The sequence below is a fragment of the Symphalangus syndactylus genome, chromosome 9 (assembly GCF_028878055.3).
Source record: "Symphalangus syndactylus isolate Jambi chromosome 9, NHGRI_mSymSyn1-v2.1_pri, whole genome shotgun sequence".
NCBI lineage: Eukaryota > Metazoa > Chordata > Mammalia > Primates > Hylobatidae > Symphalangus > Symphalangus syndactylus.
The window spans coordinates 32,386,583-32,514,179 of NC_072431.2; the positions used below are offsets into that span (position 1 = coordinate 32,386,583).

Consider the following 127,597-nt stretch of genomic DNA (forward strand, 5'->3'; position numbering starts at 1 on the left):
TACACATTAGGGGATGGTTTTCAAAAATTATACAGCCAGCCACCATTCCCGACTGGATCACCTCCTTTTCTTCCTGCTATAGTAGAACTCTCCATTTGATCCCTCCAAGTGTTCAAGGACTAGAACTCTGCTGTGTTAGAAAAAGCACTTTTGGAGTGGAAGAAATCTTTATGAGTCTGCGCTTTGGGGTCTAACCTTAGCCAGATCTCTTCAGTCACCAGGCAGTCTATAACGTGAATTGATTTATTTAGGGGTCAGTGAACTTCCTAAAATTGCATGCAAAATGTTTGTGCTTGTACATATCTGTTGGAAGAAGCCACAGTTTTCACCAGATTCTCAATGGAATCCCTGACCCAAGCAAATTAAGTACAGTGTGAGGTTCACTGGAATCCCATGCACTATCCATGGGGCCTATACCCAGGATCCTCCCATTTCCCCAGTTTCCTCAGAGATAGCTTCATAACTCCGACCACCCGAGCATGAGTTTCTTGTCTTAATGACGTCCTTCCTCTTAATGATTGTTTTTTTCTTAAATATTTTACTGCTATAGTCGGTCCCCAAACCCTATACTGCTGCCTTGTTTTTTAGTTCATCTCTGTAGTGGAATACTTCCCTTCCAGTTCTTTCTAGAATGTTCTCATTCTGATTCATTTAAATTTTTCTGAGATTTTGATTTACAGTAAATCCCTACCTGTATTACATAGTGGGACAGAGGATAGAATTTCTCCAATATGTTTCACCACATCAAATATTATATAACCACAAGATATTTCTTATTGAACCATTCATCACTGAGTTATAGTGCTTGCTACAATTCAACACCATTCAGAGATATTTGACTTTAGCTTGTGTTACTTATGAGGTGGCAGTAAACAAAAATATATTTTGTGGGCATTAACCTTTAATGTCTCTGCATGGTCATTATCCTTTTACCACAAACTTATCTGCCTTCTCTAAAATAAACTATTTGAGATATCTCCAGTGTCACCTTGCAATTTAAAATGGATTTATTTCAGATGGAATTTAGACCCTAGTCACTTTCAGAAAAATCATTACCTTCATTCTGGCTAGCATCCCAGGAATATTGGCAGTCCATAATGACAGGATTATAAATGGCCCTGCTACAGCTCTTCCAAATACCCCCCCTCCATTAGTCTTCTTAGGTACTTTTCTCTAGAAATGATCATGACCTATACACTTACACACTTTTTCTTGGATTACCAAAGGACCCAACAGAGTTGTCTATTGAGCAGTACTATTAACTTTCTTCAGAGTAGAGTTAATATATTGTATAGCTGTGTTCATTTTTATAGATGACTTAAAAAGTACTGTGTAGAGAAATTGTGTAAAGCAGTGGCTCTCAAACTTTAATATTCATCCAACTCCCCTGAAGGGCTTGTTAAAACACAGATTACAGGGACTCCTAATCTTTGATTCACTAAAAATAGAGTGGGGTCTGAGACTTTGTATTTCTAAGTTCCCAGATAACGGTGATGTTGTTGGGTGGAGAACCTCTCACTTTTGAGAAGCATAAGTCTAGACACTGACTCTTACGTGTACCACACAGGACAGAGATAGATCAGACCTCAAGAAGCTTGTGGTCTAGTAGGGAAGATACGATATTTACATAAATCACATACCATTGTGTCCTTAGAGGTGAACAGACAGGGTGAATGGAAAAAAGGAAAGGCAGACATAACTTTCAGTCTGTGAGATTACGGAGCTTTTGTGGAGGAGATGGCAAGTGGCTGGGCCTTGAGATATGAGTAGAATTTAGAAATGCAAACTGTAGGATGAAAGGGAAAAAATAAGAATATAAATGAGATAATACCATTATCACACCTAAAGACATTAACATTAATTGATTAATGTATTTAAAAGCTGTAAAAGAAATCCTCATTTTTGACATTTCTGAGACAATTTAAAAATTGTACCTAGAATAGTCAGATTCATAGAGGCAGAAAGTAGAATGGTGGTTGCCAGGGTGTGAGGGGAGGAAAGACAGATTTCTTATTTGATGGGCAGAGTTTTTAATAAAAAGAGTTCTGGAGACGAATAGTGGTGATGGTTCCATAACGCTGTGAATACACTCAAAATCCCTTTACTGTACACTTAAAAATGGTTAAGATGGTAAATTTTATGTTATGAGTATTTTACCATAATAAAAATAACCTGGATATTTTTCTTCCTATATTGAATGTTTTCTGAGTGCTTGGGAAATGTAGTCTTTTTTCCTCTGAAGCTCTGATATCCTTCATCTTTTATTTTTAATTTTAACACTTTTATTGAGTTACAATTTATATACTATGAACTTCCTCATTATAAATGTATAATTCCATGATTTTTAGTATATTTATAGAGTTGCCAGTAATTGACACAAACCAGTTTCGGAACATCTCCAGCACCCCAGAAAGTTCCTTCATGCACTTTGGCAGTCAGTGCCTGGGTCTGCTCCCAGCCCCATGCAAAAACTGAACTGCTTTCTGTGTCTGGGAATCTGCCTTTTCTGGTTATTTTATGTAAATTAAATCATAGTTTATGTAGTCTTTTGCACCCAGCTTCTTTCACTTAGCATAATGTTTTTGAGTAGTTTTTCATGAATAAATGCTTCTTAGTTTGCTGTAATCTGTTGGTCAATTTCCATGTCACTTAAATGGTTGTTTTTGATAATTTGGTCCAGTTTTATAGTTTCTTTTTGGGGGATAAAATTTGGTGACTTCCTTCTACCACACAGATTCAAACCATATCAGACCTCCAGCATAGTGGTGGGAGGGGATTGGATCATGAGGGTGGATTTCTTATGAATGGTTTAATATCATCCTCTTGGTACTGTCTTTGTAACAGTGAGTGAGCTCTCATGAGATCTGGTCATTTAAAAATGTGTGAAACCTCCCCCTCCCCCTGATCTCTCTTGCTCCTGCTTTGGCACATGAAGTACCTTCTCCCCATTCGCCTTCTGCCATGATTGGAAGTTTCCTGAAGCCTCCCTAGAAGCAGATGCTGCTCTTCTTCCTGTACAGCTTGCAGACCATGAGCCAATTAAACCTCTTTTCTTTATAAATTACCCAGTCTCAGGTATTTCTTTATAGCAATGTGAGAACAGACTGATACAAGGTCCCAGCCCTTCCTTTATTTTATTTTTTTAATTCTAGGAAAGAGCTGAAAGAGTCCAAGTGTAACCTGGCATTGACTCCACTTTGGATATTGTACTTTATAGCAATTGTCAGAAAACTTGCTTTCTTAAATCATCTGTTGCAGTGTTTGACATAGGCCATTCAGAAATCTAGAAGATTGAAAGTTTCTGTTCAAGAATCTTATCATTTTCAATATTGTAGGTCCTCAACCTGGAATCTGCAAGAAGAGACTCCTCTTTTGAATTCATAGTAACTTTTATCATTTCTAATTTTCTCAGTGAATGGATGTTGAAAGTATAAATGTGAATGTCAGCATAAATGTGAATGTCATAAAGAGAACCTTATACTTACAGGTAGGGAACTTATAGTCTAAACTATGGCATTATTCATGATCATTTCTATCCTTAGCTCTGTCCCCCAAGATGCAAAGTATCTACCCAGCAAGTGTATGTGCAATAGAGGACGATGATCTTTTATCCTTATACCCCATTATCCTTCACCCATTGGAGAAAGAATTAAGTTTTCAGGGGAGGAGCAATGGAGCATTCAGTCTGAGCAAGACTATAACAACCATCCAGAAACACCTCCAGCCTTGGAACATGTGGCATCTTTCTATTCCCCACCCTGCAGAAACCCAACCCTGGGTCACAGACCATATATCCCAGAGAAGGCAGTGCACAGCTCAGTACCTGGCACAAAAAAGAAACTCAATAAACCCTGGTTGGGTTGAAATGAAAGGTACGTAAGTATGGTGGTGGTGGTGATGGTGGAGTTGTGTGAATAATAATGGGTCGGCGGGGGGGTCTGTTTTCCCCTTTATAATGCTGAGAAAGCTGGAGGCCCTATTCTGTGTACTGAGCAGAAAGAGGAGCTGGTTGTCTCTAGCTATCCTTGGGGATTAGAGAGAAATTATTCAGCCAGTCTTTCAGAAATACAAATTTTGACAAATGACAAAACTTCTTCCTCACATCCTGGATGGGGAGGAGCACTCAAAGAATCAAAAACAATAGACACCCTGAGGCTGCCCTAAAAACAGCACATTGGTAGGGCAATCACTCCCCTCAGCTAAAGATCCAAAGAGAGCAAGAATCTTCACTGAACAGTCTGATAAAGACCAGTGTAAAAACCCAGTGAGGAATTCATCAACATGGTACCAAGTCAGCCCTCTCCCATGAATCTTCTTAAATACTGTCTTCACAAACTTGGTACTGTGAAAACCCTAAAAATGAGTACCAGCACTCGAGCAGCTGAAGTTCTGAGATGCTCAACTCATAAAATTTTGCTTTAAGGTAAATAGTATCAGATATATAAAATCAGAAGTTCTTGGGAAAATATTTGGAAATGAAAGGAGATTTATCATAGTAAACTCTATGTCTAACGGTATTAATAGCAGTCTCTAGGCTGCAAGGTGACTTTTGGGTATATTGTGAAGTGTTAAATATTCATAATAACTTGTCCTGATTTCATAGGTCTTAATTTAGTTCTTGGATAAAGAATGGCTAATATCTGGTCCTCTGTGAGTGTTTTTTACATATTTATTTTTTGTTGGTGTTTGTATTGTTGATGAAAATGAAAAGAAACTAGTATAGTAAAGACCTTTCGGTGTATAATAAGAGGCTTTATTTTCACAAACATATCATAGTGTAAGATTAAAATAATAACTTTGACTTCATTATTTTAGCCAACTTTATTTTCCATTCTTCAGAAAGCATATTCTCTAGGTTCTTTCCCTAGTTTTCTTTCTTCCTCAGCTTTACCAAGAAGGATTCAAATACTGAATCTATGTCACCTTTCAGAGTTTCTGACAACGCTGATTACCTGCAGCTTGTCTACTCTGGCAAATCTAGTTGAATACCTTGTGCCTCATTCCTGTCCTCAAGGAACATAGCAGGTGATTTTGATAGTGCTCTAGTTTCTTCTACTGCTGCAAGATAGTAACATAGTGTTCTGTTAGGCCTCAAAAACATTGTTAGAGAAGCTGGGGGAGTAGAAAAGAAGGAATATTTTTGTAAGCAGTAAAAACCTATTCTGAGGACCATCTGAATGTTTCTGCCCATTCACAATTGAAGTCAGCTTTACAAGGTGAATACAAAGAAGAGGATGTGTTCTTGCAAAAGATACGATTAAAGGTCAATATATATATATTTGTTCCAGAAACCTTTATTTGAAGCCGATGAATGACTTGTCGTGGGCGAGCTCTTCGGGTGCTATTAATACTTTCTGGTCACAGCGGAGACGCTGGCTGTTGTTCAGAAAAGAACTACGAATCCCAGAATGCCCTGTTCCTCCATTTTCCCCGCGAGAATCCAAGGGTGAGTTCAACCAATCCTGTCAAGGAGAGCCTGTGCTATCGGCCAATCAGAAGACGACCCTGCGCCTGGAGGCGGGTGGCGGGAAGTGCACTCGGTTTGAAATCGGAAAGTTGGCGGGGCTGCGGGAGCTGAGCCGAGAGCCCGGCTGTTGGCTAGAGTGGGCGCGGATCTGGTGTGGGGAAGGCGGCGGGACTCAGGCCTGCCTGCGAAGGTGAGGGAGTTGGGCGCCGAGCTGGGCTCCTTGGCCCCCCTGTCGCGATAAGGGAAAGTGAGTTTGAGGGCAGAATGTGTGTATTTGCGGCGCGGCGTTTATGAAATGCGCATCTTGTTGCTGTTTGGGCCTCACAGCCTGGTGGGGTGGGCAGCTGCGAACCCAAAGCGTTCTGAGTTTCACTGCAGGAGGTATCTTTTGTCTTCCTGGGAAGATTTTAGCGTTGCAGAGTACTGGTGGGTCCAGGATTCTCCCAGGACCTCCTTTTACAGAGGATACTGAGGCCCGAGGTGACTTGTATACATCCTCGTCGGAACCTACTAAACTCCCACCTTAGTCCCTATTTTACTGTTAACTTTTACTGTTCTGAGGTGGAGGAGAGAGACACGGTAGATATATGGTGTCTTATTCTATGGGAGGGTGCCGGCCACCTGGCTATCCTGATGATCTCTGATCAGAAAGGGGTAGAGTTGGAAAAGGGGTTTTAGAAGTCAACAGTTTTACTTCTGAGAAAACGGGCCCAGGGTCAGTGCGTGTGAGTGTCCTGTGCGGTTACACTTACCTACTAACAAGCTGCTAGAAGGTAAAGGTGTCCTGAATTCTTGCTGCACCTTAACAACAGTTAAGCCCAGGTGGCTTGATTTACCCTTGAATACCTAGAATTAAAGGTAAGTTGCTATTTTCTAGCAAAGGACAAATTGCCAAAATACTGTATACCCGATTGGAATATGTGGGTGATTTGATTTCAATAACTCTTAAAAAATGCAATATGTATTCTGTTTTTAGCATTGTCCTACATAATGGTAGAGGACGAACTGGCACTATTCGATAAAAGCATAAATGAATTTTGGAATAAATTCAAAAGTACGGACACCTCCGGTCAGATGGCGGGACTAAGAGATACCTACAAGGATTCCATCAAAGCATTTGCAGGTACCTCATGTTAACTTGTAACAGGCTGTTTTTGCTGTTCTAGTTTATTTTTTAGTGTTATTGCAGCTGAATTGAAAGTTCGATTTTTCTTTCAGAAAAGCTGTCTGTGAAATTAAAGGAAGAAGAACGAATGGTTGAGATGTTTCTGGAATATCAAAATCGTATGTGAAAAAGTATAAATCATGGGGTTTTTTTTTAGATAAAACATCTTTATCATGAAATCTGTCATACAAGTAAGACAATATATTTTGTGTACACAAGTGTGTATATGTTGTGTGTGTATATGTGTGTGTATATACATATATACACACACACACACACACACGTACATGTGGTGGCTTATGCCTGTAATCCCAACACTTTGGGAGGAAGAGTTGGGTGGATCCCTTGAGCTCAGGAGTTCAAGACCAGCCCAAGCAACATGGTGAAATCCTGTCTCTACAAAAAATTAAAAAAAAATTAAAAATTAAAAAATATATATATACATATATAGACACATACACACACAAATACATACACATTAACACATATACATGTGCTTATATATAGGAATAAACATTGACATACTATACAGCTTAAGAAAGAACATCCTATTTACACCTTCTCCCATCTTCCACAACTAACCTATCAATATATTATTTAGTATCGTGGGGGTTTTTTGTTTTGTTTTTTGAGACAGGGTCTCACTCTGTCGCCCAAGCTGGAGTGCAGTGGCGCGATCTCGGCTCACTGCAAGCTCCATCTCCTGGGTTCACGCCATTCTCCTGCCTCAGCCTCCCGAGTAGCTGGGATTACAGGTGCCTGCAACCACACCTTGCTAATTTTTTGTATTTTTAGTAGAGATGGGGTTTCACTGTGTTAGCCAAGATGGTCTCGATCTCCTGACCTCAATCTGCCCGCCTCGGCCTCCCAAAGTGCTGGGATTACAGGCATGAGCCACCGTGCCCGGTGACAGGGTCTCACTTTGTCAGCCAGGCTGGGGTGCAGTGGCATGATCTAGGCTCACTTCAGCCTTGACCTCCTCGGCTCAAGCGATACTCCCACTTCAGCCCCCTAAGTAGCTGGGCACTGGTGCACGCCAGCATGCCTGGGTAATTTCGGATTTTTTGTAGAGATGGGGTTTCACCATATTGTGCAGGCTGGTCTTAAACTCCTGGGCTCAAGTGGGCCGCTCACTTTGGCCTCCCAAAGTGCTAGGATTTCGGGTGTGAGCCACTGTGCCTGGCCTCTAGTATTGTGTTTTTGAATGTTATATAAATGGCATTCTCTTGTCCATTTTTTCACTCAGCACTATACTTGTGAGATTTGTCTGTGCCAAGGTATAAATGCCAGTATTTTTTAAAAGATGAGTTTGTTTTCATGTTGGAAATCACAGCCTGGGGATTGAAAAGCTAGAGTTCTCTCAGCTCTGTTAGTTCTCTGACAGTGTTTTTCTCCATATTTTTACTACTGTTCTTGCCATCTTATTTCTACTACTCTCCAGGTTGTCCAGAGTGAATCAGTAGCTTTTACTGAATTCTTACACACAGGACACAAATATGTGTCCACAGTTCAAATTCCACTAGAGATACTTGATTTAAAGGCACCATGTTTTAAACAATATTAGACTAGAATGTCCTCACATGGGGCATATGTTCTTTCATTTGCAAAATGGGTAGCCTTGACTTACCCACTTTACTCATTGTGTGGCCCATGAAGGCATTTGACTTTGTTACCCCAGTAGATTATTTGCTACACTTTTACCCATGTTTACTTTCTTTCTTTCTTTTCTTTTTCTTTTTCTGAGATGGAGTCTCGCTGTGTTGCCCAGGCTCACTGCAACCTTTGCCTTCTGGGTTCAAGTGATTCTCCTGCCTCAGCCTCCCGAGTAGCTGAGACTACAGGTGCGCACCACCACGTGCCACTAATTTTTTGTATTTTTAGTAGAGACGGGGTTTCACCGTGTTAGCCAGGATGGTCTCAATCTCCTGACCTCAGGTGATCTGCCCACCTTGGCCTCCCAAAGTGCTGGGATTACAGGCGTCAGCCACCGCAACTGGCCTACCCATGTTTACTTTCTAATCTGCCCTGAAGCTTCCATGCCCTTCACTGCTTCTCTCATTCCCTCTGTAACCATAAGCAAAAAGGAAAACCACTTTTGTTTGTATGTGTGTGTGAAAGAGTGATACTGAGTTTGGGTTCTTTAAAACCTCTTTGTAGGATCCCTAGGCATTAGAAAATTAAGTTTGGAACTGTCAGTTTTACTGCTGTGAGTCTCAAACTGTGCCCTTAAAGATTATAGTGTGAAGTTATGCTCTATATAGTCTAAAATCTAAAAGCATTATCAGTATTTTTCTTTTAAAAATCAGTTTATACTTGGCCGGGCGCAGTGGCTCACGCCTGTAATCCCAGCACTTTGGGAGGCTGAGGCGGGTGGATCATGAGGTCAGGAGATCGAGACCATCCTGGCTAACATGGTGAAACCCTGTCTCTACTAAAAATACAAAACATTAGCCGGGCGTGGTAGTGAGCGCCTGTAGTCCCAGCTGCTCGGGAGGCTGAGGCAGGAGAATGGCGTGAACTCGGGAGGCGGAACTTGCAGTGAGCCCAGGTCGTGCCACTGCACTGCAGCCTGGGCAACAGAGCAAGACTCCATCTCAAAAAAAAAAAAAAAAAATCAGTTTATACTTGAACAGAAATACAATTTACCCAAGTTTAATTAATTCAATGAACATATGACTGCTATTGCCCACCACTAAGGAGACAACAGTGCATAAAATATAATCTCACAATATTGTGGGGGATATAGATGGGGAAACTACAATTAAAATATATTGTGCCAGGCTCAATGGCTCAAGCCAAAGTAGTCCCAGCACTTTGGGAGGCCGAGGCAGGAGGATTGCCTGAGCCCAGGAGTTCAAGACCAGCCTGGGCAATATAGTGAGACCTTGTCTCTATGAAAATTAAGGAAAAATTAGCCACGTGTGTTGGCAGACACCTGTAGTGCCAGCTACTCAGGAGGCTGAGGCAGGAGGATCACTTGAGCCCAGGAGATTGAGTTTACAGTGAGCCGTGATCATGCCACTACACTCCAGCCTGGGAGACAGAGTGAGACCCTGTCTCCAAAAAAAAAAAAAAAAAAAAAAAAGATTGTATTCGTTGTTAGAATAATGTAATAGATGCTGTGTGAGGATAGAATCTGGAAGGTTTGATTCTTCCGGTGAGGAATGCAGGATATTTAATAGCTAACCATTACCTTGTATACCATGTGCTAGGCCCTGTTCTAAGCTCTTTGCATATATTGACTCATGAATCCTCACAACAACCCTAAGAGGTATAGATACTGCTTTTAGTCTTACATGTTAGATTTTTATGACAAAATAAGCACAGAGAGGTTAAGCAACTTTCTCAAGGTCAGATAGCTGATAATGAACAGAAATATGATTTGAACCTACAGTCTGATTATACCACACTACTTTGGAGGAAATCACATAAAGGAGGGTTAGGGATGTTCAACAGAGTCAGCATTACATTCTAGGAAGAGGGAACAGCACATGGAATATGGCAGGAACACAAGAGCTTGTTAAGTTCTGGGATGGCTGGAGTACACCAGGGATGGGGAGTGGTGGAGAAGTGGCTGGAAGAACTGGTTGGCCAGATGATGGACATTCCATGTTGTGCAAAGGGGGTTAGACTTTGTTTTTCGGGAGATAAAAGTTGCTACAGGATTTCAACCTGGAAAATGATATTGGATTTATATGTCAGAAGAAGCAATCTAGCAATCAATGCACAATAAACAGGAGAGGAGTGAGATTGTTGTCCATAAAGAGACCAGTTAAAGGAAAAATTTAATGTAATAGTATAGGCACATAATGAGTATGGCTTGGACCAGTGACAGGTCTGAGGAGTTAGACTCAAGACTGTTGGCCTGAAGGTGAGAGTATGCTGTGGTCTAGGAGGATTCCTTCTGACATGGAGTATGAATCAGTGGTGATGCATTTACTAAGGGATTTAAAGAGAGGAGGAGCATGTTTTTATAGGTGGGAAGGAAACATACGTGGGTTTAATTTTAAACATGTTGGGTGAATATGCTGAGTTTATTGTGCAGCAAGTCTTCAGGTGGCGATATCTGATAGGCAATGGATATATTCATCTGGAAGCCAGCCAGAAAAGTGGTCTTTGCTGAAGATAGGGATTTCTGAGTCTTTAGTGTATTTGGGGGGTTGAAGCTGTGGAAGAATATGTAGCGTGAAAGAGGGTAGCCTTGGTTAGTAATAATATTTATTTACTCATTACTGTGTGCCAGGTACTATGCTAAATGCCTTACATTGACCATCTCCTTCAGTTCTCATGAGTTTTTCAGGGTTGGTATCATTTATTATTATTATTCCTACTTTTCTGATATTACAGTCCCAGAGAGATTGTGATTTGCCCCAGATCATCAGATTAACTCCAGAAGCCTCACTCATCTTCAAAGCATTACGTTTCCTCTCCAATTTGAGAGAGGGGTAAATGAACAGGACCAGGAAAGACAGAATTAGTAATTGGAGAACAGAGGAAGTAAGAGAGAAGGTCACCGAAAACTAAAAGAGGAGAGAAACAAGAAAGGGTGTTGTCAACAATGGAAGTCACAGGTAGATCCAATAAGGTAAAGATTGAGATAGATATTATTTTGGGAACAAGAAAGTTGGAGGGAATTCATTCACTACCAAATACTTGTTGAGCTGCTGCTCTATACCAGGTAATCTTCTAGGAAGATACTGCAGAGAACAAAATAGCCTAAAGTTCTGGAGCCATAAATTCTAATTATCGCAAGAAGGAAGATCATCTATTGAAAGTGAGAGGCATTTACTATGGGCAGGCTTTTAAATTATTATAAATCCTGAAGTCTGTCTAAGACCAGAGATTATCCCTGTTTTACAGATGAGGAAATTGAAGCTCACTGAGGTTAAGAAACTTGCTTAAGGTCTGGAGGTGGAGGATCTAGGATTGCAATGATAGCATCTGTGCTCTTTCCATTGTACTATACTGACCTGCATTGGAGTGAAAATGCGAGGAAGGGTTCCTCTGGTGTGTAGGAGTGAAAGTTTGAAATGTCGGTCCTGGGAATAAGACAGCCTGCTGTGTACACATGCAATAATAGTCACGCAACAGGCCAGGTGCAGTGGCTCACACCTGTAGTCCTAGCACTTTAGGAGGCCGAGGCAGGTGGATCACGAGGTCAAAAGATCAAGACCATTCTGGCCAACATGGTGAAACCCCATCTGTACTAAAAATATAAAAATTAGCTGGGCATGGTGGCAGGTGCCTGTAGTCCTGGCTACTCAGAAGGCTGAAGCAGGAGAATCGCTTGAACCCGGGAGGCGGAGGTTGCAGTGAGTCGAGATTGTACCACTGCACTGCAGCCTGGCAACAGAGTGAGACTTCGTCTCAAAAAAAAAAAAAAAAAAAGAAAAAAAAAGTAGTCACATAGCATTGAGGACCCCTATATTTGTATTGGCCACAAATTCACACAGTTCTTCAAATGTTATAATAAAAACACTCTCATCCGTGGTATTTATATGTCACTAGTTTAAAAGTTTTTGTATTATTATTACTGGATACTCTAGCCACAGTGAATGGGGTAGCCACTGTTATCCCCATTTTACAAATAAGGAAAAGAGTTTCAGAAGTGATTTTGACTGAGGTGCTTGGGTAACAACTGATGAGCTGGATCAGAGTTGAGACCTTTGACTTTCAATCTGGATTTCTTGTGTAGTACAATTCTACTTAATTCTTTTCTTTAGTAGCATTTTTCTTTCTAGTAAGATGTTTATTTTTAAATTATACTTGACATAATATATAATCATGTTCATATTCTCAGAACATATAGAAAAGTAAGCAAAAAATATCACCTGTAATGTTGAGAACCATATTTAACAAAACGACTTTCTAGCTTTTATTTTTCATGAGCTATGTAGATTTTTAACATAATTATGTTCATGGTATCTATATAACTCTTTTTTTTTCAACTTTGAGAATATTTTCCCACATTGCTAAATTGTTTTGAAAATACATTCCATCTTATTGATATACTATATTTTAAAAATCATTTGCATATTAGCCATTGAAGATGTTTTCAGTTTTTCATTATAAATACTGAAAAAGAATTTTTATGTATAAATATTTGCACATATCCTATTTCCCTAGGGTCACTTTGTAAAAATGAAATTGCTGGGTCAAAGGAGGTGGATATTTTTAAGGCTCTTTTATTTTATAAAGTCAAAAATATTTTCTAGAAGGACCCTAGCATTTTGCATTCCTCTCAACACTAGTTGTTACTTTTGTAAACGTTGTTGTAATAAATGAAAATTGAAATCTTACTGCTTTACTTGCATTTCTGTGATTAATCTGATGTTAAATTATCTTTCATATTTATTAGCCGTCTGCATTCTGTGTTTCATCTGTTTATCCCTTTGTCTGTTTTTTTCTTAGGAATTTGTATTTGTGTCTTCCTCTTGAGATTAAAATGGCAACCCATTGTTGGAGGAGGATAATTTAATGGGCAAAGCATTGCCTTTGAAGTCAAGACCTGAGTTTGAACGCAGTCTGTTTATTTATTTATTTATTTATTTATTTATTTTTGAGACAGGGTCTCGCCCTGTCGCCAGGCTGGAGTGCAGTGGTGTGATCTCAGTTCACTGCAACCTCCAACTCCCTTGTTCAAGCTATTCTGCCTCAGCCTCCCAAGTAGCTGGAATTAGAGGCACACGCCACCATGCCCAGCTCATTTTTGTATTTTTAGTAGAGACGGGGTTTCACCATGTTGGCCAGGATGGTCTGTATCTCCTGACCTCATGATCCGCCCACCTGAGCCTCCTAAAGTACAGGGATTACAGGCGTGAGCCACCGCACCTGGCCCTTATTATTTATTTCATCCTAGCAAATACAGCTTTGGGCAAGTTACTGAACTGCTGAGTGTTTTTCCTCTTCTTTTAAAAAAGTAGTAAAAGACTGAAGAATTTATTTTGGATTTCAGCACTGTTTAGAGAATAATCTACCTCTTGAACATTGATTTGATATTTCATTTATCATATTAACTTCCTAACTGTGCCAACATTTGTTTGGCATGTCTTTTATAATATTTAGAAGCATAAAATATGTCTTCATATATTCAGATCAAATATGTGTCTCAGACAAGCTTTGCAGTTTTTTTTAAACAGAGCCTACACATTTCTTGATCTAAGTTGATTCTGAATTTTCTGTTTGTTACCTCTATAAACAAGATTTTCCTGTTGCCTGAGGAATGCTTGTCTTGAGAGATGTTCAAGCACTGAGAATTCCATGCTGACTTCAATTTGGGAAACAGATCATAGTGTATTTCTCTTTTAAAGATTTATGATATTTAAGGTCCTCATAAATTCAGTGATGGACTAACTTGTTTAACTTTGAGAAAAAAATTACTCATCCTTGGAGCACATATTTACTTGTAATCATAATACTGGAATTAAATGACAGTATAGATAGTTTGGTTTATTTGATACAATTCTAGATTACTAGCATTATTAATTGGCATTTGATTTTAAAGTGTTTAGATTTCATTTAAGTATTAGTAAAACTAAATCTTTAATTCAAAAATTCATAAGCACATTATAAAGCACCACTTGGGCTTTACTGGCTCTGCTTATTTGACCTCAGTAACCTCTGCCCCAGAGCTCTTACGCTTTTTGTGCCTTCCTGCTTTCTTTAGCCCCCTGATTGGCATTTTGGGGACATGTCTCTGTGCAATGGGCCCCAAGTAGCAGCAGTTGTATCTTTCTTCCAACAAACAGAGGAAGAAGTGGCCCTGCCAGGGTTACTCCTTTCCCAGCAGAGTGGTTTGGCCAGGTTTATGCACAGGCATTGTTGTTTTTATTTTGAGCATGTGTGTGAGAAAGGGGTGAGTAATTGCAGAAGCTGAGTGTTTAAGAGGGCTAGGGCAAGAAGAACTTGTATAGAGAGTGACAGGGACATGGGGAAGGAAGGGAAGGTAGACTAAAGCCAAGAAGGAGTAATGAGGTGCTGGCCAATATGTGAGACAGATGTAAAAGGCCAGTATTTTGGTACATGGATACCTTGTTTTATTGCACTTCGCTTTATTGCACTTTACAGATACTGCAATTTTTACAAATTAAAGGTTAATGGCAACTATGTGTCAAGTCTGTGGGCACCATTTTTCCATCAGCATGTGCTGACTTCATATCTGTCACATGTTGGTAATTCTCACAAGATTTCAAACTTGTCATTATTATATTTCTTGTGGTGCTCTATGATCAGTGATCTTTGACGTTACTATTGTAATTGTTTTAAGCGCTATGAATGACACCCCTATAAGATGACAAACTTAATGGATAAATGTTGAATGACTTCTGAGTGCTCCGCTGACCAGCCATTCCTGTCATTCTTCCTCTTCTTGGGCCCTCCCTAGTCTCCAGTATTGAAATTAGGCCAATTAGTAACCCTATAGTGACCTCTAAGTGTTCAACTGAAAGAAGGAGTCATAGGTCTCTCACTTTAAATCAAAAGCTAGAAATGATTAAGCTTAGTGGGAAAGTGTGTCAAAAGCTGAGATAGGCTGAAAGCTTGGCCTCTTGCGCTAACTAGCAAAAGTGCTAATTCAGTGAACACATGAATGATAAGAAAGAGAAACAGCCTTATTGTTAATGTAGAGAAAATTTTAGTGGCCTTAATAGAAGAGCAAACAAACCACAACATTCCTTTAAGCAAAAGCCTAATTCAGGGTAAGACTCTAGCCCTCTTCAATTCTATGAAGGCTTGAGAAAGATGAGGGAAGTTTCAGAAGAAGAGTTTGAAGCTAGCAGAAGTTGGTTCATGAGGTTTAAGGAAAGCAGCTGCCTCCATAAAATAAAAATGCAAGATGAAGCAGAAGTGCTAATGTAGAAGCTACAGCAAGTTATCTAGCTAAGATCATTGAATGAACAGATCATTAAAGAACAGATTTTTGATGTAGATGAAAAAGCAGTTTTCTATTGGAAGAAGATGCCATCTAAGACTTCCGTAGCTAGAGAGAAGTCAAGGCCTGCTTTGAAGCTTCAAAGGACAGGCTGACTCTTTTTAGTGACTAATGCACCTGGTGACTTTAAGTTGAAGCCAGTGCTCACTTACCATTCCCCAAATCCTAGGGCCCTTAAGAATTATACTAAATCTACTCTGCCTATGTTCTATAAATGGAATAGCAAAGCCTAGATGACAGCACATGTGTATATAGCATAGTTTACTGAATATTTTAGGCCCACTGTTGAGACCTTCTGCTCAGGAAAAAAGATGCCTTTCAAAATATTTCTGCTCATTAACAGTGCATCTGGTCACCCAAGAGCACTGATGGAGATTAGTGTTGTTTTCATGCCTGCTAAGACAACATCCATTCTGCAGCCCATGGATCAAGGGGTAATTTTGACTTTCATGTCTCATTATTTAAGAAATAAGGTTATAGCTACCACAAATAGTGATTTCCTCTGATGGATCTGGGCAAAATAAATTGAAAACCTTCCAGAGAAAGGGTTCACCATTCTAGATGCCATAGAACATTCATGATTCACAGGAAGAGGTCAAAATAACATGAACAAGAGGTTGGAAGAAGTTGATTTTACCCCTCATGGATGACTTTGAGAGGTTCAAGACTTCAATGGAGAAAGTAACTACAGATGTGGTGGAAATCACAAGAGTCCTAGATTTAGAAGTGGAGCCTGAAGATGTGACCGAATTGCTGCCATCTCATGATAAAACTTGAATGGATAAGGAGTTGCTTCTTATGGATAAGGAAAGAAAGTGGTTTTATGGAACGGAATCCACTGCTGGTGAAGATGCTGTGAACATTGTTTAACTGACAACAAAGGATTTGGACTATTATATAAACTTAGTTGATAAAGTAGCAGCAGGGTTTGAGAAGACTGCCTCCAGTTTTGAAAGAAGTTCTACCAGGGGTAAATGCTGTCAAACCCCATTGTATACTGCAGAGAAATCTTTCATGAAATAGTTGATTGATGCAGCAAACTTTATTGTCTTCCTATTATAATAAATTGCCACAGCCACCCCAACCTTCAGCAACTACCACTCTGATCAGTCAGCAGCCATCAACATCAAGGCAAGACCCTCACCCTGCAAAAATTTAGGACTTGCTGAAGGCTCAGATGATTATTAGCATATTTTAGCAATAAAATATTTTTAATTAAGATATGTACGTTTGTTTTTTAGCCATAATGCTATTGCACACTTAATAGACTACAATATAGTGTAAAATAACTTTTCTATGTACTGGGAAACCAAAACATTTGTGTGACTTGTTTTATTGCAATATTCGCTTTATCACAGTGATCTGGAATAGAACTTGCAGTATCTCCAACGTATGCCAGTACTTAAAAATAGCACAGAATAGCAAAAACTAATAAAACCAATAAAAACAAAGAGCAAAACCAAATATTACAGCTATTAATATTAGCATAAACATCTCTTCTTACCTATGTATTAATCACTGGTGTTATGTACAAAAACTATTGATTTTTTGGTGTGTAGTACCACAAATTGTGATAGGTTTTCAGTAGATTTTTCTGAGTGTTCTGGATAGATGTCTATTGTCTACATACAATGAAAAATAGTTCTTTTTTTTTTCCTTATAGTTTTACCAGCTAAATATCTTGTCTTGGTCAGAAACTTCTAGGGAAATATTAAATAACAGTGCTAACTGGCATCTATTTTATTCCTTTTGGAAATGCCAAATATATATTATGAGATTTGAAAGGTTTTTGATTTGTTTCTGTCATATTAAATGTCCTTTCATTTATAGTTTAAGAATCAGTGTCAGGAGTGGATGCTGAATTAATATGAAACATCTCTTCAATTCTTATTCATGTGATGGATTTTCCTAATATTACACCTTCACTATATAAAACCCTTAGTATAACTACATTTGCTCTTAGTGGATTATTTTTAATGTAACTTAATATTTTATTGAGCATCTTTGCATCTATGTTTTTAAGTGAGATTAGTTTGTATAGTTGTGGGTAGAGGGCCAGTGCTATCTTTAATTTTTTGTTTTAGCTTTAGAATTATGCTTACATTATAAACTTTGCCTGCCCACCTGTCTTCCTTCACTTATTTCTGTCTTTTGGTATGTTCCGGAATAATTTATATAGCATTAGAGTGAGCCTTTTCCTCAAAGCACTGTTTAAAACCATCTTCTAGAGTTTGGTTGTTGGCCAGGCGTGGTGGCTTGCACTGGTAATCCCAGCACTTTGAGAGGTTGAGGTAGGAGGATTGCTTGAGCCTAAGAGTTTGAGACTAGCCTGGGCAACATAGACAAAAAAATTTAAAAATCAGCCAGGCGTGATGTGGTGTGTGCCTGTAGTCCCAGGTACTCGGGATGCTAAGGTGGGAGGCTGCAATGAGTAGTGACTGTGCCACTGTATTCCAGCCTGGGCAACAGTGAGACCCTGTTTAAAAAATATATAAAAATAAAATACAAAATAGAGTTTAGTTATCTTTGTTGGTAGTTTTTATTTCTGTGCTTATTTGGAGTGGGGAGCTGCAGGGTCATGATCTTTTGATTTTCTGTTTCTTGGTTTAATTTGGTATTCTCATTTTAAGAAGCTTTTCTGTCTCAAATTTTTTAAAGATGAGTAGGAAAGAATAGATTAGGATTTTTTTTCTTTTTTGTCTTTTATAATTTTGAATCATTAGAAAATGCTTATCAGTCAAAACATTCTTCATTAATCTTTATGAAAGTCAGTAAACTTTGGCATTTTCTTAGATACATGTCAGAGAGCCAAGCATATTTTAGTTAATACCTTGTGCTTCTTACAGAGATCAGCAAGCAAAATAAGCTCATTCAAGAAAAAAAGGGTAACTTGTTAAAATTGATTGCTGAAGTAAAAGGCAAAAAGCAGGAATTGGAAGTACTGACTGCAACTATCCAGGATCTTAAGGAAGAATATTCTAGGAAGAAGGAAAGTAAGTTTCCTCTTATAAACATACTGATCTAAAATGGAAAGTGGTGACGGTTCACCTTTATTGAGTACATCTTGCCTGTTCCAGTTCATTGCTAAAAATGGATTACAGTACCCCAGGGCATAACCAGCCACTCATCTCTGCAAGATGTCATTAAAGTTAACTAACGGGTTTATTTTCTTTTGTCTTACTTAAAGGGCCTTCTCTTGTTATTTTTAATATGATCAGTAATAACGAAATTGATGGGAGGTTTTAATTAAGCAGAGTGAGAAATGGTGTCCCTAAATAAAATTTGCTTTGGACAAGCCATAGTGTACTTTATGCAACAAATATTTATTGACCATACATTCTCTGCCAGGTAATGTTAAGCATTCTTTTTATGCTGCAAAATCTCTTATGTATAAAGAACTTTCATATTCAAATGAATGTATCTTTTAGAAAGGGGCCTTGTTTGCCCACAAACTAGGTAATCTATTCTTCAAATCTGAAAATAGCAAAGTTTGTTTTGTAAATGCTTTTTCTTGTGGAGTTCTTATCCAAGTCTAAATTGTGAAATTATTTTTCTCATTACTTAGGGACTATTGTGCTACTTTAAAGTATATTTAGGGACTATTGTGCTAACTTAAAAAAAAAAAAATAGCATGAAATAAGGCTGACCTCTCATAAGAAATAGTTATGCTTGAAGGAAGAGAACATTTTCCCATGAAGCAATTGGTTATCTAGAAAAAAAGCACAATAGTATAAATGAAGTCTATTTCTATGCCAGCCATACAAATCCCTGGCCTATTTACTTATGCTACTACATAATAAAGTAAGACAAGGCTTATTCTTCTCACTATCTGTATACATTTTCTTAGCAGTTTTTCCTTCCAACTTGAATGAACAGAAGCTTCTTTTAGCCGACTGGTAGATATAGAAACAATAAATGGAAGCAGATTTATAGGCTTGGGAGCATTTTATAGTTGATTTTAAGTTTAAAAAATTAACTCAGTGAGCATTAATTTGCTGTTATTTAAAACATTTAATATTGTGTGTGTTTTTTAATCAGCTATTTCTACTGCTAATAAAGCGAATGCAGAGAGGTTGAAAAGGTTGCAGAAATCTGCAGACTTATATAGAGATCGACTTGGACTAGAAATTCGAAAAATTTATGGTAAGTTTGTTAATATAAATAAAATATAGGAGATTACAAAAGTATGTCTTTTCTTAAGTAGAAGAAAATTTTAAAAATATTTTCAACTAAAATAATGACCACATTAACTTTTTAGAAAATAGGAAAAAGTTACAATTTTTAAATTATTCTAATATAGCTACTGATGCTGTAGTTATTTATCATTCGGTATTTTAATAAATGTATTTTTGGCATGATTGTCAACATGTAAATAATTTTTGTTGTTCCTATCAGCATTGTATTCTGAGCATTTCCTCAGTTGCTACAGTCGTCATAATGGTAATTTTTAAGTAGTGATGTAATAATTCATTCTATTAATATAGCATAATTTATTCAACCATTTATCTATTGTTTAACACATACTTTGCTTCTACCAGCATTTGGATTCTGCCAGTTTTTTCAGTTTTAGAAATACAGTCATCCCCACTTATTCACGGTTTCTGTTACGTATGTTCAACCGTGGTCTGACGATATTAAATGGATGAGTATGGTACAATAAGATATTGTGAGAGGGAGAGAAGCTACATTCATATAACTTTTATTACAGTATGTTGTTGTAATTGTTCTGTTTTATTATTAGTTGTTGTTAATCTCTTTCTGTGCCTAATTTACAACTTAAACTTTATCATAGGTATGTATGTATAGGAAAATACATAGTATGGACAGTCCCTGATTTATGATAGTTCAACTTACAATTTTTTGACTTTATAATCAGTTTATCAGGGTGTTAAATGCATTTTTGCCTTACAATGTTTTTGACTTTTGATGTGTTTATTGGCACATAATGCCATTGTAAGTCAAGGAACATCTGTTTACATAGTGTTTGGTACTATCTATGGTTTCAGGCATCTGTTGGGGTCTTGGAACATATTTCTCCCTGGTGGATAAAGGGGGACTATTGTAAACCAGTGAGCATAGACTTTCCCATTTTCTTTGTATGGTTTTTCATAGAATTGTTTCCCAGAGAGGAATTACTGGGCTAAAACACATGAATATTTTGATGTCTGTTGCATGTATATCTCATGTACATCGCTAATGTATGGCAATGTCTGTTGTGTCTGGGCTTCCCAAGATCACTCTCAGGTTTGGTGATTCACTAGAAGGAATTAGCATATAGTCATATTCATAGCTAAGATTTACTGCAGCAAAAGGATACAGAACAGAATCAGCAAAGAAACAATAGCACGTGGGGCAAAGTCTATAGGAAACCTGGCACAAGCTTTCAAGAGTCCTAAACCAGTAGAGTCAAATGAGATGTGCTAATTCCTTCAGCATCAAATTGTGACAACACACGTGAAGTGTTGTCTACCAGGAAGCTCATTAGAGGTTCTGGAAGCTTATGCCTGGTTCTCCTTGGACTTTACTCCATGTACCTTTTCCCTTTGCTGATTTTGCTATATCCTTTTGCTGTAATAAATCATAGCCCTGAGTATGGCCATATGCTGCTGAGTGAATCCTATGAGTTCTCCTAGTGAATCATAAAAAAGACCACAGCAGCCAAGTTCATTCCATTTTATGGCTGAACAATGTTCCATTGTATGTGTGTACTATATCCACTCATCTGTTGGTAGGCACTGGGTTATTTCCACTTTTTGGCTACTATGAATAATGCTGCTATGAACATTGGCATACAGTTATCTACCTGAGTCTCTGTTTTCAATTCTTTCAGCTATATACTTAGGAGTGGAATTGCTGGGTCATATTGTAATTCTATATTTAAACTTTTTGAGGATCTGCCAAACTGTTTTTCACAGTGGCTGTACCATTTTACATTTCTACCAGCAATGTACTAGGGTTCCAGTTTCTCCACATCCTCACCAACACTGTTATTTTCCATTTATTTATTTGCCATCCTACTGGGTATGAAATGGTGTCTCATTGTAGTTTCGGCTTGCATTTACATAATGACTAATGATGTTGGGCATCTTTTCGTGTACTTAATGGCCATTTTTATATATTCTTTAGAGAAACGTCCTTTCAGATTTTTTGACCATTATTGAATTGGGTGGTTTTTAGTTGTAGGAGTTTTAAATACATTCTATGTATTCAACCTTTATCAGATAAATGATTGCAAATATTTTCTCCCATTCTTTAGGTTGTCTTTTCCTTCTCTTGATAGTGTCCTTTGAAAGACAAAAGTTTTTAATTTTAACAAAGTCCAATTTATCTAGTTTTTCTTTTGTTGACTGTATTTTTGATGTCATATTGAAACTATAATATATTTTAAAACAAATTTGTAATTTCTGCATTTGGAAATGTTGGTTACATGACTGTATATACTTAGCAGTGCAGATATTGATCAAAGATGGAGTAAGAAAGCGTATCTCCATTGAAAGCTTTGACACACTAAATAGTTTAATCTCTTTTCAGGTGAGAAATTGCAGTTTATATTCACTAATATTGACCCTAAGAATCCTGAGAGCCCATTTATGTTTTCCTTGCATCTCAATGAAGCAAGGGACTATGAAGGTATGTACTAGTATCTCCTAACTGGTATTTAAGATTGACATTCCAAAATGTTATTTCAATCAGCATATAAAGTAATATGGAGGAAAGCAATAGCTCCAGACTCTATTGCTTCCTTTTTCAGTCTTGCTTCTTGGAATATAGTCTTCTAAAAGAAGTGAATATAGTCTTGATTTATAGATATTATCTAGGATCCTTAATAAGTAGCATCTCTTCAGGATGGCACAGTGCTACAGTGTGAATAATCTAAAAACAAAGATCACTGCATTCATGTGCAAATATGAATTGTCCTTTTAGATAACTTTTTTAAAAGCTGAAGCTTTAAAGAATATGGCTGCTTAAATGTGAATATTAGAATTTATCCAAGTAGATGATTTTAAAATCAAATGTAAAGTCACCAGAATTTAACAATTTATTTTCCCAAAAATACATTTTTGAAAAACTATTTCATCCTGCAAATCTCACACATTGATAATAAAGGTTAGTTACTGATTCTGCAGCTGGCCAAAAGGCCTTTGATTTATAAGGAATATATATCATTGATAATAATGTGAACAAGAAGAGAATAGAAATATATTTATCTCTTGTTTATTCTTCTAATGCCCCTGTACAAGTAATCCTTAATTTATTGGAATTCATAAAAACGATTCTCAGCTCATTACACCTATGCTATCATCTTAAAGCCTTTGTAGCTGACAGACACTCAGGTGAACTGCTGAGCTGGCACAGCGCTGTGCCCTGGTGACTCAGTTCCTATTCCTGAGGAATTTATATTTTGAGAATCTGATTCTTATACAGATGTTTGGGTTTTTTTCTCTCTAGATAAATATCTTCTAATCTAATTAGTGCTAGATTTTAAAAAGCAAGCCCCAAAAACCTCTTGTCTAGCTTTTCAATTTTCTCTAAATTGGATATTCTCTTATGGTATAATCTGATAGTACATGATAGTATATTAAAAGAGAATATACAGGATACATTTTGGACCAGATGCCCTTTGCCATTGTTTCTCTGCTGTGGTCATGGACCTTGTTTCCTAAGCAATCTGTACCAGAGATCTGGAAATCTGATAATGGGTGAATTTCTTTTCCTTTGACCACCTTCACTGGAGACTTGTCCCAGTGTACCAGCTGGTACAACTACATACAAGGACAATACTGTTATTTGTGACTTTGAGTCTCATTTGATTAATAGCCCCTGTAAATACCACTCTTGGAATAGCAACCATATTTTCTAATGCCTGCCATTTCACTTGGAAAATTCTAGATATTTCTTTCATAACTGTAAGTTATTAAGGCTGGGCATTGAAAATTGTTATTTTTTCAGGCTGGGCATGGTGGCTCACGCCTGTAATCCCAGCACTTTGGGAGGCAGAGGCAGGCAGATCACTTGAGGTCAGGAACTCAAGACCAGCCTGGGTAACATGGCAAAACCCTGTCTCTACTAAAAACACAAAAGTTAGCTGGACATGTTACCTATAATCCCAGCTACTCAGAAAGCTGAGGCAAAAGAATTGCTTGAAGCCAGGAGGCAGAGTTTGCAGTGAGCTGAGATCGCACCACTGTACTTCCAGGCTTGGTTACAAATCAAGAATCTGTCTCAAAAAAAAAGAAAATTGTTCTTTTTTTTTTTTTTTTAATCCAGTGGTCAGAAATGAAAGTCAGTCAGACCAAAGTTTTGCAGATAAAAATGACTTAACAGTTTTTTAAAAAAGTTTAAATAGTTAAAACAAAATATATAAGTTTAAGATGATGGGCAGAGTCATTCTGCATCACTAAACTCTTCAATCCTTGAGTGCCCTCTGTTTAAATTTAAAGCAAGATTATAGTACTTAAGATTTGAATATTTAGAAATTAAACGAAGGAAAGGTCCAAAAGATAGTTGGCATAGGAAAATCAAGTGTATCCTTTTTTGCTCAAAGAATTTCATTAAGATGTAATTGACATTCAAACTAGATGACAGCATCTAAATTAGAAATACTTCCTGCCATAAAAAAATCTCATTCTAATTGTCTTTGATTTTTTTTTCTAGTGTCAGATAGTGCCCCTCATCTTGAGGGCCTAGCAGAATTTCAAGAGAATGTAAGGAAGACCAACAATTTTTCAGCTTTTCTTGCCAATGTTCGGAAAGCTTTTACGGCCACGGTTTATAATTAACGTACAAATAGTGTATATAAAAACGGTTTTTCTTCTCTATTTTGTATCTCTTTTTATTTCTTTTTTTTATTATTATTCTACTTTAAGTTTTAGGGTACATGTGTACAACGTGCAGGTTTGTTACATATGTATACATGTGCCATGTTGGTGTGCTGCACCCATTAACTCGTCATTTAGCATTAGTTATATCTCCTAATGCTATACCTCCCCCCTCCCCCCACCCCACAACAGTCCCTGGAGTGTGATGTTCCCCTTCCTGTGTCCATGTGTTCTCATTGTTCAATTCCCACCTATGAGTGAGAACATGCAGTGTTTGGTTTTTTGTCCTTGCGATAGTTTGCTGAGAATGATGGTTTCCAGCTTCATCCATGTTGCTACAAAGGAAATGAACTCATCCTTTTTTATGGCTGCATAGTATTCCATGGTGTATATGTGGCACATTTTCTTAATCCAGTCTATCGTTGTTGGACATTTGGGTTGGTTCCAAGTCTTTGCTATTGTGAATAGTGCCACAATAAACATACGTGTGCATGTGTCTTTATAGCAGAATGATTTATAATCCTTTGGGTATATACCCAGTAATGGGAGGGCTGGGTCAAATGGTATTTCTAGTTCTAGATCCCTGAGGAATCGCCACACCAACTTCCACAATAGTTGAACTAGTTTACAGTCCCACCAACAGTGTAAAAGTGTTCCTATTTCTCCACATCCTCTCCAGCACCTGTTGTTTCCTGACTTTAATGATGGCCATTCTAACTGGTGTGAGATGGTATCTCATTGTGGTTTTGATTTGCATTTCTCTGATGGCCAGTGATGATGAGCATTTTTTTATGTGTTTTTTGGCTGCATAAATGTCTTCTTTCGAGAAGTGTCTATTCATATCCTTCACCCACTTTTTGATGGGGTTGTTTGTTTTTTTCTTGTAAATTTGTCTGAGTTCATTGTAGATTCTGGATATTAGCCCTTTGTCAGATGAGTAGGTGGCAAAAATTTTCTCCCATTCTGTAGATTGCCTGTTCACTCTGATGGTGGTTTCTTCTGCTGTGCAGAAGCTCTTTAGTTTAATTAGATCCCATTTGTCAATTTTGGCTTTTGTTGCCATTGCTTTTGGTGTTTTAGACATGAAATCCTTGCCCATGCCTATGTCCTGAATGGTATTGCCTAGGTTTTTTTCTAGGGTTTTTATGGTTTTAGGTCTAACATGTAAGTCTTTAATCCATCCTGAATTAATTTTTGTATAAGGTGTAAGGAAGGGATCCAGTTGCAGCTTTCTACATATGGCTAGCCAGTTTTCCCAGCACCATTTATTAAATAGGGAATCCTTTCCCCATTTCTTGTTTTTGTCAGGTTTGTCAAAGATCAGATGGTTGTAGATATGCGGCATTATTTCTGAGGGCTCTGTTCTGTTCCATTGGTCTATCTCTCTGTTTTGGTACCAGTACTATGCTGTTTTGGTTACTGTAGCCTTGTAGTATAGTTTGAAGTCAGGTAGTGTGATGCCTCCAGCTTTGTTCTTTTGGCTTAGGATTGACTTGGCAATGCGGGCTCTTTTTTGGTTCCATACGAACTTTAAAGTAGTTTTTTCCAATTCTGTGAAGAAAGTCATTGGTAGCTTGATGGGGATGGCACTGAATCTATAAATTACCTTGGGCAGTATGGCCATTTTCACGATATTGATTCTTCCTACCCATGAGCATGGAATGTTCTTCCATTTGTTTTTATCCTCTTTTATTTCATTGAGCAGTGGTTTGTAGTTCTCCTTGAAGAGGTCCTTCACATCCCTTATAAGTTGTATTCCTAGGTATTTTATTCTCTTTGTAGCAATTGTGAATGGGAGTTCACTCATGATTTGGCTGTTTGTCTGTTATTGGTGTATAAGAATGCTTGTGATTTTTGCACATTGATTTTTGTATCCTGAGACTTTGCTGAAGTTCCTTATCAGCTTAAGGAGATTTTGGGCTGAGACAATGGGGTTTTCTAGATATACAATCATGTCATCTGCAAACAGGGACAATTTGACTTCCTCTTTTCCTAATTGAATACCCTTTATTTCCTTCTCCTGCCTGATTGCCCTGGCCAGAACTTCCAACACTATGTTGAATAGGAGTGGTGAGAGAGGGCATCCCTGTCTTGTGCCAGTTTTCAAAGGGAATGCTTCCAGTTTTTGCCCATTCAGTATGATATTGGCTGTGGGTTTGTCATAGATAGCTCTTATTATTTTGAGATACCTAATTTATTGAGAGTTTTTAGCATGAAGGGTTGTTGAATTTTGTCAAAGGCCTTTTCTGCATCTATTGAGATAATCATGTGCTTTTTGTCTTTGGTTCTATTCATATGCTGGATTACGTTTATTGATTTGCATATGTTGAACCAGACTTGCATCCCAGGGATGAAGCCCACTTGATCATGGTGGATGAGCTTTTTGATGTGTTGCTGAATTTGGTTTGCCAGCATTTTATTGAGGATTTTTGCATCAATGTTCATCAAGGATATTGGTCTAAAATTCTCTTTTTTTGTTGTGTCTCTGCCAGGCTTTGGTATCAGGATGATGCTGGCCTCATAAAATGAGTTAGGGAGGATTCCCTCTTTTTCTATTGATTGGAATCGTTTCAGAAGGAATGGTACCAGCTCCTCCTTGTACCTCTGGTAGAATTTGTCTGTGAATCCATCTGGTCCTGGACTTTTTTTGGTTGGTAAGCTATTAATTATTGCCTCAATTTCAGAGCCTGTTGTTGGTCTATTCAGAGATTCAACTTCTTCCTGGTTTAGTCTTGGGAGAGTGTATGTGTCGAGGAATTTATCCATTTCTTCTAGATTTTCTAGTTTATTTGCGTAGAGGTGTTTATAGTATTCTCTGATGGTAGTTCATTTCTATGGGATCAGTGGTGATATCCCCTTTGTCATTTTTTATTGCATCTATTTGATTAAGTCTTTTCTTCTTTATTAGTCTTGCTAGTGGTCTATCAATTTTGTTGATCTTTTCAAAAAACCAGCTCCTGGATTCATTAATTTTTTGAAGGGTTTTTTGTGTCTCTATTTCCTGCAGTTCTGCTCTGATCTTGGTTATTTCTTGCCTTCTGCTAGCTTTTGAGTGTTTGCTCTTGCTTCTCTAGTTCTTTTAATTGTGATGTTAGGGTGTCAATTTTAGATCTTTCTTGCTTTCTCTTGTGGGCATTTAGTGCTATAAATTTCCCTCTACACACTGCTTTGAATGTGTCCCAGAGATTCTGGTATGTTGTGTCTTTGTTCTCGTTGTTTCAAAGAACATCTTTATTTTTGCCTTCATTTCGTTATGTACCCAGTAGTCATTCAGGAGCAGGTTGTTCACTTTCCATGTAGTTGAGTGGTTTTGAGTGAGTTTCTTAATCCTGAGTTCTAGTTTGATTGCACTGTGGTCTGAGAGACAGTTTGTTATAATTTCTGTTGTTTTACATTTGCTGAGGAGAGCTTTACTTCCAACTATGTGGTCAATTTTGGAATAGGTGTGGTGTGGTGCTAAAAGGAATGTATATTCTGTTGATTTGGGGTGGAGAGTTCTGTAGATGTCTATTAGGTCTGCTTGGTGCAGAGCTGAGTTCAATTCCTGGATATCCTTGTTAACTTTCTGTCTCATTGATCTGTCTAATGTTGACAGTGGGGTGTTAAAGTCTCCCATTATTATTGTGTGGGAGTCTAAGTCACTTTGTAGGTCACTAAGGACTAGCTTTATGAATCTGGGTGCTCCTGTATTGGGTGCATATATATTTAGGACAGTTAGCTCATCTTGTTGAATTGATCCCTTTACCATTATGTAATGGCCTTCTTTGTCTCTTTTGATCTTTGTTGGTTTAAAGTCTGTTTTATCAGAGACTAGGATTGCAACCCCTGCCTTTTTTTGTTTTCTATTTGCTTGGTAGATCTTCCTCCATCCCTTTATTTTGAGCCTATGTGTGTCTCTGCATGTGAGATGGGTTTCCTGAATACAGCACACTGATGGATCTTGACTCTTTATCCAATTTGCCAGTCTGTGCCTTTTAATTGGAGTGTTTAGCCCATTTACATTTAAGGTTAGTATTGTTATGTGTGAATTTGATCCTGTCATTATGATGTTAGCTGGTTATTTTGCTCGTCAGTTGGTGCAGTTTCTTCCTAGCCTTGATGGTCTTTATAATTTGGCATGTTTTTGCAGTGGCTGGTACCGGTTGTTCCTTTCCATGTTTAGTGCTTCCTTCAGGAGCTCTTTTAGGGCAGGCCTGGTGGTGCCAAAATCTCTCAGCATTTGCTTGTCTGTAAAGTATTTTATTTCTTCTTCACTTTTGAAGCTTAGTTTGGCTGGATATGAAATTCTGGGTTGAAAATTCTTTTCTTTAAGAATGTTGAATATTGGCCCCCACTCTCTTCTGGCTTGTAGAGTTTCTGCCGAGAGATCAGCTGTTAGTCTGATGGGCTTCCCTTTGTGAGTAACACGACCTTTCTCTCTGGCTGCTCTTAACATTTTTTCCTTCATTTCAACTTTGGTGAATCTGAGAATTATGTGTCTTGGAGTTGCTCCTCTCGAGGAGTATCTTTGTGGTCTTCTGTGTATTTCCTGAATTTGAATGTTGGCTGCCTTGCTAGATTGGGGAAGTTCTCCTGGATAATATCCTGCAGAGTGTTTTCCAACTTGGTTCCTTTCTCTCCGTCACTTTCAGGTACACCAATTAGACGTAGATTTGGTCTTTTCACATAGTCCCATATTTCTTGGAGGCTTTGTTCGTTTCTTTTTTCTCTAAACTTCTCTTCATGCTTCATTTCATTCATTTCGTCTTCCATCGCTGATACCCTTTCTTCCAGTTGATCGCATCGGTTATTGAGGCTTGTGCATTCGTCATGTAGTTCTCGTGCCACGGTTTTCAGCTCCATCAGGTCCTTTAAGAACTTCTCTGCATTGGTTATTCTAGTTATCCATTCGTCTAATTTTTTTTCAAAGTTTTTAACTTCTTTGCCATTGGTTCGAACTTCCTCCTTTAGCTCGGAGTAGTTTGATATACTGAAGCCTTCCTCTCTCAACTCGTCAAAGTCATTCTCCATCCAGCTTTGTTCCATTGCTGGTGAGGAGCTACGTTCCTTTGGAGGAGGAGAGGCACTCTGATTTTTAGAGTTTCTGGTTTTTCTGCTGTGTTTTTTCTCCATCTTTGTGGTTCTATCTACCTTTGGTCTTTGATGATGGTGATGTACAGATGGGTTTTTGGTGTGGATGTCCTTTCTGTTTGTTAGTTTTCCTTCTAATGGTCAGGACCCTCAGCTGCAGGTCTGTTGGAGTTTACTGGAGGTCCACTCCAGACCCTGTTTGCCTGGGTATCAGCAGCAGTGGCTGCAGAAAAGCAGATATTGGTGAACCACAAATGCTGCTGCCTGATCGTTCCTCTGGAAGTTTTGTCTCAGGGGAGTACCCGGTCGTGTGAGGTGTCAGTCCGACCCTACTGGGGGGTGCCTCCCAGTTAGGCTACTTGGGGGTCAGGGACCCACTTGATGAGGCAGTCTAAAGCTGTGTGCTGGGAGAACCACTACTCTCTTCAAAGCTGTCGGACAGGGACATTTAAGTCTGCTGAGTTTATAGCTGTCATTTGTTTGTCTGTGCCCTGCCCCCAGAGGTGGAGCCTACAGGGGCAGGCAGGCCTCCTTGAGCTGTGGTGGGCTCCACCCAGTTCGAGCTTCCTGGCAGCTTTGTTTACGTACTCAAGCCTGAGCAATGGCGGGCACCCCTTCCCCAGCCTCGCTGCTGCCTTGCAGTTTGATCTGAGACTGCTGTGCTAGCAATGAGCGAGGTTCTGTGGGTGTAGGACCCTCCGAGCCAGGTGCGGGATATAATCTCCTGGTGTGCTGTTTGATAAGCCCATTGGAAAAGCTCAGTATTTGGGTGGGAGTGACCCGATTTTCCAGGTGCCGTCTGTCACCCCTTTCTTTGACTAGGAAAGGGAATTCCCTGACCCCTTGTGCTTCCCGGGTGAGGTGATGCCTCGCCCTGCTTCAGCTCATGCATGGTGTGCTGCACCCACTGTCCTGCACCCACTCTCTGGCACTCCCCATTGAGATGAACCCGGTACCTCAGTTGGAAATGCAGAAATCACCCGTCTCCTGCGTCGCTCACGCTGGGAGCTGTAGATTGGAGCTCTTCCTATTCGGCCATCTTGGCTCCGGCTGTATCTCTTTTTAAAAGAATTCTCATCTGCTGTCTGCCTGTAATTCTTTGGTATTTTTATAACATTCTGTGTGGCATACTTCTTTCAATCACAGTAGTCCATCCTTATCTGCAGCTTTGCTTTCCACAGTTTCAGTTACCCACAGTCACCTGTGATCCAAAAATATTAAATGAGTAGACAGCAGGACAAGATATTTTGAGAGAAAGAAACATTTCATATACATAACTTTTATTACCGCATGTTGTTATAATTATTCTATTCTATTACTTATTGTTGTTAATCTCTTACTGTGCCTAATTTGTAAATAAAGTTTTATCATAGATATTTATGTATGGGGAAAATATAGTCTGTATCGGATTTAGCACTATCTAAGGTTTCAGACATCTACTGGGAGTCTTGTAACATCCCCCTACAGGTAAGGGAGAACTACTGTATTTTAATTAAAATCTTAGGGAAACATATAAAGTAAAATATGTTCTTTTAATTAATGAAAGATAATTAGTTTACTACTTTTTTTTTTTTTTTTTTCTGTAAATGTCAGGCATGACTAACTTATGGCGGGCACTGGGAATGGAAATTTGTTCAACCTGCACTGTGTTTCAGTGGTCTCCAAACTTTTGGACCACTTAATATGGACTCTTAATATTAAAAAATTAAAAGGACAGGCCCAACCTAAGGTTGACAGTTTTTAATATGTACTGGGCAAAATAAACTCTACTATCTTACTATCAACCTAATGTCAAAAAAGAAATAATATTTTTACCTTACACCAAGAGAGATCTATAATTAGAATAAAGTTCAAATGCCAACTTTTTCTAGGACTTTTTTTTTGTTTTCTGTGTAAATTTGATGACATTTAAGTGTGCTAGCTGTAGTGAAAGCTACATAATACTGTTTCAGTATATCTTGAGCACACCTAAAAGCCATAGAACAATGGCTTCCATGCCTTCAGTTGCTTCTCCTGCCTTCTCCCTGAATAATCTGGGGGAAAATTCACACTTGTTGCCTGGTTAGTGAGAGTAGGAAGGGAGTTTTAGAGCAGTCTCTCTCAGTGGCTGCTGTAGAGGCAGAAAAATGTGATACCTTTCCTCATCCATCGTAAGGGTCATAGCCAACACTCCTATAGCAAAAGACGGGTTAACAAGAGAAAAACACAACAAATTTATTTAATCCAAGTTTTATGTGACATGGAGCCTTCAGAAGTGAAGACTCAAATATGCAGGTAAAACTGTCTGTTTTTATACTTATGTTTGAGAAAGAATGGAAGAATGGACAGCCATGTAGAAACGTGATTGGACAAACAGGTGCGATGTAGTGGTAATAAACTGAGGAAACCCACAAGGCCTGTCTGTTCAGGTCTTTCTTGGTCTTTCTGTGTAGCTTTCCTTCTTCCTGGGCATGGGGCAGGACCCTTATCAAAGGAGGGTCTTACGACATAGAGAGGGCAGGGAAGGTTGGAATAATATTTCTAGGTTTTACGACTTACTTTGGAGAAGAAGGGAGCAAGAAGCAGGAAGGCAGGAAAAGGTCAGAGACCTTGGTTCTGAGGCTGCTTCTGAGGCCTCCTAATCTCTCTTAGTTTAAAGTATTCAGCATGCTAAAGCACCATACTTTGGAATATCATGTTCTGAGCCCTAACACCGCTTATACCTAGGACTTGGCTTAAGGCTTTGCTCATTGGCATATAGTAGTAGAACTTAGAAGAATGCTATGGCCTGGTGGAGATGTTATCACTGACACATGCCAGTGTGTAGACCAGCTTTTAGGGACCATTGATTGGTATTTTCTCTATAGAGATAGAAGGGTAATAAAGTGCCCTGGTGATTGGAATGGGTGCTACTAGCAATAGACCTATCCTATTTCAGCATGGGCTTGTCTGAAGGGAGTTTTTTAACAGAGAGAGTACAATAAGCAAACTCCAGTTTTTCCTAGGCAGACTTTCACATTTGGCCTTATTTTTTATATACGTACTTAAATGAACACAAAAAACCATATGAAAACCCAACTTTGGTTTTTGTGAACCTAGCTTGATTTGGAGCTCAAATTCTATCAGCAGGATCTGTTTCTTCTGGATTCAGGCTCTATGTGGTAGACCACAGCAATTTCAAACTCATCCGGTTCCTGTAAGTTAGTACAGGTGATCAAGGAGCTAAAATACATGCATTGGGTTATACTAGATTCCCCCTGAAACCCAGCTATAAGGGCAGATTAACCTCAATAATTGGGCTAAGAGTGGGAATGTTATAGTTGTACAAAGGGAAAGACAGCTTAGATATTTGGCATTAAAAACATTAGATGACTACCTGCAGTGAGTATGTGTTGACTGAATTTCTCCACTTGAAATATATCTACAATGAACAAATTTAACAAAACTTGAGGGAAGGCCTTCTCTCAAAGAAGACTAAAGAAAGGTCATATCTCATACTGCAAACTCGATGACATAATGTTTTGAACCATACAGTAAGAAGGCACTAGGCACTGAGCCAGTTTGCCTAAGCAAGAAGAAATTCTGAAGGATCTCTTTCACCTGCAAGTTGGAGAAATGAGAATTGGGGATGAGAGAACAAATGGGTAGATCCCACTTAGGGTCCATTTTTCCTCAAGGAACAGCCATTCTTCACTTCTAACTGGTGGGTGGAATGGGGTCAAGATCTGAGAATGAGATTCCGTAGCAGGAAATTCACGAGTATAACATAGGAATGACCAGGCACAGTGGCTCACAGCTGTAATCCCAGCACTTTGGGAGGCCAAGGCGGGCGCATCATGAGGTCAGGAGTTTGAGACCAGCCTGACCAACATGGTGAAACCCCGTCTCTATTAAAAATAGAAAAATTAGTTGGGTGTGGTGTCGGGCACCTGTAATCCCAGCTACTCAGGAGGCTGAGGCAGGAGAATCGCTTGAACCCAGGAGGTGGAGGTTGCAGTGAGCCAAGATTGCGCCACTGCACTCCAGCTTGGATGGCAAAGCGAGACTCCATCTCAAAACAAAACGTAGGAACCAGCTTTGCTACTGGAATCCAAAGTCAAATGTATAAAGAAAAATACATTATTATAAACAGAGGGCCTTGGGCCATAGAACATTAGACTGATTTGTTTTCTCAACAGGGAAGTTGATTCATTCCAAGATTGGGGATTATTCTGACAAGCCTGGTGAGCTGGCCATCTTAAAATAATGGTTAATACTTTTTTTTTTTTTTTAGCGCTTCCTACATGCCCAGCACTGTTCTAAGTCCTTTACCTCCATCTACTCATTTACATTCTCACAACAACCTGTGAGGTAGATACTATTGACATTTTTGTTCTCCAGATAAGGAATACAACGTACAGAGTTTAAATGACTTCAAGTCACTGCTGGTGAGTGTTAGAGTTGACATTCAAACCCAGATGACAAGCTGGCAACTGAATCCATGAGTTTCACCTAGATCTAGATGATGCCTTATTGCCTTTCTATACTATATTACAGGGAAAGTATGCAGAAACAAAGTTCTTAAAGATTCTGAACAAATTTGAACTTGTATAATATAATTCGAGTTTTGTTGTTTCTGTAGAAGTATAATGATTAAGAAAAAAAACTAAATTGTCTTGAAAGCAGAGGAGGACTATGCTTTGTCTGGATCCTTAGGAAATAGCCTCACTAAAGTGGCAAAAGGGCTGCAGCTCTCAGGGAAACAGTGAGCAGAGTATGAGGTGTTTAGAACCCCAGTGGCTCATTGAGAACAGTCACTAGGGATGTAGACTGCAGTCATCAACCCAGGTCTTTTTGGAATGGTGTGTGAGAGGGCTATTGTGCAGAAATTTTTAATCTGTTCAAGCAAATATAAAAGCCTTAGGCTGAGCACGGTGACTTAATGCCTGTAATCCTAGCACTTTGGAAGACTGAGGAGGCCAGGAGTTCAAGACTGGCCTGGGCAACAAAGCCAGACCCCATCTCTAAAAAGAATTTAGTTAGCCAGGCATGGTGGTATGTGCTTATAGTCCCAACTACTTGCAAGACAGAGGTGGAAGGATCGCTTGAGCTCAGCAGTGAGCTCCAGCCTAGGTGACAGAGAAAGACCCTATCTCATTAAAGCAAAACAAAAACAAAACTTAAGTTTTGAAGTTTACTATATACCCACCTAGGGATATTTTGGAGCTGATACTAATATATTAACTTACATTTTAAAGTTGATGCATTATGAAAATTACACTTGAGCTGATTAATAATACATATAAGATGCAAACAGCTATCTTAGTATACTTGCTTTTTTATGTATTATGTTTAAGATGATGTGTTGTAAAAATGTGATAATTTTAAACATTTAAAATCTTCCTAATGTGGAAATAAAGCACAAGATACACAGGTAAGATATTTTCTTAAGTGGGAAAATATAGGCACAAATATAAGTAACACTGATTGAAATGGAATCCAAATGGGGTCACTCATCTCTTCCACATTTTGTAATAAAATGGTACAGGTCTCTAAAATTAAACTTGATAACAAATTAAAAAAATGAATCAGCACAAAATCTACTACAGTGTTCTACTAATAGATGTAAAGTTTCAATTTCTAAGCTAATGAGAATTAGAAAGTGTTGGTTGTTTTTTCAATTCAGAAAATCCTGTACAGACATAATTAGTTATGTTTGAATTTGTGTACCATGGTGGCATTTAGCTCTCTCACCTAGCAGTGTCTGGGACATAGAAGAAGCTTAATAAATACTTACTAATGTTGAACACATTATCAAGACTCAACAGAAAATTATTTGATGGGGAATCAAAATTGCACTTCGAAAAAGAGGTGGCTTGTTCAACAATATCTGCAGGCATGTTGCTAAGGTGTTTGAACATTTTTGGAAGTTAAAGATGGCTTTGCTATTTTTTGAGACAGGGTCTCACTTTGTTGCCCAGGCTGGAGTCCTGAGTAGTTAGGACTACAGGCATGCACCACCACACCTGGCTAATTTTTGTATTTTTTGTAGAGATGGGGTTTTGCCATGTTGCCCAGTCTGGTCTCAAACTCTTGGGCCCAAAGGATCCACCCACTTCGGCCTCCAAAAGTGCTGGGATTTCAGGCATGACCTACCACACCTGATGAGCAATTCTTGACTCAGTAACAAGCTGACAGAGAACAAGTTCCTTTCTGAATAAAGATAAGAGTTTCATCTAAATAGAAAAAGAGTCTATCAGTTAACAGGAGGATCTATATGCTATATAAAATCAGCCCTTTCTTGGTATTGTTAATATATTGTGGTGTGAAATATGAAAAGTGTATGATATGGTGTGAAGAATGTTTCAAGTTTAGACACACATTTTCCTTTTTCCTTAGCAACTAGGCAAGCTGGAAGTGGCACCTGAGGATAGGGTCTAGCAAATGGAAAAACTTCAAGGGAGAAGTTATTTTACTCAACTTAATGTTTATGAGAATTTTGGAAAGAGGCAATGTTTGAGATTCAAATAAATGTTATCTATATAATGGCAAATCTTGAATATTTTAACTTGTTTTGCAAAAAACTCTATATTCCGGCACCAACATGGTATTGTGGGGAAAAAAAGTTGAGAATTAAGATGGAGGCCAGTCTTTGCTCTACTATTGAAACTGATACATGACCTTGCACAAATTAGTTACCCTTTTTGAAGGTCACTTTTCTCATCTGGCCATACTCTTCTATAGGTGGTTTCCCAGACTTGGGGGAAATGAAGATGATTTTCTTTTATTCCCAATTAACTAAAAGTAATTATCATGAATATTTGTTGAATTTTATGTTTTTCTGTACCTATATAAATTTTCATCTTTAACCTATTAATGTGATTTACATTAACAGGCTTTTGAAAAAAAAATATTGAATTAACTTTGCCTTCTTGGAATAAATCCAGTTTAGTCATGTGCAGTCTTTTTTTTTTTAACACAGTGTTGGCATCAGTTTATGAATATTTTGTTTGGAATTTTTACCTCTATAGTCATGAGTAAGATTGGGTTATAATTTTCCCATGTATATTTTTCTATTTCCTGAAAAAGTTTGAATAAGATTATTGTTTTTGAACTCACTTATAAAACTATCTGGTCTTCTGGGGATTTTTTTGTAGGAAGAGTTTTTAAACAGGTACTCATTATATTTCTTTAACAGTTATTAAATCGTTCAGTTATTGTATTTCTTCTAAGTTTTGATCATTCATATTTTTTGAGAAATTTGTCTCTTTTTCTTGCTTTCAAATTAATTGGTGTAAAGAATTCATAGTATATAATTTTATCTTTTAGATATCTGCTACATCTATAGCATCTACTTAATTTTTTTTTTTTAAGAGGCAGGGTCTCCCTGTGTTGTCCAGGCTGGTCTCGAACTCCTGGGCTCAAGTGATCTGCCAGCCTTGGCCTCCAAAGTGCTGGAATTACAGGCATGAGCCACAGCACTCAGCCTACTTTTTTCTTATAATGTTTATTCATATCTTTTTCCATTCTCACCAAGATTTGCTCATTTTATTAATCGTTTCAAAGAACCAATGGATAGCCTTGTTCATATTCGTCTATTTTGTTTCATCTTTCATTTCTTTCTTTCTTTTTTTTTTGGAGACAGAGTCTTGCTCTGTTGCCCTGGCTGGAGTGCAGTGGCACAATCGCAGCTCACTGCAAACTCCGCTTCCCAGGCTTAAGTGATTCTCCTGCCTCAGCCTCCTGAGTAGCTGGGATTACAGGCACGTGCCACCCAACTAATTTTAGTATTTTTAGTAGAGACAGGTTTCACCGTGTTGGTCAGGCTGGTCTCGAACTCCTGACCTCGTGATCCACCTGCCTCTGTCTCCCAAAGTGCTGGGATTACAGGCCTGAGCCACCGCTCTCGGCCCATTTCTTTCTTTCTTTTTTTTTTTTTTTTATGTTCTTTACTTTGGGTTGATTCTGCTGTTATTTTGATAAAGTTGTAATTAGGATGCTTAGTTTATTAATTTTAGCATTTCTTCTTTCCTTGTAGGACTTTTTTATAGCTGCTTTCCTGAAACTACAGGTTTTGATAAATAGTATCTTTTTCATTTTTTATTTCTAACATTTTCTAATTTCTATTATTTCTTCTTGAACCATGGATTATTTAGAAGTATGTGTGTATGTGCATATATGGGTGTGGGCACACATACGCCTTCTCCAAATGCACAAGGTTTTTTTCAATTACTGTTTTCTTAATGATTTCTACATTATATTATGGTCAGATAATTTCCAGATACTTTGTGGACTGGTGCCTGGTCAGTTGTTACAAACGTGTCCTTTCCAGTGCTTATGTGCAGTGCCTTTTTCTCATCTGCCTGTAGCACTCACCCAACCTATCTCACTTGCTCAACTCCCATGCAGCTCGGACTTTCCCTGATCTCCTCGATCCTGATTGAAACCTCTCACTCCTAAATGTCCTCATTACCTCTTGGCATGCTCCTATTACGGCATTTATCATGGTGTCTTGTATTTATTTACTGCTCTGCCTTCCTTACAAGAATAGAGACGGAGGGCTGTTCTGAGAAAAAGGACTCATTGTCCTTAGACCTAGTATTTAAGTGGCAGATCTTTTGTTTCTCAGCCTCTCCACATGGTAACTTCTATTCATCCTTCAAAATCCAGTTCAAAGATGAATTTTTTTTTTTTTTTGAGATGGGGTCTTGCTCTGTCACCCAGGCTGGAGTGCAGTGGTGCAATCCCAGCTCACTGCAACCTCCGCCTCCTGGGTTCAAGCCATTCTTGTGCTTCAGCCTCCTGAGTAGCTGCGACTACAGGCATGCACCACCACACCCGGCTAGTTTTGTATTTTTAGTAAGGACAGGTTTTTGCCACTTTGCCCAGGCTGGTCTTGAACTCCTAACCTCAAGTGATCCACCCACCTTGCCCTTCCAAAGTGGTGGGATTACAGGTGTGAGCCACCATGCCCAGCCAAGACTACTTCTGGTGTGAGGGGTGTGCTGGTCCAGACACCACACTAGAGGAATCGCTGAAGAAAGCAATTCCCATTTGCCCCATGTGAGGAAAACTCAGTTTCCCCATATAAGTGGCATGCTTCTAGGTGCTCCTTGGTATGATTCCCTTTGTTGAGCCGGAGCCCTCTGTTAGTCCTGAGCTTTAAAACCAAAGTTTGTCTCCAACCAGTTCAGTTTGCTTCCCCTCCTAGGTCTGCTTCTCCAATTCCATAGTTCCTTTGAGAAAGAGGTTTTCACCCTAATTATCTGTAGGTCCATTTACTCCAACCTCAGAGCAAAGCTACTTTCCTCCTGTTCCTCTGACCCCCTGACCCAGTTAGTATCCCCAGGGCTCTGCCCCTTCAGCAGGATTTCCCTGATCTCAAGCACCCATACTTCCCCTTAGTTTCCTGGAACTGACCTCCTATCTGCATAAACACAACCTGGATTCTCTAGCTCACTGGTTTTCTCAATCCTGTCTCCATTGCTGCTCAGCAGAAAGTTCAGGGATCCAGATCCTCCATGCTGGATCACAGCATTCTGGGACCTTTGACATTCCCTTCATCCATCATCTTCAGCTCTATCCAGGTAGCTGCATTCTCTCTGCAAAAGGTTTCTGCTCTTCTCTGCTGTGTCCCCACTCTTTGATCCAAGTCTGAGTCCCACCTTCTCATGCCCAGTCTGAGTCCCACCTTCTCATGCCCCGCAACCCCAAGCTCATCTTCCTATATGAGATTGCAGAGGAAACTAGGGTGTACTGCCATTTGATTTAACCCACTTCTCTTTCTCCCAGCCAGGCTGATTACCCCTCAAGGCCATCAAGGCTTTGGGAGGGGAGGGGTTTTATCTTGGGGGAGAACAAAATTAAACTGCGCTCAAATTACTGATCAGTTAAAGTTTTATAATACTATACAATAACATTTACCCCAAACAGAATATTACATTTTTGATGAATCATAAGGTACTTTAATTAAAATGCCTTTTGTCATTAGGCCTATTAATTATTATGGGTAAGTGAAAATGCAAAAAAATGAAATTAGTAAATCTCTCTGGTTGATAGCATGATGGATATGTCAGCTTTTCCTCTACTAGAAAGGAGATAAAGTAACATCAGTGTGCTCAATATCAGCCTCTATGGCCTATATTTCCGGTTGGTAATGGCACTAAAAACTTCGTGACATACAAAACTTAGTGGAGTATAATTATGAAAGTCCATTTAATAGTTTTAAAGCACTAACATTAAAGTTATTCTATATAGGAGAATTCAGCCCATAATTAATGTTCATCACAATATGCACTAAATCTTTCTGGAGTATCATCCCCATCTATCTAATCAGAAAGTTCTTGCCCTACTAAAAAGATACTCAACAAATCCGCTGTATACAATTATATTTGTATTTCATCTAGTTTATAGTATTTCTTTTAAGCTTAAAAGTTATACGTCAGATGCAAAAAGAATTTGCAGCAGCATTCCAAAACAGGGGAACCATTTATGTCTTCATAAAACACAACTGATTTATGAAGAAAAAAAAGATCTCTTTCTTTGAAAATTACTTTCAAACAGTTTTAGGGTCCAACTACCATTATCATGATTTTCTCCACAGAAAATGGTCTGATGTAGGCTGCAGTCAATTGCTACATAATTTTTTATCCATCAAGGCTTAATGGAAAGAAGTAAGATGAAAAGGAAATATAAATTTAAAATCTCTGTTCATGATCTAATGGCCTATTATCCAGCCAACTTTCTACTTGCAGAAAGCCTTCATTAAGACACCATTAAGGTTGGCATTAAAACTTCTGAGCTGTTCTGGGCTGTAAGTTACGTCTTACATAACAAATTTTACTTGCGTTCCTTCAGCTCTAACATCTGTATGTAAATATATATTGTGTTACTTATATCCCACTATAGGAGTGTAATGGTACAGACTTGCAAAATATAGTCCTCAGTTTGAAAACTTTCTTCTTGAAAGTATAAAATTTGATGAATTTTTTTAAAAAAGAGGTTGGGGCAGGAGAGTAATGGGATGGATTTTAATTACTCCTTTAATGCCTGTATTGAAGTTCTAAAGGACAGCCTATTTGGCACAAGAGTAAAAACATACCCAGCACTTTCATCAAGACCATGACCTTCCAGTCAATGGAGTGTGTGATCTCCAGGCCAACTTAGGTCATTTTCTGAAAGAAGCTGCTGTAACATTTCTCTCCACTCTAAACTGTTCCCCTTGGAAGTAGTTTCAGGGCCTAGCCTCTCTCATTCCCAACGTTTGCCCATTATGGGTCATTTGAGGAAGTACCATAAATTTTCTTCACCCTAAATATTCCATTTTGATAGTGAAGATTGGTTTCCTGAACTTTCAATTCAAACTAGAAATCCACTATCATTTATTTATTTTTTTTTATTTTTTGAGACAGAGTCTTGCTCTGTCGCCCAGGCTGGAGTACACTGGCGCGATCTCTGCTCACTGCAAACTCCGCCTCCTGGGTTCGCGCCATTCTCCTGCCTCAGCCTCCTGAGTAGCTGGGACCACAGGTGCCCGCCACCACACCCGGCTAATTTTCACCACGCCTGGCTAATTTTTTGTGTTTTTAGTGGAGATGGGGTTTCACTGTGTTAGCCAGGATGGTCTCGATCTCCTGACCTCGTGATCCGCCCGCCTCGTCCTCCCAAAGTGCTGGGATTACAGGCGTGAGCCACTGCGACTGGCCGAAATCCACTATCATTTAAAGTCCTTTCATTAGGAAGCTGCTTAGGGTATTCCGTCCATAATGATTTAGTTGGGAAGGACAGAATTCCTCATTTCTGAATTGGTAAATGAGGTTTCCAAATGGGCAAGAAGGCATGAAATTTGGGGCACTATCTCCCTCCTAGCCCTTTCCTGTCCACTTTGCTCTTGTTCTCATATCTCCAGCCATCTCTGGCTCACACTTGACCTCACTCTAAGAGCAGCTCTGGTGTTGGGAAGGGGGTATATATGAAGCAACTGCCTCAGAAGATCATTGGCTCAGGATGAAACCACATTCTGCCCTGAGGCCCTCAGCCTGGGAGCTGGACCTTTGTCTACCACCCTTTCTTCGCATCTTTTTTTTTTTATTATTATTATACAAGTTTTAGGATACATCTACACAATGTGCAGGTTTGTTAGATATGTATACATGTGCCATGTTGGTGTGCTGCACCCATTAACTTGTCATTTAGCATTAGGTATATCTCCTAATGCTATCCCTCCCCCCTCCTGCCACCCCACAACAGTCCCCGGAGTGTGATGTTCCCCTTCCTGTGTCTATGTGTTCTCATTGTTCAATTCCCACCTATGAGTGAGAACATGCGGTGTTTGGTTTTTTGTCCTTGCGATAGTTTGCTCAGAATGATGTTTCCAGCTTCCTCCATGTCCCTACAAAGGACACGAACTCATCCTTTTTTATGGCTGCATAGTATTCCATGGTGTATATGTGCCACTTTTTTTTTTTTTTGGTCTCTGAGGTATATGATTTGTTTTTATTTCTGTTTATGTAATGCATTTTATATATTATTATCAAATATAAACATATTAAATATTATGTAATATTTATGTTACATATGTATTTATATTACCAAGTCAGCGTTGGATGGGCTCCAGTGTTTTTGGTTACCTCAAAGTAACCTGAAGTCCCTCTTCTTTGTCTTTATTAATGTCTTTGCAAGCATTTCTTTTTTATTATTATTATTATTATACTTTAAGTTTTAGGGTACATGTGCACAATGTGCAGGTTTGTTACATATGTATACATGTGCCATGTTGGTGTGCTGCACCCATTAACTCGTCATTTAGCATTAGGTATATCTCCTAATGCTATCCCTCCCTGCCTCCCCCAACCCCACAACAGTCCCCAGAGTGTGATGTTCCCCTTCCTGTGTCCATGTGTTCTCATTGTTCAGTTCCCACCTACGAGTGAGAACATGCGGTGTTTGGTTTTTTGTCCTTGCGATAGTTTGCTGAGAATGATGGTTACCAGCTTCATCCATGTCCCTACAAAGGACACAAACTCATTTTTTATGGCTGCATAGTATTCCATGGTGTATATGTGCCACATTTTCTTAATCCAGTCTATCGTTGTTGGACATTTGGGTTGGTTCCAAGTCTTTGCTATTGTGAATAGTGCCACAATAAACATATGTGTGCATATGTCTTTATAGCAGCATGATTTATAATCCTTTGGGTATATACCCAGTAATGGGATGGCTGGATCAAATGGTATTTCTAGTTCTAGATCCCTGAGGAATCGCCACACTGACTTCCACGATGGTTGAACTGGTTTACAGTCCCACCAACAGTGTAAAAATGTTCCTATTTCTCCACATCCTCTCCAGCACCTGTTGTTTCCTGACTTTTTAGTGATGGCCATTCTAACTGGTGTGAGATGGTATCTCACTGTGGTTTTGATTTGCATTTCTCTGATGGCCAGTGATGAGGAGCATTTTTTCATGTGTTTTTTGGCTGCATAAATGTCTTCTTTAGATAAGTGTCTTTTCATATCCTTTGCCCACTTTTTGATAGGGTTGTTTTTTTCTTGTAAATTTGTTTGAGTTCATTGTAGATTCTGGATATTAGCCCTTTGTCAGATGAGTAGGTTGCAAAAATTTTCTCCCATTCTGTAGGCTGCCTGTTCACTCTGATTGTGGTTTCTTTTGCTGTGCCGAAGCTCTTTAGTTTAATTAGATCCCATTTGTCAATTTTGGCTTTTGTTGCCATTGCTTTTGGTGTTTTAGACTGAAATCCTTGCTCATGCCTATGTCCTGAATGGTATTGCCTAGGTTTTCTTCTAGGGTTTTTATGGTTTTAGGTCTAACATGTAAGTTTTTAATCCATCTTGAATTAATTTTTGTATAAGGTGTAAGGAAGGGATCCAGTTTCAGCTTTCTACATATGGCTGGCCAGTTTTCCCAGCACTGTTTATTAAATAGGGAATCCTTTTCTCATTGCTTATTTTTGTCAGGTTTGTCAAAGATCAGATAGTTGTAGATAAATGGGATTATTTCTGAGGGCTCTGTTGTGTTCCATTGGTCTATCTCTCTGTTTTGGTACCAGTACCATGTTGTTTTGGTTACTGTAGCCTTGTAGTATAGTTTGAAGTCAGGTAGTGTGATGCCTCCAGCTTTGTTCTTTTGGCTTAGGATTGACTTGGCAATGCGGGCTCTTTTTTGGTTTCATATGAACTTTAAAGTAGTTTTTTCCAATTCTGTGGAGAAAATCATTGGTAGCTTGATGGGGATGGCATTGAATCTATAAATTACCTTGGGCAGTATGGCCATTTTCACGATATTGATTCTTCCTACCCATGAGCATGGAATGTTCTTCCATTTGTTTGTATCCTCTTTTATTTCATTGAGCAGTGGTTTATAGTTCTTGAAGAGGTCCTTCATGTCCCTTGTTAAGTAAGTTGGATTCCTAGGTATTTTATTCTCTTTGAAGCAATTGTGAATGGGAGTTCACTCATGATTTGGCTGTTTGTCTGTTATTGGTGTATAAGAATGCTTGTGATTTTTGCACAGTGATTTTGTATCTTGAGACTTTGCTGAAGTTGCTTATCAGCTTAAGGAGACTTTGGGCTGAGACAGTGGGGTTTTCTAGATACACAATCATGTCATCTGCAAACAGGGACAATTTGACTTCCTCCTTTCCTAATTGAATGCCCTTTATTTCCTTCTCATGCCTGATTGCCCTGGCCAGAACTCCAACACTACGTTGAATAGGAGTGGTGAGAGAGGGCATCCCTGTCTTGTGCCAGTTTTCAAAGGGAATGCTTCTAGTTTTTGTCCATTCAGTATGATATTGGCTCTGGGTTTGTCATAGATATCCTACCGTCCCCTAATTTGGGTTGATCTCATTGCTGTCTTGATTGCCTGTCTCTCTTCTTGGAATTGATCTGTGTTCCTCATCTCCCCGGTTCTGCTTGACCCCCTCATAGGCCTGCTGTGTTGTGTTGCCACCCAAATCCAGAGGAAAAAGACATCTAAGTCCTCACTGCTGTTGTCTACCAGATAACTCTGTTACTTTAGGCAAGCAGCTGAACCCACCTTGGACTCCGTCTGTTTCTGTGACACCAGGGGTTATACTGGATCATCTCTAGGGTCTCCTAGAATTTGGAAACTCTAGCAACCAAGGAGCCTCTCTTCCTTGTCTGTCTCCACCCATCCATCTTTTATCTGACTGTTTCAAGCTAATAGTCATGAATGCAAAGTGCTGTGACATGCAGGTAGAACTCCATCCATTTCTAAAGAAAAACATGTAAAGATAATAGCACTTTATTCTTATTTGAACCACACTGTATTGTTGGTTACCGAGTGCGAAGGTAGTATGTTCAGAGTCTTGTTTTATGCCTTTGTAGCTGTGTTGCCAGCATTTGAAGGTAACTCCTCCACATAAGCGGCAGGAAAATGGCCTTTTTTCCCATTCAAAGATCCAAACCACCATCCCTCTTCTTTTTTCTCGTGTATAATCACAATGTCACCTGTGAAAATACAGTTAGACAAATGGGTCTCTGCGAGGTGACCACATGCCTCAGCCTGATTGATAAGAGTTTTAAGGAGGTTCTGCTTCAAGGAGTTACTTGGTAGTGTCATTTTCTGCACTTGATTCAGATGAAGCCAAATGTATCGAACACCTGTCTATAAAGCAGGCATAATCCAGAGGATACTAAAAAGAGTAAGATAATGAACAACTGACATATATCATAAAATAATTGCTTAAAAACAGGATTGGCTGGGTGTGGTGGCTGATGCCTGTTATCCCAGCACTTTGGGAGGCCAAGGCGGGCAGATCACAAGGTCAGGAGTTCGAGACCAGCCTGACCAACATGGTGAAACCCCGTCTCTGCTAAAAATACAAAAATTAGCTGGGTGTGGTGGCGTGCGCCTGTAATACCAGCTACTCAGGAGGCTGAGGCAGGAGAATCCTTGAACCCGGGAGGCAGAGGTTGCAGTGAGCTGAGATCATGCCACTGCACTCTAGCCTGGGCAACAGGGCAAGACTCTGTCTCAGAAAAAAAAAAACAAAAAACAGGATCACAGCCAGGCACGGTGGCTGACACCTGTAATCCCAGCACTTTGGGAGGCCGTGGTGGGCAGATTACTTGAGGTCAAAATGTTTGAGAGCAGCCTGGCCAACATGGTGAAACCCCGTTTCTACTAAAAATACAAAAATTAGCCAGGCATGGTGGCACACGCCTGTAGTCCCAGCTATTTGGGGGACGGGACTGAGGCAGGAGAATCACTTGAATCCAGGAGGCGGAGGTTGCAGTGAGCCAAGATCACACCACTGTACTGCAGCCTGGGTGACAGAGCAAGACTCTGCCTCGAAAAAAAAAAAAGATGACGTTGGGTCATATATCCTTATGCTGCCTTCTAACTTTCTATGTAGCTGATGGATTGTCACCACACTCTTTCTTGGTGTCCATACTTTGAGGGTTTCACATGTTAGTGTTTTTGATAGTTTGGCGTGTTGGCTGCTATAAGTATGTCTCACCAACAGTCTTTTCTTAAGATCAAGACAATGCCTCTGCATTATACCTGATTTCACAGGCCAAAAGTTTAACTCACAGCTTTGCACAGCAATGTAACTCCCCGTTCAACAACATCAATTTGGAGACAACATTTTTTAAAGCAGTGATTCAAATGAAGAGAATTTCATAAAGACAAGAAACATGGCTGTTGTCATAAAACTAGAAAGATCTGCCCCCTTCAGGATCCAAGAGGTACTTTTTCTTTGGCATCATTCTGAGGTGATTTTTTCAGTCTTCCTTTCACTCTTGTCCTCGGCAACTTTCTAAGACAAAGGAGACTATTAACTCCTTTTCTATCTTTTCTTAGTCATAAATCACTATTCTTAAAGGAGATCATTCTCAATCTCTAAGTTCTCCCTCTAATGGGTTCTCTCGGGTCAGTAAATTGACATAATCTATTAACAAGAATTCAAACAAATGATTTCAAATTGTATTGCCAGCTTCCCTAAGCCTCCAATGTCGTGTTTCATTTAAAGAAACTACTTAGAATATAAAGTATAAGTAGGCTTTGCAACCAACAGAGAACTGAAAACAAGATAATCAATTTATTGTGAATGATGTAACTAAATTAAATGCCGCATCCATGGGTTCTAGGTGGCATGAGGGAAGTATGTCTTTTATTCACATAGGAATAAAAGTAATTGCCTGGAGAGATATGACTGGCAAATGCTGCAAAGGAAACACCCAGTAAATAGCAAATGTGCAGTGTCCCTGTCGTTTGGCTACAAAATGTATCTTGATTTTCCATTGACTCTGGGAGTATTCTTTCTCCCATAACGTTACTCTTTCTCACCCTTCCGTTTCCAGATCTCTGCATTAGCGCTAACATTCTGGACACATAAAGAAGGTTGAGGCTGGAGACTTTCTTCTTTAATAATGTTGTGGTTTACATTATAAAGCCACTACATAATGCCTTTCCATGTTAAGTAAAACTCTGTGACACAAAGAAGGGGGTCTTACTCTTTAGACTGGCTGTAAAAAGCTTTTCTGAGAAGTAAGTGAGACCAGCGCTTAGCTGGGAGTCAGCTGACCTAGGTTCTAGAATTTGCACTTACACTAAGTCAAGAGAGGAAGTCACTTCACATTCCTGCATGTCTAGCTTCTAAAAAATAAAAAGGTGGGGTACTCCTCTAATCACTTTCCATCACTGACATTCTATCCTAGTGTGCACTGTGATTAGGAGCATGACTGTGTTTCCAAGTTCAAATCCTGTGTTGCCACAGCCTGTGACATTAGCCAAAGCACCTAACCTTTCTGTGTATCAGTCTCCTCTGCTATGAAATGGGAATACCAATAAAACCCTCCAAGGGTTTCATGAATATTAAATTGGACAATAGGCCTGCAACAATGTCTGACACATAGTAAATAGAATAAGCGTTAGCTATTATCATTATGTGAGCTTTTGTTTTAGATGTGCTTATCTTTCAAGAAGGGTGAACTGATTTGACATGGTAGGAACTCTTAAGTCTGCCACACTAAGACAAGCTTTTATTCATGCTAAGAATCTCAATATGGGAAAGCAATTAAAATATTTGAGAATGATTCTTACCCTTTTCCAAATTCAACTCATCATCTTGCCTGGCTTGAAAAGAATATAAGGCCTTGCAAAGTCTGCTGCTGAGCTGGGCTGCGCCAGGGGCTGAAATAGATAAAGCTGTAATTACTATGCTGTGTTAGCAGGCAAATGAATATGAGCTGAAGCTCTTTGGTTTATTTAACAGTGTGATGCAGAGTTTCAATATATTAATTTTTCTCAAAAGGAAAGTTTGTAATTTTATATAATGATGTTCATTCCTTGATTCAATAACCATTTATGATGCACTTTCTATATGTATGGACTGCATATGTTATATAACCAAAAACTATAATACGTGAAATAGCAAGTCTAGAGAAAAACATCATTGTATAATAATAGTAGTTGCATGCATGTTTTGGAAAACATTCACCAGTTTTGCCGTTCAGGTATAAATACGGGATATTTGAGGCATGTGCATGTTATCATCATCCCTAGCTGTGTATGGAACTGTTTCTCAAACAATGCAACAGTGACTCCTTAATATATTGTGTGAACCATAATGTCCTGGTTTTACTGAAGTTTTTTTTTTTTTTTAACCAATTTCTAATTTAAAAAACTAGATAGTCAAGATTATGGTAATTATACTTGAACATGCAGGGACAGTGACACGTGTGTGTGTGCTGAAAGATGAAGAGCAGTGTGGTGTGTGGGTGCATGAATGACTGAAGTCAGATGGCTGCTAACAGGTTTGTAGGCCATGAGTCCAAGCCCTGGCAAACCACCTGGATCACCATGTGTCTCGCAGAGAGGACAGGCTTCTTATGGGAGTTTGGAGGAGGCTATGGAGACACAGCGACAAAGTTCCTCACTAATGGTTTAGGTGTGATTATGTGGATGGCAAATAACAGGCCATTTGAATAAGGTGGATGCCAGTCATCTGATATCTGAGGCAACTTCTCATATTTTAAGATACTTTCCCAACCCTCTACTCTTCTTAACTTTTCCCCATTTTTACATAAAGCTACAGAGTCTAACAAATTAATCAGTCCCGATGGAAATATAAATTTCCTTAAACAGATACAAGTCAAAGTGGCTCTGAAACTAAAATTTAAATGTAGCAATGTGCCCTGCCAGTAGGACCCAGGCCAAAATGATTGTGGGCATGGGATTACCTGGAGTTGAAGAACCTGGATTGCTCTGCCCACCAGAAGATGCCTTGCTCACAATATTCTCTAATCTCTTCATTAAAAAAGGCCGAGATATTTTCACATAGCTATGAGTATGCTCCTGTTCAAATGGCATAAAAAGTCATATTTTATAACACGATCATAAACGTTCATGAAAACTCTTCTGTAGCTGTTTTCAAGTTTTTTTTTCTGTTTTTTCTTTTTTTTTTTTTAGACAGAGTCTTGCCCTGTCGCCCAGGCTGGAGTGCAGTGGCATGATCTTGGCTCACTACAACCTCCACCTCCCGGGTCCAAGTGATTCTCCTGCCTCAGCCTCCCCTGTAGCTGGGGTTACAGGTGCCCACCACCATGCCTGGCTAATTTTTGTATTCTCAGTAGAGACGGGGTTTCACCGTGTCAGCCAGGCTGTGCTCGAACTCCTGACCTCAGGTGATCCGCCTGCCTCAGCCTCCCAAAATGCTGGGATTACAGGCATGAGCCACTGCACCTGGACTGGAAGTTTTTAAACTGAGGGGTATAAATAATTCAAAGATTTCTAAGCCCTACTGTGTTTCAGTTTTGAGTTGAAGCCTTAATATTTTCACAATTACACAATTACTATACTTTATAGCCTGTGTTTCCAATTCTAACCTGTGTGTCTAGGTCAAATAGTAACATTCATTACTTTTACAAATACAACTTTAGTTGGCTTAATGCAAGTGAAATGATCACAACCCTGTAAATGATTGAGATTGTTTTCGAGCTCTTGAGCCTTAGAAAACTGTCCCTTCACAAGATGATTACAGCTCCCCCTTCTGATCAGTAATAAAAATAGCTACAAGCAATAGCTACTATGTACGTTCACCTGCTCGTCCCACTCCTGGAGTGCAGCACGATGAAAATAGGTGTATGTGAATTTCAGAGCTGTACTGATGCATCATCTGCATTAGGCACCATGTTAAACAGATGAGACTAATACATACCACAAAATCTTATAATTTAGGTCTGTATGAATATTAAAATTTCAATTTAATAGAAATTTTACTGTAAAAGCACATCCAAAGGATAAAATTCAGGTATGATGAGAAAGAAGAAATCAAAAGTGTTTTTCAGCTTCTCATAGAAGTTTGGTGTACACAGAATATATTCGGTTGTGTCTCGCTCTTGTTATTGTGCTCAAAAGAAATAAAAACATTTATCTTATTAACTGTATGAATATTAATGTCACATGGAATTCCTAACACCTTTTTTGCCCTGATGCTACTTTAAGCCACTCCACCCAGCAGGCCCAATCAAGAAATTACAACCAGTCTCCTTGAATGTTACCTTTTCCCTCCACCTGAAGATGGAGTTACTGCAAGGATGGCTGGGTTGAGGTCTTTGCTCAAGTTCTGCTAACATTGATGACAGTTTGTAGGAGTTCGCTTCCAAAAGGTCTAGTTTCAAATTGTTCTGTGGATACATCATTTGGCCATGTGAGCAAATTCTAGTAAATGAGGCACAACTGGATAGGAATATCGAATAGCTTTCAAAATAACAAAGGTTAGAAAAGTACGCATTTAACTCATACAGATATTCACAGAAAATGCCGAAAGAAAAAAAAAATGGAGGAATAAACTCTTTAAGCAGTCTAGAGGGAGGTTTTAGTTGTTGAGTGTGTCTCATTCTGTACTCTGGGGGTAAACAGGAAACCTTGGTAATATATTAGTATTTTATGACAATGAAGAGGTTTTACTCAATTTTCTGCTGAGGGATGAGAAAGGGAGTAAGTGTTGATTGTAGAAGGTGGATTTTTGGTGGTCTGCAAAGAAGGTGAGCCATCAGTGCTCAATATTGTGAGCAGAATTGAATTAACATCAACAGACTCAAATGAAATTGAATGCGAGCTTCATTTGTTCTTTGAGAAGGTGAGGTCTTACATTACCCCCAAAGTTCACAGGAATACTTCTGGAAACTAGGAACGATATTCTAGGGTATTTCAGTATAAACATAATAATTCAAGCTAAAGATACACTCCTAGTCTCTGTCTGTTCTTGATGTGACCTTGAAACTTTATAATTACCTTGTCGGGCTGGGTCCAGCCAGGGTGAATTAAGTAACAGAATCTAAGCATTGGAAGGGTCTTGCTTATCCAGCCCCCTCCTCACCATTATCCCTGTCTCCTCCACACCTCCAGCATGGGAATTCCTAACCCTAATATCCCTGCCAGGGTGTCACAGCCATGGACAGAAGACGTCCAATTGATGGAGAAAGTCTAATCGTTGGAGGAATCCACTGCATTGTGGGGCAGGCTTACCTAAGACAAAACTAAAAGCTCCCCCTTGCCTTCTACCATTAGACCTTTACTTGATAGTCTCATAGAGCACCTCTAGTTCCTCTTCTGTGCGGCCCTCTGTCTGGTATCTAAGGACAGTATTTAATCTAAGTGCCTCCAGTTTTCTCAACAATTTCTCCTACAACACTGCTTGTGAACATTCTTGATTCAAATATGGCACTTCAAGGACCAAGATACAATGAAATAAGGAAGAATGTAAATAAAAGTTTCCTCATCCTAGAAACCTTCCGTGGGTGACACAAAATCTACCAGTATCACTAGTTTCTGTCTACCCAGATGCAGAGCATGCATAATGAAATCATGCGGCTATTTGGCATTCATCACTTAAAGGTTCATAGTTGCTCCTTCACCAGATCATAAACACTGGAAGTTCCAGGGTCAGATCCTCTCCCTCCTTGTGTCCTCCACTGTGTGCTTCAGGTGAGAGGACCCAGATGATTCTAATACATGTATGCTGGTAATGACAATGACAAAATTCTGTGCAAGGACAGCCAAAGGAATAAATGTATAACCCAATGGCATCATGAAATGCTCTTTATGACTTTATTTTGGCACATGTTATTTGTATTGAATAGTTAACTGAACAGTTTGTGCGGTCACAGAAAATGTCCTACAGTCTGTTTTATAATATCATAAAAACTGTAGCCACAGGTCATTGCAGGTATATTAGACCTCTGTTCCCAAGTGCACACAATGCAGGCTACTTTCTTTTGCAAGAAGTGTTAGCCTTGTTTCTGCAACAGCACCTTATGCAAGAAAGCCTATCTAAAAACTAGATCAGCGATACCTCACTGCATCTGTCTTCTTTCACCAAAGAACTATTGAAATTGCCAGTCTGGGTACAATTATCAGGTACCTACATTCACAAGAAAGTTAGGCTATAAGCAAGAAAAACAAAACGCCCAGATTCCTGTACCTTCAAAACATTGCTAAAAAATTTATCTCCTTAAATGATTCTCAGATTAACCCCAGTCCACTCCTGATCTCTAATCACAGCAGAAACCCATATGTTGCACACTGGTGCTATATATCTGTTCATTTTTATTCCTGTGTAAAATTCATCAGCTTTTTGTTAACTACCCCTTTCACATGGGTTCCTCTGAAGTGGCCAAAATGTCCATCAATCCCCACGAATGTCTATGGGGCTAGAGTTCACACACTCAGCACAAAGTCCAGGAGGCCCAGCTCCCTGCCTCTTCTACCATCTCACCACCCCAATTCCCACACTCAAAGAACTTTTCCCCCAGAGTTGCTTCTGGTTTCCCCAGATTTTGCCTCACACCCCAAACTGCCCTCTTCCCTCTGCAACCACGTCTTTCCTTTCTCCTGTTAATCTCTGATAACCCTGAGATCAGCAGAGGGATGAATGGAAAATACCATCTTAATAAAAATTACTAGTTTTTGAGCTCCTCATGTGAGCATTGTGCTAGTATTTACTAAATAATATTTCACCCTCACAAAAGCCCCATGAGGTAAAGTACCAATATTCCCATTTTGCAGATGAGAAAACTAAAGTTGCCCCAGGTCCCTGTAAACAGCAGAGCTAAATCTAAATACAGGCCTTTCTAAATGCAGATCCTTTGTTTCCTGTCACTTTTCTTAACTGGGTTAGAGTGCACATGGTTTCTAGGCCCTCAAAGAACGACTCTGTTTGGAGAATACTATTTTAGACACAATTCTTTTCCTAGGACACCAAAGCAAACATTTCTAGGTAGTTAGATTTTTCCAGATCCCTCAAATGACTTATGAAGCTGACCCTATAAGCTCCCCCACTAGATTGTTCTATGTCATGAGAAAGGAAAGGCAAACAAGGCCAAGTGGACCAGAAACAAGTATTCTAAAAATAACCCTTTTCACCACTAAATCGAGGAAACTGCACTCTGCAAACATTTACCTCATCCATTAGCGCTGCTGTGTCTTTCTGGCTCTTTGCATCAGAGAAGGAGGAGTTGCTGGAGTACGTTTTAAGCATTCGTTCCAGGCCTGAAAATGAAATCATGTTCTCAGTCACCTTTCACACTGTCTCAGTGGAACACAGCCGGGAGTCAGTCACTCTCAAAGGGAGCCTAGAAGTGATACCAGTGAGATTTTTTTTTAATACGGAGTCTTGCTCTGTCACCCGGGCTGGAGTGCAATGGCACGATCTCGGCTCACTGCAACCTCTGCCTCCCAAGTTCAAGCAATTCTCCTCCCTCAGTCTCTCGAGTAGCTGGGATTACAGGTGTATGCCACCATGTCTGGCTAATTTTTGTATTTTTAGTAGAGACACAGTTTCATCATGTTGGCCAAACTGGTCTCCAGCGCCTGACCTTATGATCCACCCGCCTTGGCTTCCCAAAGTGTTAGGATTATAGGCGTGAGCCACAGCACCCAGCCACCAGTAGGATTTCTTAAATGGCTGAGGGAGTCTCTGCAGGTAGTTCTTAATAAATTTGACTGAATGATAAATGAACTGTTTGTTTACCTTTCTCTTCACTTAATGAAATTTGAGAAATGCTGGTGCTTAAAGCATCTTGTTATTTTTCCAGATGAGATTTTGAATTTCTTTCAGTCGACCCATTCTCGCAATTGCTAACAGTTACACAATGTTGGCTTCTTCCTCATTATGGTATTCACATCACTAAATATTTTCTATCTTGAATTTGCTCTCTAGTATTCCATTGCAATGAGTTATTGTGGTCCATATAAAACAAGCTACTATGTAGACATCAGAATCACAAATGTGTTTTTGTCATCCTTGTTGCTTTAGAGCTGCTTCACAGTCTAACATGCCTAACTTCTACGTACAGAATTTAATTTGAATGATTTTTACATTGTTTCAAAAGTCAAAAGAAACAAACCAAAAAACTCCTCCAAAACTCTTGTGCACTGTTGGTTGACCATGTTTTAAACCAAACACATTATCTCTCATTCTAGCCAATTTCAGAAACACAATTAAAATGCTACATTTCTGAAAATAGTAGTATAATACTTATATAGGTTTCATAAATAGACCAAAATGTGATTTTCCTTTTTTGGCTTTCTTTTTCCTTCGACTTTTTTTTTTTGTTGTTCACACAACTTAAGTTTGATATATGGTTCTTTAAATGAGAAGACCCCTGCCAAATAGCAAAAGCAGATTAATCCTAACTCTGAATGAAACCTCTGAGCATCATATGGTCCCTTTTCTGGCCATTCAAAGAGATGGTTACACACCTTCCTTGTCTTTTGAGGCTTTTTCAATGTCTCTCTGCAGTCTCAATAATTTTGGTTTTAGTAAAGACTTTCGTCTCTCTTTATCCATTGCACTGTTAGGATCTTCTTCCTTTAGGAAAAAAGAAGGATGTCTAACAAGGGGGAAGAATTAGTAAGAGTTGCTATTCCCTGTCCATTCTGATACTTCCACTGGCTGCATTTAATTTTAACTTTAAAAAAGAAAAAAAAATTTTATAAAGCAGGATAATCTTTAGTTTTACACACATTGTCCTACCTGTTCGAGACCTGATGAATGAGAAAATATTGTCTTGTTCACAACTTGTAAGTCACATGGCCGAGCACTTTTTAATAGAGCAGATTGTTCTTTGAGGATGGACCCTTGCTATAGCTATTTCATTTTCTTGATAAATCTATTTGTTGTATACTTACTGCTTCCTTATTTACCTTTGTTCAAGTTAGAGTCCTTTAATGGCCAAAATGTAATATCATGTATGTGTTTCAGGCTACGACTGCCTCAGGAGTGGAAGACATTTTGACTGAGTTCTGTGTTGGCTCAGTACTGGGAAGATGTGAGCTAAAACACATATGCTCTTTCCAGAATGGGTTTATGATTTAGTTAGGCCTTGAAGCATAACATTAAAGAAACTAGCAATACAAGACCAAATGCATTCACGAATGGTACAGACACCACAAGTGCAGGCAGCTGACAGCTTCGAGGAGGCAAGAAGACGTAACTGTCTAGTCAAGGAAAGATGGCAAAGGGCACTCCAGGCAGGAGAAACGGCTGGAGCAAAGGGCTGGGGGAGGACTGTGGGAAATGTGTCAGGAACAATAAAGACACCTGTTGCATGAGCAAAAAAAATAGTGGAAGAAAAAATTGTTCAGGGAGTTAAGCCTAGATCTGAGGGCTGATGTAGGAATTTTATCACATAGGCTATGAGGAATCATTCATGATATCTGAGCTTTCACATGCATTATTTCAAGGATTGAATAAAAAAAAAGAACAGGATGGTAGGGTTGGAGTGAGGAGGTTGCTAAACATGAGTGTGGCAGAGGGACAGAAACCCATGGAGAAAGAGGGGGAAACTAATGACTCAAGGTGGGAGGGGAGGATGCAGGCTTCTCTGATAAGGAAGGAGAAAAATTAGGATCCTGGCTGAGAGATTACCTTTAGATGGAGCTTCACAAACAAGAAGTGTGAGGATTTAGAGCAAAGGGAATAGCCTCTATAAAAACATATACAGATAAAAATATTTTATTTACATATTTTTCATTGCACATTACAAAAGTTTCTTTATATTCTAGGCCAGGTGCGGTGGTTCCCACCTGTAATCCCAGCACTTTGGGAGGCCAAGGTGGGTGGATCACTTGAGGTCAGGAGTTCGAGACCAGCCTGGCCAACATGGTGAAACCCTCTGTCTACTAAAAATACAAAACATTAGCTGGGCGTGGTGGTGTGTACCTGTAATCACAGCTACTTGGGAGGCTGGGGCGGGAGAATCACTGGGACCTGGGAGGCAGAGGTTGCAGTGAGCTGACAACGTGCCACTACACTCCAGCCTGAGCCACAGAGCGAGACTCCGTCTCAAAATAAATAAATATTTCTTTGTATTATTTATTACATGCAACTCCTACAACTCAGTGGTTGGTTTTATGTTCCTCATTTTACCTGCGACACAGATAAATAAAAGAAGGCCCAAGCTGACCCCAAATTCTCTACCACTCCTTCACGTGTCAGCCCACAGCTGAGGCGCAAGCTGACGTCACACCCCCAAGTAAACTCTGACTAAACTGCTAAGATGCCTAACTAAAACCATTAGTCCTTCCCTGTCGAAGGAATGCAAGTCATAACATAGCTCCCGTACCAGTCCAAGGCTTCCCTTGGTTTGTTTGGGGACATCTATTGTTTAAACATGTATTTCCAGGGATAGATTTCTCCTGGGTCAATTTCAGGATGGGGTATATTGCCATCATTTAACTGTTACATTTGTCCTTCTCTTCTGAAGATTTGTTAGGAAGAAGGTCAGTACTGGAGGAGGCGTATAAAATTACACATACAATCTTTTGAACATGGCATTTATGGTAACCTTACAAATATTTTCACCAGGTCACCAGCCCTCCAAGTTTTGCACTCAGATTGGTCTCTTTGTTGTCCCTGGTCCATGTAAATTTCATAACACTGGATAAAAACCAGCCTACACTTATTGACAATGACTATAAAAGTCGGACATTGGGGTGCTTTGCCTTAAAGATGTCAAGAAAATACTATTCACTCATTTTGAGACACAGTCCTTTCTCTTAGACAACAGATTCATGGTTGTGAGTTCTGACACAGTGAAGTTTTATAGAAACCAAAAATTTCCCTGAACATGCCAATAAATGAGAAGTCATCATGGCTGCCTCCTTACACTTTGGTAGAACCCTAGTCAAATTTTCAAGGAGAATAACTCTCATTTTATTGGCAAGTTATTTGATAGGGGCATTTTTATTATTCTTTGTAAGAAAATAGATTTATTTTATTGTACATTTTTCCATCTCAGACCCTGCCTCCATTATTTGGAAGAAAAAAAGCGCTTTCTCCATGTAATCAAATCATTTCCACTTCCATTTCTACCTTGTTTCTGCATTGAACAGACATTGATATTGCTAATATACTTCTCCTTTGCCAGGGTAGGAAAAAAAAGACTCAGTAAAAAATAGCTGGTCATTTGCTGCTGTCTGAAGGGTGGGGAAAGGGAAAGCCAATCAGGATTTACTGCAGTGCCTGATCTAACCACCTCTACCTTCTACCCTCTTGTTGCCTGATCAGAGGTCCAGGGAGGTCAGCTTTGGCTGTACTTCTAATCCTATGGAGGACATGACCAGTGGGCTTGTTCTCCATATCAGAGAAGAGTGACATCCCTAATCTGGAGGTTGAAATCCTCAATAAAATATGGCAGAGGACCTAGGGAAACGCTATCAGGCATTCTTTCTGCAGATTTTGGTAATTAATAATCAGTTCCTAGAACACAATTAAGAATATCAAGAGGAGAGCAGAGGCCAAAATCTTTGAGTCTTGACCCAGAAGGACAAATAATTTGCCCCAAGACAGCAAAGAGGCAACATGCTTGGGCTTTCACCAGGTACACTGACCAGTTTTCAGCAAAAACACCCACAGTAGAATCACTCAAGTGCCATCAAAGTAAGCCTCCGATAATCTGGTCCGAGGTTTTCAAGGGAAGGGACCATGAAAAATACTGATAGTGACTCCCACTTCCTAGAACCCATGCCTTTGGGTGATCTTCCCTCACACCCACCTTTGAGTATGGGCTGCACTTATTGACTTGCTTCTAGCAAATAGAATATGAGATGTCACTTCTGAGATTAGTTTACAAAAGATTATAATTTCTTGGGCACTCTGGCTCTGTCTGTCTTGATCACTCATTTTGCGGGGAGCAGGCTGAGACATGGGGAGACCCACGTGGCAAGAAAATGATATCTCCAACCAACAGCAGCGAGGACTGGAGGCCTGCCAACAGCCCTGTGAGTCAGCTTGGAAGTAAGTCTTCTGCAGGAAGAGCCTGGAGATGTCTGCAGCCCAACCTGATACCTTGACTGCAGCCTTGGGAGGGGTTCAGAGACACCTGGCTAAGACACAACTGAATTCCTGACCCACATAAACTATGAGATAATACGTTTGTTTTAAGCCATTATTTTGGTGGGGGTGGGGAGTGGTAATTTGTTGCACAGCAATTTGTGCAGACAACCAATTTAAGCACCACGTGATATACAGTGATTAATTGTAGGTCATTGAAACGTATCTGCCTGGCACTACTTTTATAGAAGACCGAATATGAAGATTCTGTTTAAAACTCTGCTTGACTTTCTTTACTTCTGGAAAATACCAAAGATATGTTTCCATTGTACAGTTTGTAAAATAGAATGCTGGGTTTTTTAAATTTATATGGGGTATGAGAAATCATTTTCATTTATAAAACATGATATTTGCTTTCAATTTTTTCAATATAAGTCCCTCAGTACCTAAGATTCTCCATTAATGTACCTTTTTTTTTTTCCATTTCATACTCACAAAGTAATCCGTTAACAGGAACTCAGATTTGTTTTCTGTAGATAAAATTGCAGTTTCTTCCATTAGAGCCTGCATATCTTTTTCAATGTCAATCTTGCTGATAGCACAGTGAATCTGCGTGTGGCACTGCAATGCCAAGGGGAGCAGAATAAGGTAAGGTTGTTGAAGAAAGGTTTCTGCCCCTTCTTACCAGGCATACCAGAAATGGAGAGATCGTCTCTACTCACTGTGGTCAGGGTTTGGCCAAAAAGAGAAATATGTTGGCTGTACTGGTTTAAGTTATTGCATAGAAGTTGAATTCTTTCCTTCTCCAGCTCCAGAATGCTCTGAAAAGAATGAAAATTGGTGTAAGATCAGCCATTTGTTATGCAAAACGGAAGTCACTCATCAAACACTGACACACCTGAAGACAGACTGAACAAAGTCTCATGATTAGCCTCTTGACTATGTCATATCCAAACCACAGTGGAGGGAGATTTCCAGGAGAGGAATGTGTCTTGGTATCTTAAATCACTCCTTTAAGAGTAATTTAACTCACACACTTTCCCCAGGCTCTTTTGACCCAAAAGGCATATAGGCAGATGCTGTGGGTTACCTAAGTTTACAAGGAAGGGAGAGAAAAGAAGAAAAGGAAGCATTTGAGACACAGTCATGGATTCCAGAGAATTCCAGAGAATTTTAGTAGAGACGGGCAGGCTGGCCTTGAACTCCTGACCTCAGGTGGTCCACCCATCTCGGCCTCCCAAAGTGCTGGGATTACAGGCATGAGCCACTGCGCCTAGCCAGGCCTTGTTTTTACAAAAAAAAAAAAAAAAAAAGAAGAAGAATTCCAGAGGGTGAATCCCAGGAAAGCCCATATCCATGTCTTGGAAATGCATTGAGACACCCAATAGTTTTAGAATTGTTTATAGTACATTCAAGGCATTCTGCTAGTCTCTGCAGGGAAGAGAATGACAGGCCACAAATTCTCTGTTTAAGGAGGTAATTTGACAAGAGAAGAATCCCAAAGTCTGACCAATTTATAATTCTACCTAAAATTAGGCCTGGGAGTCAGAGTCCACTGTTTGCAGGTAGGCACATAGCCTCTTTATTTTGTGTGAGATGACAGAAGTTTCATTATTAGACTTATGACTTTTAGGTAGGAAGGGTAAATAAGAAAGTGAGGGGAATCACATTTGCCTTGTTAGCTATTAACATTTTAGAGGCCGGGTGCAGTGGCTCACGCCTATAATCCCAGCACTTTGGGAGGCCAGGGCGGGAGGATCACCTGAGGTCAGGAGTTTGAGACCAGCCCAACCAACATGGTGAAACCTTATCTCTACTACAAATACAAAAATTAGCCAGGCATGGTGGCACACGCCTGTAATCCCAGCTACTCGGGAGGTTGAGGCAGAATTGCTTGAACCCAGGAGGCGAAGTATGCAGTGAGCTGAGATCATGCTACTGCACTCCAGCCTGGGTGACAAAAGTGAAACTCTGTCTCAAAAAAAAAAAAAATTAGAAAATGTTACTTATTAGACCCATGCCAATTGAGTTGCTGACTGGTGGTTTTTACAGAGGGAAGAAAGGTTTAGCAACTAAGCATTGTTATAGAAGGCTGGGTCAGGCAGAGTATGCAGGGAGATTCCAAGGCCATGTGGGGGCAGTGTAAGGCTGCTGGGTATGTGCCCAGGGGAGTTTGGGCTTTGATGGAGATGGCAGGTGTCCAAGACAAAATTCTTCCCATCTTTTTTTTTTTTTTTTTTTCGTAAAAATAAGGCCTGGCTAGGCGCCGTGGCTCATGCCTATAATCCCAGCATTTTGGGAGGCCAAGACAGGTGGACTACCTGAGGTCAGGAGTTCAAGGCCAGCCTGCCCAACATGGCAAAACCCCATCTCTACTAAAAATACAAAAATTAGCCAGGCATGGTGGCGGGCGCCTGTCGTCCCAGCTACTCAGGAGGCTGAGGCAGGAGAATCGCTTGGACCTGGGAGGTGGCGGTTGCAGTGAGCTGAGATCATGCCACTGCACTCCAGCCTGTGCAACAGAGTGAGATTCCATCTCAAAAAAAAAAAAAGAAAGAAAGAAAAAAAAAAAAACAAGGCCTGGGCATTCATCCTTTTATCCAGAGAAGGCCAGCTCAGTTGCTCTCATACCCACCATCCCAACTCCTCCATCCCACAAAGAGCACCAGCAATCATCTTTCATGAGCAAGGCTTTGGAGAAATTGGTGGGTAACACGACCATAGGGAAGAAGAAAGATGGGTATATCTCAAGGCCCTTGGCAGTGCAAGAGAGGTGAGAATGGAGAGTCACAAAGATCACTGGGTTCTCCTTGCTCCCCTCTTGGCATTCCTACAGGAGCCCATTGGCCTGATCCAGTATGGTATATCGCTGTGTTGTTAATTCATCTATGGTATACGGTGATTAAAATTATTTTAAATTTCTTTATACTTTTAATTATGGCAAAATTTACATAATATGACATGCCATTTTATCCACCTTAGGCATCCATTTCAGCGTCATTAAGTGCATTCACATTATTGTGTAACCATCACCATAATTCATCTCTACAACTTTTTTCATCTTGCAAAAGTAAACCGTACCCATGAAACAACAACTTCTCATTTTCTACGCTCTGCATCCCCTGGCAACCACCATTCTACTTTCTGTCTCTATGAATTTAACTACTCTTGAAACCTCTTACAAGAGGAATCATACACTACTTGTTCTTTTGCATGTGGCTATTTCACTTAGCATAATGTCTGCAAGGTTCATCCATGTTGTAGCATGTGCCAGAATTCCCTTCCTTTTTGGCTGAATAATATTCCATGGTATGCATATACCACATTTTGTTTTTTGGTATATAGTCATTTAACACTGCTTGTAAATGAAATTAGTAAAAGGCTCAGGCAGTAACTATGAACATCTGTGCCAATCACATGCAACTTTAGCTTTTGTACCAAGTGTCCTGACATTTGGATTGGAAGCCTGGAGCCATGCCCCCATGGCAATCTTCTTAGTTGCCTCTGTAGCTGCCCAATTTTCATACGTCAATGGGAGTCAAATGGATTTGTTTATGCTGGCAGTCCCCTGAGGCTTTCACAAAATTGCAGGCACCAGTCATTTGAAGGTGGCCGTCTACCCTTCTGTCTCCCAGATAAAGGATTAAAGACACAGAACAGCCTATCAAATGTTTTGCTTCTTAAAAGGCAGAATCGATATGCCTCATAACAAATACGTAAAACAAATTCTGCTCAGTTGTTTGGATCTCCTATGTGACAATCTTCAAAAAGAAGAGGTCCTTACCCTATAGAAAAAGACCTAGAAATCAGCTCTTCCGTTTTAGCCTATGAGCAAGAGACAAGAGAAAATAAAAGCCAGGTTTTAGAACATATTGCATCCCTAGTGGGCAGGTGTTTCTTTACTTTGACAAGTGCTGAACCACTAACATCAGTCTGAGACTAGAATAACCAGTGTTCCTTAGTAACATGGTAATGCTTAACAGATTTTAATTACATTTCAGGGAAATCATTAAAATGATCTATGTTTGCTCATAAAAAGAGGAGGAAATAAATTCCACTGTGCAAAGGAGAGATCCATATCTCCTTTAATGATTTGTTGCTTTCTACTATCTTGTTCTTTTTATATAAAATAGGTGGTAGAGAAGCAAGATACTCTGGAGGACCTCAAACTGTCCTCTTGAGGCTCCACAATAGTATATATGAACAAAGTGTGGTCAAGGAGTTATCCAGAAAGATTCAGATTTCAGCAGATTTAGAGCCTGTCTGGGGCCCAAGCATCATGACAATTTGTTCTTCATTCATTCCTTCCAGTTCTTGCTGTCCTAGCCTTTGGGCTGGTACTACAGGAAGAGGTCAAAGGGATTTTGTTTTCATTTAAATGACTCTCATAGAACTGATAAAAGAAATATGCTCTTTCTAGAGCGGGGACTCTCAAACTTTAGAATATCTAGACCCCTCTTTATAATCATTCAGAGGCTCTGATTGATTTAGAGGCTCCCAGGTCTAGGGAGGTGCTCAGGAATCTGACTTTTAAGCACCCCAGGTGCTTTGAGACATTGTCCTAGGGCCACAAAGGCCCACAAAAAATACATTTTAAAATCATAATTCTTCCACCCAGAAGTGACTGCTATTAACATATTGATATATTTCAGTCTAGGTATGTGTATATGTATGATTTTATCTTCTAGCTATCTGTCAAATTATTCAAATTCGAAATTCTGTTTTTTCCACTTAACCGTACATGTGAACAGTTTCCCGTGCCATTAGTCTCTGAAAATACCACTTTAATTATTTCATAAGCATCCATGGTGCAGGCGTGTTTATTCACTTAGTCATCCCTTTAATGTTGGACATTTGGGATGTTTGCTGCCTTTAACGTGTTTCAAATAGAAATCTGTGTCTGGTTTGTCAGCTACTTCCTCAAGACAGATTTATAGAAAGGAAATTACCTTTTTCAACAGGGTCCTAGGAAAGAATGAAGCCCTACTGTCCTGAGGCGTCCATTTTATGTAATGAGTTGTCATTCGTCTCATCTAGAGTGGGACTACTCAAGTGCCATCCTTGGGAGAACTGAGAAAGCAGCCACTGAATCATTTTCTGTGTTCTGGGATTTAGAGGAGGAACACTGGTTGAGAAAGGGAATATTTTTAAGGCTCTTGACACATACTGCAAATGGCTTTTAAAAATAATTCCTTGAGTAAGTACTTCAGTACCAAGCATTTGATTCTTTGTAATTCTTGGTAGTATGGTTATTATTGTGAAAAATATAGATTATTTCTATCATCTGAATTGTTTCTTCTTGGAGGGTAGGATGTGGCTAGAATATAGTATGATTGTGAAGTAATAAGACTAATTTTGACATGTGGTTTGTGGAATTGGTTTCATTACTTATAGTCACATTTGAGGCTTTACAATATTTCTCACAGTATCTACTACACTGCCTTGAATGTAGTTCAATGCATGTTCTCTGAAAGAATTTGTAAACCCAACCTGTAAAGTAAAAAGAAATAAGAGGACACTTCATAGGACCCTAAAATGAATTCTTATGTTCAATTTATACAGAAGAATGGTGAAAGAATAGAGAAAAAATGAAACTGAGAGACCCTAACTGTCCCATTTCCATCTCTCACACTTATAATAAAATTCCTCTTTGAGTCAGTTCAGCCTGTTTTTGTTATATGTCTTCATGAATCTAACATTAGACACTTGAGTGTCATAAACATACACCAAATATGGCATACATAGAGTAATATGTGAGTCAATGACCTGCTGGTATAGACACAAGCCCAGGAAATACCAACTAAGGGCATCATTATTGAGGGTTCAAGTGAAGCAAGAGTGACTTGACAGAAGTCATCTCAAGTTGTGGCTAATGGGCTTGAGATGGCTCTCAGGAGGCAGGAGAGAACTCAGAGGAAGGTGGGGTAAAAGAAGCTGCATGAACTAAAAAGGACAGGGACTGAAACACTGGTGGCCTCCAGCATAGAGGTAGCAAAAATCCAGGACGCAAGAGGCAGAAAGAAAATGCCCTTCCTCAAGGACATTATGATGAGTAGACATTCCATGTGACTTGGATTCTAACAAAAAAAAAAAAAAAAAGAAAGAAAGAAGGAAGAAAAAAACTAGGTCTTAAATATTTTTAGAGCTGAAGTTGAAAGATGCCTTTTGAAATGTAAATGAATGTATACCTTGTTACTATCAGGAAGACTGTAAGAAAAGAGATAATTTCCATGATGCTTCAATATAAACACTGGGAATGCTGAGAAGGGGGAGTGGTGGCTGTAGGGGAAAGATGTAGAGGATCTTAACAGGAGGAAAGGAAACTGAGATGAAGGAGAGGCGTAGTAAGAGCTTCTGATAATGAAGATAATCATAGCCTTCCCTAACATATATTGAAGGCAGGCTAGTTATCAGCTACACTAGGTAGGACCCATTTATCTCCCATTGCTGCGATGTAGGTAGAAGGGTGACGAGGATAGAGACACTGAGGTGAAATATTTTTCTCATAGCCCTTGAAGGGTAGGTGCCTGGAAGATGGAGTGGGAGCAGAAATGTCTCTCCCAACTCCTAACAGGGCCATCCAAGGAAGCTGACCTCAGTGGAAAGACCACGGCTTCATCAGGAAGTGATGAGGTGAGGTGAGGCAAGATCAGAGCCCAGGTTGCAGAGCCAGATTTCAAATGAATAAAGTTAGAATTTAAATCCCTGACCTTTTCTCATCACCTTCATCTAAAATCTATCTAGCATAAGCAAGGAGAGTACCAGGAGCGTATGTTCAAAGGTGTAAATTAAGGAATTTTTTCTCATTTGTTCCTCTCTTTGACCCAAGTTTTCATCTCTCCTTTAATTTCCCCTTTCTTCTCTAATTCTGCATCTATCCTGCTCTGAGTGGTTGAATTGCAAGAGATGTAAATGCAGCCGTTGGGTTTCTGCCTGCCATATAGCCTTTGCTCTCCCAGTTTTCAATGGGGCAGGAGCATAGCGCAGAGGTCCAGGCTGAATCTTTTTTTTTTTTTTTTTTTTTTTTTTTGAGATGGAGTCTTGCTCTGTCGCCCAGGCTAGAGTGCAGTGGCGCGATCTCGGCTCACTGCAAGCTCCGCCTCCTGGGTTCAGGCCATTCTCCTGCCTCAGCCTCCTGAGTAGCTGGGACTACAGGCTCCCGCCACCACGCCCGGGTAATTTTTTGTATTTTTAGTAGAGACGGGGTTTCACCGTGTTAGCCAGGATGGTCTTGATCTCCTGACCTCGTGATCCATCCTCCTCGGCCTCCCAAAGTGCTGGGATTACAGGCGTGCAGCCCAGGCTGAATCTTAAACCATCTCAGGCTCATCGCTTCATCTTTCCAGCCTCAATGTCCTCATAATGTCGTGATTAATACAAAACAGGAGCACATGAATGTGCTTAGCACAGCCTAAAAGAGGAGCACTGAGCACCAAGTACTTGTTCCAGGCTGGCCATTAGATCATGGCTTTCTCCAATCGTATCTGCTTTAAACATTTTTTTTTTTTTAACTTAAAACAGGTGGGGAAAAATAAAACCAAAATATTCATGTTCTTACTCTCCAGAATTGATAGTTATTTAATTTGGTCATATTTATGTTGAGCCTGGGGGTTGTACTGCTTCACGAGGGGCTGTGCATGACCTGTGTGGCTGTTTCTGGCAGTTCTGTTGTATTCCCACCATGGGCTCCATTTCTGCCACTGAACACAGGGATAGTCTCCATGTATAAGTTTACAAACACACACATATAAACTCAGTATAGTTTGCGCATGAGTTTAAAAGAATTTTGATTTACATAGATTGTGTAAGTGGTATATTCCTTTTCCTCAACATCATGTTTTTCGAGGTTAATTCATGTTTAAATATAGTTTTAATTAACTTTTCATTGATGGATATTAGTTCACTTTCCAAATGCGAGCATATCTGAAGAGTAATTCTTCTCTTGATGGGTATGAAGATTGCGTACAGTTTTTTCTCACATGCAGTTATAAACAATTCTGCAATAAATATTCTTGTGCATCACCCCTGGAGTACAAAGGTACATTTTTCTGTAGGATATATGCCTAAAAAGGGAACTGCTGCGGCAAGCACATGCTTTAGTTTCACTAAATATCATTTAATTATTCCCCCTACAGGGGTACAATAATTCTTGTTTCCTAACATCCTTACCAACACTTGATATTGTCAAGTTCTAATTTTTGCTAAATAATCTAGCATTGTTTCATAGGTTTATTGATGATTTTGATTTCTCCTTTTGTGATGTGCTTGCTGACATCTTTTGCCCATTATTATCAGATAATTTGCCACAATTCCTTCTTTATGTGTCTACTTTTGCCACTGAGATGTGCACATCTCAAGCATTGAGATGTTACTTTATTTCAGTGCTCTGTATCTCCAGTGCCTAACACAATGCCTGACCTCCATACGCGATCACCGTATGAGTCATCGCTTATGCCTAAAACTAATTTCAAAGCACCTAACACTTAAGCCTTAATTTACACTTCACTTTGACAGCACTTTTTGAGGTCAGCTGGGTACTATCCTGTCCACTAAGAATTAGGAGCAGAAACTCTGGCCAATGAAATTCAATAAATTGTCACTGGTAATTGTATCCATGGAGAAATTGAAACAATGAGAGGAAATGTGGTTTGTCTAAAGTCACAATATGTGTGATGCTCATAGCTAAGACAGAGGGCAGGTCTTGTCACTGTAATCTGACCTCCATCTTCAAGGTCACACAAAGCTCCACAGAAGAAGAAAAAAATGTGAATATATAACTTACCTGGTAGCAGTTCTCTAGTGTGTTTTCCCATTTCAGTCTGGTAGAATAACCCGCCATGTTTTTTTGGTAGTAATTTTCATCTTCCTTTTCCAACTTTTCAGTTGATTTTGTCAGTTTATGGAGGAGCTAATGTAAAACATCAATGTCACACATTCACTAACACATTTTTGAAAGCCCTTTGTAATTCCACAGAAATAATTATATGTGGCTCAATGATATGTTTCTCACCTCTCACGTAGAGTCATGAACAGTGACTATAGTTGACAAAACCAAAGATCTTTATCAGAAAAAAAGGCATGGCCAAACCTGAAGGAAACCCAAGGGCCTTCCAGTATGATTCCCCCAATTTTACACATGAGGAGACTGAGACCCTTAAATAGGAAGTGATTTGTCTACACTCACACAGTCAAGGAGAAGGTCAAACAACAGCTTTTGAGAATTGACAGTACAGGTCAAGACTGCAATTGGCCAATGAATCCCATAGTCTTATCTGGTAAATCTTTTAGGCTCCTGCATTTCTTACCAGGTTAGGTAGAGACTTGTGGAATCATACAATTTTTAGAACTAATTTTTAGAATGAGTCTGGCTACTGTCCTATCTAGCAATATTATTTTACTTTTACTATATAAACCCAGAAGTAGAGCTCTAGAATCAAACTTCCAGGATAAGAGTCCTGGTCCCAGCTGCAAACAAGTTACTTAACCTTCCTGAGCCACAGTTTTCTCATCTCTGTGATGGGGATAGGTAATTAATACATACTAGGTTGCTTTGAGAATTCAGGCACATCTTGGGACTCAGAAAACAATACCACAAAATGAAGGCCTCAGAAGCAGCCTGAGAAGGAAAAGCTTCTCTCTGACCTTCTTCTGCCCTCCTGTCTCTCACTCCCATTCTCCCCTGAGGCTATTGGTAGAAACCAGAATCCGTCTTCCCCAAAGATGGTCACAGAAACCAGAACCCCTTTTCTCCAAAGCCAGCCATAAAATCTAAAAATATTACTCTCACTTTCCCCCTGCCTTTCTGTGTAAAAACTGGCCATAAAGAAATTATCTGACCTACCTTGTCTGACTGTAGGTCATAAGACCCCTATTCCAGAGAGGATCCTGCCCCATTCCCAGCAGGAAGGAAGGCTGCACAGAGAAGCAGAGGGTGTAATCTAATGCTAATAGACTGTGTGGGGAAACCCAGTAAGGCTGTACATAATATTTCTACATGGATGTCCATATTTTGTTAAACCTAAGCATAAACATAGACAAGTTCCCCCTGTATCTTTGGAACTTCGTTCTGAAGGCTCCCATGTCACATAAAACTATGATCAAATACATTTGTATGCCTTTTCTCCTATTCATCTGCCTCTTGTCAGTGATTTTCAGCCTAACTTCAGAGGGCAAAAGGGAAGATTTCCCTTGGCCCTGACATAGGTAACACAGATAAGGCAAATGGCACACTGCCCAACACCTGGCATAGCACTCAAAATTTAGTGAATATAATTACTGCCAGTGAAAAGCCTGAGATACATGCCCAATGTTCACTGCAAGTTATGGACAGCTTGATAAGATGGTTTCCTCTCATCCTTCTCCCCAATGATCTGCTCCCTTACAAAGAGCCCCATCTTGCCCATCACCAAAATTTGTCATTCTGATTACTAAATCTTCTGGAAAATCAGTGTACAGTAATACAAAACTCCCTGGGCCAGCGTAGCTGAAACTGACTCTCAAAATGCCCAGACAAGTAATTTCATGTTTCTGAGAAACAAAGAAGTTGGATTGCATGAATTATTCTCCAACTTTATATATATATATTTTTAAAGCATTCGATATCTTTCTTTTTCTTTTCTTTTCTTTTTTTTTTTTTGGAGACAGGGTCTGGCTCTGTCACCCAGGCTGGAGTTCAGTGACAGAATCATGGCTCACTGGCTCACTGCAACCTCCCTGTCCCGGGTTCAAGCAATGGTCCTATCTCAGCCTCCCAAGTAGCTGGGACTAGTTTCTGTATTTTTCGCAGAGGTGGGGTTTCACCATGTTGCCCAGTCTGGTCTCCAACTCCTGGGCTCAAGCGATCTGTCTACCTCAGCCTCCCAAAATTTTAGGATTATGAGTGTGGGCCATTGCACCCAGCCGATTCTCCAACTTTACTCTATTTAGAAATGACCTGAAATGCTTGTAAAAATTGCAAATTCCAGAATTCTACAAGTAGCAATGCTTATTTCATATATCTGTAGTGGGATTAGAAAATCTGAGTTTTGACTACAGCTCCTCAGATGGTTCTGATGCAGATGGTCTTCAAACCATTCTTTCAAAAACATCAAAGACCCCCCCTGACTTAGTAGTTTAAGAGTTTCAAGGACAGAGACAAAGGCTGTTAAAATGGACCCTCTCTATTTAAAGACATTTTGACTAACCTTACAATCATGAAAAACATTCATCCAAAATGTTGAATATTAATACCATTCACTTTATTATTCCAATCGATATGCAGGCTATACAACTGTCCCCCAGCTCTGATGTATGACCTACACAAGACGTATCTTTTTTTTTTTTTTTGAGATGGAGTCTCGCTCTATCCCCCAGGCTGGAGTATGCACTGGCGCGATCTCAGCTCACTGTAAGCTCCGCCTCCCGGGTTCACACCATTCTCCTGCCTCAGCCTCCTGAGTAGCTGGGAACACAGGCGCCTGCCACCACGCCTGGCTAACGTTTTGTATTTTTAGTAGAGATGGGGTTTCACTGTGTTAGCCAGGATGGTTCTGATCTCCTGACCTCGTGATCCACCTGTTTCAGCCTCCCAAAGTGCTAGGATTACAGGCGTGAGCCACCGTGCCCGGCTGACATATCTGGTTTTGTATCAAGTTTAATGAACCATATCTGTCTGTAGAAACGCAAGCTTGTGGACATTAACCTGGCAACAGTTCAGTGCAAGGACTCAAAGAGAGTCATGGTTATGCTCTGCTAAATCATTGTCCTCGGATTCTTATTGAGAATGCTCAGCACCCCAGGAATGAGAACTGAGTTGCTTTTGAGATCACCATTAATATTCATCAGCCTGCACTATAGAGCTGTGGACTAGAATTTTCTGCTCAGCAAATTTACAGCAGATAGTTCAAGTATATATATGAATGAAGAATGTATACTCATATATATACATATATACTTTTTTTTTTATTTGAGACAGAGTCTCGCTGGTCATCCCGGCTGGAGTGCAGTGGTGTGATCTCGGCTCACTACAACCTCCACCTCCCAGGTTCAAGCGATTCGCCTGCCTCAGCCTCCCCAGTAGCTGGGATTACAGGCATGTGCCACCACGCCAGGGGTTTCACCATCTTGGCCAGGCTGCTCTTGAACTCCTGACCTGGTCTTGAATCTGCCCACCCCAGCCTCCCGAAGTGCTGGGATTATAGGCCTGAGCCACTGCGCCCGGCTATAGACTCCTGTATTCTTACTTAAGGAACTTCTCAGATACCTTTACTAAAATTTATCAAAGATTGACTTCTTTTCCTTTCCTCCCTTTTTTTGCTCTTGGAACAAACATCGCATTCATTTATTCACCAGACATTAGGACCTTCCATTGTCATGTGCAAGGCTTCGGGAATAGAAAATGGAACAAGACAGGCTCCCTCTCTAGTCAGGGACCCACAGAGCATTACCATCTTGTGTGCTGATAGAATTATGTAGGTACCATTGGGAAGGACATCAAGAGAGGCATCTCAACTAGCCTTGAAATTAAAATGACATTTAAGCTATAACTTCGCTCATAGTAGGTGCTCAAAAAATCGATCTCCATATGAATAAAACTAAAATGAAAGTAGGAGTTGGTGAGGCAAAATAGCATGGCAGGATACAGAAAGATATTTTTTGGTGAAGTTGGATCACACAGTTTACAACGGAGAATGGGGAGAGGTGATGTTGAAGAGATTGGCAAGGTTCAAGTCAGGAAGGGTCTTACAGGCCATGTGAAAGAGTTTTTCCTGGCTGGGTGTGGTGGTTCACGCCTGTAATCCCAGCACTTTGGGAGGCCAAGGCAGGCAGATCACTTGCGGTCAGGAGTTTGAGAACAGCCTGGCCAACGTGGTGAACCCTGTCTTTACTAAAAATACAAAAAAATTAGCTGGGCGTGGTGGTGGGCACCTGTAATCCCAGCTACTTGGGAGGCTGAGGCAGGAGAATTGTTGAACTTGGGAGGCAGAGGTTGCAGTGGGCCGAGATTGCACCATTGCACTCCAGCCTGGGCAACAAGAACAAAACTCTGTCTCAAAAAAAAAAAAAAAAAAAAAAAAAAAGAGTTTTTTCTTTATTCTGAAGTGACTGGGAAGCCTTTGAAGGCTTTCAAAAGGAATGATATGCTCAGATTCGAGTTTAAGAAAAGTCAGCTTGGCTTGTACATGGGGAATAGATAGGAACAGGCAACACTGAAAGCAAAGAGACTGATTTGTTGGTTACAAAAAAACCAAGCAAAAGATGATTGTGGCCTGAGAGAGGATGTCAGCAGTGGAGACAGACAAAAGCAAAGATATTCAAGAAGTATTTGGGGCTGGGCACAGTGGCTCGCGCCTGTAATCCCAGTACTTTGGGAGGCCAAAGCAGGTGGATCACTTGAGGTCTGGAGTTCGAGACCAGTTTGGCCAACATGGCAAAACCCCATCTCTACTAAAAATACAAAAATTAGCCAGATGTGATGGTGCATGCCTGTACTCCCAGCTACTTGGGAGGCTGAGGCGGGAGGTTCGCTTGAAACTGGAAGGCTGAGGTTGCAGTGAGCCGAGATTGTGCCACTGAAGTATCTGGTTTGAGTTAGAATTGGGAGGATAGGTGGGTGATGATATTCAAAGACACAGAGAACACAGGAATAAAGATTATCTTTGGTAGAAAAAAGTGATGGTTGGATTTTGGATATTGAGTTTGAGGAGTCAGAAAGCAGTTTACAGAATGGTTTGGACTGGAGATATAAATTTGGATATTGCCAGCATAGATAGTGTAGTTGAATCCTTGAGAATATACTTATTGAGTATGTATTATTTGCTGAGTACCTGATATCAAAAGTACTGTATCAGACACTGGAGAGACAGTGGTGAAGAGAACAGAGTGAGGCCCAGAAGAGAAATCTTCAGAAACTGCAATATATAAAGATCAGGCCACAAAAGGGAGCCCGTAAAGAAATCTAATTTAAAATTTATAGAAAGTAGGAGGAAAACAAAAGCATTAGTTGTTACTAAAGTTAAACGAAGAGAATGTTTCTAGAAAGGGGAAATAAACAATGCTTAATACTTCCGAGAAGTTAACCAAGGTAAGACTTGGAAAATACCTGTTAGCTTTAGCAATAAGAAGACATTGTTTTCGATGGCAAGAACACTCTTAGTGGAAAGATGGGGAAAGCTTGATTAGGGTGATTTGAAAAGTGAACAGAAAATGAGGAAGTGAAAACAGAGCAGACACCCCTTTCGCTAAGATGTACTGTGGCTGGGCGCGGTAGCTCACGCCTGTAATCCCAGCACTTTGGGAGGCCGAGGCGGGCAGATCACTAGGTCAGGAGATCAAGACTATCCTGGCTAACACGGTGAAATCCCGTCTCTACTAAAAAATATAAAAAATTAGCCGGGTGTGGTGGTGGGGCCTGTAGTCCCAGCTACTCGAGAGGCTAAGGCAGGAGAATGGCATGAACCCGGGAGGCAGAGCTTGCAGTGAGCCGAGATCACGCCACTGCGCTCCAGCCTGGGTGACAGAGCAAGACTCTGTCTCAAAAAAAAGAAAAAAAGATGTATTGTAAAAAAAAAAAAGATGCATTGTAAAAAAAAAAAAAAAAAAAAAAAAAGATGTATTGTAAAAAGAAGACATGACAATATCTGGAGAGGAATGTGAGACCCCATAAATAAGTGTCCCTATAACTTTCTTTACTCTTGCAAGATGGGGAGAAGATGCAATAGACTATTTGTGCCCTCCCACCAGATTAGGCCATGAGGGTGGAACCCTCATGAATGGGATTACTGTCCTTATAGAAGAGGCCCCAGGGAGCTTCCTTGCTCTCTTTCCATCATATGAGGATGCAATGAGAAGTAGGTCTGCAACCTGAAAGAGGAAGCCTCACCAGATAGCACCCTGATCCCACACTTGCAGAATGTCTGTTGTTGAAGCCACCTCCATCTATGGAACTTGGTTATAGCAGCCTGAACAGACTATAAGACAGGGGGAGTTATAGAAGGCTGGTAGGGAGGAATCATTAGGGAGGGGGCTGTCCAAGATATGGGAAATATGGGATAATCAAGAGAGGGCCTCTGGGAGGCAGAATGGGATGAGATTAGAGCACAGGATGGAGAACTGGCCTCTCCATTGCAGATATGTAAATGCTATTACTTCAGTAGGCAGGTGGCTGTGCTGACTTCTATTTACTCTGTGAGGTAGGAGGCAAGATACTGTGCCAGGAGTGTGTGGATGGAGGTGTGAGGAGAACGGAGGTTTAGATCAGCTTCTGGTGAGAATCAAGAATGCTGGGCAGGAAACCAGGAAGAATTTGCTGAGCAGCACAGAGCATCAGCTCAGGTGATCATGAGCGCTTTTATGTGAGATGAGAAAGTGAATGCCCCCATCTTGGGTGTTCAGCTTCAGGATTAACAAAAGCTGCCAGATTAAGCAGTGAAGATGGCATGGGTGTGTGACAGAGTAACAGCCAAGGTTATGGTTACCAGCTGGAGGAGCGGAGAGAGCACTGTGGACCTTTACTTCCCAGGGAAGCTGCTGATGGGGGTAGGAAGAGGAAATTCGCCACTTAGCTGCCATGCTTTTTTCTTTATTATTGCATGACATCAGTAAAGAATAGCTTCTAATGAGCACTCAGAATGCCTAGGCAGGTCCTGGCACTGAGTATTTTAACAGACTGTGGGTTCGCCTCCTCGGAAGCTGCCTCATTATTCAATACTTGTTATGATCACTTCCAACTGTGAAGACTGACATGGAAAGAAATAAGAATCTTGTAAAATCTTGCTAACAATGAATTTAAGTTATTCAATGGATATTTCTTCAGATGAAAGACCTACTGGTGATGAAAATTTTCTCTTCCTTTTTAAGGGGTTTGCAGTGGTGCTGGTTGCATTTCCTTAGTGGGGACTCATCTTTTGTAGAAGATATTGACTGTTTCAAAGGTTTTCAATCTGGGACACATACAACAAGAGGTGTGCAAGATAATCTATTGGGGTGTAAGCAGAAAATGTTCATTTTGTTCCTGTACCCCAATATTATTCGTGCTCATTTTGCCTGACAACACAGTTGTCAAGCTTACTCTTATTTAATATATGAGTCTACACTGGTGCTCACACATGGACAGTTGTGGATTCTGATATGGCCTGGGGTAAGGCTGGGGATTCTGCAACCTGAAAAGCTGCCCTAGGCCCTCACTGTGTTTTCCCTTCCAGCATCTGGGACATGTGGCCATTGACATGTACCTGGGCCATGTGGTTTTACAGACATTATCTGGCTCCAGTTAGGTTAACATACACAAATACCTTAGAAGATTTCTGCCAAGAACCTGTGGATTGATGTTACTAACAATTTAACCACAAAGAATCCACAGTAAAATGTCCGAGCTGACGCTGCCACCTCTCCTGGTCGCGAGTTTGTTACTACCCACGTGAAAGGGCAAACACTGAAATGAGATCTGACAAAAATTTTGATGAACAAGTGAAAAATTATCGAGAAGGCTGGCCAGGGGCAGTGGCTCATGCCTATAATCACAGCACTTTGAGAGGCTGAGGCAGGCAGATCACTTGAGGTCAGGAGTTCAAGACCAGCCTGGCCAACATGGTGACACCTCGCCTCTAATTAAAATGCAAAAAAAAAAATTAGCCAGGCATGGTGGTGCACACCTGTAGTCCCACATGGTGGAGGCTGGGGTGGGAGAATTGCTTGAAGCCTGGAGTGGGAGGATGCAGTGAGCCAAGATTGCACCACTGCCCTCCAGCCTGGGCCACAGAGTGAGACTCTGTCTCAAGAAAAAAAAAATTATCAAGAAGACTATTAGAAATGTGCATTTAAATTTACTATAGTTAAGGCTGAACCTTGCTCCAAGTATACATTTTTCCTGAAGACATTACTTAATGATTATCTAATGACGTCATGGTTTGCTAATCATTTAAAATATTATTTCATCTTTATCTCATCCTGGAAACATTTCTACTTTTATGCTTTATAATGTTCATAACGTATTAACATAATACATAAAGTACTATATGTAACACAACATATATAAAGTATTTGTTTTTACTTATTTGGGGTATTAGCTGAGAGGTATTTTTAAGATAATATTAATAGAGTTTCCTTTCAAAAAATGTGGGCATCATTGGTCTCATTTGTCATCTGTCGATAATATTTTTTAAAAATACATGTGGTCCAGGCAAAGTAGCATGCTCCTGTAGTCCCAGCTACTTGAGAGGCTGAGGTGGGAGGATCCCTTGAGCCTAGGACTTTGATGCCAGCCTGGTCAGCACAGTGAGATCCCTTCTATTTAAAAGAATTAAAATAAAGTTTAAAATGTATGTGGTGTGTGTGTGTGTGTGTGTGTGTGTGCACGTGCCAGTAATGATTTGGAATCCCCTTTTATGCTCTGTCAAGCTACATCTCTGCAGGAATACCACGGAGAAGGAGGAATCAACCTGTTCTCTTGTGTTCGTAGCTAAGGGCAGCAAGCCCATCCCTCTCTATGGCACATGTGCCCAGCCAGCCATGACAGCTTACCTTCCGCTTCTCCTTCTCAGTCATAGATTGCTTGGAGCTTTCTACAAGCTGGAAAAGTGCTTCATGTTTCTTGGTACTAACCATTAATTTCTTCTTGGCCTAGAGTAAAAAACAAACAAACAAGAAAAAAAGGAGCAGAGGCTGATGCCAAGAGAAAACTCTTCTCTTTTGGAACAAAGCACATTCATGTGCTAGCTTTAACAATTATGTATCCTAGAATCCTCCAAAGGCTGAAACAAAAATGTATACTTTTAGTTCTTCATTCCCATCCTCACTTCAAAATGTACCTAAAACATCAGAGCAGCTAACACTTTGTCCTGAGAACCCCTGCATATTTTTTCATTATATCGGGTACCCTCAAGAGGATTTTGAATTTTGCTAAATCATCAAAGGCCTGCAAGCCTCCAAAATAATGTTCTAGTGAGCATAATGGCTTTACCACAGAAAATAACACGGCAAACACAGAAGACTGCCTGCATCATTCTTTACGTCAACCTAGGCCACAATTGAGATTGTTTTAAGATGTTCTCTTAAAATGTGCAGCAAGGGTCGCAATTCTGCTCCCTGATGGCCAAGCCTGAGAGTTGAGCATTTGTCTGGCATCTTGTGAAATGCCGTGCACTTGCTGGAGTTGGAGAAGTAGAAAGAAGTGGGGAAGGAAGGAGCACTCAGAGTCTCCCTACCCTGTTCATGCTGACCCTTTGGAGTGGGTTAGGATTTAGGGGATAATTTCCTAGTCTACATAGTTGAATTTAGCTGAAGATGATGCTCCAGAGATAAATTATGCAAACAGAATTTGGTTTAAGTTGGATTTAGCCTGTTCAGGAAGTAGGCTGATTGAAAGACTTTGGCTTTTTGCCTCAAGGTTGTAAGGACTGTCAAACCAGATAGTAAAGGAGAGGTCTCTCTTCCTTGGCTTTTTAGCTTGGGAAGCAAAGGCAAAGCCTTCTGCCTCCCTCTAAACGTGGGAAGCCTCTGCAAAGGAAAACTAAAGAAATAAGCTCATGGCCCTCTTTCTCCACCTCCCGTCAGCCACATGCCTGCTGGGAAATGAGACTGTGAGGCGTGAATATTTGGTCCTTTCAGGCTTTTCATTAGAGTCTCCCAAATAGACTGTACTTCATTACCGATATGCTGAATCCCTTGAATTGTAACTGGGTAGAAAATTATTATAGCCCAAGAATTTTATGTTCTCTAATTTCTCTGTCACTCTTCATTTAAAAAAATGAAATCTTTTATTTAAAAAAATGACTTGATAGAAACTGGGAAATGATAAAAGATGTTTTTCTTGGGAGCAATTGCAGCCTCTCAGCATTATTTCTGGCTTTTGATTCATTGTACTGGATTCGTGTGAAAGCTGAATATTTAAAGAAAATGGATTTTTAAAAACAAATCCTTTTAAAGGCCAGGTGTAGTGGCTCATGCCTGTAATCCCTACACTTTGGGAAGCCAAGGTGGGCAGATCCCTTGTGCCCAGGAGTTCGGGATCAGCCTGGGCAACATAGCAAGACCCTGTCTCTATTTCTTTAAAAAAATACAAAACAATTCCTTTTAAAGAAAACTCATAAAATCCACGGCAAAACTAAAAACAAATGACTGGATGCTGTTTCTGGGACTTTACTTATTATAAAAGTGATTCTCATGCGCATCCTTTGACCACTGTAACTACTGTGGATAGAGAAACTCACTCATATCAAACACTTTTTATTAATGTCCTTGGTCTTATGGAGTCAGTCCTCGGTTTTGGCAGAAGTTTTGGAAGTAACACCAAGTTTGCCTATTTCTGAGGGCGTCTGTCTCTAGTTATTTGGCATCAGTGGCTGCTTACTTGTAAAGGTTCTCTGTGGGCACTAACGCTTTGGAGATGAAAAAGGGTTTCAACACTTAGAGAACAAGTCTTCTCAGAGGGGTTCATTGAGTCTTGTTAGCAGATTTACTGCTAGTCCTTTCTACCTGAAATGAATTCCTCCTATACTACATTGTTCTAGAATAATCTTCTGTGCATATGGATCCCATCTGTTATTTTCTCTGCTTAAGAACTTATACTGATATGCTCTAGCTTCCCACACCAGATCGTAATTCCTCTCCTTAGAATGCATTCCCTATTTCCTGCACATATGTCATCTAGCCAACTAAATTTTAAATTACTTGAAAAAAATTATGTCTTAGAATAGTGCTGTGCACAAAAAGTGGACCCCACATACTCATGAAATCGATATACGCATCCCCTTTTACATATCACTACCCACCTCTCACTGGGTCACTCTCACTAGTGATGTAGAGATCACTAACACCTTTCTACAAATGAAAAAAAACAAAACCCAGGTGGTGTTTATCATTTGCTGTAAGTTACAAATTACACAGAAAGGTAGTCAGTATAATGGAATGATTAAGAGCAGTGACCCTGGAACCCAACTTGTGAAAACCATTGGTTCAACCATTAACCAGCTCTGTATCCTTGGGAAAATTACTGAAACTCTCTGTGTCTCCATTGCCCAATCTGTAAAATGGGGCAATGCACAATGACATATGACATTGGGTTGTTGTGATGATTAAATACATAAATATATAGCACTTAGCACGTAATAAGTGCTAAATAATCATATTTAGAGTCATGCATTTCCATTCGTTTGGTGAAAAATATATCTATTTAACAACTCAGGTAAGGAAACATTTTTCTCTTCAGTTAGCACTTAGAAGTACTAATGCTAGAACATGTCATCACATTTGTATGAAAGCAAAACACTTCAATTCTAAAAACGGAGTTTACACAAATGATATTTGTGGATACTTGCCTTAATTTGCTGATTCCAGTTGCTAATGACAAGATTTGCTGTCTTTTCAACTTCATTGTCAAGCTATTGAAAAAGGAAAAATGAAACAAAGCTTTGCTTTCTTCTTGTTTAGTTGCTGCAATAGAATAAATGTTTGTGCCCCTAAAATTTATAGATTGAAACCTATTCCCTCAATGTGATGGTATTTGCAGGTGGAGGCTTTGAGAGATGATTAGTTCATGATGGTGGAGCCCCCATGAATGAGATTAGTGCCCTTATAAAAGAGACCCCAAGAGCTGCCTAGCCCCTTCTGCCATCTGAGGTTACAGTGAGTAAATAGCCACTAATGAACCAGGAAGTGGGCCCTCATCACACAGCTAATGTGCGGGTGCCTTGATCTTGGACCTCCCAGCCTCCAGAACTGTAAGAAATAAATTCCTATTATTTATAAGCTATCCAGTTTATGGTATTTTGTTAGAGCAGCCTGAACTAAGACAGTCACAGTACTAGCTTATCAATCACTATTACAATTCATGGGAACTTCAAGATCCTACAATGGACATATTAGCCAAATTATCTTATCCCTGTGTCAAGTAACAGGACTTGGTAAAATAATTATTTCTAATCTATAAGAATGTAAAAAGCATGTAAACATATGCAATCATGTGTAAGAGGCCCTTATATGAGCTGATATTGTTGCTAGTCCCATCACATAATCTTCCATGTCAATCCATGCAGCAAAAACCTCAACACCATGAAAACTGGTAACAGTCCTAACAGTGCCAATTTTACTGTGTGCCTCCATTACCCCTGAAGTGAATATTGCTTTAATTTCAAAGATATTGAACTCTTCATCATAATTTTTTCCCTTGCTTTTAAACAGCCAAAGAGACAGTAATAATAATGAGGAAAATGATCTCAGGGAGATCTGATGTAAGTTACAGCAGAACGTTTTTCCCTGGAATACAGACCCAGCAGATCAGCCATTATTCAACCACTCTGAGATCTAGTGAATGCTACACTTTTATTTTTTTCCAGTTGGTTAAGTTTAGAGTATATGGTTCATTGTAACAGACATAATGAAAATATTTTATATACTGTGCCAGTTTTGATTTCATGTACGTGGCTGGAATGTGGAACAAGTTCACTTTAGAAAATAAAATCTAATCTTGTATATTTTGTGAGAGAGTGGAGTGGGGTGGTGGGGTGCAGTGGAGGGGGCAATGCAGAAAAGAAGAAAAACAGGACCAGCATTTCGGGGGGCTCATGACATCCATTAACTAAAGCACTGTGACCAGTTATCACAGCACTGTGCCTCATTTATGGTAAATACTAGAGAAATGCTAATGACTATCATATTATTATGCAGTGTCAAAAATATTTTGTAATCAACGAAATATAGACTAGTAATTGGTTTTTATTAAGTTGGCTTGCAAAGACAGAAGGTTATATTGCTTGCTAGCAATTCCTATCAAGTTCTGTCCATCACCCGAAACTCTGAAGAGAGCATCCATTCTGGTAAAATATACCTATGTACATATAAACATCAATTCTACTTCCTGACTCAGCTTAATGAGTTTGAATACAATTTTTAAAAGTCATTTCTCTTCCATCAGAACTTTCACACCTCTCCTCATCCTTCTGACTTGCCACTGAGGATGTGCTTTATCTGACTGTATTCCCTTGAAACTCCCCCTTAACCACTGCCCCTTCCCTTCACAGGGATCACCTACCACCTTACCAGCTTACAAACGTCTTACCCGCACCTGGTCCTGAAACAAACAGTGACCATAACTCCACCCCTATCAGAGCTAAGCAGTGTTTATTAAACACTCAATTATGTTGCCTGGAAGTAGAGTACAAAGTGCTTAACTACTGAATAATACACAACGAAAAAGAAAAAGGAACACAAATTAAGCTGTTCTAGGCCAAGGGCAGTGGCTCACGCCTGTAATCCCAGCACTTTGGGAGGCCAAGATGGGCAGATCACCTGAGGCCAGGAGTTGGAGACAAGCCTGACCACCATGGTGATACCTGGTCTCTACTAAAAATACAAAAATTAGCCAGGCGTGGTGGCAGGCACCTGTAATATCAGCTACTTGAGAGGCTGAGACAGGCAAATCACTTGAACCCAGGAGGTGGAGGCTGCAGTGAGCCGAGATGACGCCATTGCACTCCAGCCTGGGTGACAAGAGCAAAGCTCTGTCAAAAGAAAGAGAAAGAAAGGGAGAGAGAGAGAAAAGAAAGAAAGAGAAGGAAGGAAGAAAGGAAGGGAGGAAGGGAGGAAGGAAGGAAGGGAGGAAGGGAGGGAGGGAGGGAAAGAAAGAAAAACTGTTCTAGAAGGAAAGGTACAGAGAAAGAGTAGAGGATCGGCTATCAGAGGACCAGGTGCCCCTGAAAGGATTGTTTAATTATTTTTCTGTAATTTTTAGGATATTTTTTTTTTTTTTTTTTTTTTTTTTTTTTTTTTTTTTTGAGACGGAGTCTTGCTCTGTCACCCAGGCTGGAGTGCAGTGGCGCAATCTCGGCTCACTGCAAGCTCCGCCTCCCGGGTTCACGCCATTCTCCTGCCTCAGCCTCTCCGAGTAGCTGGGACTACAGGCGCCCGCCACCACGCCCGGCTAATTTTTTTGTATTTTTAGTAGAGACGGGGTTTCACCGTGGTCTCGATCTCCTGACCTCGTGATCCACCCGCCTCAGCCTCCCAAAGTGCTGGGATTACAGGCGTGAGCCACCGCGCCCGGCTAATTTTTAGGATATTTGAGGATTGTATTCATTATTACCTTTACATAATACCAAGCTAATAGGCATAGAAAACATCTTTGTAAAAATTGTGCTTATCATTCTCTTATTTACAAATAGAATGATAAAATTGTTTTAAAAGTGCAAAAAAGTATAAAAATGAAATAAAAATAACCTCCAATTTCACCATCTAAAGATCATTCTTATTAACATTTTGAGAAGCTTCTTCCAGTTTTTTCTGTACATATATATACATATTCATTTTATGAAGTTGAGATTGTATAAATTAGACTTTTTCATTCTGCTTTATTTAGCAGTATACTGTGAAAAAATCCCCATGTGATTAAATTCTTCTACAATAAGATTTTGAATGGTTGCAAATTATTCTATTGCTTGAATTTATCACAATTTATTTTGAATGCTTCAGTAGTTTCAGTTTTTCACTATTATAAGCAATGCTGTAACAAACATCCTTGTACATAAATCTTGGATTTGTGTTATTATTCATTTATTTTAAAATAAACACAAGCATTTATTTTATTTTTAGGATAAATTCCTGAAACCTGGTACCACTTTCAGATCACCTTTTCCTTTTTGGGCTAAACACAGGAATCTTGCTTTAAACAGGAAGAGTAAAGAAAGGTTTGGACTCACTGATTTTCTCTTCTTCTCTTGTACATTTAGGACTTGATAAGTCGGTTTTATTGCTTCCAATTCAATTGCTTTGCCAAGTTTTCTGGAAATAAAACATAAGAGACACACAAGCATAATATCAGGGTCTACATCTACTTTCCAAATTACTTTCTGGGGAAATAAAATAGTGTGTTATGGAACATCTATTCAGTGCAAGTTGGAAGTGGAATATTTGTAGCACACCCACTTTAAATATTTGACTCCCTTTGGAGTTGGAGAAAGGCCAGGGTGGGAGAACTCACTGATGCAGGTCTGCTGTGGATTTCATTCCCTCTGAGGCCCAGGCCCAGGCACTGCTGACACAGCTAAAGGCAAAAAAGGGGGGAACAAAGGTGAGTGTCATTTTCTTAGGAAATAGGATGTGCTGGCTAGAAATACAGCATCACATCTGATTCACCACATTCAACAATTGCATTCACTTCCCTAACCTTATTTCAATTTCTCCATGAGATTACATTCTGCCAATACATTTATTTGCACTATACTCATTATATATACTGCTTTTTTCACAGTCATTTTTCATTTAGATTTTCATTTCCTATTTCATATCTGTATAAAATAGGGGAAATGGCCAGGTGTGGTGGCACTGCCTCAGGCTCCTAAAGTGCCTGTAAATCCCAGCACTTTAGGAGGCTGAGGTGGGAGGATCACTTGAGGCCACAGGTTCGAAACAAGCCTGCACAGCACACACAGTGAGACCTTTTCTCTACAAAAAACTTTTTAAAATTAGCCAGGTGTGGTGATGCACACCCACAGTCCTAGCTACTAGGGAGGCCAAGGTAGGAGGATTGCTTGAGCCCAGGAAGCTACAGTGAGCTATGATCATGCCACTGTACTCCAGCCTGGGCAACACAGCAAGACCCTATCCCCTGAGCCCCTCTCCCCACCAAAAAGAAAAAATAAGTAATAAAAATAAAATAAAATAGGAGAAATAAAATAGCCAAGGGTGAGAACAGGTTGGTCACAGGATACACATAGATATGAAAAAACTGAGACTCAGAAGAGTTAAGTGATAAAGGGCTTGAGAGCCCTGCTCACGTCCTGCTGCTGCTCTTGGGGTTGGAGTCCAGCTCCTGTTCCCTGCTGGGTTTGAGGACAACAGCTCAGATAGTTTATGGTCCTATGAGCAGTATCTCACTTTAACACAAAGGATAATGCTACCCAGTCCCTCATGGCATAGCTGGAGGATTAGGCAGTGTGATGTCATTTTTCTCCCACAGTGGCCCCATATAGTCTGCCTTCAACAGTCAGGAGAGTAAATCCAATCACATCAAGAAACCCCAGGTACAAAGGCCTGTGTAGATTTTGATGGAGAGGAAGGGGGTGGATCTGCATCCTTGCCTTAATCAGAATGGTACAGAGGTTTTGCCTCCAAATGCCTTAGTTTGCATCCTGCAGTCTAAGAATAAGAGAACTAGACCAAAAGATGCCAGATTTTCTACACATCCAAAGCCAGATACAAGCTTAGGCACAAGAGCATACCTGCTATACACTTACAATTGCAGGAGATTCCAGAAAACACTAAATGAATCTCTGTTGACAGGAAGCAGATCAGCGGTTGCTTGGGGTTGGGTGGGAAGGAGCGCAAACAGGTATGATAAATCTTTTGGTGTGATGAAAATGTCTGTTTTGATTTTAGTGGTGGCTACACAGGGTATTTACATATGTCAAAATTGATCAAATCATATGCTTAAAATGGGTGTTAACTGTTGCATGTAAATTAAAACTCAATAGAGCTGATTTTTTAAAAATGAAGTCAGGCACATTTTTGGGTAGAGCATCTGACATTTGCCCCTTGGAGGAGCTGGGTCTCAGGACAGGAAACCAAGCATGTGGCCTCAGAGGGGCCTGTGTCTGAATGGAGATGCTCCCCCTTTGTTTTCTGCACAACCTTGGAAGAATCTCTGGCCCTCACTTAACTGATCTTTTAAAGTAGAAGTAACTTGGTCAACACCTGTGAAAAGACAGGGTAAAAATGGAAAGGGAAGGAGGAAAGAAAGGAAGGAAGGAAAGAAGGAAGGAAGGAAGGAAGGGAGGGAGGGAGGGAGGCAGGGAGGGAGGGAGGGAGGCAGGCAGGGAGGGAGGGAGGGAGGGAGGGAGGCAGGGAGGGAGGGAGGGAGGCAGGCAGGGAGGAGGAGGGAGGGAGGCAGGCAGGGAGGGAGGGAGGCAGGCAGGGAGGGAGGGAGGGAGGCAGGCAGGGAGGGAGGGAGGCAGGCAGGGAGGGAGGGAGGGAGGCAGGGAGGGAGGGAGGGAGGGAGGCAGGGAGGGAGGGAGGGAGGGAGGCAGGCAGGGAGGGAGGGAGGCAGGCAGGGAGGGAGGGAGGCAGGCAGGCAGGGAGGGAGGGAGGCAGGGAGGGAGGGAGGGAGGGAGGCAGGGAGGGAGAGAGGGAGGGAGGCAGGCAGGGAGGGAGGGAGGGAGGCAGACAGGGAGGGAGGGAGGCAGGCAGGGAGGGAGGGAGGGAGGCAGGCAGGCAGGGAGGGAGAGAGGGAGGCAGGCAGGGAGGGAGGGAGGGAGGCAGGCAGGGAGGGAGGGAGGGAGGGAGGCAGGAAGGTAGGGAGGGAGGGAGGGAGGGAGGCAGGAAGGTAGGGAGGGAGGGAGGGAAGGAGGCAGGGAGGGAGGGAGGGAGGGAGGCAGGGAGGGAGGGAGGGAGGGAGGCAGGGAGGGAGGGAGGGAGGGAGGCAGGCAGGGAGGGAGGGAGGTGGGGGGAAGGAAAGGAAAGAAATAAAGAGAGAGATAGAAGTAATGAAGTAACAGGATATCTGTAGTACCTAACACAGATTTGGGTATGGATAAAAATTCACTAATGTTTACTGTTAAATACTGTACTAATAATCCCAGTTGGCCTAACATTCTGGATCTGCCAACTCTTTGGTAGTATTCTGCTGGATGCCAGAGCTGCAACCCAATACACACACCCCTACACCCCTATACCTCTCATTCCTTAGGAGGCAATTCGAATCAAAAACATAATGGACATTCACAGAGCTTTCGTTCCCTGCCAGGTACTCTGCTAAGCACACTTCTTGTATTACCGCGCTTAATTCTCGCAGCAACCATAAGAGATAGGCTTTACTTTTATTTTAAAGAGATCTTGAGAGGTAAGATAAATTGTCCTAGGTCACTCACCTGGTAAGTGTTAGAGTTAGAATTTAAACCTGGGCAGTCTATCTATACTCAACCACTGTGCTATACTGGCTTCACTGTAGTCTACTAAAATACTGTCCTAAAAATAAAAATTAAGCTAAAAGAGCACTTTCACAGCCACCATTTGTTATTATGGCTGATGCCTAAAGAAGAGTGGAAATTTGAGCTCCAGAAGACTTCTTTTTTTCCTTTCCCCTCCTTATCTCTTTCATCATCAAAAGAGACCTCTACAATGGCACTGCCAGTTCAAGGGCATGCCTGCATGCATTAGTCAAGAATCTTTGTAGCAAATTACCACGAATGAACTATCTTTGGTATACCAATATCTTTCTTCTCTCCCCCTAATAAAGCAATCTACTTCATTCTTAGTGCTGCAATATATTGAAAAGAATGTGAACCAACACCTTTCAGCGCCTAATGTGCTAAGCTCTTCACACACATGATCTCATTTAATATGCCTATGCACACACAATAGAGCACATATTATTACTCCGTCCAACAGAAGAAGAAATAAAGGCACACAGAAACCAGGTTACTTGTCAAAGGTCATAGAGTAAACATAGGATTCACACTTCCTGACTCCCAGACAATCTGACTTTAACAACACTACTTCCCAAGTTAAATATTATTACCAAGGCCTATTATGAATGTGGCCTTAGGAGTCAAAAACACTGAGGAAGAATCCAGCTATGCAACTCATGATCTGGGTGATTGGGGGAAGTATCTTGAACTTTCCAAGTCTCAAGTCCTTATCTGTAAACAGGGATAACAAGACCTCTCAAGGGTTCTTAGGAGGATTAAATGGGAGTATCAGTAAAGCATTAACATGCTGTGTGCACACAGTAAGTGCCCAAGAACTGGAAGCCATGTTTGATGTTACGTACTAGCCGTGTTTAGAAGAGGAAGCTGGAATGGAACATATGTCACTTTTTACTATTTTTAAGAATGATTTTGCTGGGTGTGGTGGCCCACACATGTAATCTCAGCACTTTGGAAGGCCAAGGCAGGAGGATTACTTGAGCCCAGGAGTTCAAGACCAGCCTGGGCAACATAGTAAGACCTTGTCTCAAAAAAAAAAACAAAAAACAAATTTAGCAGGGCATGGTCCCAGCTACTCTATATGGGAGGCTGGATGGGAGGATCGCTTGAGCCTGGGGGATTGAGGGTGCAGTGAGCTGTGATTGTGCCACTGCACTCTAACCCAGGTAACAGAGCAAGACCCTGTCTCGAAAAAAAAAAAAAAAATGAAAAAAAGGGATGATTTTGCCTTACCTCTGCCACAATACTTACCTTTTTCTCGTGTTCTGTAATGCTTTGCTCAGCTTGCTTGCCAGTTTCTGCAGTCCTTTGGCATAGCTAATTTCCAGGTTTGCCCTGTTAGAAAAGGACTAGTTAAATAGGATGTGCTGGGCTGGGCGCAGTGGCTCACACCTATAATCCCAGCACTTTGGGAGGCCAAGGCAGGCAGATCACTTGAGGCCAGGAGATCAAGACCAGCCTAGCCAACATGGTGAAACCCCGTCTCTACTAATAATACAAAAATTAGCCAGACGTGGTGGCGGGCGCCTGTAATCCCAGCTACTTGGGAGACTGAGGTGCGAGAATCGCTTGAACATGGGAGGCGGATATTGCAGTGAGCTGTGATTGTGCCATTGCACTCCAGCCTGGGCAACAAAGCAAGTCTCCATCTCACAAAAAAAAAAAAAAAAAAAAAAAAATAGGACGTGCTGGCTAGAAATCAAGCAGACACACACACAGATGCACACATATGCACATGTATGCACGGAGGAGGGGTCAGGCTGAAAATGTAATGCCTACATAAAGAAGAGATGACTTGTTCACTACAAGGATCCTCTTGTCCTTAAGCATAATCCTGAAGGGTATCCAAGAGGATCCTAAAAAGACAGAGGTTTGTTTTTGTTTTGAGATGGAGTTTCCCTCTTGTTGCCCAGGCTGGAGTGCAGTGGCACAATCTTGGCTCACTGCAACCTCCACCTCCCAGGTTCAAGCAATTCTCTTGTCTCAGCCTCTCAAGTAGCTGGGATTACAGGCACACGCCACCATGCCTGGTTGATTTTGTATTTTTAGTGGAAATGGGGTTTCAGCATGGTGGTCAGGCTGGTCTCAAACTCCTGACCTCAGGTGATCCACGCGTCTAGGCCTCCCAAAGTGCTGGGATTACAGGCGTGAGCCACTGTGCCCGTCTCAAAGGAAGAGTTTTTAACTAAGCTCCTTTTACATCACGCTAATGGGTTGAATTGTGTCTCCCAAGAAGAAGTTGAAGTCCTACTCCCCAGTGCCTGTGAATGTGACCTCATATGGGAATAGGGTCTTTGCAGATGATGATCAAGTTAAGATGAGGTCATTAGGGTGGGCCCAAACCCTATATGGATGTGTCCTTATATAAAGGGAAAATTTGGACATAAACAGACATGTACACAGAGAAAACACCATGTGAACATGAAGGCATAGATCTGAGTGGTGCATCTACAAGCCAAAGAACGCCAAAGATTGCCAGCAAATCATCAGAAGCCAGGACGGAGGCACGGAACAAATTCTCCCTCACAGCCCTCAGAACGCACCTCTGACTGCCAGCCTCCAGAACTGTGAGACAATACACTTCTGTTGTTTAAGCCACTGTGTCTGTGGTAGTTTGTTATGACGGCCCTAAAAACTAATGCAACTGGCCAGGTGCAGTAGCTCACGCCTGTAATCCTAGCACTTTGGGAGTCCGAGGCAGGCGGATCACAAGGTCAGGAGATCAAGATCATCCTAGCTAACACAGTGAAACCTCATCTCTATTAAAAATACAAAAAATTAGCCGGGCATGGTGGCAAGCGCCTGTAGTCCCAGCTATTCGGGAGGCTGAGGCAGGAAAATCGCTTGAACCCAGGAGGTGGTGGTTGCAGTGAGCCAAGATCACGCCACTGCACTGTAGCCTGGGGGACAGAGTGAGACTCCATCTCAAACAAAAACAAAACGAATACAACTAGTAAGGAAGAGAAAACTGTCCTACTGACCTTGGGATATTAGCACTAATGAGATTAGCTCTAGATTATAATAGTTGGCAATAAAATAAATTATGATCGGATTAACCCCAAGCAGTAACTTTCTAATGGGAATCAGCAGTGGTAGCCAACATCAGATTTAGAAAATGAATTTCTATTACTTTCTTTGCAGGACAAGGCTCAGTAGGAAGTCCGGGCATGCCCTCCAAAAGCAAACCCCTTGGTTCTTTTGGATAGATTGAGTCACTCTCATCTTAAACCTTTTTTACCATGTCCTATTTACAGGCCCATCTATAGCTAAAATGAGGGCAACTTCATATCACTTTTGATTACAGAGAATAAAAATGTAGGGAATTAAGTTAAATTTATATTATGTTTTCCTTTTTAATATGGACCCTAAGAGTTTTCATTCTATTTTTCAGTCTGTTCATCTATTTCTATTTTATTTTTAGAATTATTTATGATGTTATTTCATTTGGGCAGAGCTCTCTAATAACTAGTCTAATACCTGCATGTTTTCACAGAAATTAACTCCATGGCATAGACTGAGCAAAGAAAGACAGCCCTCTTCTATAAAATGAAATCCAGAGATGATGGGCTATTGATCTATTGCTAAGTTACTATTCATTTTTTTCTCTTAGTACAGCTGTGCTTTAAGTTGTTTTTATCACTTTTTGTAAGAAAGTCATTGTAGGGTATATGCTAAGGCCTAGCTGCAGAAAACAACCATTTGGTGTCAGAATTTGCCCAGGCATAAGGAAAAGCTAAGGCAAGTATTTTGAGACAATGAAGCCAGTCAATAAATATCTCATTGCACTTAAAAATAGATTGCTCTAGGAATATGTCCCAGTTGATGGAGAGGAGAGAAAAAGAGAGTGCTGGTTAACAGCCAGCTGGGAGAGACCATCACCCTTGATGAACTCAGAGGCTCTGGAACCCCAGGAGATCTCTACCATTCAGTGGGGGTGGCTTCAGGTACTGTTAAAAAGAAGTTATATGACCTAGTTTAAGAGGGTTTTATGAAAATTAAAATGCGTTGAGAGCCCAAGTCTACTAGGGGCTCAATGTCTGGAACGATTGCTGCTGACCTGTAAAGCTCTGCATGATCTGACTCTGGCAGCCTCTCTGATTTCCCTTCCTGCCAGGCACCACTTGGCTGATTCTACTCCTACTCAGTGGCCAACTGCCATCCTGCCTCAGGGCCTTTGCACTTGCTGTGGCCTCTGCCGGGAGCTTCTGCTACATAACCACATGGTATTCTCCTTTGTGTCATCCCCAACAGGAGCTGCTCGAACATCACTGCCTCAGAGGTTTGCCCCATCTAAAAAAGGATCCTCGCCACTCTCCCCTTACAGTTTTATTTGTGTCTTACTGTATCTTGTATCACATTATGTTTTAGTTTACTCTGGTGAACACCCCTCGGATGTGAACAGTTTTATAAGGGTCAAGAATGGCTTTGTTCATTGCTGTATCCCTAGGCCTAGAAGAGTGCTTGGCACATAACAGGCACTCAGTATGTATGTCACAAATGAATGAATGAAATGAATAAGTGAATGGACTTCCCACCAGGTCTTGGTTGGAATTCTTACTGGTCTCTGCCATAGGTTTGTTCTCACCTCACCATTTTTGAGAACTGTAAATTCACAAATTAACAAGCTGTTTAGATGCAGTCCCTCTGGTTTGGGTGCTCAGCCCCGATGTTAGAGCACACTGCTGTCAAGCACTTGAAATAGCTAGACACATAAACCCTTCTGAGTCCAGGAAAGCTAACCAGAGGGCTTTTTAGGTCTTTTCTTTCCAGCATTGCATTCTTTCTTGGAAGCAGCACAAAGAGCATTAACTAGGATAATGCTTTTTATGATGTTCAGCTCAGTGCTAGGCACAAAAATCATCCTTAATAAATATTAATTCTTCTAATATGATTATTGTGTATCCAGAAGGAATACACAGCGGTGGGGATGGTGTGGGAGGAAGAATCCTGTTTTCTTGTCCGTTCGCTCCAGAACAATCCTGAATGGTTTTTAACAGGAAAGGTAACGCTGTCAGTCACAGCCTCTTCCTCAGAATTCAATTCTACTTTCAGAATGTTCTTGCGGGCTGTACAAGGTGTCTCTGAGGCTAAGCAGACCTAAAAAGGACACCAAAAAGAAGTCCTGCTTTCCTTTATGTTGTTAAGTTTATTCCACTTGGGGAAAAAAAAGTTGGGCTTTGGTGGTATGAAAAAGGGGTCCTTGTTCACTTTGAGGTGATTTGGGGCTTTTTTTTTTGGAGGGGGGCCAGCTTTTCTCCTGTGCCCCAGTGTTTCTGCTGGCTTTCTCTTGAGCATGGTAGGAAACCAGCCTAAAGAGGTTCAACTACCATACAGAACTTCTTGTGTTGGGAGTCTTCTCTTTACAGACAAGTACCTTAGAAATCTTCAGCAGGGCAGATTTGTGGGTTTATAGCATGGTATACAGGTTAAAAGTTCCTGTATATTACACATAAAGAGACTGTCCAAACAGTGGTCTCCTGACAAAGGTGTTGCATCACCTTTGTGACATGCTGATGCTTGACCTGTGTTCTCCCTAGGCAAGAAACAGGAACATCTAACACTTACTGGGCACTGACAACATGCCAGGCATCATTCTAAGTGTTTTAGGTATATTTCCTCATGTAATCCCTGATAACCTGTGAGGCAGGTATACTCTCTACCCATTTCATGGAATGGAACACCAAGGCACAGAGAGTTGGGTCAGTTACTAGCCTGAGGGTACACAGGAAGGAAGTGACGGTGACAGACTTGGATTCCAGCCCCGGGCAGTCTGGCTGGGGAACCTGCCTGCTTAACCACACCTCTTTCCTACCTCTGAAGTTTTGGGGAAGAGATTGCAGATGGAGAATTGTGGGAGAAGTGGAACAAAAGTGCTTTCAAAAATTGATACCGCCTCTCGCTTCACCTTTAATTGCAGTGTTCTGAATCAGCACAGCTCCTGGAGGCTGAGTAGCTGGAGTCCCAATTCACAGCAGCCTCGGTGCAGACCTAACGAGCTTCCGGGCTTGTTCTAAAGGCATCTGTGCAGTTGCAAGGCATTTGGGGGATAGGGAATGGGGATGTTGAGGGTCTGGCAAAGTGGGAAGGATAGGGACTCTGACAGCAAATGTCGCCGAGCTAGCCCTTTGGGCTGGAGTGAGTTGGACGTTGCCTCTCTGAACAGCACGATTGTACCCTTGCTCTCTGCCTGCAACTTATTGATGACCCCGAAGGGTTTAGAACTAGCATTCAAATCAACCAAGCCAAGCAGGCTGCAATCATCTACTCTTGCATTTTAAATCCTAATGACCATCTTGGGAACCTGAGCAAATTACTCTGCAAGACAGAAGGAAATGAAATGTGGTGGGGAGGATGGGTGTGGGACAGTGTCACTGTGCACTTTTTCTGCACAGTTATAACGAAACCTCTCCCAGGCCTCTAGCCCTGAATGGCTTTTATCTCAACAGATGTTAACGGTTAAATTCTTCCCCTGAGAGAATCACTCTTTTATAAGAAGCCATGTTCCAAGTGGCAAGCGAGAAGAAAGCTGTTATTTTTGTAAGTCAGAATGTTTGCAAATGGAAACAAACACTTCCATGCTTTTCCGTGCACACTTCCACGGCTCTTCCATGCTTCCGGTCTAATGAAGCAGTATATGTATCCTTTCAGGATTCCTGCTAAATAGAAATGAAATGACCTGGGTGTTTTCCCAAGGCAGAGGCAGCAAGGCACACACCACTTAGAATGATTTCTTCTCATCTCTCAAAGGGAGGTGCTTTATCTCGGTTCAAGCTGTAAAAGTACCACACACAAGGGGAGTAGAGAGAGCAGAGCTAATCTCACATTGAGATGTGAAATTTTCATTCCCTTATTCAAATAGTCAGAAACAAGCTGGTAAAGACATTGTGCTTAATTCTCTAGCCCTTCCCTATTTGTTTTCTTTCCATTCTACTTGCCACCAGAGCTAATACAACTTAAAATGCCTTCCCCAAGCAATTGTCTTGGCCTGTGTGAAATTGGTGATGCATATATATTTTGATAGGCAACCCAATCTCAGAATATTCCAGTGGTTTTAAAGATTCTGGACCCTGCCCTGTAAATATATACACCCACTATATACCCACAAAAATCAAAAATTAAAAAAAATTTTTAACACGCTAAAAAAAGGTTCTGGACCAAGGAAATGACATGCACTGACTTTTAATCCATTTATATTCTAATTTTCTCTCAGCATGCAAGGCTGGTCAATATATTTTCATTAGTAATAATGAAGGCCAATTGATAAGCCAAAGACCAATGTTTGACTTATATTTTAAAATATAGTTTTGAAAGAAAAGAGATGGAAAATATGTGGTTTCAGATTCAATATTTTAGATAAAGCACTAATTAAAATGTAAGAATATGTGACCATGTAATCAATTTTAGACTATCCTGCTTTTGTAAAACGAAGATAATGAAAAGTAGTTTAAAAAACAAACTATAGTTGCCCCCTGTGTCTATGAGGAATTAATTAAAATGGAGTTAAGGCCAGGAGCAGTGACTTTCACCTCTAATCCCATCTACTCCAGAGGCTGAGGTGGGAGAATCATTGAGACCAAGAGTTTGAGACCTGCCTAGGCAACATATCAAGATCCCATTTCTACAAAAAAATTGTTTAAAATTAGCCCAGAGTGGTGGCACACACCTGCAGTCCTAGCTACTTGAGAGGCTGAGGCGAGGAGTTCCTGAGCACAGGAGTTTGAGGCTGCAGCGAGCTATAATTGCACCACTGCACTCCAGCCTGAGCAGCAGAATGAGACCCCCATCTCTAAAAAACATAAAATAATAAAATAGAGCTAAGCCCTTCTCATGCTTGAAAGAAGCAGGTGACAGAGTCCTCCCTTCATTATAAATTAAGGAGGAATTTTAGTAACCTCAAATGCTTCTGTTGGGATATCACCCATCTTTTAAGTTCCCACTTAGGACCAGCACCGGCTTCCGGTTTGGGGGTGGATGTGCTGATATTTTCCATCCAAACTTCATTGGTATGTCTTTTGAAAGACCATCACAAGCTCCTCTTACAAACAGAGTGTATTTAAAGTTCATTACCGGCAACTCGAAAGACATTATCATATTGAAACTCTGTCATTGGAGTGGCTGGCTCACTTGCTAGCCCACTGCAGCATTATCGATTGTCTTAATTCTGCTTCCTAAGAACAGTATAAAAAATGCTGAAACAGGAGGATAAGACCTGAATGATGCCCTTCTTGAGTGTCTAGCCTGGGAGTCTCACTGAGCCCCAGCTCACTCTGGCCGAGGGAAAACGTGAGTGATGGCAGCTCTAGAACTTCAGAGCCTAAAGTGTGTGTTCATTCCCAAGCTTAGTGCATTTGTGTGTGGGGTAGGGGAGGACAGGGAGTACTGTGGTGAGGGAATTCAGGTAAAGTGGACAAGAAAGGCAGTTTTCAAAGCTTTTTAGCAGGGAAACAAAATTTTATACAGAATCCCACCATATCATATAAATACCAATCAAGTTGATCTGATTAAATGGGAGAAGGAGTGAGGAGGAAGCAGAGCCCTGCCCACTTAACCTCCTCCTCCTCACCCCCTGAGGTAGTCCCCTGCGGGCTCCCCACAAACTGCTTGAGCTATAAGGTTTGAAAGCCACTGGGCTTCATGACTGCTCCTGTCCCTTTCCATAGAGGACCCTAAGGTTCTGCAAAGGAGGCTGAACCAGGAGCCCCTGAGCATGTTGGGTCACCCACGGCAGTGCCCAAAACTGCCTATCCACTTGGGGATACCCTGGCACTGAGCCTGGGTTGAGCTGGGTAGGATTCCAAATGTATCATCTTTTCCATATCCCCATCTGTAAATCAGAAATGGAGAGAAGTATGTATGCTGTGGGTTGTGAGATAATTAAAGAGATCAAGTATAAGACACATTTAACACAGTGGCTGGTCTATGGGTTGTACTGAATAAATGGTCTCTCCTGTGATTTTATTTTTTCTAGCTTTTGTTCAAAATAATATGCTACATATTATGCCAGTAAGTGTTTTTGACATACTCACTTATGACTCCTCAAAAATAGCCTAACTTGATCTTCTTTAACGTTATGAGTGCCTTGAAGGCACAGACTCACTCATACATTAGTGCCTTCATTTACTCCGTGAGCATCTATTGAATGCCTACTCTGTGCCAAGCCCATGCTAGTCACGTGGGACACAGAGACCCTCAAGGAGTTCAGCCTCTAGGGAAGGAGACAGGCAAGTGAACAGAGAATTACAGTGCAGGGTGTAAGAGCTACAACAGATGCAAGCACTAATTCTGCACATAGAACTGAGGAACATTTTTTTGAGACTGGAGACTGGAGTTAAGGAATGCCCGCCACAGTGGGATGACTGGATCTTAAAGAATGTGTTGAATGGAGCCAGGCAATGAAGGTGATGAAACATCTACCAGGCAGGTGGTACAGCCTGTGCAAATGCAGGGACCCATGTGTGGTGGTGGTGATGCAGGAGTGTGAGTGGGGTGCAAGTGGGGTGGGATTGCAAATGGCTCAGTAAGGAGAGAGGCAGGGATCACGGGGAGATGGAAAGAGACAAAGTAAACAAGAAGGCAGAGCTCAGCTCTCAAAGGCCCTTTTATAAAATGATGAGGGCTAAATTTTATACTAAAGGTCATAGGAGTCTTTGAAGCATCTTAAACAGGGTCATGGCTACAGAGTGAAAGGTGCATTAAAGACAGGCACAGGGCCTCAGCTAGCCCACAAGTTCAGATAACTTTGCTTGGATTGGAAACGGGGTCCTCTAAAGGGGCACAGCTCTGTCAGAGTAAAAGGCTTAAGGGGTAAGAGTGGATTAGATTTCTGCCTCCATTCATCCCACTCAGCCATATGCCTTTGTACAGCATACAAACTCCACGGCTATAAGGCAGCACTTCAAGGCAGAATAGTTTAAGAGAGTTTTGCCAGAACCGTGGAAGAGGCCATAAAAAAAAAGAAAGCTGTGGATATCAAAGGGGTTTCAAAGAGAGAAATATGGTCTTGGTCATGAGTTGAGATGGACAGAATCATGGATATGGATGGTCCCAGGCATTGAGCTTGATTGGCTGGGCAGTGGTTCCCAGAAGGAGGACCAGCTTTGGAAAAGAGCAGATAAACCCTGTTTTGGACATATTGACTTTGTGGTTCCATGGGACCTTCTAGGTGGAAATGTCCAATATGCTGTGATATATATGGTTTGAAGTACAGTTTAGACATGTTCCTAGTACTGCACATTTGTAAATCATCAATATGCAAGAGAGCTAAAGCTGTGGGAGTTAAGGTCACCCAGGATAATGGTAGAGTAGAAGATGATTTTCCAAATATTTAATTTCAATTTTTTATTGCTTTGTTGACAGTGTCTGCAATGAATCATGGATTGAACAAGTGGCCAACTATACCTCCTTCTTTTATTCTTTTCTTTTTAATGTCCAGAGCAGCAGTTCTTGGCATTTGAAAACCTGATCCTAAACTCCTTTACAGAGGAACAATTGATTTTCCAGTCAAAGCCTGTTTAAACATTAGCTCTGAGGATGCAGGAAGCCAAACATTCACAAAGTGTTTCTGAGAATGTACCTTTGTCTCTTTAAATCTGATCTGTAATTGTATTAAAGTGAACCTGATAACTTTGGCATTAGGCATTGCAGGAGCTGCTATGTTTCTCTGGCTAAATCTGTTTGCTACTGCAAAAAAAGAAGCTGAAGTAGCTAATTGGATAAAAGAAGCTAAGCATGACCATGAATTGCAGAATATCCAGGCAAAAGAGTGTTTTAGTAACAACTGTACTTTTCTATCACCACCCAATTAGAATAAGCGCAAGAGGGCAGCTGAGTTTGGAAAGGAAACATTCTCTGGCCTGGCAGCTTGATTGTGGTGCTGCCTCTGGTATCCAAGTGCTAATACAGAACTCTGTCAAGCAGAATCACATTCCAGGAGCTCATAAGTAAGGGGTCTGGAAATGCACACCTCCAAGGACAATAAAGGCCTTCTTCTAATAATGTAGGTATAATAATTTTTAAATACCCTTAACTATCTTTCATTTATTTAAAAATTTTTTTTATGAAAATAGAGATAGGTTGTGCTATGTTGAGCAGGCTGGTCTCAAACTCCTGGCCTCAAACAATCCTCCCATCTTGGCCTCCCAAAATGCTAGGATTACAGGCATGAGCCACTGCACCCAGCCCATTTATTTATTTATCTATTTATTCAGTCTGCGAGTATTTACTGAATGCATTTTAGGTGGCAGGTACCCCTCATTCAAAACCGCATGTCCTCCTCCTTCACTGTATCTTAAATTATGCTGGCCACAGATTTGCCTTCATCATTGTCTGTCACAACCCTCAATGGAAATGCCTACTGAATATATTCCAAGACTACCATTTTACTTGTCTTATTGGGTTTCCCACTACTTGTCTGTAACCTTAAGTAACAAGATAGTTTCTTTTGAAGAGTAATGGCTTTCCAGGTATTTTTCTAATACAAGGGAAAGTCACCATTGGTTTCCACCTTTAAGAGGAAAATAAGGCCAAGGCTCATTTCTAGATAGCTGGTGGGAATCTGCCTTCTATCCAATGTATATCTAGAGGAGGAATTTCTGACTTCACAGAATGGGGAGAGTTAAGGCAAATGTAATCCCAGCCATGCTGTGACCATCCATCCTTGTTGATATGGTTTAATAACCATAACCAACATAATTGTTGACTCAGCTGAAACACACTAGGAAGAGGGAGTGACCTCAGCATCACATCACTGTGTGGGAGAGAAATGATCCAGCCCTGAGAAATGAAGTGGCCTATATCTTTGCCTGCTAATACACAGAAATGCTGTCTAAAAGTACACAATGTGCCACAAATTCATAGATTAATAGAATATTTGTGTCCATTAGAAAACAGTTCTCCCCAAATGCCATCTCTTTTAGTGTGGACAAGCATCCTTCAGGTTAACTACATGATCTAAAAGCTGAGCAAGGGGAGGAAACTTGAAAGCTCAAGATGAGGAAACACCGCAAATGTACATTTACCAGGAATCAATACAAAGCAACTTTAAAAATGGCTTCTTGGCTAAAGGGAAATAATTCAATTGTAAACGTTTAGCTTTAGAAAATGTTCAGAAAAGCACTTATTACATAAATGACCTAATATGTAGCACAATTTTTTTGATCTAGGTAAAATATTAGATCTGTTCTTTGTACCCATACTATACTGTTTTTATGCAGGAATGTGCTTGTAATTTTGCTAACCAGTAGACTCTTGAGGTGTTCAAATTCTAAATTCTTCTCTACAAGGATGTAAAGCTATGAGGGGAGATATCTTTAGCTACCCAAGTGTTTCTTCCCCACTGGACATATTTGTCACTCTAGAATAAGTGAATGGAGGGTTTCACACATTAATAGGTCCAGGGCAGATGGCAGCCCTAGGAAGAGACTTCAAGAAAACAAAAATAAGAAATGAAGGCTCTGACTGTATGAAGAAAGTGGATGTCAGTGGCAAAGTGGGGATATGGAGTGATCTAGAAAAAAGAAAAACAGTGAGACAGGCTTCAAGCAGAGACTCCCTCAGAGTTTTTCAGTTCACTGTTGAGTCTGTTTAGCAGCAAGCATCATCAATTGCCTGTCTTCTATCTTCACAGCTCTCTACCAGGCACTAATTTGGAACTCTCAGACACCAAATAATTAATGCCCAGATGACTACAACCCACGTTATATGCCTGGCTGATACATGCATAGATTCTTCCTGCTCTGCAGGCAGAAGGTGGCTTTCTAATCTGGGTAATGAGTTGAATTCATAGGATTCATATGAATAATGGGTCTTATTTTAAATCATTTCCTTTGGGACTGATAACAATATTTTCTTACAGAAGAAATTCCCTCTCGGATGGCACCTCCTGCTTTCTCTGTCATGGAACCAGAGCAATTTGGCTGTTAGGATAGAAGTTACTTCATATTTAAAATGTTTCTCTTTTTGACTCCTTTTGACAAATCTGGTTTTGTTCTTTATAAAAGTCTGTTTGAGCTCTCTCATATCTTTCTTTGGCCTCATTTATTTGGTGCTGATAAAGCTAATGTTTTCCTTTTGTCTTGACCTTGAAGGAAACCAAAATATTCCTCTCAAAAATGCTGGGGACTGTTGAGTTTAAAAAAGGTTAAAACAAAGGGACACACTCTGCCCCTCTCTCTGCCTTTCCCACCTAAAGACAGTCCAACACTTGCTTATCTGCTCAGAGATAGTGGTGCCAGAGGATCTAGAAGCAGACTTTACTCTTCCCATATATTTACCTTCCCACGTTTTCCTGCCTTTTGGAAGCCCAAAGATGCTATCTTCTTTGTCCCTATTAGGATTTCTGGCTCTTTGGTGAAATACTATTTAAGCATGACCCCTAAGCCACTGCCTTGAGAGAGAAATACTTTTGAACTAGGGCCTCTCCCATGTGATGGGTATAGCATGTGTTAATAAGTTTCTGCTCGTTTTTCTTTTGTTAATCTAACTTGTTTTCAGAAGAGTATCTCAACTAAGAACTTGAAAAGCGAGAGAAAAGAAATTATGTTTTCTCCCCTACAACCTACTAATTCAGGATGCAATCAATCCATGGCATCTTTGGTCTTATGGCACACATTCATTATTTTAAATTTGAAATGGTTTAAACAGTCTTCTGAAGGTCTCTTTAGAGTTGCTTATTACAGAGCTATCTGGAAGTAGGGAAAAGGCCTAAAAGGTCCCTTATAACCAGATTCACTCCTTGGGTTTTCTCATTTCAAGCAGGGCTTTCATAACTTTCTTGACTGAGTTAAATGTGCTCATTTTAGCACAGTGAACAGCTTTACACATGATCATACCTAGTATTAAGAAGACGATGCTGAAAATGGTGACTTTTCATTCATGCACCTGAAAGTAACTAAGGAAATCAAAAGGCCAGGCTCTAAGAGGTCAGCATACAATGATGAGTAAGACTGTCTCTGCCCTTCTAGGGGAGAGAAAAATGTAAACTAATAATTGCTGTCGGTGTGAAAAGTACAATAATGAGAGTATGCATCAGATCCAACAGTGGGCCCCAGGAGACGGTAATAAACCCAGTCTGAGGAATCAGAAGAGACTTGACTGAGCCTTCCTAAGCTGAATTACTTCCTGTTGTTTCTTGATTTTTATGGCATCCAGTTGATAAATGTGCAATAGGGGAGAATCATTCTTCAAGCAATCTCTTGTGTACCAAAATATAACACCACATTCTGGAAAGTAGGACAGCTTGTAATCACTCCTCCAGTCATATCACTTGCTGCAACTAAAGAGTAAGAACCATTTATTGCAAACGTGCATTTTGTACCTTTGCTGAAGAACAGATGTGACTTGTTTGCAGAAATTCTCTCCATTTTGAGAAAACTCCTTTAGGTTCTTGTATACTTTATTATACTGAAAAACAAGAACAGTAACAACAAAAAACAATGAACAGGAAGATTATGAGCAACTCCGAAGATAGAGCACCTATACATTCAGAAAACTACTATAAGCATGACTGTCATTATAAAGGATCATGCAGCTACAGGCATGCACACCTTTTGGATGAGTTCTTAAAATAAAGATGAAGTCTCTTCTGCCTGGATATGAAAGACCCTGGAGAACTTTTCAAAAATAAAGCTGATGTTTCTCCCCTTGGCCAAATGCGAACAATTCAGCAGTGGGGTGCATTTGGAGTCTGGTTTCCTGTCACCCCTATTGTTCCCAGGAAGGACAAAAAAATACATTCTGAAGGAAACCACATAACTGTTTTATGTCCCCTCCTGCACATATAAACTTCAAAATAATATTTCTGGGGCTCATGACAAACCATGAGCCATTAGAGTGAGCCTTTCTTGTCTGAGATATGAAACTGTCAGTAAATAACCTGGTAAGAAAACTTTGTCCTAGTCCTCTCTCTGTCTCATTTAATTCCAGTAAGAAAAATGTTATCATAATGAGTTGAACATTCTGGTTAAACCAAACCATTATAAATTTATTAATTACCCTTTATAATCATGTATATTTGAATTTATCCTGCGGACACAAGATTTCCTGTAAAAGTTTTTGTCATTTGATTTACAACTCCACAATGTCTTCCTGGAAACTATAAATGTAGACATTGATGACAATAGATTTTAAGTGCCCAAACAGAGAAGCTAAATGTCAATTGATTCTGCAGCTTTTTCTGACACAGAGCAAGTGAATTAGATGATGGAATATCCCAGACACACTCTCTCATAGTTTCCATCTGGGAGGTGCAACAGCAGATTGCATTTTTCAAAATGAGATTTTACATAAGAGGACCCAGATTCAGTATGGATTGAGGGCTGTGCTGTTCTTTGCTCATACAATGAGCCAGCCTATTCCAGTGTTCAAATATCGCCAGCATTCAGTTGCGCACCATATTGAGAAGGGAAAAAGGAAGGAAATTCACATTTACTGAGTGCCTCCTATTGCAGCAGGCACATTCACAAACACACACCCTCTCAGGGCCCAGAAAGCCATTCAGTCAACAAAGCACTTGGTATGTGGTGCTAGCAGAGTATCAAACTAAGGACATAGGGTGACAGGGGAGGAAAGACCTAAAGAAATGAGCTAATCCAGGTCCCTACCTTTGGGGATGGAACAAACCAACATCTAGGATACAGGAACAGTCTTACCATATCCATTTACCTTTATGCAGTAGTTTAACTTTCCTGTGAATTTAACACAGAAAGCTATGATAGGGACAGCATTAGGAGATATACCTAATGCTAAATGATGAGTTAATGGGTGCAGCACACCAACATGGCACATGGATACATATGTAACAAACCTGCACATTGTGCACATGTACCCTAAAACCTAAAGTATAATAATAAAAAAAAAGAAAGCTATGATAGGACTTGGTAGATGTATATTAATATTAGCAAACCACTTCCTTGAAACTGCTTGGGACACAAGGAGAGTAGTGAGGGTGCAAAGCTTTAATGAGGAAATTGTTAATTTCTAAAGCAGAGTTTGCAAAATCCTGTGGCTGCTGGCACCAGTCAGGCACCTGAATGAGTGAGGAGGAGGGTGGGGACCGTGAGCTGCTAGAACCATTCTGGCCCATCACTGCCACCTGGAATGTGGCCCAGGAAAGCCAGATCTCCCACTTTGTCCAAAAAAGCTGAAATCAGGATTTGCATCTGAAACATGATTTTTTTTTTAATGGTAGCAAACAATTCACAAATTAAAAAACTCTCTACGGTGTAAACAAAACACACGTGTAGTGAGGTTCCACTTTGTAGCCTCTCTCATGAAGGAGAAATAATCCTGTCAGAGTCATGAAAGTAAAATCACTATTTGGCAATCAAGCTTTCTAATTTTTATTTCCAATAAAACTAACTTGCCATATATGAATGGTCGATACTATTAAGGCCTCCTTCCTCCCCTTGCAGGCACACTGGCAAAGTTTAAGGGAGTATTTTCAAATTGTGAGAAGCCCTGCAGTAAAGAAACATGTTTAGCTTTTTTGTTTACTCCTATGTTACCTAAACATTTTCACTAGATTCCTCCCTAAGCCTTTTGTTTTCTTCTATAACACCTAATAGCATCCCATGAAACACACTTCAGTGTCATGAGAAGAAAATGCCTAAATGTTTAGTGGGGTACATGCTCCTGAAATAAGGTCATTTCTCAGCCTCCCTCACCCTTAGATGTATAACCATGTGACTGAAAGCGATCAGAAGAGATGTGAGGGAAGGTTTTGTATGAGGTTTCAGTAAAGGCTTGTTTGCCCTCTTTTCTTCCTTCTGGACTTGAAAATGAAGGCCAAAGCCATAAAGTGGTATTGAGATTGGACATAATGCATTAAAGTCATAGAGTGGAAAGAGAAAAACAGCCTGGGTCCCTGATGGCTGTGAAGGACACCACACGAGCCGTCAACTCTCTACTTTTGGATTTATTTTATGTGTAAGAAAAATACAATGTTGTTTTTTAAAGACATATGTATTTGGGGTTTTTCTAATATGCAGCTGAACATAATTCTAACTCATACAGGGTCTTTTTGCTTTGAATTATGAAAATTTTTATGTTTCACACATAATGATACAGAAAATAATGATACGCATTATGTACTCACTACCTAAGTTATAGAGATAGTAATACTTTGCTTCTGCTCTCTCTTTAAACAACTATTTTTTTCTTTTCATAATTTATTTGGCTATTCTGAGGCATTTGTTCTAACATATGAACATTTGTCTAATTACATTTCTTTTTAAATCCCCGTTGGGATCCTAATTGGAATTGTATTACATACATATATCAATTTGGGAAAATTGACTTTTTAATGGTGGTTAGACTTTCTATCCAAGGACATAGTAAGTTTTTGCATTTGTTCAAATTTTATTTTATCTTCAATAAAATTTGATGATTTTCTTTATAGGTCCTATGGCTTTCTTATTTGATGTATTTAGAAATATCTCACAGTATTAAGCTGTGGATCTTTATGTATTGTCTTATTGACTTCTCTCCAGCCCACAGCAAAGCAGAAACAAAGACTCAACAAAAAGCCATGGGGCCGTGTGCAAGAGAGAAAGACCTGGATGCATGCTTACGGAGTAAATTCTTCTGCTCTCAAACACACTATAAAGCTGGGGCTGAGGATGGGAGAAAAGAAAGCAGAGAGATGGATTCGAGGGATTTAGAGTGGGAAGGAGAAAAAGAACCCCCATTAGGGGAAGCAGGAGTGAAAGGAAGGGACTCTGAGATGAAATGTCCTAAGGGAAAGGCCCCTACCAGTTCACCATCACTAGAGGATAGTCTGCACATAGAAGTTACCTATAGGAGAGAATAAGGGACCCTGGACATCAAGTGTGGGATGGGGGCATGTAGAGAAAACTCTGCTCGTAACCAATGTGGAAATGAGTAGAACCAGTTGAGAATTTTTCTATGCGCTTGTGTTACAGGGGCTGCTGCATTTCCTAAACTTATCAAGACATCAAAACTCCCTAAGACACATTTTTAAATACTGTCTCAAGGGAACTAGTTTTAGGAGGCTAGGCCATCCTGAAAGTTTATAAGCCAGTGATTGAAAACTCAATTGCCTTCAGTGGCAGTGGTGAAGCCTGTGGCAAAGGCATTCACATTCGACCTCTTAAAGTAAGGGGCTGCTGGAACAAAGCACAGTCTATGGCTTCCATTGACCCTTGGGCTACCAGGTCTAGACTTTGGAAGATGATTTTCTGTCATTTCATAGACCAGTACTTTCTAACTTTTTTCCCCAAAATGGTGCACATAGCAAATATTTGTACTGGAAGAGTGTGGTAAATGGACAAAATTGTTCCAGGAAGAGGGAACTGGCCCATGGCTTTGCCTCGTACCTTGCTCCCAGCCATACTCTGCTAATTCAAGGGTGCAGAGGATTTGTGTCTCAGGTACACCTGTAACCCACCCTCAAACCTCAAACTCCAGTATGCCCAGGCACACGCAAGTTGAGAAGGTCTTCATACTTGTTGTTAATTTAGCGATCAGATAAGAGATGTGCTTATAACAGCAATGGAGAGAATCTTTACCTTTGATCCTATATACTATGCACCAAAAATTCCCCAAGAAACCTTGATCCAGATTGAGATAAAGGTGACATCAATAAATAAAAGATTTGCTAAGAATATTTTCATTATCCCAGCATAAACCCTTATTTAGAATTAATGATTCTGTACTTTTCATTACGTATCATTTACTCAGACTTGGAGACAAAAACTGTGAAAAGCAGACCCACTTAAATGCTACAGCAGACTTCCAGAGACCATATAGTTCTCTCTCTCTGTGTGTGTGTGTGTGTGTGTGTTCAGAAAATCTTGGAACATACCTGCTTTGTGGGGGTGAAATCACTTGACTTTAGTTTTAGTTGTCTCACTCCTACCTCACCACACTCCCACCCACCAGAGAGGACTCTGAAAGGGTTCCATGGAGCACAGTTTGTGAGCCACCAAAGTCTAATTCCCTTATTTACAGTTAAGGCCCAAAGAAATAAGGATAACCTAATTAGTTAGAGACAGAGATGTGATTAGAAATGTTAGGTATGAAAATCAATTAGAGAATCCATCAGAAACAAATACATTTATAAATGGCTAATCTGTATAATCCCACTAAGTTTACTCCAAGTTATAGTAGCCTTTAAGTGTTATGTGCAATACAGCTGTCTTCTTAACGTCATTAACCAGCACAAGAAGGGCTTGCTGAGAAGAAGGGCAGTCAGGTGGAAGGCAATTTTGGTGTTCTTTTCCTACCCATTGAGCTTTTAAATATCCTAACCCCCTATCAAATATTCATTCCAGAGAATAATCTACTATTGATTCTACATCTCCATATGAATTTATATTAATATGCTGCTTCTCCTGGGGATCATTAATTATTAGGAAAAAAACATTATGAGATTTTTCTCCCCTGATAAAGGGATTTCAGTCTGGTAGTGGAATACCTGGGATCTTCCCGAGCCCCTAAAAAAATAATAACCCCTTCTCAAATAGACAACTGGTCTACACAGACATTTCCCATTCAGCCATTAGGAAAATGTTTCTTCCCAGCACTTGTAAGCAAATTCTGTTGATAAATATAGCCATTACAAAAAACATTTAGTAATCCAGCAAATCAGCACATGAAATGTTTAGACAGGTGACCTGTAAAGATTATAAAGTGCCTATATCAAGCTTGGCCTACTTGCTCTTTCTGCTTGAAAGATTAAGAGGGTTAAATTTAGTTCTAGAAAAAGTTATAGAAAAATTTATTTTTATTGATGCTAGTACAGAAGAATTTTTTTTGATTAGTGATGATCCTCACAGTGTTAAAGAAACCATGATATTCCACTGAAATTTAACACAATGAACTTTGCTGGATGCCTTTACTATGCCAGGCATTGTGCTACTGATACCATGTGAGTTCTGATTCACTGGGGGCGATGTTTCAAAGCACTGCCCCTCTCTGAAGGGATTCCATGTACTTGTTCACCATCTGTGTAGTATATGGAATCCCTGTGGCAGACTGTCATAGATTATGGGATATGGAACATTAAAGAGCATAGTCTACCCCATCCTTTCCTCCTTTTACTTTACAAATGAGGAAACAGAGGTCCAAGAAATGTGGAATGGCATGTTACACATCTCACTGATGCACACTGGGGAGGCTGTGGGCCACAGGACACCCATGCCATATGCAGCCTCCTTCTGTATTTTTGCAGTGAGTCAGATTCTCCCAGGAGCTACGGACCATGGCACCGACACTATCTGAGTTAGTGACAGTCATTGTCTGGTATCCAGGCTAAGCCACCAAGATGGGAAGCTCAGGTTGGCCTCTGAGCCAGGTTACCAACCTGAGGAGCAGCCTGGTGCCATTTCAATGGCCGATGACATGAGGGAAGGGGCTGACTGTGTGGAGCCCAGAAGACTTGCTTTGACAGACCGCTTCCTGGATACTGTATGAGTGTGTAAAAAGCAAAAATTTGGCTAGAGCTTGTTACTTGTCCTTGATTTCTATGTGATTGATAGGAAGGTGCTATTAATACTTTCTTATGATTGGATTCTTTCCTTTGGAGATAATTGGATCCTACTTCCTCGCCTTTCTTGCACATGGATTTGAAGAAGAGTTCCCTAGACATATTTTTAGGTTTAAGAGCTAAACCTAAACCTTCATAGGCAATGAAGCATCAAGGCCCAGAGCCAATTCTTTTCCTTGTCAAAAACAGAACTTTAAAGATATCTTAAAGATATCTTCTTCAAATAAGTTCTGACACTCTCAAGATTAATCCTACACAGCATTTAGGTAATCTTATGCCACCCTGGTGACAATTTGAACTGAAACACTGACCTGGCTCTTTGAGGTTGAAAGGCCCAGCTATCAGTCTATTTTGCCCATTAGAGCTTGATTTAAAAGAGATTTTTAAGTTTTTTCATACCACGAGCTCTTTTGGTAGTCTCATGAAACCTATTTGATTCAGAATAACATTTTTAAGTAGCGTAGGGTTACAAAAGAAATGAATTACATATTTTTAGAGTGTATTTTTAAAATTATGATATTATGTGCTTTTTTATTAACATGCTAAATTATATATCTTAAGTATTACCAACATTTTGAAGTCAGGTTGAATGTAAATATTTCTAGATATGTGCAGCAACTGTCATGTTATTATAAAATTTCTGATTTTTATTGGTTACGAAGTCACAGACACTACACAGATATTACTAGTAGTATTGGGGCTTGTTGCCTATATTCTGGATTGAATAAAATTCTAAATTTCTGTTAGAAATTAGTACAAACAGAGTTTTTCACTGAAGTTCATGGAACCCACTGAGTTCCATACATGGTACATTGGTGTGGGCCTGGTTAAGAACAGTAGCTAAGCTAAGACTTTATGAATTGTGCTCTGTGCAACTCTAGGGACTCATGGAAGGGGACATTTTGCAGGTGGTTAAAGCTTTGGGTTCTTTTATAAAACTACCTAAGTGTTTCATGAGGCACTCATTTGCCATCCATTTCCTTGTCTTATTTTGTTCCCAAACTGCAGATTCATCTTCACATAGCATTGTTCCCCAAGTACAAGCTAAGAATGTGCCAGGAAATCAACTTGAACACTTGATTAAGATGAAACAATTGCAAATAAATAAATGTTCTGTGACTTTAGAGGGTTTGGAAACCCAGGCTGAAGGGATATCCGCCCTCCCCATGACTCCCGGATACTTTTGGTGGCAATGAGCCCATACAGATGACCTTCAAAGTCTTAGACAAGGACAGGAGTCCTTGGCCCAGCATAGCACAAGGAACTATTCAGCATGCCAGGGAGTGGAGCTTTAAGCGGACACAGAAGTGTGGTTATGGGTTGCCTTGGGGACTGCTGAAAGAAAACATTTCTCCACATCTGAAGACTGACTTTGCTGCCTACAAAAAGGATGTTAGGCCTTCAGTTTCTTTTTTATGGATTTATTTCTTCTTCTCTTTTTAAACTTAATTAAAGTTGCCCTCCATCTCCCTGTCTTCTGGCCATTGCACCCTTCCCCTGGTGTTAATTTTCTTCTTTGGTTACTATTAGTGCCAAGATTTTGCTGCCACTTACCCCATCCCTGTCCTGGCCTACCACCCCTACACAAAAACATCAAGGTAGGAGTGTTGAGACAGGAGAGGATTTAACAGTTTAGTAAGGGAGCAACCTCAAGGAGAGACAAATAAATGATAAAAGACTTTTTAAAAATTATTCATAATTAACAGTGGAGAGAAGACTGAGATTGAAGTAATTAAAGGGGGAAGTTTCACTCTTAAAAATCGATATATAACCATATCATTGGAATTTGTTTCTACATTAAGCACAAATTATTTTTGTATTTAATAAAAGGAAAATTGGGCAGAATTGGCTACTATGTTGTCATTATTAAAATTACTAGTCATTTATGAGTTCATCTTATTTAGCTCACCTGATTTTCTGCAATAGTAACTATAGTTCCATCTTTTCCAACCATGTGCTTTTCTTATCCATTGAATAAACAAAAAGGAAATCAATAATCCTCTGCTGATCTTTTTCTTTATGGCTTTATCTCAGTGCCCATTTATCTGCCGCCCCACAGTTTGTGTTATCAATACGTGAAGGATGACTGCAACCTCTTGCTTACGATGTCACCAATCTTAGCTTTTCAGCCCCATGTGTTGGGATAAAACATTGACCCTCCTTAATTACTTTATTTTCAAAGTAAGCATATTCCCCCCTTTATTTTAGTTGCTTCTTATTTCCTAAATTACATCTCTGCTATTGCTGCCAGTGACCTCACAATGTCTTCGGACTTCCGACCAAACATATTTTTGGTAGTGTTCCAAATACTACCAAAACGAACAAACATGGAACAAACATGCTGCTAAACCAGTCTGAGAACCACTGCAGGCCAGGCAGAGGGGGGAGTCTATCCTTCCTCCTGCAGGACTTGCGATCCTTGACTCAAAAAAATGAGGGCAAAAAAGCACAAAAACTCTCCTCCCTCACTTTATTCTCAGAGCCAAAAATTGGCTGCAGACATTCTGTGTGTTTTTGTATCCACTCGACACACGATGTTGGCACCATGGGTATATGTCTTAAGAATGTTTTCCAAACAGCCACCATCTGGATCCAAATATGAGGCTTTACTCACTCAAAACTTCTCCCAAGAATATGAGAAGGAAAGATGACAATTACCTGCCCTGTCATTTCCTAGAAAAAGCTCTGTTTTTAAACTGAACCAAAGAAAAACCACAAACTTTTGTACCACAGCCAATATCTAAATGTGTTTGGTTTCTGAGTGTCTCAAATTTCTTAAGTTAAAATCCATTAATATACAAATCCACCCTCCACCCTCCTCACACGCAGGCACACAAACCACACTGAGCTACTCACCGGACAATCTGTCAGTGGGTCCCTCATGTTGAAATGTGTCTGGCTTTTGTCCTTTCACCTACGCTCCAGCATTCTGGACACTGTAATCAAGGTTGGGTGTGTCCTGGACTTCCGGGATTCAAAAGGCCTAGAGTACGTCAGTCCTTGTCAAACATACCAAGGAGGAAGTCCCAGCCCTGGACTTTCATCCCATTTGTTTCCTGAGAAAGTAAAGAACTGCTCTGGGTCAAGAGAGCCAGGGTGAGATAGTGAGAATGACTTCTGTAAACCCTCGGAGGGCAGGATCCTGAGTCCTGAACAGCGTAACATTGAGAGAGGGCAGAGAAGCTGCAACATGTCTCCAATAATTCTGGCGCTCGGTCTGACAGTGCAGGAACACATATCCTCTCAGCCTGCAGTATTAATCATGCTTTTAATTTTCTGTATTGTATGATGCTTTGACCTTTTGGGACCTCATGGACTTGGAGAGAGACTGCCTCTCTGAGGGTTAGCTAATTCCTAGAGAGAGCAAACAACTGGCCTGTGAGCACGCCTTTAATACGCAAACCAAGAAATCCAGAGCCCAACCCCCCCACCACCTCCTTTACCCAGCTCTCAAATACCAAGCCCATATTCCCCCACCCCCTAAATCCCACAGGGCCAGATACCAAACAACTAGGAACCTACACCTATAGAACTATAACTATGGAATGTTCAGAAACAGCTATCAGGAGCAAAGTGTACATTAACCACTTCTCTGAGCCTAACTCCACACTCACTCCAGCCCCAACGGGATCAAGAGGCTAAGCTTTCAATGTAAAGAAAAAATTGCGTAGATTTGGCCTCATTTTTCATCACTCTAAAGGATAGACAGAACAAGAACTCAACCACAGCTTGAGGTCTATTGCATTCTCTGTACCTGTGGTCCCAGTTGCCAATCATTAGATTTCCAATGAATGGCCTATTGATGTATGACAGCCATTTGCTAGGCTGTGGGCAGCTCTGTTTGATTGGCAGGCAAGGGCAGGCCCCAGTTTGAAAGGAGCTCCATCAACACAGTCCAGTGGAACACTTCAGAGTTTAAAAGCATTCAGTTTTCACCTGACTGGCTGGCTCAGCCTCCATTCATCTGCCCCTGGTGTGCAGGCTCCATTCAAAGTCCCTAGAAATAAGCCAGTTGCAGTGGCTCATGCCTGTAATCCAAGCACTTTGGGAGGCCGAGCCTAGAGGGTCACCTGAGGCCAGGAGTTTGAGAGCAGCCTGGGCAATATAGCAAGAGACTCCTATCTCTACAACTTTTTTTTTAAATTAGGGTGTGGTGGTTTGTGCCTGTAGTCAGGATTGCTTGGGTCTAGGGGTTCAAAGCTGGGCAACAGAGTGAGACTCTGCCTCTAAAAAAAAGAAAAAAAAAAAGAAAAGAAAAAAAAAAGCTTCCAGAAACAATGTAGAAGAGTCAGGGGACAATCAAGGGAAAGAACTTGCCTTGCAACAAGAGTGGAGAGGAGGGGTCTTTTCCACACACTTCATGTCCTCCCTCTTTGCTTATCCAAAGAACTTGATCACTGGAGGTTACAACAATCTTGGATCGCTATCACAGGGCTGGAATTAGACAAAGCAACTCTGTATAATAAAAGAAATTTAGGTCAGGCACAGTGGCACACACCTGTAATCTTAGCTGAGATGGGAAGATTGCTTGAGGCCAGGAGTTCAAGACCAGCCTGGTTAGCATAGCGAGACCCCATCTCTATTTATTTTTAAAGAAATTTAGAGACAGGATATAGACTGAAGTTAATAATATGTGACTCAAATTCCCACTTGAGGGGGCTTCTCTGCCCTCAGAGATTTTAGATAAACTTGTGTGGAGCCACAGTTCTAGGACTTGGGACAGCTCACTGTTTTCTCTGTGATTCCTGCCCCATTTTTCTTGCTGCTCTGTGTTTCATTTCAGTCCCAACTGAGTCCAAACTGGGGAAATTGGCCTCCCTTGCCAGTTTCCACAAGAAATGCTGTCACACAAAGCCTACTGTGATCTTTGTGTATGAATTATAGATTGGTAGGGCACTCCTATCCCCAAACTCCCCATGTGTGCCATTCCCAGTGGGCTGACTAGCTTTCCCTCAGACCTCCTAGATATCTGCTGAATTAAAATCCTTCCATCTTGTTCCCGTCTGCTGCCGGGCTGTTGTAAGGGCAGCAGGGGATCCTGGCTGAATCCAGACTGAGAATTAGAATTTGGCTATTTGTTGAGCTTCTCAGAGGAGTGTTTCAATGTGCAAAAAGCCTTGATTTTGGAGGTCAGAAATAGGTTGGTATCGTTTATCCTTTGTCACAATAATGCTGTGTAACAAACAGAAACCCAGTGGCTTCAAATGACACAGACTTTACTTGGTTCAGAAATCTATAGTTTAGCTGGGTGGATCTTCAGGTGTTCCCTGACCTCACTCATGTAAAAGCAGGTCATCTACACAGGGCTTGGCAGAGCCATGCATCTGGGCTTTTCTGGGCAGAGGGCTGGCTGGGAGCTAGCTGTTGGCTGAGGCTGTATTTCATCAGCTGGTAGTCTAACCAGGCTCTTCTCAGGGTATGGCAGAGGAGCCACAAGAGTGAGTGGAGGAGCTCAAGGCCTCTGGAGGTACAGCTTAAAATGGACATCCCATCATTTCAGTCACATCCAGCTGATCAAAGCCAGTCATGGGCCAGCCCAGATTAAAGGGGTGAGGAGAGCTTCCACTTCTTAATAGGAGGAGCTCAGTGTCCCATTGCAAAGGGCATAGAGACAGACAGGGGCAGACAAGTGGAGTTAGTTTTCCATTCCATTTACTACAATGGCTGGTTAATATTTGTTCTCGAGTGACTAGAGATAAAGCAGCAAGGACAAGGAGCAAGTGGCTGGTATATGTCTTCCTCTCCCTCTCCCCAACCCAGCCCGGGGTGACATGTTTTGAACCTCAGCAGACTGGGGTTAGGAAGAGAAATAAGAGGACCTAAATCATAAAAGACTCTAGACGGATAAGGGCTGTTCTCTCCTCTGACCCCACATTCCACCGTACACATACTCTGCCAAGGATCACAGCAAAAAGCACCTCTCCTGGGTATGGGTTGTGAGGAGGCAGCAGCAGGGAGAACCTGCTAAGGTGTCTTCAGCCACTGAGGCTCAGGTAGGTGAGGCATCTTGATAAGGAGGACAGAGCAGGCTGCAGTGAGCACATTTGTCCCCGAGCATGTGAGAATTCCTCCAGTCCCCAAAAATGGCCCAAGGGGACTTTGGGAGGAGGACACTGAGTTCCCATGTGAGTATGAGGAGCAAAGAACCTTGTAGTTTTGCAGTTAATATTAACAACCTCATTTGTACCTACAGGTTGATGAGAATGTGAACCTAAATGAAAAAACAACTGAGGCCAACTTAATATAAGTAGAGCATTTACCTGGGCCAAGCTTGAGGACTGCAACCCAAAAGCACAGTTTCAAGTGGCCCTGAGTATATGCTCTGGTTAGCAGCAGGTACAAGTAGGTTTTTAAAGGAAAAGAAGAGGAAGAGGAAGCTCCTGGGTTGTTTGCCAAGAATTTCCATGAAAATAACATAAGCTATTGACTGGCTATACACTGTTCTGTGTATCACAAATTCCAGGACCATAAAGATAGTAGATGAGGCAGCTAGTCAGGAACAAAATGCCTTTACATGATTGCTTCCAGGCGTGGGTTCAAGGAGGCAGAGCAAGACTTCAGCCCCATACTCCCCTCTCTGGGCCTGATAAATTTTGCATACCTCATATAGCTCAGACTGCTCTAAGCCATTTTTCTTTTCTCAAGAACTATCTATCTATCTATGTATCTATTTATCTATGTATCTATCTATCTATCTATCTATCTATCTATCTATCTATCTATCTATCTATGTCTGTCTATCTATGTCTGCCTATCTGTCTCTCTATCTCTCTATCTGTCTATCTATCTATCTATCTATCTATCTATCTATCTATCTATCTATCTATCTATGTCTATCTATGTCTGCCTATCTGTCTCTCTATCTCTCTGTCTATCTATCTATCTATCTATCTATCTATCTATCTATCTATCTATCTATCATCTATGTCTATCTATCAATCGATCGATCGAAGCATCTCCTCCAAGAAGGTATACCATTCACACTTTCTGAAAATTTTAATGCGCAAAGAGTCCTTTTGAGTTCTCTGTTCTGAGATTTGTCTCTGGTCCTAAATTTCTGACCCACACTCATACTCTGGCTGCTTTCCAGCCTGGCCTCCAGTTAGATTTACTGTCTGACCTCTCCTATCGTAATCTTCCTGCTTTCTTTCTCAGTCTCTGCTCAGCATGTGCCTTCCTGGTATGGCCTCTCTGCAGAAAGAAAACCTGCAACGGATTCCCTTCCAGGGTCTGGCCTGGAAGCTGCTCTGCTGGACTCCAACTTTGACATTTTGTGCTGCCTCTAAGGGGAGTTAACAACATTAGTACACATTTATGAAGTATTCACAAACAAATATTGGGTGTTGGTAAGCTAGTAAGAAAAAGGAGCCCAAATGTAATAGAAGCTAATGGCAATTCAAAACTTGCCTTGGAAGTTTCTTTAGTAGCCAAAGCATGCAAAGAATTGGCAACAGCATGAACATCATCAGTTGAGACCTAGTTGAATACTTTATGGTAATATAAACCCACATTTAAAGGACATACCAGTGTCAGGCACCATTCTAAGTGTTTTACAAATACAATTGGCTCTCCATATCCCTGGGTTCTGCATCTGTGGATTGAAAATAATTTTTAAAATAACAATAAAAGTTGGCGGGCGCCTGTAGTCCCAGCTACTCGGGAGGCTGAGGCAGGAGAATGGCGTGAACCCGGGAGGCGGAGCTTGCAGTGAGCCGAGATCGCGCCACTGCACTCCAGCCTGGGAGACAGAGAAAGACTCCGTCTCAAAAAAAAAAAAAAAAAAAAAAAAAAAAAAAAAAAAAAAAAACAATAAAAATACAAATAAATATGACTATTTATATAACATTTACATAGCATTAGGTATTATGAGTTACCTAGAGATGATTTGAAGTACATGGGAGGATGCATGTAGGTTATATGCAAATATGACACTATTTTATTTAAGGGACTGGAATATCTTTGGATTTTGCTATGAGGGGGTATCCTGAAACCAATACCCCGCGGATACTGAGAGACCTCAGGGATGACTTATTAACTTATTTAATCATCACAGTTATCATTTGAGGTGGATATGTATTATTTTGATCCTTATAATACTCATAGGGCAACAGAGGCACAAGGTAGAGACAGCGTCTCACCGTGTTGCCCAAGCTTGTCTTGCACTCCTGAGCTCCAGCGATCCGTCTGTCTTGGCCTCCCAAAGTGCTGGGATTACGGGAGTGAACCACCACAACCAGCCACATAAAAAAAAAATTTAAGGATAACACTTATGCTAACTTTAAAAAAAGAACTGAAGAGATGATGACATGTTATTTTCGTATCTCTAGGATTTTGCTTATGCTGTCCCTTCCAGTGGGAAGTCCTTCTAGCTTTATGTTGGCCCAGCTGACTTTTACTTATCTCCAAAGTCTAGCTTGTGTTGTTTTCCTCAGAGAGAGTGAACTCTTGCCTTTATACTACTGCTATCCATTGCACACACCTCTTTTGTTTATCTTATTGTGTTGAAAGTATTAGTTCAGGCTGGGTGTGACGGCTCATGCCTGTTATCTCAACACTTTGGGAGGCTGTAGCAGAAGGGTTGCTTGAGCCCAGGAGTTCAAGACTAGCCTGGGCAACTTGGTGAAACCCCATCTCTACCAAAAATAAAAAATAAAAAAACTAGCCAGGCATGGTGGTACATACCTGTAGTCCCAGCTATTCCAGAGGCTGAGGTGGGAGGATCACCTGAGCCTGGGGAAATTGAGGCTGCAGTAAGCCATGTTCATGCCACCACACTCCATCCAGCCTGGGTGACAGAGAGAGATCTTGTTTAAAAAAAAAAAAAAAAAAAAAAAAAAATAGAAAGAAAGAAAAGTATGAGTTTAATGGTCTGCCTCCCACAGTACTGTGAGCTCCTCATAGCCAAGTATCTGGAGCAAAGTAAATGTTCAATAAATAGTTGCTTTCCTTTGATTGAATTAAATACTGAGAGAGTGACTCCATTAGCAAATTTCTCTTTTTTTTTGGCAAAGCAGGGGATATTGTTTATGGGTAGGCCCATATCCTCAGCTATCAGGAAGCAGAGTTCAAAACACTGAGACAGAAGATAAGTGTGACCTTCTGGGCAGGAACTCTAAAATGGGAAATGGCTCCAATGCACTTGGGAGGCTCCAACACTGATTAAAACGGCCTTGACAAGCAGGAAACGAAGTAGGATTCCATAAGAATCCCAAGGGGCCACTTAGAGAACTTTCTTGGAGGTTTGTTGGTTAAAAGATATAAACAGATGAGGTAACGAGAGTCCTGGGACTGAGAATAAAATTGAAAAGTGCCCTAATGTTAAGAATAAGTTTGGGAGAGCTGGAGTCTAGAATGAGCAGAGTTCTGACAAGTTTGCCAAGAACTTCAAAGAGAATTTTTGCTATATTCACAGCAAGATGGCCGTAAAGGGACAGCTGCTGGGCTTGGGGCAGCTGGTCTACTGGTACTGAAGACCAAGTGAGCAGGAGTACTTAGCCAGGCTGCTGGGGTCCAAGGGTTAAGGGGTCAGGTGGGAGCAGCTAGGTGTCAGCAGGCCACATCTTCAAGAGTGCTTTCTTCCTAGGACTAGCTATGACATGGGTGACACGTCTTGACACAACTTAACATGTCTTCCCAAGGCCGACTCCCAGTTCTGAGTCCTGGATGACACCTAGTCCTTGGCCTGTTTGAGCTGACGGAGGAGCAGCAGCTTTCCCTGTTGTCACTGCATGCACATGAGTGCCATGGGCAGTGTTTACCATACATGACCTCACTTCCATCAATCACCCTCAGAGGGAAGTGTAGAAGCAATCTCATTCTGATGAAGTTACTCTTATTTTCAGTCTGGGATCACTGCAGTGATTAGTTTTCTTAATTTCCATATCTCTCCAAAGCTGAAAGACACATTTCTGAAGCCTTGCCTTAATGCACATATTTTTAAAAAAAAATTTTTAAGGGTTTTGGGCTTTGCCCAAAGCCCCAGGATGGAAAAAAGAAAACTATCCAATTTAGAAGCACTAATAGTACTTTAAACTGTGGCAGAAGCAGTGGGGACAAACACTGATGCTATTATTGTTAATAGCCAGCCTAATTTGTAGCATCTAAGGTAACTTTTATGCTCTGTTTGTACTAATTACATTGTGGTTGTAAAAATTGCACAAAATAAGCTTTTTGCCTCTTAACACTTCATTGAAATTAACTTAATTTTTAAATCTGAGCCCAAATGGTCATAACTAACTTACTATATACATGCAAAACAGTCTTATAGTCAGTGTGCTAGGGTTTAATTTTTATTATGCATGTCCAAGTTTCATATAATTTAAAAACTCCAGGTATTAATGGAGAAAGAAGATGAAACCAAATAGATTAATTTGCATAAAACAAATTAGTATAAATTTACTTTCCCACAATAAGCCCTAGGAAATGAAGACTAATGGACAACTAATTAACAGTCAAGTCATCCTATAGCTATGATCTATGGCTTTAACTTCCAAAGGAAAACATGAGAACAAGGACATTTTACAAATGCAGATTTGTTCAAATTACATTATATCTTCACTTAGTCATCTGTGTTAATATTTATGTGCCATTAATTACATTAAGCTCATCTATGATCAGTCTTACAAATCTCAATTTAAATGTACACTGGAATGTCTAGTATAGAGTTGTTTTAGTCTCCAGGGCACATTATGAGTTGGGCATTTTTGCATATGTAAATAAAGTGCCAACAGTAGGATTTATTCACCTTTTCCACCTTGGTCCCCTCTACACTTTATAAGTAATGGATTTATAGTTATTTCCTATAAATCATTGCCAGATTATGGAGATGGAGTCTTAGGGAAGAAACAAAAGCATGCCAAATGGTTATTTATTGTGATTTTTTCCTGTGGCAGCAACTGAGAGGCTGGGGGATGGGCGTGGGAAGTGACAGAGCTTTACTCTTTACTGGATTTCCTTTTGCACTTTTGAAATTTTATATGCTGTGCTTGCATTACCTATTCAAAAGTATTTACTAAGAGCCAGGTGCAGTGGCACACCTGCAATCCCAGCTACTCAGGAGGCTGAGGCAGGAGGATCCCTTGAGCCCAGGAGTTTGAGAACGGCCTAGGCAACATGGTGAGATCCCATATCAATTTTTAAAAAAGTATATATTAATTTTTTAAGCCATTTTACACCCCTGAGACTGAGGGCACCCTGTCCACTCGAACTTAGGTTCAGTCAAACAGCCCTCTGAGTACTCATTAAAAATCATCCCCTGTTGTCTTCTCACTCAAGTTATTTAACCTGTAAGTCAGCTCCTCTCACAACTCTTCTGAAATGGTTCTACTGAAAAACACGAGTTCTTTCATTTTGCCTCTCTGTAGCATTTTACATAATTTATAATTCATTGATGTGTATTCATCCATTCACTCATTCATTCTGGGATGTCTTATGAAGCACCCTCTTTGTTCCAGGCATTAACGAGAGATCCAAGGAGGAACAAGTGCCAATCCCTTCTTTCAAGGACAGCAGTTTGATGAAGGAAGGTTACATTATACTATGATAGATTATGAAGATTATGATAGATATGATAGACAGATTATGAAGATATGATATAGAAGAGGTCTTTATAGAAATGTAATGGGAATTACAAAGAAGTATCCCACTCAGCCTAGTTGGGAATTAAGGGAAACACAGAAAATGCTGGTGAGAGATAGTCACACTTGCTGACACTTGATATGCATGTATCAGTTGTGTTTACATAACAGAAACTGTTCTGTTGTATCCAGAAAATTATAAATCTCTCAAGAGTGCTTTGAGCACACAGTTTGCATGGGACCTTATAGTTCATGAGGCTTGGAAGATACTCAGAGGCCAGATAATGAGATGACTCCAGTGCCATATTTTAACTTTAACCCAAAGGTAAATAGCGTCACAAAAGGGTCTTTCTTCTCTCCACATAGGAACTTATGCACATTTGTGATATTTAGATTTTGTTTTGTTTTCTTTTTTGAGACAGGGTCTCAACTCTGTCACTCAGGCTGGAGTGCAGTGACACGATCTTGGTTCACTTCAACCTCTGCCTCCCAAACTCAAGCAATCTTCCTGCCTCAGCCTCCCAAGTAGTTAGAGCTAAAGGTGTGTGCCACCAGGCCCAGCTAATTTATTTTTTATTTTTTGTAGAGATGAGGTTTCACCATATTGCCCAGGCTGGTTTCAAAGCTCCTGGGCTCAAGCAATTCACCCACCTCAGCCTTCCAAAGTGCTGGGATTACAGTTGTGAGCCATAGCGCCTGGCCAATATTTAGATTTTAGTTTTAGACCATTCATTCTGACAGTAGTGTAGAAACTCTAAAGAGAGCTGAGATAAGGGTTAGGAAGAGTGGAGAGGCTGTTGCCAGGAACCAAGAGAAAAATGGTGAGGCCTTAACTAACCCAGGAGGCAGTGGTAGAGTTTTAAAACGGAACCAGCAAGACTGGGTGATGGACTGGATTAAGGGTAAGTAATGAGGGAGTGGGAGGAATCTAGAATGAAGCCCAAGCTTCTCGTATCTTCCTCAAAATTCCCTTCTCTATGGCCTCCATGGGAGAGACTAAAGAATAGGAGTTAATGATATAGGCTTTGGAGTGTGAAGAATTCAAAAGTTGGCTGCACTACAAATTAGTATGCTAACTTTGGGAGAAATTTCTTAGCCCCTTTGAGTTTGTTTCCTGTTATATAAATGGAAGTAATACCATATACTTCATAGCAGAGTATACATAACGACTGTTCAAAAAACGTTCACTATTATTACTCTTATTGGGATCACTTTATTTTTTGCAGAATAAAGATATTAAAGATAATTTTACGGCCAGATATGCTGGCTTATGCCTGTAATCCCAGCACTTTTGGAGGCCGAGGCAGGTGGATCACCTGAGGTCAGGAGTTCAGACTAGCCTGAGCAACATGGTGAAAACCCTGTGTCTACTAAAAATACAAAAAAAAAACCAAACAAACGAACAAAAAATTAGCTGGTTGTGGTTGTAAGCACCTGTAGTCCCAGCTACTCAGGAGCCTGAGGCAGGAGAATCACTTGAACCTGGGAGGCAGAGGTTGCAGTGAGCCAAGATCGCACCACCGCACTCCAGCCTGGGTGACAGACTGAGACTCCGTCTCAAAAATTAAAATAAAATAAAGATAATTTTATACATACAAAACACTAAAAAATATAACTATTCTAATTCAAAAACTTACAAAACTCACATGACTACTCACCAAACAATTTAGAATTCTCAAGAAGTTTTGCTTAATGAATTTTTTTCTTTCACTAAATTTTTCCTTTGATAACTTGAGTCACTTGTATCACTTTATGGCTCTTGAAAGTCACAGATGGCATCCTCATTTTAAAAAAATAAACATTTTGCATCTACAGATCTGAAAATTTTACTTAGGACATTAAGATTTTGAAAACAAATATATTGATTAAAAATACTCTCAAAGTTACAAACAAATTGCAAATTCATTACAAGGATTTTTTTCCTTTTGTCCTGGATAAGTTGCCAATCTAATGCTCCTTCACTTCTAATATTTTAGTGTGCATTTCCTTCAAACAAGGATGTTCTCCAATAAAACCACAATACAACCATCAAAAGCAGGAAATTGAAATGGATTCATCACTACTATCTAACCCTGAGTTCCACCAATTGTCCTGCCTAAGTTGCCCATAGCAACAGGATCCAGTTCAGTATCGTGCCCGGCATTCAGTTACTATGTTTCTTTAGTCTCCACTCTGGAACAGTTCTTAGCCCTTCCTTGGCTTTCCTGACACTGACAGACTTGAAGATGACCAGTTAATTATTTTATGTAACGTCCTTCAATTTGGGCTTATCTGATGTTTGCTCATGATCAGATTCAGGTTTCGTATCTTTGGCAGGAATATCACAGAAGTGATCCTGTGATCTTATTGCATCCATTCACGTGACTCATTTCATTTGCCCCATTACTGATGGTGTTCACCTGATTAGGATGGTGTCTGCCAGGCTGCTTCACTGTAGAATCACTACTTTAACCTTTGAAGTTAGTAAATATTTTGTGGCGACGTACCTTGAAACTAGGCAAACACCTTGCTCCTCATCACGTTTTCAGTTTATTATATATTAATTTTATCATATGAACTCATAGTTTCCCATTTTCTTCAATGCATTATAATTTATTACTATTATTACTTTTATGGCAAGGTTGCCATAGCATTTTATTATTGCTACAAAAGATAATCATATTTTCAATGAAATATTCTCACTGAATGATGGTTCAACACATGAGGCAAAGAGGGATGTTTTTGGAGAAGGCACTTAAAGTAGAACATTAGCAAATTTTAGTGCTTGACTAAAACAAGAATGAGCTAACTCAATCCGGCTGGGGGCCTGTTAGGACTGTTCCTTCTCACTGTGGCCTGACTAAAAACCAGCAGCATTAAGAAAGCATCACATTTCCCACGGCCTGTGGGTGCCCCAGTGAGGTGGTTCTGCTCTCATAAGCTCTTTTATGAGACCAGTTTTCCCAACTGCTGGTTCAGAAAATATGCTCAGAGCTGGCAGAAATGGTTCAGAAAGCTTCTTGAAGGCCCTTTGTTTCTCGTTCTGACTTTCAGTTTGTACCAGCTACTTTAAGCAGCTTCAGCTTCCCAAGGTTACTAGCAACTTCTACTCTTCCTAATACAGTTGGTTTTCCATGGCATTGGTTGTGATAGCCTGTTAGACTAGTAGCCTCCCAATTAACTGCACCTCCACTTCATATCCTGTTTTTGAATCTGGGCTGGGCTCGTGGCTTGTTTAATCAATAGGAGGCACACTGCAGCTGATATGGTTTGGATCTCTGTCCCCACCCAAATCTCACCTTGAATTGTAATAATCCCCACATGTTGTGGGAGGGACCCAGTGGGAGGTAATTGAGTTATTGGGGCAGGTGCTTCTTGTGCTGTTCTCATGATAGTGAATAAGTCTCAGGAGATCTGATGGTTTTATAAAGGGCAGTTCCCCTATACAAGCCCTCTTGCCTGCAGCCACGTAAGATATGCTTTTTGCCTTCTGCCATGGTTAAGAGGCCTCCCCATCCACCATCCATGTGGAACTGTGAGCCTATTAAACCTCTTTCCTTTATACATTACCCAGTCTCGGGTATGTCTTCCTTAGCAGAGTGAGAACAAACTAATACACCAGCTTATTAATTTTGAGGCACAAAATATCCTAGATTTCAGTTGGTTCTATGTCCTCAAAACATTTTCCCTTCATTCTTTACGTACTTCTTTGCTTTCTGGCCTAACAAGATGTTCCACACCCAGCCTTTGCTTTCCCCGCCCAGCTCTGGGTTCAGCTACTTCTTCAAGGATCCCTGGTTCCTTTTAGTGAAGAATGGGTTTAGGATGGATTTAGAAACCAAGACCTGGGGCACTAGGTCTTCTCAGGAAGAGCTATTGAGGAGGCATTGACTCTAGGCCCTGAGGTGGACAGTTATGAAATATCTATCATCTATCTATCTTTTTATCTGTGTGTGTGTATACACACACATACTCACATGTAAATGCAGATATACACTTACATCTGTGTTCATTTTGATATCTACCTATTAAAAACCATACATGGATACTTAAAATTTTAATCCAATACTACGAAGTTCATTTGGTTTTCTCCTCCTCCATATTTACACTTCCCTTTTCCAGCAGTGAGAAACTGGCTCCCCTTATTGTTAATATATTAACGCCTTTGATCAATCCTCCCCTATGTAACCCATCTCCCACTGCTTCCACTCTGACTTTCCGTGCTCTGGCTTCTCATGCCAGGCTGCCCCTCTGCAGGGACAGCCTCATCATCCTGCTTGCGCTTTGATTCTTCATGCTTCCTCCTCCAACTCCTCACTCCCACCTTGTGTGGATTCCTCTTCACCCCCACCTTGGGCTATGATTCTGCCAGCTGCACTGTCCTCCTGGGCAGACACCTCCATGCCCAATTTGGCCCCCAACATTCCACTCTGGGCCACAGTGATTTCCTCACCTAGCAGAGATATCTGCCCTGCTCTGTCCTATTTGAGGTTTTGGGACTGAACAGTCCAGGAAGAGAAGAGAAAGGAACGGAAAAATGAAGAAGAAAAAGTCATCATCATCTTTTTTTTTTTTTTTTTTGAGGTAGGATCTCACTCTGTCACTCAGGCTGGAGTGCAGTGGCACCATCATAGCTCACTGCAGCCTTGAACTCCTGGGCTCAAGCATTTCTCCTGCCTTGGCCTCCCAATGTGCTTGAATTACAGGTATAAGCCACCAAGCCTGGCTGTCATCGTTATTATTTACATCATTTTTTTTTCTTACCACTTACCTTTCTTATCACTATTTTCTTTGCTGATTTATCTTCCTCTCATCCCCCAAACATGGGTATTTCTCAAGGTTCTGCTTTGGCAGGCAGTGCAGAAAAGATCAAAGCTTGGAATAAGTTCTTTGCATCACCACTTTCTGGCTGTAAGACCAAGGACAAAAAAAAAAAAAAAAAAAAAAAAACAATGAAAATCACAACAGCCTCCAGTTTCAGTCTTCTACTTCCAACTTTTGTTAGACATTTCTACATGAAAGGACTCTCATCAGCTTAAATTCAAAATGTAAAAATCAACCCATTTTTCCTTTCCAAAACCGAGACATCTTCTCACAGCTCCTCTTTCTGTAAATATATATTCATTCTACAAGAATGTATTGGGCACCTGCTGTGTAGTGGACACTGTGGCTGATAAGGATCAGCTATAAAAGGCAAGGGCTTTGCCCTCAAGATGCTTCCAGTGAGTCCAGTGTGGAAGGCCATGTGATAAGTGTTCTGATGGAGTTAAATGGTTGTACCTTTTCCTCTCAAGGAAGAGCACCAAATTCCCAAAGGCTAAGGCTTTCTGGAAAGACTAACTTCTAACATAAATTAGTCTTCAAGGCCAAGTAAGAGTTAGCTACACAAAGAAGAAGACGAAAAAGTTCTCTGTGGTAGTGTAAGCAGCATGCCCAGATTCCTGGAGCTGTCACAGGCATGGCACATTCTGAGACAGACAGTGCCCATGGGGAGGGATGAGGATGGAGTGGAAGGTCAAGGTCAGGCCACTAAGTGGGAGAACAGGTGGTAGGGAGTGGGATGGGGGCTGCCTCACTGCTTCATGCTATGCCCTTTGTCTCAAATGCCCTTCCTCTTTCCACTTGACTCATTCAAATACTATTCATTCTTCCTAGCTTTCTCCTTGAAACCTTTTCTTACCTGATCCCAGAAGCAGCTGTTACCAGCAGCGAATCCTTGTGGGTCTGCAGCGAACTCAATTCTTAGCTCCTTAGAAGAAAGAATTTGGGGCTGGGTGTGGTGACTCACGCCTGTAATCCCAGAACTTTGGAAGGTTGAGGCAGCTGGATCACTTGAGGTCAGGCATTCGAGACCAGCCTGAACAACATGATGAAACCATGTCTCTATTAAAAATACAAAAAATTAGCCAGGTGTGATGGCGGGCGCCTGTAGTCCCAGCTACTCTGGAGGAAGGAGGGGGCAGGGAAGAATTTGACTGAAGAAAAATAAGGCAGAGTGAGAGACTGAGGCAAGTTTTAGAGCAAGAGTGAAAGTTTACTAAAAGGTTTTAGGGCAGGAACGAAAGGAAGTAAAGTACACTTTGAGGAGGGCCAAGCTGGCCACTTGAGGGATCAAGTGCCTGGCTTGACCTTTGACTTAGGTTTTTATATATTGACATACCTCTGGAATCTTGCATCCCTTTTTTCCTGATTCTTCCCTTCTGGTGGGCTGTCTGCATGCCCACCGCCCTACCGGTGCTTGGGAAGGGCTGCATGCGCAGTGTGTTTACGGGAGTTATACGCATGCTCACTTGAGACGTTCTTCTATTACCAGTCTAACCTTCCTAGAGGAAGGTCATATACCAGTTAAACTCCCCCATTTTGCCTCATAGTGCGCATGCTTGAGCCCACTTACCTAACACCTGAGATCTTACTGGGAAGCCGCTGATAACCAGTTTCAGGTTTTTTCTATCTGTCGGGAGATTGCCTTTCCCTGGTGCTGGCTGTGACTAATAATTGTTTTAGAGAAATAATGATTGTAACAGTGTAACAACCACCTGACCATCACTTGATGGTCGTCTGACATTCCTGGTTGGGCGGGCAGCCCTCTCCTGGCCTGCTGATGTCTGCCTGACTACTATAACACAACCTCTCTCTCCTCTGAACTTTTCTGGCAATTACTATTCTCACAACATATTTGATATAACGATGATACCAACGTCATATCTATAGATTTTATTTTTATTTTTAAAAGCCTTTTGTCAGCCGTGTGCAGTGGCTTATGCCTGTAATCCTAGCACTTTGGGAGGCCGAGGCAGGTGGATCACTTGAGGTCAGGAGTTCAAGACCAGCCTGGCCAATATGGTGAAACCCCATCTCTACTAAAAATACGAAAAAATTAGCTGGGTGTGGTGGCATGCACCTGTAATTCCAGCTACTTGGGAGGCTGAGGCACAAGAATCACTTGAACCTGGGAGGCAGAGGTTGCAGTGAGCTGAGATCCCGTGCCACTGCACTCCAGCCTGGGCAACAGAGTGAGACTCTGTCTAAAAAAAAAAAAAAAAAAAAAAAAAAATTCTTTAGACCTAATAACTTCTGCCTGTGGCCTGCCACCCTAACTGGATTGAGACCCCCTTTAATGCAGCAGCTTTGCCCCTGACTTCCTCATACTCCTCACAAAGCCTAACATAATGTCTCGAACGATTGGTGCTCAGAACATTTATTGACTTAATGTTGATGTGCATTTTACTGCTTTCATTAGTGTTCTGGCTCTGTGGGTAAACAATTTGGTACATGTAGCATAGTGTAAACTACTGGTTACCATAGTGGAAACTATTTTATAACTCCTCAGAAATGACTTGTAAGTGATACAACTAAGAAATGGCAGCACTAGAAGTGTGGTACATCAGGGCTCTGTTCTATGTACCATCTAGTACCCTCGGCTGACAGAAAAACAATACTCATTGCTCTTAAAAACTCTAGGGATCCTTTTGAACTCATCTTTGGTGACATAGCTCCAATTAGTCTGAAATCTAACATAGGCTTGCTTGATGGCTTGCCAGACAGTAACTAGCACTCTAGGTCAGGAACTTTAGCCAGAGCCAAGAGTTCAATCCTGATGAATCAAATTAACAGCTATGACTCAAAAAGAGGAGGTCTGGTAACTGCTCTTTTATTTCCTATAACTCAAGTTACAGAAAACAAACTCGCTTTGTAGCATTTCATCCCTCACCTACTACCCACCCCTAGGACTACTTCCCTATGAGTCTGTCAGCCCATTCTTAAAACCCAGATCCCTAAAAAACTAACGTTACTACCTGGATCGCTTCCATTCTTCAGTCTGCAATGTACTGAATGACTGAACTGCTTGTACTGGTTCTTTTTGAACCTGTGTTCTGGGTTATGTTTGCCCTTGCAAGTTCCCAGGGTTAGACTGAGGAAGGAGATGTGCCCTTTGTGAATTAGACTGATACAGTGAACTTGAAAAATTGAGTTCAGTTATTGATGTATTTGATTTATTGGGGGTCTTCCCCAAGAAAATCTTCCAATATAGTTGAAAGGACTAAACAATATGACGCCAAAAAGAGGGAAGATAGAGATGAAAACTACAGGAGGAAAAACTAGATCTGTGAGAAAAATTAGCGGAGGTAGATAAGAAAAAAAGCCAACGGAGAATTTGAAATGCTGTAGAAATCTTGGCAGCCCACATCTTCAGAAACAAATGCAAACACTGGAATCTGTGTAATGAACCAGAAAGAGTACATGTACGTTTTGGAATCACTCAGGTCTAGAGTCAAATCTTTACTGTGCTGGGGAGTGTTTACCAACTGGCTCATCATAAATGAATAAATAAATAAATAAATAAATAAGAAGCCCCTAATTTGCAGCTTTTGTTGCAAATTATACAGTTATTAAATACATGATCTAGGAAAGTAATGTCACTGAACACAGCTTTGTGAAGAAATGCACAACAGCACATACAAATACAAATCTGTATTCCTCATACAAATACAATAGATGTAAATAACCTCAAGAGCATAGATGATAGTTGAATATAGGGAAATCATTAAAATTGATGCTTTTGGGTATTTATTACCTGTAAATATGTATTTTTTTAAGGCAGGGTCTCACTCTATGCCCAAGCTGGAGTGCAGTGGTGTGATCATACCTCACTGCAGCCTTGACCTCCCAGGCTCAAGCAATCCTCCCACCTCAGATTCCCAAGTAACTAGGACTACAGGTGTGTGCCACCATGACTGGCTAATTTTTTTTTTTTGGTAGAGACAGGGTTTCACCATGTTGTACAGGCTAGTCTCCAACCCCTGGGCTTAAGCAATCCTTCTGCCTTGGCCTCCCAAAGTGCTGGGATTACAGGTGAGAGCCACTGTGCCTGGTCTTATTACCTATATTTTAAAATATAATTTTAATTTGTAAGTTTATTTAGTTTTTTAAAACGGCTGTTTAATGATCAGCTTGCAAAATTTCAGAAAATATAACAATCAGCCCATGCAAGCTGGCATGAGTTGCCTCCATCACACCACTGATGAATGATGATACACTTGATCCTTATGATTGCTGGATTCCATATTTGTGAACTCACCTACTCTCTAAAATTTATTTGCAAACCAAAAATCAATACTCAAAGCATGTGATGGTTAATTTTATGTGTCAATTTAACTGGGCTACAGGGTGCATAGATATTTAGTTAAGCTATATTCTTGGTGTATCTGTGAAGGTGTCTTTGAATGAGATTAACATTTGAATCTGTAGGCTGAGTAAAGTAGATTGTCCTTCCCAGTGTGAGTGGGCCTCATTTAATTCTTAAAGGCTTGAATTGAACAAGAAAGTCTGAGAAAGGAAGAATTTGGTCTCTCTCTGCTTGACTGTCTTTGAGCTGGGACATTGGTCTTCTCCTGCCCTTAGAACCAAACTGGGACTGGAACTTACACCAACAGCTCTCCTACCTCTCAGGTCTTTGGACTTAGACTGGAACTGTACCATCAACAATCCTGGGTTTACAGCTTGTGACCGAAGATCTTGGGACTTCTCGGCCTCCATCATCTTGGTGTGAACCAATCCCCATAATAAATCTCTCTCTCCTTCCCTCCCTTTCTCTCTGCACACACACACACACACACACACACACACACACACACACGTATTTTATTGGTTCTGTTACTGTCGGCAAATCTGTACAGGCCTGCAGCAACCTCAGTTCTTGCCTTCTCAGAAGAAAGAATTTGACTGTGGGGGCATAAGGCAGAATGAAAGACCAAGGCAAGTTTTTTAGAGCAGGAGTGACGTTTATTTAAAAGTTTTAGCGCAAGAATGAAAGTTACTTGGAAGATGGCCAAGCGGTCAACTTGAGAGATCAAGTGCCTGGTCTGACCTTTGACTTGGGGTTTTGTATGTTGGCATACTTCCGAGGTCTTGCATCCCTTCTCCTGATTCTTCCCTTGAGGTGGGCTGTCTGCATGCGCAGTGCCTGCTAGCACTTGGGAGGGGCTGCACTCACAGTGTGTTTATTGGAGTTGTATGCATGCTCACTTGAGGCCTTCTTCCTTACCAGTTGAATGCTCCTAGAAGGTCATATAACAGTTAAACTTCACAATTTTACCTCTTAATAAGCATGCTTGAGCCCACTCACCCAACTCCTGAGATCTTATCAGGAAGCTGCTGATAACCAGTTTCAGGTATTTTCTGTCTGTTGGAAGACTGCCTTTCCTTGACACCACTTTGACCAATTATTATTTTAGAGAAACAGTGTAACAACCACCTGACTATCACCTGACAGTCGCCTGACATTCCTGGTTCGGGGATGGCCCTCTTCTGCCCTGCTCATGCCTGACTAGCTACCTACTGTAACAGTTCTGCTTCTCTGGAGAACCCCGATGAATACATGCAGCTTTTATAATCATCTATGGTGAAAATTTTGTCACTCGGTGCACACATTCTCAGCTGGAGCTGAACAAGGCGCCACTCTGCCTTCTTCATTCAACTCATGCTCTAAACAAATAATTTCCTCTTTGTAGTCTGTCTAGTGACACAACTTTTGCATCTTTGTGCTTTTTGTTGGTGATTTTGCTGTTTAAAATGGCCCCCACATGTAGTGCTAAAGTGTTGTCTAGGGTGCTTAAGTGTAAGAAAGCTGTGATATGCCTTACGGAGAAAATGAAACCACCTTTGCAAAATAACAGTGAGAAAATTATAATAGTGAAAGAAATCTGATCTAACTAACCCTCATCTTGCCTTTAACCTCCAAACTGCCCTTAATCATTCCTTGGGCTTGGGACAAGCTAACCTTGGGAACATTTAGTTTATAGTTTAAATAATAGCCATTCCCCAAAACTAAACCACCCTTTGTAAAGCTAATGAAAGACCACCAGGTTAGGAGAATGAGAGGAGCCTAAATTCTGCTAAGGTGTAGACATAAAGGA

General features: G+C 40.6%; 2 protein-coding genes and 1 long non-coding RNA gene across 5 annotated transcripts; 1 reads left to right on the forward strand and 2 right to left on the reverse strand.

The window, feature by feature from the left end:
* Positions 1-5,489: 5,489 nt before the first annotated feature.
* On the forward strand, positions 5,490-24,380 carry SPC25 (SPC25 component of NDC80 kinetochore complex). 2 transcript variants are annotated; one of them, XM_055291895.2, is made up of 7 exons: positions 5,490-5,657; positions 6,444-6,590; positions 6,686-6,751; positions 18,408-18,554; positions 19,600-19,704; positions 22,093-22,191; positions 24,217-24,380. In XM_055291895.2, the coding sequence occupies exons 2-7, from the start codon at positions 6,458-6,460 to the stop codon at positions 24,339-24,341; spliced, it is 675 nt and encodes a 224-aa protein (XP_055147870.1). In that variant the 5' UTR covers positions 5,490-5,657; positions 6,444-6,457; the 3' UTR covers positions 24,342-24,380. The 2 variants fall into 2 exon arrangements, with proteins under 2 accessions (XP_055147870.1, XP_063465504.1); XM_063609434.1 differs by having other exon boundaries at positions 5,532-5,714.
* A 20,294-nt stretch (positions 24,381-44,674) lies between these two features.
* Positions 44,675-108,336, reverse strand: NOSTRIN (nitric oxide synthase trafficking). Of its 2 annotated transcripts, XM_055291889.2 has the most exons (16): positions 107,983-108,334; positions 98,938-99,023; positions 85,875-85,958; positions 81,683-81,745; positions 81,402-81,483; positions 78,027-78,089; positions 75,232-75,330; positions 66,515-66,640; positions 58,455-58,553; positions 58,228-58,353; positions 54,159-54,267; positions 52,858-52,946; positions 49,955-50,080; positions 48,635-48,749; positions 47,496-47,585; positions 44,675-44,896 (listed from the first exon to the last, which is right to left on the reverse strand). In XM_055291889.2, the coding sequence occupies exons 1-16, from the start codon at positions 108,007-108,009 to the stop codon at positions 44,760-44,762; spliced, it is 1,521 nt and encodes a 506-aa protein (XP_055147864.1). In that variant the 5' UTR covers positions 108,010-108,334; the 3' UTR covers positions 44,675-44,759. The 2 variants fall into 2 exon arrangements, with proteins under 2 accessions (XP_055147864.1, XP_055147865.1); XM_055291890.2 differs by lacking the exon at positions 85,875-85,958 and having other exon boundaries at positions 107,983-108,336.
* Positions 108,337-109,465: 1,129 nt separating this feature from the next.
* LOC129489174 (uncharacterized) lies at positions 109,466-121,603 on the reverse strand. The gene is made up of 3 exons (XR_008659926.2): positions 121,453-121,603; positions 112,651-112,717; positions 109,466-109,581 (listed from the first exon to the last, which is right to left on the reverse strand). It is a non-coding gene; the product is annotated as an uncharacterized lncRNA (long non-coding RNA).
* Positions 121,604-127,597: the final 5,994 nt, after the last annotated feature.

What these genes read in the sequence shown, in the direction of transcription:
- SPC25 (XM_055291895.2), top strand. Translation starts at nt 6,458, where the DNA reads ATGGTAGAGGACGAACTGGCACTATTCGATAAAAGCATAAATGAATTT. An exon ending in GTTTCTGGAATATCAAAATC is followed by an intron (nt 6,752 to 18,407) that starts GTATGTGAAAAA and finishes TGCTTCTTACAG; the next exon opens with AGATCAGCAAGCAAAATAAG. An exon ending in TGAAGCAAGGGACTATGAAG is followed by an intron (nt 22,192 to 24,216) that starts GTATGTACTAGT and finishes TTTTTTTTCTAG; the next exon opens with TGTCAGATAGTGCCCCTCAT.
- NOSTRIN (XM_055291889.2), bottom strand. Translation starts at nt 108,009, where the DNA reads ATGAGGGACCCACTGACAGATTGTCCG. An exon ending in ACTGGAATCAGCAAATTAAG is followed by an intron (nt 75,331 to 78,026) that starts GCAAGTATCCAC and finishes TTTTTACTCTAG; the next exon opens with GCCAAGAAGAAATTAATGGT. An exon ending in TGAGTTGAATTTGGAAAAGG is followed by an intron (nt 44,897 to 47,495) that starts GTAAGAATCATT and finishes GTATTTTCACAG; the next exon opens with GTGACATTGTGATTATACAC.